The sequence below is a fragment of the Vigna angularis genome, chromosome 3 (genome assembly GCF_016808095.1).
Source record: "Vigna angularis cultivar LongXiaoDou No.4 chromosome 3, ASM1680809v1, whole genome shotgun sequence".
In the NCBI taxonomy this organism is placed as follows: Eukaryota; Viridiplantae; Streptophyta; class Magnoliopsida; order Fabales; family Fabaceae; genus Vigna; species Vigna angularis.
This window is the reverse complement of record NC_068972.1, coordinates 39,836,179-39,976,181: the sequence shown is the minus strand read 5'-3', so window position 1 is coordinate 39,976,181 and position 140,003 is coordinate 39,836,179. Positions and strand designations below refer to the sequence as shown.

The following is a 140,003-nucleotide window of genomic DNA, read 5'->3' as shown; positions in this document are numbered from 1 at the left end:
TTCAAGTATTTATTAATTTACCTTTGATTTCTTAAAAAATAACACTTTTTTATATTTTATCCATGTTGCTGTGTTTCTGTTTGTTTTTGTTTATGTTATAATGTTGTTTTATGTTGTCATGTTGGTGTTTTTAGGTGATTCTAAAAGTAAATAGGATAGCAATTAAGAAAAATATATATATTAGATTTCAAATGCAAAAGAATAAAAAATATGTATGTGTTTTTGTGGTAAAAATATATGATTTTTATGGTGGCTTCAGCAGCATTTTATCCTGCAAATGTAGTGGTGGATTCAGTGAAGAAAGCACAAGAAGAAAAATCAGCATCTGTTCTATCAAGGGCATTGAAAATGTGTCATGATAAGCTGGTAATTGTCTCATTACCTTGCCAAAAACTCATCTTTTATACTAATTATTGATTAGTATAAGCAGAAAGTTGTTGAGTAAAGATATTATTATATAAACAGAAATTTGGTATGTTTTTTTAAAAATAAACATTTTTTATATAAATTTACTCAAACATATTAAAAATCATAATGAGTTTTTGTTTTCTAAAGAAATTAAACAAATAAACCGATTTTGAGTTCTAACAAGAATATAAATTATCCGTAAAATGTTTATAGAGATTAGATTGTGATTAGCATTATTGAGATAGTAAAAAGATTGCATTGAATTTGATTGAAACATAAGTTTTTTATTCTATTTTGATCTCTCAACTTTAGAAAAAGTTTGTCTAAATCAACATAGAATATTAGAGAATAAATATTCCATGAATGAGTGATGAAAATGCAGGTGAAAGCAGAAAGCATGATTCTGAATGGAGATCCAAGGGAGATGATCTGTGAAGCAGCAGAACAAATGCAAGTTAATCTTCTTGTTTTGGGGAGTCGTGGCCTTGGTGCCCTCAAAAGGTTTGTGTTACTGCCCTTGCGAATACATTTTTTAGGTTAAAATAAAGTTTTCATCTCTTATTTATATGTTACATTTTTTTAGTTTAAAAATATTTTTTTGCAGTTTTCTTGATAGACCAAACTGGTACTTTTGTCAATTTTCTTCATTTTTTTATACTGGGAATGGTGCTGTTAATTTTGACTTATGTGACATGTGTTGTAATTTATTATTGCTTTTGGATCAAATTAGTATGATATTGTAAAATAATAATCAATTTGATCTAAAAGAAAAGCTTTGAAAAATCAAGGTGGTACTTGTTTAGTGTAAGACTTCTCACTGAAATTTAAAATATCAATTATTACTATCTATATTTATCATTTCATTTATTTAAGTTTATTCATAGATTAATTTCACTTTACTCGTTTTGCGAATATCCTAATATTACATGACAAGAATAATAAATTACTACTGAGGCACAGTAATTTCAATAGTTAATTTTCTCATATTTGACTGAAATTAATTACTCTATTAATTTATTTTGTCAAAATATTCCATTTTTTTTCTCACGAATTTGATAAGAGTGCTACATCTGCATTAAATGTTGGATGGTAACTTAACACACTGAAACTTCATAATTAATGAAACAACAATAATAATAATAATAATAATATTGTTTAATTTGATTTTCTTTGGAAGATTGATGATTCTATGTATGTATACATTTGGTTGCAGGACACTTCTTGGAAGTGTGAGTGACTACTGTGCACATCATGCACGGACACCTATCCTTATTGTGAAACCTCCAGAGCAAAACAAAAAGCAGTAACCCTACTTTCCAGTTTCTTCTGCATTTGTTTGATGATGAATAGAAATGTATTTAATGTTCTTTTTCTCTAAAAACATCTTTTAAGTTTATCTGCATTAAAATAATTTAAATGGTGCTCCTTTATTTTTGTACTAAAATATTTAAATGGTTCCCAAATATCATACCGTTGAAGATGAATGAAGGACTAAATTTGGATTTGCCATGAAAGCTTACACTAACCAACCAAAAATGTTCTGAAGTCTTTATGGGACTTTATACTCATTTTTGTCTTCCTGGGACTTTATACTCATCTTTTAAACTAGAGAATAAATAACTATTCTTGCAATATTGCAACTTGATATAAGAAGAAAATGAAGTATACAACCTAATTCAATGCTGACATCTAGGAACAATCTTTTGTCTTGTGCAAGAGTCAATGTAATAAATCACCTCATATTAAAATGATGATGTTGAACAAAAATCCTTGCCGAATCACACAACTAGATTCCATAGCGGAATTGCCTCGAGAGCACATGCTGCTGTCATTCACAATAGTCAAAGCAAATATCAGAAAAGATAGGTTTGATGGGTCCATTGAAACCAATTTTCTCGTAATAATCTAAAACGACCCAAAACTGTGCCTCTTACAAGAAATCGAGACAAATGGAAAATATATTGGAGAGCAATCTCAAATTCAAATACACTTGTTCCCTAGAGGCTAATATCAATCCACGGAAACGTTGATATTTTATCAAAATTTCTGGCAGAATAACTTCGATGTCCTTGTAGTGGCAAACAAGATCATCCAATCAACCCAACGTCATAATAAATGCAACCGCATCTTCATACACCTACATCATATTCCAACTATCATTTTCAAATTGGAAAATCCCGAATCGACCACAATTTATTCTATACTCATTTTCATACGCACATTCCTTATAGAATATAATTTATTCTACACTCACTTTCATAAGCACATTAACATATGGGATGAAATTGAGTTTCTGACCAGCTGTAGGGGGTAAAATGTGCTTCAAAAATTGGCCAAATTTTGTAACTTCTTTCAAATTTGGTTTTAACCCTTAAAAAAATTATTTTATTTCGTCCCTTTAATTTGGAGAAGTAAACTATACTTCTGATCCTTTAAAGTGATTCTTGTGACGGTTTATAACTGTCATTAAATGTTAATTATATAAGTTTATAACTACTTTCACTTTCACGACTGAGTGGAGAACTTTAAAAATGAGATAGATAAAAATAAAAATTTTGAAAGAGAGGAACCAAATTAGGAAAATTTTAAAACATATACCCAAAGTTATTTTAGTTCCTTTATTGTAAATGTTTGTTTGGTTCTTGTACTTTCTAAAATGTAATGGATTTCGTCCCCGTTCAAGGCAATGAAGTCAAGAATGAAATCTTCAAAATCACCGCTTTTAAAATAAAGGAACTAAAATTAACTTTGACCAAATTTTCAGAGACTGAGAACACATTTTATCCTAATCTTTACACAGACATGTAATTAGAGACATGAAAGGCAAGGCAACCAAAGGAAAAGTATGTACCTATTTTTCCCACCCTCCTAGTCTCGTTTCAGGGTCATAGTTAGAGAACAACCGAAACTCATTTCCAAGTTTGCCGGAATGCTGAGGCCTAAATCCACAAGGATACAGGCCCAAGATCTCTGCTGCCCTTTCTTTCTGCACTTCCCCTACAAAAGTGTAATACAAAAATTACAATACCCAACAACGGATATAGTTATATTTCATAGTAATTCTTCAGACTGATCATCTCGTCATAAACATTACAAGTAAATTATCATTTTTAGAGAAATGATAAAAGCACAATATGATAAAATTCATTGATACCTGTCAGCAGAAGCACAAATGACTCTCCAGGTTGTATGAGCAGACGAATCGTTTCAGCAACTTTCTCCAAGCACTCTTGGCTCTACTATCAAATAATTAATTACGTCAAGAAAATCATTAGTTATGTCACTATGTTTTAAGGTGGAAGTATTGTATACTGTCAGTCTCAGCCTCACACTTGATGTCTTTTCTATCCCCACACCCCAACCCCTTCCCCCAAAGGAACAAAAATTTCATTACAAACTGAATAACAAAGGCTCACCAGTTCCTAGATTTTGGAACCATTTGGATGAACTTCTTAGAAGAGATTATTCGGGGATTACGATACTGGTTCATGACTGAATTTTTTTTATCTGTGGTCAAGCTATTCACCCAAACGAATCTTTAGGCAGTAATCTAAATTTTTCTCTTTATATTAAGATGGAATGACAAAAGATTTGTCATGTCTTGAATAACACTAGATTTTCTTATAATCTTGTGGGTTCCTCTTCTGGTAACAAGTACAAATACAAAAGTCTGTTACGCAAAAATAAAGCAGACTGGTGATTCATTGCCAGAAGCTGTGAATACACAAAACAGGCTTTAAATTAGTTCACAGTGAGATATAGAAACCTATGTATCCATGAAAAATGCAATTCAACTCATTGAAAAGAGATGTTAAGTAATGCACCACACAGCACAGCCTTTGGTTTGTCCAACACGGCATAATTTTCTAGAAAGCAAAATAAAAAATTAGCTGCATATTGATTTCTACTTGCAATCAAACGTACAGGGGAGAGAGGAATATCTGCTTCATACCACAGTACTGTTATTGCTTTTAATCAGGAAATGATGGGGAAAAGGTATATAAGAGATGGAGGAATCCAAGTTAAGAGATGTAAGCAATAGTTTTGTAATAAATAAATCTTAGTTGACTAGGAATGTTTTAACTTAATTATGCTACACAGTTCAAACTCTTGCACACTAAAGTTACAAAAATCATTTTTCACAAGAAAAAGACATGATGATCAATTTATCCTCAGCCAATCAAACCATTTATAGTTTTCTGTGAAGTACAAAACAATTGACAGAAATGGAAGCAAAAGGTACAGAAGACGCCAATTTACAAGGTAAATCGTCAGCAATTAATTCTCACCAAGTAAGGAGGATCTGCAACTACAACTTTGCAGGAATGTTTCAATTCTGATGGTATTTCATCAGGAAGATTGTAGTCATAAAATGTGTAATCACTTCCATATTGCTGAAAACGTTTGTCGTACTCAAGAAGTTGCACAGTAGCATTAGGATTCATTTGCTGAAGATTGAAGAAAAGAAAAAGAGAATGTTAGAACAAAAGCAAATCCAATGGAGTTGAATTTTCATACAATATCTATAACATTGTCAACTACTTAAAAACTAGAAAACACTCTAAATATGAACTTTAAAAGTATTATAAAAAAAATTGTCGTGCATGAATTTGACAAATGTATGATAGTATGAACAAGTAAAAAAAAAAAATTTACTGTCAGTGTATTCTAATTGAACTCATTAGGTAATACTAATTACTGAAAATGAGGCCTACTTCATCTCTTTACCTTTCTCAAATGAGCTTAATTTTCATAGACTATTAGCGTAAAGATTTGTACTCTGTCAACAAATTAGAAAACATCAAAAGTATTACTTATTAAATAATTATCATAAAAGTTCACAAATTTATGATAAATAGCAATAATTGATTCAATGCATTCTAAATGAACTACTTTCACCTATAAGGATTTGAAATTGTAAACATTTTCTACACTGAGACTTTATATTACAAATTAAGCCAAGACCACAACAAACATCATACAATCTTTTGGGTAATCATATTATTGTTTCAAAATATCCAGACTTGGCACATGAGTAATCTTCTCGGAAAAATCTCACTGACTATCTCCAGAAGAGTCTTCCTTCCTTCAGTTATATTTTTTTTTCACACAACAATCAAACTCGATCATGAGATCAAGCTTAAAGAATCTAAGTTAATTTCAACTGGAACCAACTAAACTTGGTCTAAGCAAATTTCATACATAATCCAGGTAAGACGATGCTCAATAACTTTTCAACCATCATGAAAATTTCATACCAAAATCGTGAACAGTAATCCCAACCACTCTCACTCAAACAAAAAGGTAAATACAATTTACTAATTAAAAGAAAAATAAAAATCAAATTACAATAGCAGAGGAGCCGCAACAAACCTTGAGATAAACATAGAGAGTAGGGCAAGCAATGCAGGCAACGCGAGCGTGTACGCCACCGCAGAGAGTGAGAACTTCCTCGGCCACGGTTTTCGCTGTTTCTGGAGTGTACCAGAACTGGCTCAAATTCCAATTCTCGGACACGAGAGAAACCTCAGATCCTCCTCCGGCGTCGGAGTGATGCTGCTGCTCGGCGAGGAATTCTTTGAGAGCGGCGAGAGTGTGGGAGCTGAGAGAGGGTTCGTCGTCATCGGAGGGCACCGAAGAATCAGTGATTCCGGTCACCGAGTTAGGGTTCAGTTGGAGTTGGTCCGCCATTGCTCTAAGCTGGTGTGGGAGGAAGAGTTGGCGAAGATGTTGGTATGGATTCGAATACAAGCTAATATATTCCGGGTTCGGGTCTCAAATCATCGGATCCAAACCGAACCAACATGAACCTAAGGAATGGTAGCGAATGTAATTGGATTTAAGCGAACCTAGCCGAGTTATTTTTTTATTTTTAACTTCATGAACATATTTATTTAATTATTATTATATTTAAATATAAAATTTCTTTGTAAAATTATATTTGAAAGTTAAAATTGTATTAAATATTAAAATATAATGTTTAATAGAGTTGAATAAAATTATTTAAAGAAATTAAGTAATGAATGAAATTTACTATATTATATATATAATAATCTCGAATTATTAATAGGTTCGTGGAAAGTAATATTTATAATAATAATAGTAATTAAATTAGTTGACAGTTATGGATGCATATAATTGCCTTCATTAACGTTGGTATATGTTTCGGACGTGTAGGGTTGTGCGGTTCTAAACCTTCCAGTTCTCCTTCGATCTTGTCTCAGCGGCGGATCTTCTTCCCAAGCTTTGACTTTCTTCTTGATCCGGAGGGGTGGAGACCTACAAAAGATTCTCCGATGCCAAAGTCAGTTTCAGAGCAATGGCTTTTCTCAAGGGATAGCAATAAATGTGCATTCAATCTAACTTATCTACCACTCACCGTGAACCTGTATTTATAGTTTTCGCTATGGGCTTTGGGATTAGTGAAAGGTTAATCATGGCCCAATCAGCCCAATAGCTCCTAATTCCTACTTACCTCTAAACCAGGTCAATTTACTTGAGCCACAGTGATTAGTGATTTGGCCGGTCAGTGTGATATGGGCGTCCGCCCAAGTGATACGGGCGTTCGTCTTTCCTATGGACGACTCGGGCACTACATTGGGCGGACGATCCTCTACGCGGTCGCCCGACACTTCGTTGGGCGGACGATCTTCTATGCGGTCGCCCGGCACTTCGTTGGGCGGACGATCTTCTATGCGGTCGCCCGGCACTTCGTTGGGCGGACGATCTTCTATGCGGTCGCCCGGCACTTCGTTGGGTGGACGATATTCTATGCGGTCGCCCGGCACTTCGTTGGGCGGGCGATCTTCTATGCGGTCGCCCGGCACTTCGTTGGGCGGACGATCTTCTATGCGGTCGCCCGACACTTCGTTGGGCGGACGATCTTCTATGCGGTCGCCCGGCACTTCGTGATACCAAACGTTCGTCTCTCGGCGTCATCCTGTAGAACAGTTTTTGTGAGCATGGAGAGTGCGGCGCTGTCTCGTGGTGATGGAATTCCTTGTAAGTTCTTCAAAGTTTCTCTTAGAGACAGGGGTTCTACCCAGGTGGTCGGCATAGGCATCGGGACGGTCGGACGACCTCATTAGTGGGCGTCCATACGTGCGACGCCGGACATTAGCTGGTGTAGGAGAGTTTGTACGGTCTAGGTTCAATCCGTACCTACTTGGGCGGACAAGACTTGGGCGGTCGAGCATTCGTCTGTGGCGGGTGTGACATGGGCGTCCTTTGGGCGGCGTCCGTCGCCTCACGGGCGTCCTTCGTACGGCGCCCGGCTCTCCCTGGTACACAAGCCCCCCAAGTCCTAGTGCACGTAGTGAACGTAGGATTTTGGATACGGCGCGCTTTGGGTCAGGAACCCGCAATTGGGCTTTATCCAGTGGGCTTTTCGAATTTGGATTTTAGGCGGGAAAACACGTGGCGCGTTCCCATTGACGGAAGGTCAAGCGTCGCCAAATCCGGAGCGTTGGTCGTGCTAAATCTAGACGGCCAGGATACACCCAACGGTTACTAACCTTTTCCTATAAATAGCAGATTAGATGAGGTCATTTTTCACTTATTTTCATTACTCAAAGAGTTCAAGATTCTTTTTCCCTCAGGTAATAAATGGCATCTGTTTCCATTGAGTCAGGTTCTGGGTTTTCGGGCGGAGTCCGGGAGGGGTCTGCGCGGGGCGACAGCGGCGATTCTCCTAGCTCGGTTTCTTCTTATTTTTTGGAGGAGGCGGTTGGGTCTTCCGGGGGGGGCCCTGAGTCACCGGTCTTAACCAACGACCGTATCTTCCACGGCGTGGCACTGTTCCTGCATAAAGGCGGTATTCGCGTAGTCGGGTCGCCCTTCGAGCCGGATGGTCAAGGGACGGTGGTATCTGAGTTGGCACCCGTCGTTCCCAGCCGGTATGCTTCCTGCTATGCTTATCGCAAGGAGTTAGAATGGAGAGTCTGCCATACCCATATCGTCCGGGATGTGGAGGATTCGAAGTTAATTCGTGCCGGGGTGACCTTATTAAACGAAAGGGTCTTTCATGATGGGCGGTCTAGTCCATATGATTTCTTCTTCATGTACGTGACCTTCTTCACCCATCTTTTTATCCGGGTGCCCTTTACTGAATTTCAAACGGCCATTCTTCGAGAAGTTAATGTGGCTCCCACGCAGCTTCATCCCAATTCATGGGCGGCTGTGCAGGCGTTCACGGCGATGTGTTCGGCAGTAGGTGTCACTCCCACCATCCCGGTCTTCTTTTATTATTTCGCAGTCCGCCCTTCTCCTTCTGGCGGTTGGGTATCGTTTAGGTCGGTGCGGGACAGGACCCTTTTCCGCCCCTTCTCCGACTCCTTCAAAAATTTTAAGCAACATTATTTTAAGATAATCGTCGACAAAGCCGGCCTCCACGAGTTTTCCGATGGTGAAGGGAGGCCGTTGTTCCCCTTCTATTGGACGAGAGACCCTCGGCGCATAAGGGCGAATTCTATCGGGGATTTGACAGCACGCGACCTAGAGGCCGTGCGTACCATTAACACCCTCCCCCGCCGGATCTCCGCCCGTCACTTAGTTGAATGCCTTAGTCTTGAGGATTGTGGACCAAAGGCGTTCGGTATGGTCTTGTCACATTAGGTGTGCTCGTTTTTCGCATACTGACGTTAATTTTTCTGAATTTCTTTGTTTTTTGCAGAACTAATGACGACTCCGGGCCCCCGCAAATCCAACTTCCTCACCATCAGAAAGAAATCCGTGGCCAGCTCGTCAACTGCCCGGCCAACCAGCGTTCCGCAAGTGCCGCGCCCGCCTCCTGCCGGCGCTTCGACTGGACGGGTCCCCCCTACTGATAAGGCCGGGGGTTCAGGCGTGAAGGTTTCGGGTTCTAGCCTCCCACCTGAATTGGCGGCCGTTCAGGTAGGTCCAACCTCTGGGGCGGCCATGACTTCCGCGGATCCTACTCGAAAGAGAAGAGATCCTACTGCTGAGGGACGCAAAGACAAAGAGGGTTCTTCGTCTCGGTCAGCTTCAAAGAAGGCCCGGAAGGACAAGGGCAAAGAGAAGGATCGGGAGAGGGTATTGGCCGTCCCTCTACCTGGCGGAGTTTTCAGCCCGGATTTCAGCATGAGCGACCGGACAAAATTCCACATGAGCTCTTCTCAACGGGCGCTCATTGAACCCCTCTCCGAGCTGGAGCTAACCAACGCCATGCTAGAGATGTCTACCCGGACGTCCGCTCTAGCGTGGTATCTGAGGAACTTTGCTGACCGCCCTGGAGTGGCGGAGGTCCGGGCCGAGCTTGACAGGGAGAAGAAAAACGCAGCCTCCCTTCAGGTGACTTTGGAAGAGATGGTCCTCAACCAAGATGAATATGATAAGAGGATCGAGCAGCTGGAGGCCGACCTAGAGAAAACCAAAAGGGAGTCCGCCGAAAGGTTGGCAGCCGCCCGGATCGAGCAGGAGCGCTTGGCGGAAGAGAGTCGCCAGAAAATCGATCTGCTGGAGGCGGAGGTAACCCGCGTAAAGGAGGCCGAATCGTGCCGGGCCAAGGCTAATGAGGAACTCACTCTTGAAGTGGCTAAGGCCAAGGAGCAAATTGCCGAGTTGGAGTCCACCATCTTGTTTGAACATGAGGAGGGCTTCAACAAAGCCCTTCGTCAAGTGACTCTTCTGGCAGGCGTTCAGGATCCCTTTGCTCTTGGCGTGGATATAGAGAAGGACGTTTTTAACGGCGTCCTTGTGGATTTGAATGTCGCCGAGGAGAACGAGCCGACTGCGGAGGCCGCCGGCGGGGGCAAGAATTAGGATTTCTCTTTGAATTTTTTGGACGTGTATCTTTCGACAGTCCGTCCAACGTCTGGGGTTGTCCAGCTGTTGGCCGGGCGGTCTTTTTGTAAATCTTGGCGCCTTTCTGCGCAAATGATTAATACACATCTTTCTAATTTTGCATGTCTTTTTATGCGGCTTTACTCTTGTCAAGTTTTAATAATGGGCCAGCCGGGTGGGGATTGCTCTTGCTTTTCCCGGGCGGACGGCCCTTCGCTTTGATGCCCGGCCAAGCTGAGAGTAGTTCTCTTTGGAACACTCTTTTTCATCAGCTTGGTCTTACTGGGATGGGCGGCCCTTCGCTTTGATGCCCGGCCAAGCTGAGAGTAGTTCTCGTTGGAACACTTTTTCATCAGCTTGGTCTTACTGGGATGGGCGGCCCTTCGCTTTGATGCCCGGCCAAGCTGAGAGTAGTTCTCTTTGGAACACTCTTTTTCACCAGCTTGGTCTTACTGGGATGGGCGGCCCTTCGCTTTGATGCCCGGCCAAGCTGAGAGTAGTTCTCTTTGGAACACTCTTTTTCACCAGCTTGGTCTTACTGGGATGGGCGGCCCTTCGCTTTGATGCCCGGCCAAGCCGAGAGTAGTTCTCTTTGGAACACTCTTTTTCACCAGCTTGGTCTTACTGGGATGGGCGGCCCTTCGCTTTGATGCCCGGCCAAGCTGAGAGTAGTTCTCTTTGGAACACTCTTTTTCACCAGCTTGGTCTTACTGGGATGGGCGGCCCTTCGCTTTGATGCCCGGCCAAGCTGAGAGTAGTTCTCTTTGGAACACTTTTAGAAATCTACAAAATGAAGTTAGTCTCATAGGAGAAAAATGGACATCTTGATTCATTAATCATGGGGGTGTAATACATCGATTCATTAACTGAAGTAAAACTTTAAGTGCGTGGCGTTCCAGGTGTTGGGGATCGGATGTCCGCTCATGCGTTGTAGCCTGTAAGCCCCGTTTCCCAAGGTCTCCCCTACGCGGAACGGCCCTTCCCACTTTGCTGCAAACTTTCCGTGCGCTGGGTTTCGGCGGGCGTCCCCTGCTTTTCTCCATACTAGATCCCCCTCCTGGAAGCTTCTTGGCCGGACCTTGGAGTTGTACTTTCTTTCAACCATGCGCTTGCAGGCTTCGGCCCTCAATGCGGCGCGGTCTCGTCGTTCATCCAGGGAGTCCAATTCGATCCTCAGCTCTTGGTCGTTGAGGTTCAGGTCATCGACTCGACGCCTAAGGGACGGCTCCCCCAGTTCGACTGGTAACATGGCGTCAGTGCCATAGGTTAAGTTGAAAGGTATTTCACCAGTGGTTCCATGGGGCGTGCATCTGTATGCCCATAGGACCTCGGGTAACTCGTCCACCCACGCTCCCTACTTTTCTCCTAGTCGTCGTTTAAGCTCCGAGACTATGGTCTTATTCATTGCTTCCGCTTGCCCATTCGTCTGGGGGTGTTCGACCGAGCTGGTGACGTGCTTAATCCCCAACCTTTTGAAGAATTCGGCCAGTTTCTTGTCAATGAACTGTCGGCCGTTATCTGTGATGATCGACCGAGGGAGGCCGAAACGACATACCAATTTCCAGCAAAACTTCTGGACTTGGGCGGCTGTAATGGTTGCCAGGGGCTCGGCTTCTACCCATTTCGTGAAGTAATCCACTGCCACCAGGAGGAACTTCTTCTGCGCCTGTCCCAAGGGGAACGGTCCAACGATATCCATACCCCATTGGGCAAACGGCCACGGGGATGCCATTGAGTGGAGGGCGTGTGGCGGTAGGTGGGAGTTGTTGGAGTGCTCTTGGCAGCGAACGCATTTTTGGACGAACGTTCATGTGTCGGCTTCCACAGTAGGCCAGTAATATCCGGCTCTCAGTATCCGGGCTTTTAATGCTCGCCATCCTGTGTGAAGACCGCAAATGCCATTATGGAGTTCGTCCATAACGTAAAGTGCCTCTGCCTCTCCCAAGCATTTAAGGAGAGGGGAGGAGAATCCTCTGCGATACAGGTCGTCTCCCACCTCGAGATATCGGGCGACCTTCTTAGCCTTCCTTGGTCCTACCGTCCGCCCTTCATCCTGGCGGGTCATGATTTCTCGGATTTCCGCTCTCCAATCTTTTCCTCCGTCGGACACCGCTGAACATTCAACTGAAGGCTGGAGTAGAACCTGCCTCACGACAGTGGTTAACTGCCCCTTCTCCTTTCCCGAACTAAGCTTGGACAATATGTCCGCCCGTGCGTTTTGTTCCCTGGGAATGTGTTGTATGTCCAACTTATCAAATGCTTTCGCGAGGTCCGTTGCTCGCTGGAAGTATCTTAATAAACGCTCCTCGCGAACTTGGAAGTTGCCATTCATCTGTCCCACAACCAGCTCTGAGTCCGTCCGGCAGGTGATTCTTCTGGCTCCCATGTCTTTCGCCAGCTCGAGACCGGCCACTAAGGCCTCATACTCGGCCTGATTGTTGGATACCTTGAATTTGAAGATCAAGGAATGCTCCAGTAAGAATCCGTTGGGGCCCTCGAGTACGATGCCGGCCCCGCTGACCGATCAACCGGACGCTCCGTCCACATACAAACTCCACTCGTCCTGACTGGACGGTGGTAACTCGGCCGCGAAATCTGCTAAGTGTTGGCCCTTGACCGATCCTCTCGGTTCATATCACAAACCGAACTCTGAAAGCTCAACCGCCCAGGCGACCATCCGTCCGGCCAAGTTCGGCTTCCTTAGGATCTTGGAGATAGGGAAATCGGTCCTGACTATCACCTGATGGCTTTGGAAGTAAGGCCGGAGCCTTCGGGAGGCGTGCAGCAAAGCTAAGGCCACCTTCTCTACCCGTTGGTATCGGGTTTCGGCGTCGAGGAGCGTGCGACTCACAAAATAAATTAACCTCGACTGAGGCCGTTCTTGCATTAGCACGGCACTAATGGCCGTCTCTGACACTCCTAGGAAGATGTGCAGATCTCCTCCTGGGACTGGGCGATTCATGACCGGCGGGTTAACAAGGATTGTTTTTACGTCCTGAAACGCTTGTTCGCATTCGTCGTCCCAGGTCGGGCCGCCCCCTTTTTTCAATTTTCGGAGGACCGGCCTCATCCTATCCGCCAGGTTGGGGATAAAGCGTGACAAAGCGGTGAGGCGTCCGACCAGTCTTTGGATCTCTTTCAGAGTGGTCGGGCTTGGCATTTGCAGTATCGCTTCGCACTTGTCCGGGTTGGCCTCGATCCCCCGGGATGTTAACATGAAGCGCAAGAACTTTCCGGCCGCTACCCCAAATGTACATTTGGCGGGGTTTAGGCGCATGCCGAACTTCCTAACTTGTCGGAACACCTCCTCAAGGTCTCTGAGGTGTCCCTCTCCATCCGCGGACCGGACGACCATGTCATCGACGTATACGTCCATGCACCGACCTATCTGGTCTCGGAAAATCCTGTCCATCAGGCGCTGATACGTCGCCCCGGCATTCTTCAGGCCGAACGGCATGACTTCGTAACAGAAGTTGGACTTCTCCGTTATGAACGCCGTCTTCTCGACGTCCGGCCCATACATGGGTATCTGGTTGTACCCGGAATATGCATCTAGGAAGCTTAGTACCCGATGCCCAGAAGCGCCGTCCACTAGGGCGTCTATACTGGGTAGGGGGTGCGAATCTTTCGGGCAGGCTTTGTTCAGGTCCGTGTAGTCTGTGCACATGCGCCACTTTCCATTGGCCTTTTTTACCATGACCACGTTAGCCAGCCACGTGGTGTACGTGACTTCCCGAACAAAACCAGCCTTCTTCAGCTTTCCTACTTCCTCCTCGACAGCTTGCCGTTTTTCCTCGCCCATTCTTCTCTTTTTCTGCGCGACTGGGCGGGCGTTCTGGAAAAGGGAGAGCTTGTGGCACATCACCGCGGGATGGATGCCCGGCATATTCGCTGCCGTCCACGCAAATAGATCCTGGTTCTTCCATAGTAGTGCCCTTAGCTCCTTTTCCACTTCAGGGTTCAGCCCCTTGGCGATGAGGGTGGTTTGAGCGGGTTCCCCTCCTATCAGGATGGGTTGGGTTTCTCCAATGGGCTCCAGCCGGTCCTCGGTATTCGTCCTCGGGTCGAGGTCTGCCATGGCAACCTCGGAGCCGGCCGCCCTTCTTTTCACAGGCCGAGCGTGCAGTTTTAACCCCGCTGCGTAGCATTCTCGGGCCGTCTTTTGGTCCGCCCTAACCGTGCAAATAGCTCCCTTTTCGGAGGGATACTTCACTGTGAGGTGAGGGGTAGAGACAATTGCCCCAAACGCGTTTAGGCACGGTCTTCCGACCAGCACGTTGTACGACGTGTTGGCCTCTATCAGCAGGTACCGGACCCTCTTCTCCTCGCTGGAGCGTCCGGTTCCCAACCTTGTTCTCAATTCCACGTATCCCCTAGTGTCGACCCTTTCTCCCGCGAAGCCCACTATCTGCCCACCGTAAGGGACGATGAGGTCCTCCGAGATATCCATCTGCAGGAAGGTCTTCCAATAGAGGATGTTGACCGAGCTTCCTTGGTCAACCAGAACCTTACTGATCCCATACCGCGCTATCTCCGCCGTTATGACCATCGGGTCGTCCTGGTCAGGATCTGGGGCGTGAAAGTCCTCGTCCGAAAAGGTGATGGGTGGCATGGAGCGGCGTGGCTTGTCCACTAAATGCACGGATTGGAGGGCCCAAACATGTCGCTTACGGGCGGAGGAAGACGATCCTCCTCCCGCGAATCCTCCGGAAATAGTGTTGATATGTCCCCTCAAGGGACGTCCACGGCTGCGGCTTCGACTTCGGCTTGGTCGCCTCTCTGAGCGGGGTCGTTCCGCTCGCGCGCTCCTCGGTTTCTCCTTTCGGTACGTCGACCTTTGAGCAGGCCGTTCGGTTGATTGCGGCGGGCGCTCCTCACGTACGTATTTTTTAAGCTTTCCCGCCCGGATGAGCTCTTCTATCTTATCCCGGAGGGTCCAGCAATCCTCGGTGGTATGACCCATATTTTTATGGTACGCGCAGTGTTTGCTCCAATCAGCATTCTTCGGAGTCGGGTTCGCTTCCCGCTCCGGTATCAATTCCGCACTCAAGGCCTCTCGGAGAATTTTCTCCCTCGAGGCGTTCAGAGGTGTGTACTGTGGCATTCAGAGGTGTGTACTCTAGGACCAGACGTTTTTCCGGTGGACGAACCGGGCTTATTACCGTCCGCCTTTGCTTCCCTGGCTTCTTGATTTTCTCTTTTGTAGGAGAGCTTCATCTCCTCCACCCTTATCTCATCTGCAGCCCGTTCCCTCAACTCTTCCATCGTTTTGGGCGCTCGCCTGCATACGCTATCCTTAAACGGTCCCGGCTTTAGAGCCGACAGGATGTAGTGAAGGGCGAGCTCTGGGGTCAGGCTTTTCACGAGCCGGACCGTCTTCTGATATCGGTCCATGAATGATCGCAGCGCTTCGTCCTTCCCCTGTTTGAGAGCCATCAATTCGAATACGGTCAGGTCTTGGGTACTACTGGCCGCAAATTGTTTAATGAATAGTTGCTTTAAGCCGGTAAAGTTTTCTATTGAATTGGGGGGGAGGGTGTTAAACCATTCCAAAGCTTCTTCCTCTAGTGAGAGCGAGAACGCTCGGCACCAAATGGCGTCATTGCCCGTTCGGAACGCCATGGCGTTCGAGAACGTCTGGACATGGGACGCCGGATCTGTCGTCCCGTTATACATTTTGAAATGTGGAGCCATGAATTGCTCCGAGATTTGGACGTTCATTATGTTCTGGGTGAATGGAAGTAGTAAAGTGGATGAAGGCTCCGACTTGACTACCATCCGCCCGTCCTCGGCAGCGCTCTCCGCATGCACCGATTTAGCCTTGCTTTCTTCTGCCTCTGATCCGGAAGGCCTCCATGTCTTATCGCCCTCGGTATCTGGGGGCGGGCGTTCTCCTTCCACCCCCTTTCCTTTATCCTTCACTCGCTCTCCCCCGTCCATCCGCCCAATCTCCAGGGCTATCCGGGCTTCGCAGTCGGCCTTTACGGCCGCCATCTCTTCTTCGTGACGTTGCTGCATCTCGTCCATTTTTTGTTGTAGCATGCGCATCATCTCAGCGGGATCGTCCATGCTCATGTTTCTCGTGGTCACCATTGGGTTTTTTAAATCACACGGCCCCACGGTGGGCGCCAAATGTTTCGGATGTGTAGGGTTGTGCGGTTCTAAACCTTCCAGTTCTCCTTCGATCTTGTCTCAGCGGCGGATCTTCTTCCCAAGCTTTGACTTTCTTCTTGATCCGGAGGGGTGGAGACCTACAAAAGATTCTCCGATGCCAAAGTCAGTTTCAGAGCAATGGCTTTTCTCAAGGGATAGCAATAAATGTGCATTCAATCTAACTTATCTACCACTCACCGTGAACCTGTATTTATAGTTTTCGCTATGAGCTTTGGGATTAGTGAAAGGTTAATCATGGCCCAATCAGCCCAATAGCTCCTAATTCCTACTTACCTCTAAACCAGGTCAATTTACTTGAGCCACAGTGATTAGTGATTTGGCCGGTCAGTGTGATATGGGCGTCCGCCCAAGTGATACGGGCGTTCGTCTTTCCTATGGACGACTCGGGCACTACATTGGGCGGACGATCCTCTACGCAGTCGCCCGGCACTTCGTTGGGCGGACGATCTTCTATGCGGTCGCCCGGCACTTCGTTGGGCGGACGATCTTCTATGCGGTCGCCCAGCACTTCGTTGGGCGGACGATCTTCTATGCGGTCGCCCGGCACTTCGTTGGGCGGACGATATTCTATGCGGTCGCCCGGCACTTCGTTGGGCGGGCGATCTTCTATGCGGTCGCCCGGCACTTCGTTGGGCGGACGATCTTCTATGCGGTCGCCCGGCACTTCGTTGGGCGGACGATCTTCTATGCGGTCGCCCGGCACTTCGTGATACCAAACGTTCGTCTCTCGGCGTCATCCTGTAGAACAGTTTTTGTGAGCATGGAGAGTGCGGCGCTGTCTCGTGGTGATGGAATTCCTTGTAAGTTCTTCAAAGTTTCTCTTAGAGACAGGGGTTCTACCCAGGTGGTCGGCGTAGGCATCGGGACGGTCGGACGACCTCATTAGTGGGCGTCCATACGTGCGACGCCGGACATTAGCTGGTGTAGGAGAGTTTGTACGGTCTAAGTTCAATCCGTACCTACTTGGGCGGACAAGACTTGGGCGGTCGAGCATTCGTCTGTGGCGGGTGTGACATGGGCGTCCTTTGGGCGGCGTCCGTCGCCTCACGGGCGTCCTTCGTACGGCGCCCGGCTCTCCCTGGTACAGTATATATTGTTGAAAAAAAAAGAACCTGTAATTGTTGTAATTAAAATTATATATTCTTAATTTTAATAGTTCATATATATATATATATATATATATATATATATATATATATATATATATATATATATATATATATATATATTTATTGATTACAATTTACAAGTGTAATATTGGTATACTTAAAATTATTATCTTTGGCACGTGAAAACACATTTATTACTGTGTTTACTTTTTCTTTTAATAATTATTGACAGTAAAATTGCTATTATTATTATAAGGGTTAAATATGTTTTTTAGTCCTTAATCTATCAAGTAAATTTGCTTTTAGTCCCCCTTTCAAAGTAAGGTACATTTTAGTCCTCCTATTTTAGGAAATCTTGATTTTTCGTCCTCCAAAACTAACAACGTTAAAAAGAAACTGAGTTGGCTAACGGTGAAGTGTCATGTCATTTTTTTTTCTGACCTGAGTAAATCTTCCCAACTTTTTTGCCACGTCAATCTTTCCCGTCGTCAATGCCACACTGCCAACACAATGTCGCGCCGACCAGCCACCATGTCGCCGTGAAACTGCCGCTGCAGAAACCCTAGTTGTAGCCATCCTCCATCACGCACCTCCACCATCAACACCCAAACGCAAGCAACCTCATCGCGCCACCACCCAACCCGAGTAATGCCATTACGAGTTCAATCTCTCTGCCACCACTCTCCTTTTGTCATCCTCTGCAAGCTGCATCGGACCACCACCATGAGCAACCATTCACCGCTGTCGCGAGCCTCCACAGCATAACCATCAGAATAGCAAAACACCCAATCCTCTAGGAAACCTACACCGTGAGACTTTTCTTACGCCCCAAGCAACATCGTCGAACATCCAAACGGCGAAGCTCCTCCTAACCTGCAAGACAAAACCCAGAAAACGCAACAGCCCAAAAAACCCTAAATCAAACCCAGAAACTCGGAAAATTTCTTCTTAATTACGTTTTGGACTAACAAAATCAACAAAATCATGACCCAAATCAACAAAATCTGAAATTGGGGGTCATCGGTGGAAATGGAGATCGAAGCCTCGAGATTTGAGCGAGTTGAAGAAAAGAGAGTGTGAGGATTTGACAACGAAGTCATCGAGCAAAACGAGAACGCGCCGATCTGAGGGTCGCTCTAGGGTGAAGGAAGTGCATAAAAGATCGTGAGGGCCGAAGCGGTGGGGGTCAAAGCGGTGGGAAAGGAAGGGGGAGAAAAGTGAAGTGAGGGTTGGCGTGGGAGGTGATCAGGAATTAGATATCGGAGGTGTCGCGGAGTTCCCGGAAGAACTGCCAACAGTGGCTGCAGGGGGCGGCGGATATCGCGAAGGAGTCCAGACGGGTCTTGCCGTGGAGGGCCAGGTTGGAGAGGAGGAACTGCTTGGAGACGGAGTCGAGACGACACCAGTGAGGGAGGGAGATTGACTCAGAAAAAAAAAAAGTGACGTGGCATTCCACCGTTAGCCAACTCGGCTTTTTTTTAACGCAGTTGAATTTGGAGAACGAAACATTATGGTTTCTTAAAGGACGAGGACTAAAATGTACCTTACTTTGAAAGAGGGACTAAAAGCAAATTCACTTGATAGATTAAGGACTAAAAACATATTTAACCCTTATTATAATTATAAAATTAAATATAAATAATTTTCAGCATATGATTGGATTAAATTAGATAAACGGTTGGATAAATAAAAGTGAGGAAAATGGATAACTACGGTTGAGTTTGGACAATGAATTAGAACTTTATATATATCCGACTCGACTCCAATTTATATTTTAATATCTATAAATTTGTATATTTTTTTAAAGATTTAACACCTATTTTATTTTCTAATTTTTTCTATTTTGTTTAAGGTGGTTTTTGACTTTTTTCGATGTTTAAATTTATCCCAATTTTTGTATTTTTTTTGTTTAATTTGGTTATTTTCAATGCATCTAAATGGTTAACGACATAGTCTTCACATAAACTATCAACAAATGATGCAATCCCTTTTTTTCTCATGTGGCTACCCATGGTGGTGATGTGATTAGAGTTTACTGGTTCGCGATTTGGCTTCCCAAAACGGCGTAAAGGTGGAGTTCTCGTTGTTGTGATTTGATTCGAAGTCTCTGGTTCCATTTGAGGCTTGTGTTTGCGGGTGGTTGATGTGAGGGTGGTTCCATTTGAGGCTTGTGTTTGCGAGTGGTTGATGTGATGGTTTCGTGATTCTTGATGCTTCCATAGTTGATCGTGATGATGATTCACGAGTTGGGCTTCGTGGCTGTGCAAATCTATAGTGGTTGAACAAACATAGAGTCTTGTCGTGGTTGATTCGATTTGTAGTGGTGGAGATGTTGGGTTTCATTTGTAATTGATGGTCTCTGGCTTTCTAGTTTGTAGGTTCTAACTCGTAATGAGACTTTGTATGCAAGAGGCATGAAATGGATTGTTAAGGTTTCGTTGTGGCTTTTCTTGGTGGTGTGAGGATGTAGTGACTAAAAGAGGTTTTTGCGGTGGTTCGTGGTAGCCCTATTGGTGGCTTTGCGTTTGGTTTGGATGGTTGGCCATGGAGGTTTTCGCGGTTTGGTACACGATTAAGGGTTTTTTCGCAGGTTGCTCATGAGGTTGTAGATCTGCAATTACAGATAAATATGTTGGTTGTCTCGCGATAATGGTACGAGAAAGGAGATGACAGTGCATTGCGGCATGTAGTGGCGAGAAGGGAGAATTTAGTGATGTGTGATGTGGCAATGATGGAGTCGAGGATTTTAGGAAAAACATGAGATGATGTAATAGTAAGGTCATTCACTAATAACTCATGTGGACACTTTGTCATTAATGTTTTAGACGCCGTAAGTCAAAATGACCAAATTAAACAAAAATTATGACCAATTTGAGCACCGGAAAAAGTTAAGAACTACTTTGAACAAAACTTACAAAAATAAAGACCAAAATAAGTATTAAGTCATTTTTTTAATTTTAAATTTTACTTTTAATATAATATTACTTTATTAGAATTTAGTAGTAATTTATATAAAATATAATAATCATTATTAAAATTATACAAGTAATCTTGATAAAAATAATATTTTTTATTAAAAAAATTAGTTTAGTATAAATTTAATCTAAAAAATTTAATAGAATTAACCTGCAACTCAAACCATCTGAATCTAATTAAGCTGATAAATTAAATGGTTAAATATAATTTTTAAAATATTAAAATTAAATTATATTAAGCCTAAATTTGATCCTGACCAATGTTCACCCTGAGTATGCCATCTTAAAACTACAGAAGAATAGTATGTAGGTATATTTATTTCCTTGCCAAGTTTGTATGTTGTTTGGAAGTATGTAACTGTTCAAGATATTCAATTTCTGATTTTCGATAAACCCTTTAAACTATTGATAAATCCATGACCCAAAAATAATAATCACATGAGAAGGGTTACTCCTTACACTATCCTATATTGCTCCCTGTACCATCACATTTTTTTAAATTCTAAAACTATCTTTTATATTTTAAAATATCCTACACCCTTACCTCTATATTAAAACGGATGTGTCACATGTGGCAACATCCGTAAAGTTTTTTTTTTAAGTTTTTAGTTTTTTAATTTATTATATTTTAAATTAATATATAAATATTATTTAATTTTTTAAAATTATTACTTAATTATTTATAAATTAATTTTATTTAATAAAATAATTATTATTAATTTAGTTTATGTATTATTATTTAAATAATAATTAAAAAAAATTAAAAAATCTATTAAACGGATGTGACCACATTCATTGAAAATTTCTTTTTTTTATATATAAACAATAAACTAAAATATAAAATATATAACGGATGTAGACATGCGTTTTATAACAAGGGCAAAATAGGTATGGGGTGGTGCAGAGAGCACGAGGTGGTGGTGGAGAGAGAAACACTCTAATCACATTTAGCCATTGCTTTTGTACAACAAGAAATTTCAATAAACACAACATCCACTTAGAAAAAAACATGTGGCTGGCTATGTTGACTTAGTAGTGTTATCAAATTCAAATACAATAAATTTCATCTTATCTCATTTCAAATTATTTTATTTTTCAAGTGATTTATTTGAATAAGGTAATTTAAAATTAGTTAATTTTAATTGTCTTTTTTAAATAAAATATTTTAATTATTCCTAAAATAAAAAATAAATAAATATTCAATAATTGTTAAAAATTAAAAATATTAATAATATTTTGTAATTTATCTTGATTGGTGTTATTTTTTTGTCAAAGTTATTCAAAAAGTTTATATTTAATATTTTTGTAAAACTTTTAATAAATTTCTATTAAATGTTATATTATTTTCAAGTTATGAAATACTAAAATAAATCATGCCCAATGCCTAAGAAAGATAATACTAAGTTAAATTCATATAATATTAAAACAAGTTAACATAGGTCAATGTAAAGTTAACTTACCTTGAGTCTAAGTTGAATTGAGTTAGTTTAGATCCAAGTTGCACCAAGTAGATCCTAATTTCAATTAAGTCGAGTTGTCCTAAACCCAATCAAGCTGAGTTTTTTTAATTCCAACTTGAAACAAATCAACTTGGGTTCAAGTCAAGCCATGTAAACAATTACTTAGGTTCAACCAAGTTAACTCATGTCAAATCGAGTTAGCTCTTGATTAAGCTAACTCAACACCAACCAAAATTGAGTATTATTGGTAAAAGCCCACGAACCAAGTGAGCACTTTCCACATTGAATTAAGTCAAGGCAAATCTACGGTTATTTGTGTCATACTTCATGTCAAGACTAGTTTTGACTTATAATCAAGACAATGTAAAGTCAGGTTAATCCGATTCAACCACAACATGCAAGTTGAGTCAAATCACTCCAAAACTAAGTTTACTTGAGTCAGAATGAGGTACATTTTATCTAAGTTGAGTCTTTCCAATTCACTAAAATTAGATTAGAATTATGTGAGTTTAAATTCGAATCAAACATAATTTGATCATGACTGTCTAAAGACAAGTTTATATCAAACTGAATCAACTTTAACTCAAATCAAACTAAGTCAATACAGATTCAAATTAAGGTAATCTTTATAATTCAAGTCTAAGTCAATATAATGATATTAAGGCAAGTTAGGTTAAAATTCTATCGTCCAATTTAATAAAATCCAAATGAAACTAAGACAAATTGCAAATGAGATTAGAACAAATAGGTCAAATTCAATTTACACCCTTATTAAACTATTAGATCTATGGAACCAAATTCGATACAACCTAACACACCAAAATAATAGATAGGAAACATAAAGAATTTCAAATAAAATAATAGAAATTTAATTTACTTTAAAATTCCTTATAAAATATAATTAGATTATCAACTTGAAATACCTTAAATAATCACACTACTAAGTTTCTAATACATGAAAAGGACCCTGAAAAAAACACCAAACAAATTATATATTAAATATTTTATTTGTATCTATATATCAATATATAAATATAAATGACTTTTCTATTATGAAAAATCATAACCCTGTATTTCAACTTCAATTCCGGTTAATCTTACTTTCGAGTAGCTTGTTTGATATTCAGCATCATTACATTTAGTCCTTGCCAAAGAGGACAGTTAAATTAACAACTGCATTTCTTTAAACTACAGTTCTTAAAATTGGACGATGACTTTAGAATTATATTTTATGACGCCTTTACCGTGACTCATGTAATCAGTCTTTGATTTTAACAAAAAATAGAACACGGGAAACGGAGATCATATTCCCATTTAAATCATCACAATAATTCAAAAACCATGCTAGTACTAATATGAATTTAAGTCCAAGAATCAAAATCCTTCGTTTAAATTCTTCCTTAAAAGGAACTAAAAATAAACTAAAGCCAAAGAAAGTATTACACAATAATCGAAACTGTGATAAATGAAGTACAAAGATCGAATCAAAATCTTTCTGGTACAATACATGCTTCGAACTGCTTAACGATTAGCCTTGGCAACTCTTTCAATTTCATCTTTTTTCTTGATGGCGTAACTGAAATAAAGCAGTAACAGGGATTATAATTAAATACGATAATGCAGTCTTCACTTAATCACTGAAAAATTATACCTGTTGGATGAACCTTTTGCGGCATTAATAAGTTCATCAGCCAAACATTCAGCAATTGTCTTGATGTTTCTAAAAGCAGCTTCCCGTGCACCTGTTGTTAGAAGATAGATGGCCTGATTAACACGTCGAAGGGGTGAGATATCAACGGCTTGTCTCCTCACCACTCCAGCAGATCCAATTCTAGTAGCATCTTCACGGGGACCACTGGTAAAACAATAGCAAATAAATAACTACAATACAATCAACATAATATTTAATCCTTTACAGTACCAAGAACAGAAGATTATTCCATTAAAAAAAATATCGCACATTAAGAGGCTACTTAAAATGCAATTTAAAAAATAATGTCGCAAGAGAACATAAATATCTAAGCAAAACAAATTAAATAACAAGTCAGTCCCCTGAGGTAATGACGCACACTTCTTTATAAAGTGAAATCAACCATAAATATCAACATAGGAGAATGATCAGATAGAGCTAATACAATAGCGCCATCATCCTGGCAATCAAACCAATAGGGAAATAAATAATCGTCATGTCATTCTCCACATGTTCCACCATTGACCTTTCACCCCGAAAAATATAAGTCAACCAAAAACCGTCGATTAACTTTTTCCTGAGTTGGTAAATAACTAAAGCATCCTCGTATAGATTAAATGCCCTAAACCAATATAGGAGAATGATCAGATAGAGCTAATACTTTTGCCATCATACTGGCAATCAAACCAATAGGGAAACAACTAATCGTCATGTCATTCTCCATGTGCTACATCATTGATCTATCATCCCTAAAAATGTAACTAAACAACGAAAATTGCATTTCCTAACTCCAGAAGATGTAAAAGCGCCATGAAAAACAAGTAAAATAATTAAATCACCCATGAAGTCACTATGAGAAGTGATTATCTTACTTTCAAATACTATATAAATATAAAAAATAGTTTTAGGACAACCCAAATGCACACAATTCATAAGTCTATTCTAATTTATTTAAGGAGAATGATCAGATAGAGCTAATACAAAAGTGCCATCATACAGGCAATCAAACCAATAGGGAAATAAATGATCATCATGTCATTCTCCAACTCTCAACAATGATCCCTAAAATTAGGTAGCCCTACTAATTAACTTTGGATGTCCTTTACGCGTAGTATAACTGGCCATTGTACCACTTCAAGGGAAAAAACAATGTTTACATGCTCTGACATTAACACATACTTAATATCTCTTTTCCCAGCCAAAATATTTTATCACGCACAGATAGTAATAAGTAACAAATATATTGACGAGAATGGTCAGATAGAGCTAATACAAAACGCCATCATTGAGGCAATCAAACCAATAGGGAATTCATAATCATCATTCCATTCTCCGAATCCATATACTGGAGCCAAAACACATTAAAAATATTTAAAAGACACTAACTTACCCCAATATATCAAACTTAAAATTTTATGATCACAAACTTTTTCTTAAATTCCTACAAACAAATTTACAATAGGCGAATATATATGTTAACGTGTTTCCAGTTTCATCGCATACAACAAGTGGTCAGTATCACAGCGACATATACACATTAAAACTCAGTAGAACATAAAAACATCACAAAATCGTTTTCAATACTAGAACATACCTATTGATGACGGCATCAACAATGACTTGAATTGGATTCTGGTCAGTGAGCAAGTGAATGATTTCCATGGCATGCTTGATAATCCTAACAGCCAAGAGCTTCTTTCCGTTGTTTCTTCCGTGCATCATAAGAGAGTTAGTAAGCCTCTCCACAATGGGGCACTGCGCTTTCCTGAACCGCTTCACCGAGTACCTACCGGATGTGTGAGGAACATAAGTGGCATGCTTGGACGACACCACTCCGATATAATCAGCCAGCGAAATATCGTTAACCTAATAACATAAAATTCCCAAGATAAATTAAAAAAAACTTTTAATAAGTTTAATATCAGAGTAATACCACCAACCTAATTAGAAAAAAAAATCTCAATAAATAAACTACATTGATACACATTTCAATAAATTTCATGAAAAATCGTGTAATTTTAGAATATAACAAGATTAATAGGTAGGTCATAGAAAGAGATAAGTACCTGAATGTCTTCGAAGCTCCAGCGGTTGAACAGTTTGACATCTAGTTGGGTGGGATCCGCAACGACGCCAGCTTCGGTGACGACGTCCGCCATGGCTGCAGAAGAAAATGAAAAGAGGAAGTTAGCGAAGAGAAGAATGAGAGGAAGAGAAGCAGAAAGAAATGTGAGAGAACAAACTCGTTTGTATTGGCGAGGCACAGAGGGTGCAGAGAGTGGAGTGGCGGAAGAAGCTGCAAGTCCAATTGCAACGACACAAACCCTAGGTTTATCGAATTGACATTTGGGTATTTATAGTGATCGAAAACCCTAAGTTGAACGGTTAGGCCCGGCCCATTGAAGTTTGGGTATTTCTATTCGACTGTGGATTTGAGCCTTGGTGGTTTGCATAGGGGCAGCTTCTTCCTGCACCCTATCATTTTCTTCCTCCAACCTATTACTTCCGAAATATTTTCTGGAATACAATAAATAATTCCGAATTTTTTTCTCCGGAAGCTAATCAACCCCTCTTTTTATAGAAAGCATTTTGATGGGGTGGGAGTGGAAATTTGATCAGCTGCAGAAAGTAATGGCCTTGTGTAGGATGTGTTTGTTTTTGTTTTCATAATATGGAGAGATGAGGTGAAAACACTGTATAATACGAAAAAGTGTAGTTATATTCTGTATCAACTTCAGAAAATTGATTTTTTTTTTCTTTTCTCCCTGGCCATACAACAGAATCAGCTTATTAGAGTAGATAGGTTCATTTGTTGTTTTGATAAGATTGTATAAAACAAAAATTTGGTTCCTAAGTTAATCAACACATTTACTTTTTTATTTGAGAACAAATTCGTTTTGGTGAGACTAAAGGGTTCATCAATCTTGGGAAAGATGAATAGTCTTGTTAAGGTAGTTTTGAAAAGTTTGATTTGTACAGAGAACTTGTCTTTTAAAAACATGCAATCCAAAGGAAAGAAAAAACGTTTTTGCTTAGTGCATGTGCATGTCTTAGACACTTATATTTTAGAACTTGGTATACCTACCTTCTCTGTTATTCACAATCCATCAATTCATTAAATCTGCACATTGAAAGATATTATAACACAAACCATCTTTGTTATCATACAAATTTTATAGCATTAAACTTGTCATATCATATTGTTTTAGTTCCAACACCTATTCACATCTAGAGAACTTTTGGTAAAGAACAAATTGGAACAGCCCTTGGTGTGAAAACAAAAGAAAACTTGAAAAGTAGCATCTAAGATTGTCACTTTTTTTATTACATTTAACATGACCATTATTCACCATGCCAAAAGCTTTAATCCTTAGGAGATAAATAACATCCTAACTCAGACACTGAACTTCTCCCATATGTCATTGGCCTTTGATCATTTCATTTCACAGTCGTTGCTGCTTCCGGATTTTTTCATTTCTTAATTTTAAAGTATTCCCTCACTAATTGGTGATTCCAAGTGATTCCAAATTTCAATGCCATTGCAAGTTTGAATGATAATTGTTGGGCAGAAGAGGTTGCCTCAAAATTAAGACCTTGTTTTTTTTTGAGAGAATTTAAAAGGATTTGAAAATAAATTTTTGTTCTTTTGAGTAGATTTGAAAAAATTTGAGAAAATTTAAAGATAAATTTTTTTGTCGTTTATTTGACTGAATTTAGAAATAAATGAGAATAAATTTAGAAATAAAATTTATGAAAATTAGTATAGAATTGTATTGACGTGACAATTTAAAAAAAAATTATTTTTAAATTCACTCTCATTTACCTCTAAATTCACTCAAATAAACGATAAAAAAATTTATCTTCAAATCCACTCAAAAGAACAAGACCTAAAAGTACAAATCTAACTAGAAACAAATTCGGGGGACAATCTAATCTCAAAGCATGATGCTTCTTTGAAATAGGAAACCAAGAATATTTTAGACACCAAGAATGCCCAAAAATTATATTGGATTGATCACATCCATTGTAAAAGGGAACATAAAAGGAGAAGCAGTACATAAAACCAAAATCACAATTTTACTCAAAACTCTGCCAGCTCAATAACGTAAAAATAGAGTCACGGTGCAAGTATAATAATAACAGATCCAGGACAATAAAATATTGCATTGCTAACTACCACCAAAAAACAGCATTGTTTCACTTGAACACTGAATCAAACAATCAAAAGACTCTCTAACGCAATCTCCTTGCTTCTCTCTCAGACTCGAGAAGGGTGAGAATGTCTCCTTCTCTCACTGGTCCCTTCACATTCCTCATGATATGACGGTTCTGATCATCCAAAAACTTCACTCTAACCTGAGTCACCTGCCCTCTGGACCCAGTTCGGCCCATAACCTTCACAACAATCGCATGCTTCACCTGGGATTCCATTCTGCTTAAATATAAGCAATGTTTACAAGGATGTAGTTAGTAAGGACTGCATACCAAACAACTGATAGTACATTTGTAGGGAAAAGAGGGAAACACAAAGCAACACAGTCATTATATAGAATCATGAATTAAACATCAAATTTTAACAAATGCAGCGAAAACCAAAAGTGAAATACTAACAGGACACAATTCAGCAACTACTACTCAATGGTTTGTCAGATAAACCGTTTGTTCAAAATGACGTCGTACACTGTATATAAACCAACCATGAACGTATTTCATCTTGTTATGGAGAATGATCAGATAGAGCTAATACATGAGTGCCATCATCCAGGCAATCAAACCAATAGGGAAACAATTAATCATCATATCGTTCTCCAACTTAACATCGTTCTATCTCCTAAACCCTAATCCACTGAAAATATATAAATTCCATAGCATTACATGAAAAACATGTGCATTATCATTAACAGAGCAAACAGCTTGATTTTAATTCCAAGTCTAACACCGTGAATCGAACATAAAAATATAGAGCCGATTTAAATAAATTTCTTTACTCCGACTCCTACAAGAAAATATTAAAAAAATCAAGGTAGTAGAGTTTCAAAAATAGTCCCGCAAATTAAAGACAATTATATTTTCTTTAAATTGGTGATGAAGGATATTTTTCTAAATCAACTCAAACTAAAATGAATTAGTGCTCACTGGGTAATGCGGCAAATTTATCATCAAAACCAACACAACCCACACCGTCATAAACCACTACCAAAATGAAAATCATTAGGATCATGAACAACAATCCAAATCACAGTATTAAGATAAAATACACTATTGCGGCAAATAACCCAAAATAAAACATAAACTAAATTCAGTTACACACACGCATATATATATATATATATAAAGCAAACCATAAGCGGGATCAACACAATCACCAGAAGTACAATCAGAGTCATAAAATGCAGAGGAACAAACATATAATTCAAAGAAAACCCAGAAGAAAAGAGCATAAAAATTTGGGCAAATAGAACCAGAAAATCATTAACCTTCAACAAATCAAATTTATAATGAACAAAAGCAACGTTGAAATTCAATGCAGAATTCAGAAACACCAATGGGTACCTGATATTAAGAAAGAAAGGGGAAGAGGCTAGGGTAGCAGCCGCAGCTTTCACTTCAAACTCGCACAGAAGAACAGAAGAAACAAACCCTAGGTATTGAAATTTATAGGAACACCAAATTAGTTGTTAATGACAATTTTATCCATGGAATATCATGTAGGTACATAAAATGAGTGGACCTTATTGGAAATTGCTATGTTCAATTTTAAACATTGTATCAATTTGTTGTTATATTATTTAAAAATTACCAATACATAATATATAATACAGTAAATAATAAATATTTGTAAATTAGATTTAACTATTGATTGTATTCTTGTACATGTAAAAATCATAATCTTCAACTAAATTTTAGACATATATTATTTAGTTAAATATTTCTATAATTAAGTATGTGTTTATATATATATATATATATATATATATATATATAAAATAAGAAAATTAAAAAGTCAACTTGCTCTCTGATGAGGTATCTAACTATGAGGATCATTTTGTTAAAGAAACTTATTTTTGTACTTTTACTGTTTAAATTCTCTATGTTCATATTTGTAATTATTGTTTACATTTTTCTTGTGTATAAAATTAATTAATAAACAAATAAAAGAATTAAAAATTCTTATTTATTTATTTATGTATATATAATATTCACTAATAAATTCAAACTACGAAAGTAATTAAAATTAAGAAAATTCTTATTATTATTAATTATTTGAATCATAATTTTTAAACATCTTAAAAAAAATTCTCCATTATATTTATAATAAAATTTAGGTTAAAACTCTTTAGTTCTCTCTATTTATGTGAGTTTTTTTTCAGTTTGATCTCCCTTCTTGTTAAAATCTCCAATAGAGTCATTATAAGTGCTAATTTGAATTAATTGAGCCCCTGCCGTTAAATTTTATTAACGGGGTTAAGTTTGTGCACATATGGGAGGTTGATGTGTCTAATTTTTTAAGACGTGGCATGGTGAGAGTTGAAACAGTGGCACGATTCTGAGAAGTGGTTTCTTGCAGGGTTTGCGTCACGATCTATGGAGAAGAAGTTCTTGGTGGTTACGGCGCTTCTGGCTTTTCTGGATCTGTAAGTGAAGGTGGCACGATGTAGGCTGATGCGATTCTGGGTTATGCGGCAGTGATGGAGGAGAAGACTCGCGATTTCAGGGAGAGTGGCGGTTTGGTTTTTTTTTTCGTTTTTTGGATTTTGGAAATTACAGGTGAAAGAAGGAGATCGCGCGAGGAGATTCACGGTGGTGCTCTGGATGTTGTTTGGGTTTTTCAGGATTGGGTTTTTACTGGGAATATCAGCACTGTATAAGTCTATTAGATTCTTCTCAGATATCAATCTCCTTTCTTCTTCTGGCAATAAGATTGTCCAACCGCGTGTTCCTTTCCAGCTCTAAATTTCCCAGATCCATGAGGTTTTTTTGGTCATCCTCTGTCCATTTAATGACAGATTTACTTTCATCTTCTTTGCCACCTATAGCTTCTTCTTCCTCTTCTATGAACCCTAAATCCCATTTCAGAAATTCATATTTTTAAAATTTAAAAAGTTGCTAAATTCGACGTATTCAACTCTCAGTATGCCACGTTTTAAAAAATTTGTCACATCAATCTTCCACTTGTGCAAAAACTTAACCCGTTAACTAAATTTAACGGCATGAGCTCAATTGATTCAAATTAGCATCTATAAGGACTCAATTGGGGATTCTAATAAGAAGGGGATCAAATTTGGGAGAAACCCACATAAATAGGGACAACTAAAGAGTTTAAACCTAAAATTTATATTATAAAAACATTCATTTAGTAACTACAAAAGTATATTACATTATATAACATCTACTCCTATAATGTGTATCAAAACATTGAGTTACTCTACCAGTTTTCATTTTCATTGAATTTTGCAGAAAAAATAGTATTTTCTAGATAAAAATATATTTATTATTTCGAGTATGGTTCAATAACTCCACAAAATACGTTTTCAAAATTTATTCATTCTTTGCTGGTTAATTCTGATGCTTAAGTTAGTTAATTAGTCTGGACAATGATTAGAGCAAAGTTTTAAATTCACAATAAATATGATCATCTATCTCTTTCCTTTAACCTATAGTAGTTTTTGAGATGAGTTTAAGATTAGCGAAATCTTAATCACGACCCAGTCTCACTCCATTATATAGTAACTAATAAGTATTCTTAACATTGGTTTGCAGTATTCCTTAATAAATAATTTGTTGTTAAGAATAGTTGTTTGACCCTGATCGTATCTGACAGAACAACCCCGATCTTGTATTGTCCAAATCTAAAGGTTCAAAGACATGCCACCAGCCGCCTTTCTCCAACTCTATGTTCGCCTGACCATACACTACACTTATCTTATTCCTTATGCATTTTTATGGACTTTTGTTGATATGAATACATTTTGTGTATTAAATTCAATATTGCTTATATTATTAAAAGTATATATAGTGTATCAATTATTTTATAGATTCCACATTTATTAAATTAATTATATAAAAAGTTTGGTGTTTCCTGCGTGTACATACACATAAGTTTGCTATGTATTTATAACAAATTAGAAGTTGTTGTTCTTTCTTCCTGTCTTTTAAAATAGTGCTTAGAATGTACAAGATAAATGTTATAAGAAATTCTAGAAAGAAGATAAAATTTGGATGCAAATAATAAAACATTATTCTTTTTTATATATTTTAAGGCTTGATTTAAGCTTCAATAATGGTTATTAGTATTTAGAGTTTCTTTCCATGATGAATTTCCTTCTAGCTCATACTCCTTTTGTGATGGTAAATTATAAAGGTTTATTCCTAAAGTGAGTTTCCTCCATGATTCAGCTCCCAAATGTGGTGTTCAAGGTTTTTTTATTTTGAAGTTTTATTCTCGTGGTTTAAGCACCAACATGATTTTTCGATCCTTAGTTGTGAAATTCAAATTTGAATTCTAATATAAGTGTCTTTCACCACTCATGTACAATTCTAAAGCTCAAGCTGTAATTTTTCAATTCTTTCAAAAAAATGTTGCAATTCACATAAAATACATTCCACACGGATGATTCTCGATACTTCATTTTGTCATTTTTAAGTAAAAAATGGTTGATTTACTTAAGATTAACTCAATGTCATTCAATTTAAGTGTCAAAATCATGTATAAAATCAAGTAAAATAGATACTTGTCAATCTTCTCAACTTCCTTTGATGTAGTAGCATATACAATCTTCTCGAAAATGTGATCATATGGATGAAAGTAAGTACTTGTTAATCCTTTTTCTTTAAGATAATATATATGGCACATTATAGCCCTTTTGCACAATCTTCCAAATATCTATAAAGTTTAGCATAATTTATTATTTTTATTATCATAAAGAGGTGAACACATACCATATGTTTTCACTAGTAAAAATAATATAATAATATAAATACATTTATATGATAATAATATCAAAATTAATACTGTTAATCATATAAGTTAATAATAATATAATAATAATAATGTAAACATATCTATATCAATATACAAAGATAAAGGCGATTTTTTTTCTCAATATTTTTGTTTTTCAATTTCACTATTTACATACACAAATATATATATATACAATAAATAAAAGTTATAATGATCAAATATATTATTTAATGAATTATTAGAATCAATCAAGATAAAAATAATTTTATTTTTGTATCATAAAAATAATGAACTTTTATAACTTTTTTTTGTGTGTTATCTCGTCCGTCTCCTAACTTTTAGAGTCACATTTTGTTCATTTTCGTCTGAGACTTTGAAAAGTCAGAAAAAATAGAGGTTGTTTCGCCTGTAAGACTTTGAGTTTAAGCAGAATTGATACTCATAAAAACTTTTATAATTAAGGAAAATGAATGATGACTGTAAGGCTTTATGCTTAAGCAGAGTATACTTGTAAGACTTATGGAAGCAGCAAAGGAAACTAAGCATAATGTTATTTGTAAGGCTTATGGAATGAATAAGATTGAGCTCCTCTGGTAAGAAGACGGTGTTACGATGGGTGGATGACATATTGTTTGGTATCACTTTGAAGTGATATGGTTTCGTGTGAGGTTGTTTAGTATCTCTTGAAGGTGATGTGTTATGGTGTTTCATGAATGTGATGTGATTTCATGGATTTGAATGAATGATTTGAGTAGCGTAGGTGAGTGCAATAATTACTTATTATCTCATATTGTTTTCTGGTTAGTTCACATTTACATGTTTGTGTTTATGCGATGATCGTATGACTTGTGTTGTGTTATTATACATGAACAAATAATATTAGAGATGATGCTAATGCAGTTTAAAACAAGGAGACATGTGAACAAATCTTAAAAAGAATTTTCAAAATATATCTTGGACTTTAATTTATAAAGTTTTGAAAATTATTATAATTATAATTAGATTATTTGTTATCTTTCATGATTTTCATTATTTTTGTGAAATTTAAAAATCAATTTTTTAAATAATTAATTAATCAACATCTGGAAAGTGATGTTATAATAATAATAATTTTATTATTTTTTATTACCATAAAAATTGTAAACCGTGTATTTTTTTTTATACACAATAATTTCTTTTTACATTTATATATAAAGAGGATTCATTTTTTTTACATTTTTGTTTTCCAATTTTACCTTTTATATATACAAATATACACAATAAATATACATTATTTACAACAATAATTATAATAATAATTTTATTATCTTTTATTATTATAAAAAAAAGTTAAACATACACACATATGTTTTCAATAGTAATAATAATAATATAATATAAATACATTTATATGATAATAATAACACTTAATATTAATAACAATATAATTTAATAATAAAATATAATACATAAATCAATAATATTAAGACAATAATAATAATAATAATAATAATTTTTACCATAAAGATAATTTAGTCATCTTATAATTTCATTTATTAAAATAACTTTTCTTATCCAAACAAAGCATTATTAACAATTAATTAAATATCAATAGTATATATTGAAAAGTTATAATCAATAACCATTTAATTAAATTATATATTTCTATAAATAATCGTGTACATTCTTAATCATACACTTATTTCATTATTATTGTATATTCAACTATTTACAGATACATTTTAAATTATATATTTAAAAGTATTAAATGTCAAACGAAAAAAGAGTTGACCCGTGCATTAAAAAATAAATTCATTTTTTATTATTTCTAACAATTATAATTATATACAATTAGTCTTTTCTAACACAAAATTTACAACTTCATATTTATCAAATTTGTAATAATTCATTAGTTCCTCTTATATATCAAATTTCTGATCATAACAAATATTCATTTCAATTATATCTAACTATTACCTAAAATAATTCCTTAAACCCATCATCATACACCAATTTAATTATTATTATACATTTTAATATTTAAAAATAAACATATAATTATGTTTTAGTATATGTAATGATATAATAATATAATTATTTAACCTTTTTTTTAAATTATTAAACTTTTCATTTCGATATCACATTTATACATTATATATAATTATAATAGTTAAATACATGTATTTAAATTTTATTTATTTAAATATAAAAAAATTATATTATACTTTTACAAAAGAAATAATAAAGGAAAAATTGGTTTTATAATAATTTTCTTTTAATTTTACGCATCTTATCACCATTAATATGTAATAATACGCTGATATGTTAAAAAGATATAAAAAAACCAATGTTTTCTGTTGCATTTTTTTTGGCCTTTGATGTTTTATGGTTTTAAATATTTATGTGTTCATCAATACATAATGTGAATGTCGAAAAAAAAGGATAAATTTTGAGAACTTTTTTATATAAAATAGTAAACTAAATATTATTATTGTTGTTATTATTTAAAAAAAAAAAAAACAAAGGAAAACATAATCTAAGTTAAGTGGTGGTGGCCATAGAAGAATGCTAGCTTGTTTGAGGACGGATAGGTCTGCCAAAATCAATGCCAATGAATGTTAAGCAATTTGCATCAGAAACTATGTTGTTCTTCCAAAAATCATGTTCTTAACGTGCTTTTGAGGCATTCACCTTGAACTTCAACGTATCCTACAACACTATGCAACTGTGACTGTTTTTCAGGAAGGAGTTTCCAGACAATTCTTTTGCCTTGTGTCTGAGATTTGGAGTGTTTTTTTTTGTTAGCTAGCTGTGTTCAGCTTCGCATGGAGCTCTCACTCTCTCCAACTCCACATCGGGTTCCTTCCACAATTCCCTATTTGAATTCAGCTAGACTGTGCACTAAGGCCACACTTAGATTTTCCAGTCACTTCCACTCAATTGGGTTGCAACATCACCAACACAGATGCTGCTCAATTCCGGTTTCCAAGAGACCGCAGAGACCCAGTTCCATAAGGGTATGTTTGCTTTCCCTTAAAGTTCCAATTTTGATTCATTTACTTGTGCTTTCCCGAGAAAAAGAAAAGAATAAAATTGATGGGTTTTGCTGAATGTTTTCAAACTGTGACTCCTTCTGTGCTTGGAATAGTGGGAAATTTCTCAATCTGTAAATATGATTGTCTGGAATGTCATTTCTTTTGAATGTTCCACTCCTCTGGTGTTCATGACTTCGTTCAAGAACTGGTTGTTCAGAAACTGGAGACTGTGATTGGTTCTGTGATACTGACCCAATTACCTTTTCTATCTTCCTTTCTGTCTTTTAATATGTATGTATGTGTGTGTACATACACACACACACATATATATATATATATATATATATATATATATATATATATATATATATATATATATATATATATATAATTTTAGTTTTATTCATTATATATATATTTATGATTTAGAGAATATGCAGCTGCTATATAAACTTGTTATTTTCATTTAATATAAGTAGGTTTGGAAGGATAGTTTCAACCACATGTGCTAGAGAGATTGTAAAGTTTCCTAAGTGAATTCATTGACCTTGGGGTGAAGATTTAGTATTTAACAGAAGTAAAAATATTACAGTAGACGTGTACAAATCATGTTTGAGATGGTTAGATTATGTAGTGATTTAGTTGAGTCTACAGAGAAAACAAAAAAAACAAAAAATGACGACGATACCAATGGAATGTGGTTGGAGTAAGATAGAGGCCAGGTCACTTCTACAAAGGCAAGTCAACGGGTAAGGCTTTTTGTTTGGTGATTAATAGGATCAATATTGCAATAATAGTATAGAAAAACTATGGTATCTTGACAAACTATCATGGCATTGGCATGGAAAAACGATCAAAACAATTCAATGTGGTAATAGAACAATTGAAATAAAAGGTGCCAACAATAACATGCAGCGATGCTGATGATTGTAGTGAGGTGAGCTGCAAATAGAGAAGTAAGAAATATGAACTGACATGTTTTATATACAGTAAGAGTGTTAGTGGATTGTGGTTGTCACAGTGTTAAGTAGAAGTCAGTAGATATGATTTTTTTTTCTGATTATTTAATACACACTGTATCAACGAAACTTGGAAAATTGGGCTCAGAAGATTACAATTTAACTGCAATTGTAAGCATTTAGTGTTTACTTAGTCTCTTTAACTTTACTATAACCGACTTTATTTTGGTTTAAAGGACATTTTTGACCTACTTTTTGATCTTGGATGATATTTGAGTCTTCTTTATAAGTTTAAATGAAAATAATGCTGGCAGGCTTGCACTGGAGTTGGAGCTGCTGGATCTGATCGTCCATTAGTTGAAAGACTTTTAGATTTGAAAGATGCTTGCTGGAGATTTTTAAGGCCACATACTATACGTGGTACAGCACTAGGCTCATTGTGAGTAACTTTATAACTAGCTAGCAACTGTTTCATGCAGCTTCATGCCAAGTATACTTTGTCTGAGCTTTATTTTCTCTTTGTTTTTACAGTGCTTTGGTGGCAAGAGCATTGATTGAGCACACAAATTTGATAAAGTGGTCTCTTTTGTTCAAAGCTTTCTCTGGTCTTTTTGCCCTGATTTGCGGAAATGGTTATATAGTTGGCATCAATCAAATCTATGACATTAGCATTGACAAGTATGGTGCAGAAATATAAACAACTGTCTTATTACATGTTGTCTTCCACTTGTTTTTTTCCTCTCCATGATTCCCATTTCACATTTCTTACGAAGTTTCAATATTTTTTTCTTGAACATGTTTAACTGCACAGGAATTTCATTTTAAGATTCTTCTGTTCTGGTTCCAAAATTTTCCAGTTGTAGTTACATGCCTATGAAATAAATCCTGAGAGTAATATTAGCCTAAGTTGGTTTTATATTCTTTTTCAGGGTAAACAAACCTTATTTACCTATAGCTGCCGGAGATCTTTCTGTCCAATCTGCATGGTTCTTGGTTATATTTTTTGCAGTAGCTGGGCTGTTGATTGTGGGGTTCAACTTTGGGCCCTTCATTTTATCTCTTTACACACTTGGCCTTTTCTTGGGTACCATCTATTCCGTTCCTCCATTTAGAATGAAACGCTTTCCTGTTGCTGCATTTCTTATAATTGCTACGGTATGATAAGTCCCAAACTTTTCAGTAACACCGACAATTTTATCAATTTGTTTGTTTTTTATTTTGGGAAATTAAGTTGGCAGTTGAATTTTAAGTAGTTGGGAATATATTTGAACAAGATTGACAGAAGAGTCTTATGCAGGTACGAGGGTTTCTCCTTAACTTCGGTGTCTACTATGCCACCAGAGCTGCCCTTGGACTTGCATTTGAATGGAGGTGGGTTATGGCTTATCATTTATTGCTTTGTATCTGTAATTGGTTAAGTTGAACCACTGAGCTCATGGTTTATGATGTTTAATAGAGGATCACTGAAGAGTATACTGATTATGATTTTTTTGATGTTTTATCCAAGAAAATAATTGAAAAAAAAGAACAAATATCTAAGGTGGAGTTGCTAAATTGAGGGCACCTCTAACTTATAACGGTCATAATGTTAGAAGGACGAATTCCACACTTCCAATATAAATTGTGCTTAGCTAACATCAATGAAAGCTTATGGTGTTAGCTTTTCACCACATTTTTTTTAAGTGTGCAACTTATCTTTTGTGAGCTTATTATATATTTCTTGTATCTCTGGCTGCAGCTCTCCCGTGGTTTTCATCACAACCTTTGTAACATTTTTCGCATTGGTAATTGCTATAACAAAAGATCTTCCTGATGTTGAAGGAGATCGCAAGTAAGTTTTGGTACCCAATTGAGGTTCATTGATCTTATTTTCCTGGGCTGTTAATTTTTCTGTTCACCTCTATTCCAATAAATATGTGTATAATATATATGTGTGTGTGCATATGCTCTGTATAAAGCATAATCTGCTTTCACGCTTTAATATGGTGCTGCATGTCTTAACTAACTTCAGGTATCAAATATCAACCTTTGCTACAAAATTAGGAGTTCGGAACATTGCTTTCCTAGGTTCTGGAATTTTGCTGATGAACTATATTGTTTCAGTATTGGCAGCAGTTTACATGCCCCAGGTGAATATCAACTTGCATCATGTGCCTAGCATGAAATTCTACATTCATTCATGAAAACAAAACCTAATGTGCTTTCCGAACTGTTAACAGGATTTCAGGAGTTGGTTGCTCATACCAGCTCATATAACTTTTGCAATAAGCTTGATTTACCAGGTTTGTTAATTGGATTAATAACTGTTACAAATGTTATCATTCTAGTTTAGTGGATTTTCATAAACGTTTTATTTAGTCCAATTTACTCTGAATTGTATTTTGTTAATTATTTTAGTTATATTTGTTTACAGCTGTCGATTTTCTCTAGATTTTTTTTAGTTTAACTTGGATACATGTGTTCCTGAACAATATGAATAGTAGTACTATATCAGTCCTCAATTATAAGACTTTTCCAGTGACTGAGATTTTTTTTTTTCTCGGAAAGTTTGAGGGTTGTGGGAGGAATAAACTGATAGAAAAAGAGAGGAAAACAGAAGAGACACCAGAACATAGAGGAAGAAGCATTAGCTCTATTAAATCAAAACTCGTGACCTGAAACATGCAGGGGCTAATAAAACAAGCTTCTCCTATGTAGATAGAGATTCTAACAAGATATTCAAGCCAAATGCATCATAATCCAACATTAAAGAACCCATTTGCTCAAGGCTTTACACTCGTTGAAAGAGGAAAAGAACAAGAGACATGTAAAGATTCCATGTGTGAAATTACACAGCCAATGGTCTTATTCATATGAAGAGACATAAATAGGATGAACAACTGTTGCCCTAATTACATTAGCTTATTATATCTCGTAATATCTCTAAGTACAATGTTTCCCTATTAACATAACATCTAGCAATACATATTTCTACTTCCAAAACCAATGAAATAAACATAGTAGAGTTCCATCAAGACTTAACTTGTTCTTCACAAGGTTGTTGAATCATTCAGTATTAACTTCACAGAAGTTTTCCACCTTTCCTCTGAAAGTTGGTGCTAGTATGCAGTCTGTGATATTAGTGGACTGCCCAGTGCCTACTTTCTGATTTTAAGTCCAAAAACCAAATTGTCCACATGAAGGGAAACCAAAATAGATCCCCAGAACTCTTACCCCTCTCATCTAACAGTATAGCTTTACCCGTTTTCATCTTAATATTAGATGGCATAAGATATAACCTATTGTGATCAAGACTGTGAGTGCTTTGAGATATCCATGGCACCATAAACTGTAGTATTTTACCCGTATCTAAGATTCTTAAGATTGTGGGGGACATGTTATGCTGATTGGAGTGTATTGACAATATATGCTTGTTGATATTACAAAGCAAAGCATTTCCCTCCTCTAGTGTTGTTGAGATTTTGTCTACCTAATGCACTATATGCTTATTGAGACCTTAGTGCTATGCAGGATAGACTTGTCTGGTGCTTCTCATTTTTCTGTTTCTTTCTTTTTTTCATAATGCACGAGTGGTTGTGAAATTGTAAGATAGACATGACTTGTTTTCTTGTATTTCAGGCACGGGTACTAGAACAAGCAAATTATACCAAGGTAATATTTCTATAAGAAAATGATTGTAGCAACTTATTAATTGCTTTTAATGCTCAGATATTGGACCTCTATTTTTGTCTCTTGTAGCAAAACGACTTTGGATGACGTGAATCACTTCAACTACTTATCAACAAACCTTCTTATGGCACATTAGTTAATATCATTACTTATTTATTGGTTAAATACTCATACCGTGGCACTAAATAATAGATTGACTGATACAACATTCCTGTAGTTTAGTGTTATTAGGTCAGGATAACATAGCAATGCCAATTGGCTTTTTAAAGAACTTGCTTTCCTTGTTCTGGTAATTCCACTTTGTCCTGTTGGGGTCCATATAGAGACAGTTGGAAGTCTCATATCAACTAGAGGTAAGACCAATTTAGAGTATATAAGTGGGTGCAAACCTCACCTTACAAGCCAGTTTTGTGGAGTTGAGTTAGACTTAAAATCCACTTCTTAACATAGTATTAGAGCTATGGTTAGAGCCTATCATATACCTCGGCGTGAGGGGGGTATGTTGAAAGTCTCACATTGACTAGAGGTAAGGCCAATTTGGAGTATATAAATTTAGAGTATATAAGTGGGTGCAAACCTCACTTTACAAGCCGATTTTGTAAGGTTGAGTTAGGCTTAAAGTTCACTTCTTAATAGAGACCAAGATTTTTTATTAATGCAGTATGAATAGTTCAATACTCTATTACTATAGGTGGCAAAAATGCAGTGACCAAATTATTCTTTTAAAAATATGTAGTCTCCCACATCAATGATTTTATAATAGGACTACAATAAAAAACAGTTTCCAAAATATTGAGTAAATAGCTTTCTGTACACCGTCTCTACTGGCCTAAGTGAAGCATTTTTTATTTCTTATCTCTTCCACTAGTGTTTAAGCTGCTTTTAAAATGTCTGTCTGTATGATGCAGGATGCAATATCAGGATTCTATCGATTCATATGGAATCTGTTCTATGCTGAGTATGCAATATTTCCTTTCATATAGGAAACATCGCTATGTTTTTCCTTGACAAAAGGTGCACACCTGCATAGTTGGAGAAATCTTCTTTGTTGTATCAAGTATCAGTTAATAAACTAACTATTTGGTTTTTTTAGTATGTTTGTATGTAAATGTTTGATATTATTTGCTTTTACTTTGATGTAATGCCATTAACATATTTCATAATATTACACAGAAAATGTTTTGTATTGTTTTTGTACCTCTACTATTTTTTGGTGATCAGTTTTAGCTAAAACATGTGTAGTTTATTTTACAAGCATAGAGATGTAAAGTGTCAAAACAAAATATGTTTATGTGGCATCACTCAACTTTTGGATTTCATTTGTGGGCATTGGGTCTGGTGACCAAGGTGCATAATTTTCCTTATAACAGTTGTACAACTCTAATTTTGATTACAGAAAAGTTAAAACAATACATAAGGTTTGATCTTTGGTGATACCTCCATATATAGTGATATATAGAGAAACAATAATCATGGTATTACATAACACATTTAATACGCATGTAAATACAAAAGATAAAACTCTAAACGTATATTTAATATGGATGTTGATGAGTGATTGGGAGACATACAATGTAGGGTGAAGAAAGAGGATTAAGGCAATATTGTATAATAGAAATTGTATAATGCTGTGTTGAACTTTTTGTATTTCTTTCTATCTTTTTGTAATTAAGAACTTTTTTTGGCATTATTTGCTATTTGGCTAATTAGATAACTTGTTGAATCAGATTAATTAATTGGGAAAACCTATTAATCTTAGATTAATAATATAAACAGGCATTTGTTGATTTTTATAATTAGTTGACTCATTTATTTAAGAAGCTTTTTCCATGTGGAGAGAAATTCTCATTAGATTTTTGTGAAATTTTTTTTATTCTTTTCTTTAAGTTATTGATTTAGGGTGAGTTTTTTCTCAACTTATCAATTAATCTTATTTTGGCCTTCTGTTTCATCTTTTACCTCTTCTGTATTTTCAATTTTGTCAATTTTCATATTACTAATTTCATAAACAATCCAATTATCCTAATCCAAAATCAGGCGTTGATCAAATGTTTGTTTGTATAAGAGTTATTGAAGATCTACCAAGATGTGTGATAAGAGTTATTCAAGATGTACCAAGATGTTCAAGACGTATCAAGATGTCAACAAATTTAACATTCCTAATGGTTTGTGTAAAGTTCTTTATATTATGAGTGTGTAAACTATTTATTCTCATCTTCTTTTGTTTGGATTTTACTACAAATTCGAAATGATATTTATATGCATTAAAAATATAAACACTGTAGAATAGTGAGAAAACGGCTGAGACGATTACACATTTTTAATGATAGATAAAGGTACTCAAATCGTAAGAATCACGAGAAAAAGTAAAATATGCTTATGCAACCTAATCTCTTTATGTTCGTAATCAACATTTTCTACACAGTAATAACTGAAAGCAGGACTGTGTTTTATTTTCTGAATAACTGCTTGAAATTAATGTTTTTCTTTTGTTTGGAACTGTTCTTTATAATAGAAGCCATAGTAGACAACATTATTGAAAAAAAGTGCAAATGTGTGATATGACTGATATCAGCCATGGAAGTTGTGATTTTCCTCTTAAGCTGTTGCAATTTTAAACTCCATCAGCAACACGAAATGCATTCATCACCGGCTCTTATTTTAATTTTCACTCATATAATTATCAAAGTACTTCATAATGTGTTGTTAAGTGCACCTCTATCACTCATAGTTGAACTTCAAAATATAGCACATTGTACATACCTCAAATCTCAACCCGATCAGGGTGTTTATTTATATCTTATATTAAGGATTGAAACCACTACGCAACAATTTTGGTGTTGGTAACAATTAATATATTCTGACTACCTATTTCATCTTGTCTATAGTATATAAGATAAACAGAGTACATGTTTTGAAGGATAACAAAGGTGGGGATTTGAGAAATTTTCTGCGTAACTATACATGTTATTAATGATTTGCAAGTTGCTATTATCTCAATCTAGATTGGATGAAAGAAGCCGATCAGATTCTATCCTCATTGGGAATCAGAAGATACAAAGTTATTTTGTTCCTCATCCATCACACGACCTACAAAAAACTATATGGCTTAGAAGAATGGCACTAAAAGCATTGCAAAAAGAACTCCTATGTCATTTTCTCAGCAGAAGTGGCATCCCTTAATTGCCACTTCATCCTATGTGTTGTCAGCTGATACACTAGCTGCTTAAGGCACTTGGAGCATCAGGCAAAGAAGGTGGAAAAGCAATATGAGGGCTGAAGCGGGATAAAGGTGGTAGCCGGGGAGATGGATTCGTTGTTCTTATCCTTGGAGACAAATTTTGCTGCTCCAAAATCAAATTCTGAAGCTCTAGTGGGTAGTCTCTCATGCAACCAATTCGAGGGCCTGCACCTGTTGTCCATTTAGTAGACAAGTGATTAGCCAATTGATATGATTTCCTTCCCTTGTGGGAATCTATCCTCTTCAAGATTTGCTCCTTTGGAATAGTATTCCCATCTTCATTTTGATGTTCAGCAAACATGTTTGATTTTGAAACCATGAATTCCTCCTCCTTTATGAATGATTCTTCTGCTGTCTCATAACCACTGTCTGATGACGCATAAGGAGAATAAAATTGGGTACGAGGACCGGTTTCTTGCTCTCCAAAAAATTCAGGCACTATAACTCTTTTTGGTATCTCAATTCTTGCTATTTTTGATCCCAGTCTTAGAGACAATTTTGACAAAGGTGGTTGAGAGGTTGAATCAGCATTAGAATCCTCATTTCTCAAGTCAGGGAGCTTTTCAGGTGATGTGTTGCTGCTTTCTGTTTCAATGTTTGGAGGTTTCATGGCCTCTAAAATATTTTGTTGGAAGATATCTTGGTTGTTTCCAGCTATGTCTTCTTCTTCGTCATCTGGACTTTTCTGGATATAAGAAAATGGAAATCAGCATTTCACAAGAATTTTCATTCATCTGATGGAATGAAAATTGCAATTAGCTAATTTTTTGTGCATGGTCAAAGTTAAAATCTAGCTATAATTCCATCCCAAGTTAACTATAAAGAGATAATAGTGAATATGTAGTTCTGTTAATCTAGGAGTTTAATTTTCTTCAGTAATGCAAATCCTGAAGAAAAGTTACCCTTTAGTCATTTTACCTTTACATCTGTAAGATCCACATTATTCTCCACAAGGAATGACATGAGTTCCTCAAAATTTTCTTCTGTTGGGAGATAATGCCCACTGTGAGGCCAAACCGCCTTTGGAGTTTAAAAAGTCTATTGTCAGTATGCAATACAACAGCATATAGAAAGAAAAGGAAAACAATATTCTATATCCATTATCAGGTTTCTGTCCTTCTTCATACCTTAAGAACACCATCTTCTGCCACTAGTCTACCAGCAGACAATGTGGCTCCCCCTGCTAGGAAGCTTGAATGTTGAAATGTGCCCTTGGTCTTCTGCCCTACATAAAGAGTCTTGGATGTACTAAGTACAAAAATCCACTTTGCTTTTCCTGTTGTGTCAACAGGTTTCCCACTTTTCTTATACATGAGCCTTCCATCCTCAATAACTACTTCATAATCCATTCTCTCCACCTGCAAAAGAAACAGCTTTTAAAATTACTTTTACATGTTGCTTGACAGTTAAGGTACATAAACAGCTTTGAGTTTTTCTCTAAAGTAAAATATCATGGCTTGTTCATGACATATTTTAACATGACATTGATTCCTATGGTTGAAAAAGAAGATGAAAAGGGAAATCAAAGGGAACAACAAACTCACTGGACCAAGATATTTGATGCACTGCTGCTGAAGTTTTAATCTGGAACATCTCTCAGAAAGTACTTCCTTGCCTTCCCCAACATCAAGCCTACACTTGTAGGTTGATTTATCCGTTAGTTTGATTGAAAGTTACATGTTAAACAGAAATTGGATTTTCATTCTTGTTACAATCTTACCAATAGAAGAAAGGTTCATAGCTATCACAGCGAAGCCATTTCACATAATAAAATTGAAGATTGTGACCATAGCGATGTCGAGGGTCAATCTGTTCAAGTTGGCAACCAGTTAGAGAAATTATCAGTTTAATTTGAACAATGTCACTTTAGCTATGAGACTTACTGCCTCTAGCCAGTGCTGCAAAGCAAGTTTCCGAGCCTTCACATCCTTAGACAGACCCTTTCCAACCTATTATTAAACACAGTGAAAACATCTTACTAGTCTTTCAATCTACAACATCAACAACTCAACATATTATGATACAAGTCATGTCAGAGCCTACCTTGGCAGCTCTCTTCCTCGCCCTAGACCACCGTGACATGGCGGTCTCCGGTTTCTCAATGTCAAAAAAGGATATTGAACTGCGCTTAAGTTCGGCAAAATCCAAAGCCTTCCACCTATACATACAAATTTAGTTCAGTAACAACCAATATCATGGACATCTTTGTCTTTCATAGAGAGCACAAGCACATGGGTAATGGAAACTTTTTCAATTCCCTCATCTTTCAACTAAATTTGACAGCACTCTATGAGATTGCTCAAGACTCCTAAATCTAAAAGTGTTCACTCTCATACAAAAGATGAGTAAATAGTATATACATTGACAATGTACATTATTTTTATTTGTCATCCAAACACAGATTATATAGTAAATTTGTTGACATTTATAATAGTTGTCTGAAAAATTATACCTACCCTGATGTATGGTTGGTTGACACTGTAAAAAATGAATTGACATACGAAGTAACAAACAAAATGGACAATGTTTTATGTAAATTCCAATTGTGTTTACCCAGGTACATGTGTTGAAACTAACCATCTCTGCTCTGCAAGAACTGCACAATCTGCAAGTTGCCTCCTTGTCCTAAAACTTTTGTATACTTTCTGCAACCTCAGCGCAGCTTGATCCCATATACTATGTGTCCCCCGCAATGGCATGTATGTGTTTTTCTCCAACCACTTACCACTACTGTCTCTACTCTTTGTGCTTTCTGCTTTACCAAAGTCCTTTTCCAAATCTGCTTTAGGAGATCTTAAAGAAAACATGCTTTCTAACTCGACCGAACCTCCAACCATCATCTTCCCTGCATATTTGGATTTCTGCGAGTCAAGTTTTAAGTCTTAACCATTAGACTAACTCACAGAAAAATATGTTCTATATCTTCACCTCTGAAGTTGATCCACCTCAAGAGAAACTTTCACAATAATATCCAAATCAAGTAATATGCACGGTAAGGCTTTTCTCATGTAATAAATTGCTATAAATATAACTCAAATAAACAAAATTTAAGGGTACAACCAAGTTTAGAAAAAGAATTAGGAAAAAAGAACAAAGCTTGGAGCCATGATTAGCATTTTATTACATGTAGCAGACATTAAGATCTTTCAATCTTCGCCCACTAAGGTTTTTGAAAAGCTTCATGGACTCTTAGCATTCATGATCCTTTGTAGAAAGAGGAAGGAAAAGAAATGCATGAATGGGCATAAATTCCAATAATTTTTATTTGGACTTCGAAATCTTCAGAGCAGAAAGAAAAGTGAATAAATTCCAATAATCGCCAGATAAAATTACTGGCCTATAAGCTTTAATTATATTTTCTGTCTCAGTGTCTTGTCCAGCCAAAACCAAATCCAATAATTCCATAAAAATTGATACGCAAAAGACTTATCCGTTGCTTCATCAGATAGGTTTCTATAGAATCCAAAAAATGACATATAGAACAAAGAATCAAATCTTCAACAGTGACAGTTTTAAAAAAAAATAAAATCAAACATTGTCTTGTCTAACATTCAGAAAAGGAGTTGAGGGACATTGTCATTGTTGGTACCAATTTATAACATACCAACAACAAAAAATGATCAAATTGTCTCTTAATCCTCCTTCCCTTATGAATGCTTTGATGCCATTTTCCTCACTCTCACCTCCCCAACGTAGAAAAAACCAATGCCATGGTTGTGATCAAACCAGAAAACATGCAACCAACATGGCACATATTCAATCATAAAACATTGTCACATCTTTATGCATGTTTGAATATTGAAAAAGACAATGACAACATATTTTTATGTATATACATATATACATATATCGTAGGCCAACACCATATAACAACAACATCATCAACACCAATGTCTTTGTCATTGTCATTGTCATTGATGATTATGAAGGAGCATCAGCGTACCTGAATATGTGAAGTGGGATGAAGGAAGAGGAAAGGCTGAAGGAGGTGTCCGGCAGAGACAGAGAGAGATGAGAGATTGAACAACAACAGCAACAAACAAAAGGGTAGAGAGAGAAGATGAATGTGGAGAGAAAAGAAGGAAGGGATCCACCCAGAAAGGAGGTGGCACAATGGAGGGTGGCAACGTAAGAGAGAGAATGAAAGAGAGAGCGAAGAATGTGGGAAGAGGGTGCCTATGTGTATTGCTATGCTGTGCTCTCTCTTCCTTACAATGCTCATTGCAAACAAACACGTTGTGCCATGTTTATATGCTATTCTTGCACCACCCTTTTATAGACAAAATAACATTGCAAAATAAATAATGAAAATACAGAGAATGAAGGAATGACAAGACCATGGAAATGGAAACACAAAATTGAAAAAGGTTACTTTGTTTGTTTCTACGATGTTGTTTGGAGTGAAGTGAGACATGCAAGCTGTCTCTCAAACTCTGACTAACTCATATAACATCATTTTCTTTTTCTTTTTCCTTTTGCATTTTCTACAATGAGTTCATTCATTTATTTTCTCATTATAATTATAATCTGTATTTTTATATCTTAATAAATTTTACTTCTAGACAAAAAAAAAATATTCGTGGGAGGAAAAGTTTCACTAAGGGGAATCATATTTTCAGTAAAAATTAATTATTGAACAGAATGTGTGATCCTTTGCATCAAATTAGTTTATTTTAGATGTTTATTTAGTTACAGTTACATCCTTGTTGTAAAAAATATGCAATTTCAGTATTTTAATATGCCTTTTTTAAATTTAGTAATTTGGTTTTGTAAGTTATTATAAATAAGTAGATCTGATGAATAGTTTGAGTCGGTTGGGTCCAATCTCACCTAATATGTCACTTTATAAGGTTGTATTGAACAGTTGTAAGCGTTTGTTCTCTTTTCAAAAATAAAAAATTACTTTAAATATAAAACAAAAACAAGTAGGCATTTTAAAATTAAGAAAATTATTGAATTTAATTTTAGATATAATAATTTCATATACAAATAAATATAAATTATAATATATATCTATTTATCTATGCGTATGTGTGTTTTAGAAAAATATTATTATTTTACTTTTTTTAAAATATAATTATTACTTTGTAAATTACACAAACTTATAAATTTATGAGTTAGTCCATTCTATGTCCATTTAAAATGTAGGTTAAATTGGTTGAATAAAAAGCGACTTAATATAGTTTGGATAATTTTTTTTAAAAAAAAAAAACAGTCAACTTGACTGAAATTATTTTAACAACTTTACAAATAAAAAATGATTTTCATTACAGTTTTCTTTTAAGGTGTATTCCATAGTTATCTCAAATTATGTCACATTAACTTTGCACCTAAATTGGTTAATTATACGAAAACTAAAACTATAATAATATATATCGTAATTGAAAGAGTATTTGTTAAATTTATCCTTATCAAAATAATTTAAATATGTAACAAAAATTGTCTGTTAATATATAAATATTACGAAAATAATAAAAAAAACATTTGAAAGAGTGTCACTTATATACTTGGTTATAATTTTTATTATATGCATATTATTCGTAAATTCTTAACTGTTATTTATCTTTTATTGTATTATTAGATTATGTTTATTTTATCGATGAATTGTTAGTATGTATTATGGAAGAATTGAACTGATAACCTATATCTATTTCATAACAAAGTGTGACACAAAAATGATAAATAATATCATTTAAATATATTGGCTGTTAATTAACTAATTAATTAAGTATGTGTATAATTTTTTATTAAACTTAAAATGAAAATAATATTATTATAAAAGATAGCTTGAAGTGCAGATAAAAATGATTACCATCTAATCTATGTATGTCGATAGGTTATTTTCATCTAATTTTAGTTATATTTTCAAAATATAAGTAATTTATTGAACAACTAATTATTAAAACAAGAAAAATTCTAATCACTTGCTTTTTTTAAACCTAATAACATATGCACTTTGACTCCAATGTGGATAATGATTACATGCAAATATAAAGAGAAATATGATTAAACTTTGTAGACTTTTTTTCTATATAAAAAAAATTATATATAGCCCTAACTAATGGATATCTTAAACTATACTCGACATAATAAATTTTTGCATATTTTTATGAAAAAATGTAGAAATTGATTTTTAATTTAAAAAAATTAATTATATTTTTTAATATTGAAATTTTGAAGTAAATTTGAATCTGGCCTCATGGATTAAAAACAAACATTTTACTTCCTTCAATTTAGAAATATATAATTGTAGTCCCAATGACTTGAGAGACTGAAAATAATTTAATAAAAATTACTTTAGTCTCTTATATTTAAACTTATTATTTTTTTAATTTGATAGATTACAGTAAATTTTCTTGAATTTAAAAATTAGAATCATATTTTTTTTCTCTAAAAGTTTAACATAAATCAATAATTAAATCACTATAAAGTAAATAAGTTTTTTACATATAATCGTATTTACTTTAATTTTGTACGACATGTGGTGCGAAAGCGGCTTCAACAATGTATGTTATACTACAACTAATTCATTATTTTGTTTAATTTGATTGTTTTTCAGGTATTTAATAAGGTTTTAATTTTTATTAATTTGGTTCTTTTTGTAATAATGTTTAAATAGAAGGTGAAAAATATACATCACATGTCAGCTAATTTTTTTGTTTTCTTTTTTTAAGTTAAAAGAATATTGTCTACGTGTTAATATTGTGTTACATGATAGTATTAATATTATGCTTACAGGTGTGTTAGTGTCCTGTATCTAATTCAGTTTCAATTTTCATTCATTTTTTTCAATTTAGTTATGAAAGTTTTATTAAAATTCATATTTTTATTAAATATTGTTTTTATTTTTAAACCAACTTTAACTATATTATTAAAAGGAAATTATTAGATTTATGTATGTTTTTTTAAACTAATTCTAACCCTATTTTTTACATGCAACAAAAATCAAATAAAAATCTAATAATTTTTTTTTAATAATATAGTTAGAGTTTTGTTTAAAAATAGTGAAAGAAATATTTAATAAAATTGTGAATTTTAATAAAAATTTCAGTATAATAATTATATAACAATTAAATTTGTTTAGAAATGAACAAAACTATAACTGAATTAAACAAAATTAACGAAATTTAGAATTAAATTGAATAAAACTAACAAAAAAATTGAGATTAAAATAAATATAAAGTATTATGACACTAATATCAATTTGACACGTGATATTGATTAATTTAACAGATGATATTCATACTAATTTAACACATGATATTAATACTAATTTAACACGTGCTACTGTGACACAGACAATTTTTTTTGAATTAAAAAATTAAAAAACTATCAACTTATATATATAACATAGATATTGAACACACAATATAAAAATAAAATTAAAAATTGTATTTAAACATAATGATTATTATAATTAAAATATTATTATTATTATTTTCGTTTAAGCATGAAGTTGGTGGAACCGTGTGCAATTAAGATACAGTTTTCCTAAAGTGTATGATGGAGAAAAGACTACTTACACAAAGTGTTACTTTGATTTAATTTATATTATAAAGTAGCTTTTATGTATATCTATATATATAAAAATTTTAAATGTTTTTTTTTTTGTCAAATATTCTTCTTTAGATCAAATTATAAACATAGGTAAAGAAGCAGAAACCCTAACACTGTACCATGACGTAATGCATGAAATCATATAAACTACAAATTTTTAATTAAAAATGATAAAATTAAAAATTAGTTTGAGTGATATCGTTCTAATTAAGGTATAAAATAAATTATATAAAAAATTACTATATGTATTTAAATTTTAGACTATTCAAAACATTATTAAATGATAATTTAAAATATTTTGTACTTTTAAGTTTTTTTTTCTTCAAAAAATATATAATAATAGGATAAACTTACTATAATTATAATTATTCATTTTATCTTAATTTAGTTCTTGTGAATTATATTGTTACATAGCTTTTGAGATTTCTATGTTATGGTTTTACTTTTATACAGACTTTTATAAGATTTATTGTTATTGTCAGAAATATATATTTTTGAGAATTTTTTTTGTCTGACCTCAAACCAGTTAAAATAATATTGATAGAGCATCTCAAGTATTATTAAAGTTTGAAATAGATTTTGTCCACTTAAAAAGTAGAGTTTAAGAAAATATATTTTTAAATTATCTTGATTAAGTTATTGAATGTACCAAAACAATTTTATTATTTTTATAACACATAATTTTATTTTTTATGTCCTATTAAAATATTAAGAGGTATTAGAAAATCCATCTTATTAGGTCTTAATTTTATGAGAATGAATGAACTGTAATAAAAATATTATGATTTGAAATTCCTTTGCATTCATGTGTAGTCGGTTAGGGCTACGAGTGTTATAACATGTTCATAACACAACAATATTGTAAGTTGTTAAAGTGTCGTAGAATGTTGAATACGAGTTCAACTTCTTTTTCATCTGTTAATCGCAAAACAATTCAACGCGTTTTTTCCTTCCACTCTGATGTCAAACTCCCGTCATACACAGACACCGACACGACTGCTACCAGCGTTTCACACGTGTGATTGGAGAAACACTGAAGTTAAAGTTCGTACATAAAATAACTTAATGTTTTTCTTTAGTGAACCATTTGGTGCATTAATATCTTTTCTTTTAATGTTTCGCATTGTTATGTTAGTACAACCATGACAGAAACAACTAGCCAAAATAAACATCAGAGTAAGTAGAGCATTATTCAAAACTAATAAAAATACATATTTACAAACAAAAGCTGCAAATTTTAAACTTCTGAACTATTAATCAATATCTATCTAATAAAATAATATACTAGGGAATTGTCCAAAATATCCAGCTTGATATAACGATACTTGTTAAATTTTTTAGCTTTTTTTAGTAATTAGTCATTTCGCGCTTTCTCTTTTTCAATATATATTACTTTTTTTCCTTCATCTTCTCATTCGGTCATTATATAAACTTTGAAGTTCAGGTGTTGTTAAAGTTCAGGTGTTGTTGAACCTACGTTACTTGATTTAAACTTTTTTCTTCTTCTTTAAAGTTTGTTCTTCTACTTTTTTTTTTCGAGTGAGTATGACTTTGAAGGTTAGGTCTTCTTTAACAACATTTTATTTTCATCTTATGGTTTTGAAAAAAAAGTTGTTATTATTATTATTATTATTATGTTATCTTAACTTTGATTTTTAGTTTTTATAATATGAATTTTTAGTTATTGTACCATGGGATATCTAATGATCGACTTATAGCTTCGCTAAACATCCGAACTAATGTCGACCACTAATGGTCGACCGTTTGATGTCGACCATCGATGTTAACCGTTTACAACCCGACGATGATCTCGCGTCTCGGCTTATAACTCCACTAAACATCCGAACTGATGTCGACCACTAATAATCGACCGTTCGATGTCGACCATTGATGTTCGACCGTCAATTCGGATGTAGATCACTTGGCGACCGATCGTTTGTGATTGGAGGTCGAGCACTTCAGAACATTCGACTCTCACTAACATTCGCTTGTTTATGTCGATTACCTGATGAGCGACAAATTCAAGGCGATCGACCGATCATGGTTTGTGGTCTGACGTCGCGACACAAAGCGCTCTTACGTTGGAAGTGGTTTAGCAGATACAGACGAACAGACACTGTCTTGATTAAAGACCAGGAATCAGGGAAATAATGGGATTCGGTATCAGATGAGGTAATGATGAAATTCCTAATAATGGCTGAGACACTAGAGGTGGAGGGACCTACCACTCATGTTTGCTGCCCACTTCCAATAGATCCAGGTAAGAAGTAACGACAAGCACTAGAGGTGGAGGGACCTACCACTCATACTTGCTACCCACTTCCAATAGGTCCAGGTAATGGGTAAGAGAACAAACCAGGTAGGAAGAATTCACTTCCGGTCATTTTTTTCTTTAGCTACGGAAAAACATAGACAGAAAGAATGAGATCTGATCTAACTTGAGCGTCGGAGTGCCTTTTTCAGGTGCCCAGCCCACTTTCCTCGAAGGATCAACAACGTCAAAGGCAAGATAGCATGGAGATGGTCTGATCAGAAGAAAGAATCCAGAACTGTTAGGTTGATATCTTGGCCCCCATACCCCCTACCGAAACAGTTATCATATGGACAGGATGACTAAAATGGCAAGGAAGGATGAGTTGACAAGATGGCCAAGATGAATCAGATTGATTGGATGCCAAGATGGATGGGATGAACGGGTTGACCGATCTAGTAGGGTTGACCTTGATGGATGGGTTGACGGGGTAGTCAGGATGACCATGCTAGCTAGTTGAACGAGATGAACGGGCTTACAGGATGGACCGAAATGGATGGTATGGACAGACTGATGAGATGGATAGGATGATCGGTTGGACGAGCTGAAATCCAAAATCTATGATCATGACAATGGCCCTATGACTGTGACCATGGTTATTAAATTGCAAAATTCAAGAAACTATGAAGCTTCCTATGACCTAAAATCTTCAAACGTAAGTGTTTTTTGCTTTTTGATTGAGAATGATTGTATTAATGGAATGTAAATATTAGTCCTTTCTATTTTGGTGGTTGATTGAGTGTGCATTTTTGGCTATATCTGTATTTTGTTTCAATTCATTTTGTTGGTTATTTATGGTATTATTAGTTTTTGTTTTAGTGTCCGACATAGACATTCTGGTGCGCTGCTAACTAATTTAGGAGTGAGAAAATGCATTTATTTATTTTAGCTTGTGCCTTGATGGTTGCCTTTGTATTTGGTTTATGTTAGATTGAAATGTTGTTATATTGGTGAGGTATTTTGTGATCAATGAATGCTAGTTGATTGTTAGATACATTTAGTTTAGAATTGTTTCCTCCCTTACCCATTAGTGTTTGTAATGAACTTATTTATTTCTTATCTTTTGACATAGCTAGATTAAAACATGTCTGCAAGTTTTAAGTTAGCATATCTCTTTGTGGTGATGATTCCTAATTTATTTGTGTTTTATTGTTAGTAGTTCATCAATATTTACTACACTATGACTTTTCATGCAATTTTTTGTTATCAACCACATTCAAATTTTGTCGATTGGAGTTGTAGCATTAGTTGACACCACATGCTTTTATATTTTCATCCTTTTTTTATAACTAAATATGTTTATTCTTTTAGATATAATATTATAACTCATGTCAAGTTACATTTTTTAGATTCATTATACGATCACTAACCTGAAATGTGGCAAGTTGACAGACTGACATGGTGGACAAGACTGGATTGGCTGGCAGAATGGTTGGGATGGACAGGCTGATGAGATGTCATAGATGAATTGGGCTAACTAGATGGTTGGTGTAACATCCCGATTTTTGAGATGTCACAGTGTAATTTTTCTTTTTCAAAACATAACCTTTCCATAAAATATTCATTAAAGATGATCAAACTTTATTCTATTGAAATGCGGAAGCTAAACATAACTATAAACATCGCTTGAAATCTTTAGAATATCACTTTTACATAAAAATGCCAAGTTTTAAAACTTTTAAATACAAAATACTCAATTCCGAAATCAAAGATCCCAACTCTCGTCAACTACTTCGATCCGGTCTTATCTGCAAGACCATCTACTCCCGTACAAGTACGATCATCATAGGTAGAAACTACAATCACAACATGCAAGTGTGAGCAACCAGAAATAACATCATAGCATATAACATAGTTGTCGCAACCGGAATCGTGACGGGACGACGATCCAAAAAAGAAAACGGGTTTTAGAAAAAGAGATTTGGAGTCGCCACCATAGTTTATTCTGGAAAACTACAGAAAAACCATAAAATGATAAGACATGGTCCACAAAAACCAGATTCTGGGTTCGGGAGTCGGTTACGCGTAGGGAAGGTATTAGCACCCTACAACGCCTGCCCGAAGGCAGTACCTTTAACTAAATACGCGAATATGATGTGGTTTTCAAAATGTTTAACTATCCCCTAAAATAAAACTCTAAAGAAACAAAATATATCTTTTTTAGTTTTTTGGGCCCGACAAGGATTGACTTTGCTCCTACGTATTCTCATTCAAAATGAGAAATCATGGTTACGTAGTTCTTTGTGAAACTGTGTTGGAAATTTTGTTTAGGAAATTGTTTGAGAATTTTGTTTGGAAAGGATTATGGATAATTTTGGATTTTTGGGAAGTGAACCTGACAAGGACTAGCCTTGCTCTTAGGTATCTCCACTTTTGATAGAGAATCAAGGATCACGTAGTTCTGGCTGAAAGGTTGATTGTTGTTTGAAGATGTGAATGTTTTATATTTTGGTATTTTTATGTGAGAAGGAGAAAAGGTTTTTTAGCACAAGAACGATGCGAACGATCACACATGTGCCTAAACCTTTAAAATATTTTTTTTATTTTTTAGAAGAAAAGAATAAAAGGTTCTAACACAAAGACGATGCGTACAATCACACATGTGCTTAAACCTTTAGAATATTTTTTATTATTTTCTTAGGATAGAAGAAGAAAAGGTTTTAGCACAAGGACGATGCGTGCGATCACACATGTGCCTAAACCTTTAAAATATTTTTATTATTTTTTTTAGGAGAGAAGAAGAAAAGGTTTTAGCACAAGGACGATGCGTGCGATCACACATGTGCCTAAACCTTAAAAATAATTTTTTGTTGATTTTTTTAGGAGAGAAGAAGAAAAGGTTCTAACACAAGGACGATGCGTACGATCACACATGTGCCTAAACCTTTACAATATTTTTATTATTTTTTTAGGAGAAAAGAAGAAAAGGTTTTAGCACAAGGACGATGCGAGCGATCACACATGTGCTTAACAGTTAAAATATATTTTTGTATTTTTTTAATAAAAGAAAGAGAAAAGGTTTTTAGCACAAGGACGATGCGAGCGATCACACATGTGCTTGACCTTTAAAATATTTTAATTTAAAATATTTGTAATTTTAATATTTTATCTTTTTTTTTCTTATTATTTTGTAATTTTTAGGTAGAACAAAACAAACAAGTCCAATAAATATAAATAAAACAAAGGGGTGGGGAGCTATCATACAAGGGGTTACATATAATAAAATCTGAAACAAATAATAAAAGCATAAAAATAAAATAAAAGCAAGAGAACATCCCAATAAGAATAGGGGTGCAGAGATAAAAACCAGAGGTGCGGAGTATAATTGAGGCTCTTTAGTTTGGGCCCAAATCCCCTTTTTTTCTTTGTATCTGTCATGGGTGTAAGGATGAAACCGGAGGTGCATCCCGAAATAGTGTGCTCAGGCCCAATTCTTTCTCTTTTTATTTATTTTTGTTTGCATAAACTGAGTGGGCTTAAGCCCGAGCGAAATGGGAGTGTGAATGGAGTTGTGTATGTGGCAGGAGGAAAAGGACGCTGTCCAATAGCTAGGTCCAAAGACTCTTTATTCAGAATCCCATTAGGGTTCTGCTCACACCTTCTTCATTCTTCCATTTGCCAACCACGAGACAAATATCTCTTCTCCCAGCCAGGAATTCTGATAAAGGGCGTCTTCCCTGCGTGCATTCAGCCACCTCCGCCAAACCGGCCACCGCGCCACCACCCTCTACCAGTCTCCGCGCCATTGCTTCTTCGAACCAGCCATCGCGCCACTGCTTCTTCGAACCAGCCACCGCGCCACCACCTCTTCCAGTCTTGGCGTCGGCGGAAACCCCAAGCGCCACCGGAACCGTTTCCAACCGCGGCGCCACTGCCTTTCTCTCTCTCGTCTCTCTTCGAAAATGGCAACCCATGGAGGGGTTCACCTCTGCCAGTTGAAGCACACGGGCCGCCGCCTCTTCGAACTAGACCACCGTGAACCGCCTTCGTGGCGTCGCCAGTAACCACGCGCACCGCCGGAGCCAGCGTCAGCCCAAGCTCCAGTCCGCCAGTTCCTTCTCTTTCCGCATGGCTACAGCCGTCCGCCGAGCTAACGCCGCCGCTCCCGGGACGCGTTCTCTCCGACACCGACGAGGTCTACTGCCGTTGACGCAGGGATGGTTTCTGTGAGCAAGTTGTTCTGTAAACTGAGGACTCGGAGCTGGTCCAGTCGCGTGAGCGTATTTGGAGAAGAAGCAGTGGTCGCCGAGAAAAATGATAGGTGGGGAGGCCTTGGCAATGGTTATTGGAATGCAAGATTAATTCGTTCAACGAATGGCCAGCGGTTTTATCTTTCAGGTTCTTTGGGAAGACGGAGATATGAAGAGAAACTCAGAATCCGTTTAGTCTGTGCCCCAGTGGTTCTTGATGGTTCTCCCATGAATAATATGTGAAGGGTGAGTACCGGACCCGGGGAATGTTGCTACCAGGATCATTCTCTCTTTGATTGATTTTTTCTTTTTCTCTCTTTGATTGATTTTTTCTTTTTCTGTTTTCTTATGAGAACTTATATAAAAAACATCTCTGCTGCTTCTGTTTTCTTTTTATTACATGTTTTCTGGATGCTAAAGGGTATTGAAGCTTTGATGTTGGGGAGTATATGCCTATTTTCTATTAATACTTGATGAGTCTTGCAGGTATCGAAATCACATTTAGAACGCAGTTTGATTAAAAGACAATGCCACAAAGAAAACCAACATGACTATGAATATTAATCAAACATCAAACACGCATAAGGAAGGCACATACAAGAGCGAGACCAAAGAGTTTAGGCATATGAAGACTTACCTTTGCCGCTTCAAAGAAAACGTTTTCTTTTTGTTTTAGTCTCCCTTGCTCTCTCCTCTAGTAAGGTTCTTCTTCTTAGTTGTCTCCTGCTTTGCCTGGTATTGTGTGCTTTTTGGTGAAGACCCGGAAATCCGGAGCTAGTGGTTGGGATATGGTCGTGAGCTCTCTCCTGTTCTGTGATGGTGAGGTGTGTTTGGGTTGTTGGGGATGGATGAAGGAGGGTACAGAAGCAAGCCAGAAGTAACAGAAATATGTATCCCTCTTTCGTGTTCTAGCTTTTCCTTGTTTCGTAAGTGCCCGTGAGCTACGACAATGAAGATGCTAACGAGAGTGGATAGTGAGGGTCATGTTGTGTGAATGGAAGATGGGAAATCATGGGTCCTCTGGTTTTGAGTGTGTTGAAGAAGATGGAAGGGTAAATCAAAGATGAACTGATGATGAGGAGAGTCTTTTTCTGTGCCAGTGAGAACCGGATGTTGTGAGAATCCAAAGGATCAGTTTTCTTCTTTTTTTTATGAAAATGTTTTTGGGATTCTCTTGTGCGTGGTGGAGAATTGAATTCTCAGAGCCGTGTGAGAGTGAATGATAATGGTGTTGGAAGTGAGGGGGTCCAAGAGTTTGCATTTGGCTGTGGTAATCAGGTGCATGATAGGTGGAAGCCTCAAGATGAATTGTGATCCTCTCCCCCAAAATGGCTCTCCCCCTTAGCCATCTTCACGCGTCAGATCAAACCAAAGCCAAAAGCGTGGCCTGTTCGATAGTCGCTTCCTGCAACAGCCCCTACTCTGCCCTGCTGTGTTTCCTCTTAAGGTAAGGTAGCTAAAGGCAGTGTCGATGCATGCATGGCGCAGCAGAAGATTTGCACAAGAATGGGAGATAGCGTGGAAAAAGAAAGCAGACCGAGAACTTTTGCCATTCTTTTTTTTTTTGTTTCTTTTTGAAATAAGATTAAAATAAAATAAATGAAATAAAATACAGTATAATAAAATAAAGGTTTAATCATTCACTAAGTCCCTATTTTCGCATGGAATCTCAATTTAGTCTCTTTCTTTCTGGAAATATCAATTGGGTCCCAAATTTATGAAAATTGCAACAAATGGATCCTTTCCGTTAAATTGTGTCTAATGGCGTTAGGGTGTGTTTGATGTGGCACGCTGTTGTGAACTTCTTATCTGACGTGGTTGATTCAAGCAGTAGTAGTGAAGCACCTGGATATTTACAATTTTTTAAGTAAAAAGAAAAGAATTGTTTTAAAAGGGGATTCAAGTTTTGTGTGGATCGAATTAGGGATCACTTTCAAAACTGTAGCAAACAAGAGAAAGGCTTAAACTTTGCAACAATGGAAGCTTACGAGAACGAATCGAAGAAGGGGTTCTGGAATGCGGAGGAAGACTCGTTTAATTTGTTTTGATTTTGATTGTAGGGTTAAAGAGAAGCGGCAAAAGTTGCAGACTGAGATGGATGAAGAAGATAACCTCGATTGAACCTTAGTCTGGATTCGAAAACAAAGAAGAAACAACTTTGACATTGGCAAGTCACACATTTTATCCCTTTGAGTCCCTGTCCTCGAGTCTCAAAAAAGAGATGTACGATTCGATGGGGATAGAAAAGGAAACCCGTAACCACGCTTTCACTTACATTAAAAATTGAAACAACTAACGGAAGAGGGAATGCACCTTTACCATAGGGCAATGGAAAGAATCCGCGTAAAACAAAGCGGTGGCCTATGCCCAAAAAAAGAGGGAGAGAGAAAAGCTTGGTGTTGATAAGAAGGGAAAGAGAAAAGCTTATGTGACTGCAAAATATATCCCTGGAGTTGAAGCTGAGGGTGATTGCAACAGTGCATCATCAATGGAGAGGAGTGGCGAAGGTGAGAAGCTTGTCCATGAATAATCCCAATCCCTAATTCCTAATAGAGTGTTTGATCTGTGCACTTCTCCTTCTCCTTACTGCACTCAGAATAATTCCATTTTGGTTTAAAATAACTCTTTTCTTTTTATTTAAAAAATTGTAAATATCCACGTGCTTTACTGCTACTGCTTGAATCAACCACGTCAGATAAGAAGTTCACAACAGCGTGCCACGTCAAATACACTCTAACGTCGTTGGACACAATTTAACGGAAAGGATCCATTTGTTGCAATTTTCATAAATTTGGGACCCAATTGATATTTCCAGAAAGAAAGGGACTAAATTGAGATTCCATGCGAAAATAGGGACTTAGTGAATGATTAAACCTAAAATAAACTCAAATACAATAACAAAGTAAAATAATCATAAAATAAAATTAGAATAACATAAAATAAAACAAAATAAATTTCATCAAAACTATATTATTTAGTCACTCAGACGAAATTGGGTGTTGACAATAGTAAAACAACATGAAACACAAACCATAGCTAGTCATGGCAACATATCTCCACTCATAAATAATATCACAACCACTCCATTCATAAACAAACGTCATTTCCTTGTACTTTGTCATCCTAACCTGTTACGCAAAACAGGCGATTCGAGTCGTCCTTCATCGCAACTTCAGACCTATCTCCCCGACTTTTAAAGCCTTTTGGGCAAGACATTCACCTCCTTGCGCAAAAGGAAGTGACACTCGAATCTTTGTCTCTACGAGACTCAACATCCTTATCGTAACGCAATACGAAAAGGTCACACAAACGACAACAGTATGACGAAAATGACAGTTTCATGTTCACATCACAATTCCATATACAATCTCATTATCACATATTCCTCCACAAATCATAAGATCTATCTTACTATTCTCAAAATATACATAGTCTCAACAATATGCATTGCTTACCAATCACAAGACTTATAATACAAGCTCAATACTTTTCATACATAGTCTCAATACTATACATGAACTCATCAAACGCAAGATTTTACTACACCATATCAAATATTACGACTTCATATACAAGACCATAACATCTTGTAAAAATACTACGACTTCAAGTAAACCATCACCACAGATACATATAAAATTACGACAACTTTTATAACATACTACTACAACACAAAAATATTCAACTTTTATTATTTTATTTATACATAATAATCCCTTAGATTAAATTATGAAAATCATTTGTGTCATCTCTTAACTTATACATACTTACTAACAAAACAACAAACTAGTTTAATTGTGTACCAGTTAAGAGATAAATCAATTGCCAAACTTAATAATTCTACTATTTATATATATACATATATATACACATATATATATATATATATACATATATATATATATATATATACACACATATATATATACACATATATATATATATATATATATACATATATATATATATACATATATATATATATATATATATATCATAATAATATTAAAAAAAACTTAAGTTAGCTTAAAGGTTCCAGTGTTTAAACCAAACCCCAAATGTCCCTCTTCTCCCTTTTCTTTTCTTTAGTGGAATCTGCACTATTCAATGCCAAAAAAGCAAAACTAAAAGACTAAAATGTACACTTCCCATTCTACTTTTCATGCACCCCTTTAAACATGCAACAGGAAAGCAAAAATAATCCATACACTTAATAAATATACCCCTCTCATATAGAAAAGTAAACTTTCTTCTCCTATTTTTTTTGCTTTCTCTTCACTTTTTACGTAAGGTAATTTGTCTTTCTTCATTTTATTTCTACTCACCAAACAAGTAACCTCATCTCATGAAAACTACCCTTACTTCTCCCACATAATCCTTCACGCACACACCTATATTATATATTTTATCACAACCGCATTCTTCCTTCCTCTTCACCTATATTCATCTTATACTGCACCTATATATCAAACAAATCCCATGCAACAACCAATTCTTTCTTTCCGAACACTCCGAGACTTCAAAACCAAGACTATCCTCCTACATACACTAGTGCATAAAAGGCTTTTAACGTCATCTTTTAAACGTCCAACCCTCGAATATCCAACGTAAAAAATGATCAGTGACATTTTTTGTAAATAAAACAACCATATAGACGTCTTTTCTAGAGGGAACAAACTTCTAAAGCCATATAGACATCTAATGTGGGGAAACAAACTTCTATATACTCATTTTTGAAATCTAAAAAGTCATTTTTTTGACTCCATTTAGACGTCAAATCCCGTAATTTTGACTTCTAAAGTCATATAGACGTCTAATGTGGGGGGAACAGACTTCTATATACTCATTTTTGAAATCTAAAAAGTTACTTTTTGACTCCATTTAGACGTCAGATCCCACCATTCCGACTTCTAAAGCCATATAGACGTCTGTGTTAAGGGAACAAACTTCTATGTGGCTGCATTAAAACACCGTGAACGCAAGGCAACAATTACGCGCACTTAATGTTCATCATCTTCCAGTGTTATACGTCTATATAAACGTCTGATTTGTAGTGTCAGACGTCTATATAGACGTCTGACAGTGGAAACCGACGTCCCATCAATGTCACCCATAAAGACGTCAGGTCGGGATCAGACGTAAAAAGCCCAAAATAACAGACGTCTAAAGCCTTTTCTACACTAGTGATACTTTCTCTGCAACCATTCGCTCCAACTCATACAAACCCCTAACCCTAACTTAACACAATTATGCCCAAAGGCCAAACAACCAGTGTAAAAATAATACCCACAGTACCGGTTAAGCATCAGCAATGTATTCAATAAATATATATATATATATATATATATATATATATATATATATATATATATATATATATATATATATGTCCATTCATTCGAAATATCTTCATCACGTAGTAAACATGCATACAACACATACTCATTATAACGTAAAGAAAATATCTTAAACCTTACATATCCATGATATATCCTAGTTACTCCCTTTACCTGGGTTCCAGTAGAAAATTCCTAGCATTCTGTGATGTCCTAAACCTGTCCGAGAAACCTTCTCTTCCTTGACACAGCCTCCACCACACCTTGATCCCCGAGGTCTTCTACTTCCTACTCACTAGCTCATGGTGGTTTAAGGGGTAAAGTCTCTCTCTCAAGCACTCTCTCTTTTGAGGTGAAAGGATACTGCTAGGGTTTATTCTCACGACTTCTAAATGTATCCCTATTGGGCTTGACCTAATATAGTTTTTAATACTCTCTCCTACTACTCCAAAATCTTACCAAAAATAATTTCCTAAAATTAAGGAAACCAACTGAAATTATAATGTCCTACAAATCTTCCACAAAGCAAAATTCTTCTCATTAAAAAATATAACAACGTCATGCAAAAGGTAAATGAATCTATCCCAACCCAACACTATGGCATACAAAAATAAAAGAAACAAAATCTACTCTTTTCTCTTATTGGTTACACCAGACGCTAGCCCCACAAGACTACTATCAGCACCACCTCATTTACCACCAGAACCAATTCAAATTGTTGAAATTATAACACAAATAATAATATATGAACTTTACTTTAGGCATTTTCGAAATTTATGATAAAAACAATTACTAATTAATTTTTATACAATCCCTAAATAATTTTATCACCCAATAACACACCATAAATAAGTATTTATTTTTTAAAAGGTATTAAAATAAAAATAAAAGTTATTTTTATTTTATCTGGGTTTTACAGTTGGGATAGACGAGTTGACGGGATGACCGAAATCGACTAGGATGACTGAATAACCATGATAGACAGGTTGGCGGGATGGTCGAAATGGATTAGACTGACTAAATGACTGGGATGGATGGGCTAACGGGATGGCCAATCTGGCCTGGATGACAGATGAAATGGTTGACAGGATGACTAGTATGGACGGGCTGACTTGGATGTTCGGGATGAACTTGATGGACATGCTAACGATATGGTTGAGATGAATGAGATGGAAGGGCTAGTCAAATTGAACGAGCTTGACAAGTTAGCTAGGATGGAAGGGCTGACAAGAAGGTCTAGTGGCATATCCCCTAGCTATGACCAAACACTTTCAAGAAGAGCTAAAGTCCTCTATGCAACATAGACTTATACTCTCTCTCTTGGGCTATCATGGAGCTCCTTAGAGTATGATTTATTTAGGCCATATATTTTGGCCCAGTAGTGTAGGTTTCTTAGGACTGTATTAAAGCCTAATTAGTGTAGAGTTTTTTCCTAAGCTAGTCATCCAAATTATGTGAAAAATATGTGTCATGTATCATGCTTTAATTTGAGATAATGTTATAACTTAAATCATTAATTCTAATAAATTAAGTTTGAATTATTAATTATAATAAAGTAGTTTAATTTATAAAATGTTAATACTTTTAATTTATTCGGTTACATATATTAATTAACCAATTATACTTAAAAATATATTTTCATCATTAAGTATTATATATATATATATATATATTAAAATTAAAAATTATAAAAAATGAATCAAAAATTTTGAGCTTGCTCATAATTTATTTTTGATAGATTGGATTAAAATGGATTGAATTATGCCTTTATCACGTTACCACGATTACCTTCATATTATAGTTATTGCTATTTGTATTACTACACCATAATTACTATTATAACCATCATCTTTTTTATTTAGTCCACTTGATCAACCTCATTAAGGACTACATAACATTAATATTTGTTTTACTCTTATCTTGTTTCAAAATAACCATTTTTATTTGTTTGAAATCAAACTAATGAAACAAATGGTGTAAAGCTGGTCTTCCAATCAAATTATTATTCGTTGTAGCAACAAATAATTCATTGGACATTTTCTACTAAGTAAACACTCTTATTATATAGTTACTTGAAAGAAAAAGTGAAAGGATCTAATAAATCATGTAGAATGGAAATATTTTTTACAAGACACTCTCATTTTTTTATTAATAAAAAGCTTGAGCGAAAAATAATTAATTGAGTTTCATTTTATAAAAACTATTATCTTTCTATAAGTAAATTTTTTTTCCTCCTCTACACTCTCTAATATTCTAATCCTTTTAGTCATCTGTCTTAATATTAGAGTACGTCATATGACTCTTGCAGCAAGACTTACAATCATATCCGATCAATTTTTCAAATAGAGTAAGTTTATCTTTTATTCTTCTTTTGAGTCTTTTTGGTGTATCTATTACATGTGGGATTTATAGAGTTGCATATGTTATTTGAGGGTTTTAAATGAGTCCATGTTCCTTATGATTGTTAAGGTATGATAAAATCTTGATTATGTGGAGATCTTACTTCTTGTCTGAATGGGAATACCTATGGGTAATGAAACTTTTGTTATTTTTAACTTTTATTGCAGGTGAGAGAAACTAGTATTTAAATACATTATTACCATTTTGATGTGAATGGTTGTGATTTTTTATGTGCTTTATAGTATTTTAATGTTAAGTGAGAGATGTTTGAAATTAGTAATACATGTGAGAAATAAGTATACTAGTCTGGGTAGAATTGTCTACTAGATTTATTTTTTAACTTATTAGTAACTACCTTGGTATAGAAATGAACTAATTAGCTAATTGACTTATTAGGCGTCAAAAGACTAGCTAATTCACTATACCTCATAGAGGTAGTTGCTAAACGAGTGAGGAGGGTCGTTGCTAAACGAGTGAGGAGGGTCGTTGAGTGAGCTTGTGTTTTAGAGGTCATTGTGTACTTTTACTGACGTGCTAAAGGATCACTTAACGAAAAGAAAAGGACTTTGAAATGGAAAATGAGATATTTTTGAAGAACATGAGTATGATATAGATTGAGTAAAACTAGGACGTTGGCCAAAATCCACGATAGTTTTGTATGAAATCTCATTAGTGAAAAAATTTGATTTTATGGTGATTGTAATCTATTAGTCATAATAAGTAATATGTGACATTTTTTTAATAAAATATAAAATATGCTATGACGACTCTAAATCTAATCGATAAAAAAAATGATACAATGACATTTTTGTAATAAATTAAAAATATACTATAACGGTTCTATATTCAGCTAGATGTAATTTTTGTAATAAATTAGAAACCTTAATTTTGTTTACTTACCTCACTATTTTAGAGTTTTAAAGCCACGATATCAACATAGTATTTCAGCAAAAAGGTATCTAATAGACCATTAGGAAACCTTATTAATTCTCTTCACTCTCACCAATCATCTCGTCTACAACTACAAGGTCTACATCTAAAGTTTTATCACAATTTTGCCTACGAACAGATGCTGTGAGTATCTGTCTTGCAACATCTTTATGGATGGGATGCAGTGGAGCGGTGCAAGGGAGCAAAAAAGAGAGAGTGGAGTAGGGGTTTTAATTTGACTAAGGGTGAAAAGGGAATTTTAAAATATAAGGGCATTTAGGAAGAAAAATTGGGGTGTAGGGAGAAATGGCCCCGTTGGTGTAGTGCAGCACAGGCCATGGAAGCCCAGACCCATTAGAAAATTCTCGAATCCCTGCTTCTTTTTATTTCATTTTTTTATTACTTCTCTTTTAGTCCCTCTAAAGTCTCAACGCAGAGTATGTTCTGACAACAATCTTCTTCTTGCCGTTCTTCTAATCTTGTTTGCATCTTTTGATTCCTAAAGCTTCTTCGAAATTCGCCTTTCTCTGCTTTGCGATTTTATATTTCAGATTATTGGTAATTTGTTTCACAAGTTCTTCTGTTTCAGCCATGGTGGAGAATAATCTCTTCGAGGATATTTTCAGAGTAGAAAAACTAAACCCCGATGACAAAAAATTATTCGATAAAGGTATTATTATTCCTACTATTGTTATTTGCATCTGTATTACTTCTTCAATACTTCAATTCTCTTCATATGTCTTTGTTTAGTTTAGCTTTCCATGCTTTGTTGTTGTACGTGTCTAGGGTTTTTCCCTTGAGCTCTCTGTATTATTTGGCTCTTGTTTTCTTTCTTTTTTTTTGGAATCTCGTTTTTGTTGTTTTTGTAAATTGGATATCAACATTTCGTGCAATTTGAAATGCATGACACTGTTAGTGCATGCGCTTTCAATCTATCAAAGAACGAACGCATCAAAGCTTTGGGATGAGAATCGCCAGTGAGACCATGAAAAATATAAAGAATATCCCAAATTTTCATTTTAGGTGTAAAATTTCTATCCAAAAGTTCTTTACATTTGATTTCTAAAGAAGTGTTTTTTATGTATGATATTTTAAATTCACTTAAAAGATTGAATTTCCTTTCTTAAAATTTCCCGTCAAAACTCGTCATTAAAGTTTGTCTGTTGTTATTCGATTTCCATTTGTAGCGGTGTCATTGGTCTTGCTAGAGATGTTTTTGATCTACTTCTGTGTATTTCATTCTAATACTTCGATTTTGTGCATCTCAAGTTACTCGAATTGAAGCAAGAAGTGAAAAGTTTGACATGTTTATGCACCTTGATATCAATTCTGAGATATATCCATTAAAGGTTGGTCAGAAGTTCACCCTTGTGCTGGTTTCATCTCTTAATCCTGATGGAACACCAGACACTGGCTATTATACACAGGTAAGAAATTTATGATGTACAATGAACCTTTCTTTCACTGTGAAGGATTGTTATTATGATTATCAAGTGAAACCATGGTACAAAACATTAGTTACTGTTAGAACGTACATTTAATGCCGTATGTCTGCACTCATTCTTTGTCAATTGTTATTACGTTTCCTGTCGCTGGGAGCTTCTGTCCTTCATCATGAACTTGTAAATCAAATCATAAATTGGGTTAATGGTGGTGAGCATAGACAAGATTGATTTGGAAGGCGTGGTTTTGTACTATTAATGCGGGGATGATTACATGATACCATTGCTTAATTTAGTGTTGTAAGAAGCAAATTTTCTCTGTTCAATACACAGTTTGCTCTTTCTAAATTTTTATTTAGTGCCTTTTTATTGTGTATTGGAATATTCAGTATCTATAGTTGTATCGAACCACTCGGCAACTGTTATTAAAATAAGATTCAAGTATCTAGGACTGTCAAATACTTCTATATATCAATGTTTTACCTGTATGTGATTCTGGTGTTTATGTGATGCAACTCGATAAATATTACATATATATATATATATATATATATATATATATATATATATATATATATATATTTAGTAATACATTTGGCATATAACTCAGATCAGATAATTTAAATAGGATCAGAAGACACTATCTTTTCTTCTGTATCCTTAGAGCTATACTAAATAGTATGCAATTTTATAACTCGAGAGTGATACAATACAAGAGTAGTTGATGGGTTTAAAGGGATCTGAATCCACCCTAAATAGGGCCATTCTTCTAACCACAATGAAAAGAAAATAAATGAAAAACTTCAATTGTTTTTAATCAATCCTTCTGACAATCCTTAGGCTTGAATTCCTTTATATTTTAATCCTAAGTAAAGATGTTTCTGTCCTGGAAAATCATAGTAACCAGGACACTGGTAACATGCAAAATAACATTGCTGTGGAACATATGCCATCAAGTTTGTCAATCCTAGAGTCTACACAAACTCGTGTAGCTTCTGTCATCAGAGTATTCCTAATACAAAAATATTTAAATAAAACCCATGAGTGCACCTAGCATTCAAACATAAAGTCGGGACCCATTACCAAATGTCAATTGATTCATAGAAAACAAACTGCCAATTTGAGAAGGCTAGCAATAACGAGTGTTTCACTTTTTGTGAATGAGTTTTTCTCTGCCTAGAATCTTAAGCTCAGTGCTAGTCTTGTGTTGCTTTTAACAATGTGTCTATGCATATCCCAATTTAAAACTAATAGTGTCCTTTGTCTTTCGTAATTTTCTTTCTATTTTTATCTATTTGTTCTCTTATATTTTCTCTATTGGTTTTCAACTCAGTTAATTTAACTTATCTTACAGAATTCTGCTCTATATTTATTTTTTCCAGATCAATCGACAATCACTGGCCAACAATTTTGAATATGTCATGTATGGGAAGCTCTACAGGATAACAGAGGCTTCTGGGCGTGAAAAGGCGTATGTCTATTTCTAGTTTTGAGTTTCAAATGCATCATACTTAAAAATTTACTAAATAACTAAATTCATTTTAGGAACAATGTGTTCGTCATTTGGATTTAAATTGTTTTTAATTGATTGTGAGCATGAAATGAATAAGTGAATAGCATATTTGTAGTTCATATAGTGCCGGTTGATTCATTTTGTTTGTAAATTATCTTTGCATTGTATAGTTCTGTTGTGCCAATTGGTTATGAATTATCTTTTGATTGTGAGATAATAAGTTATCTGAAGTTACGAGATTTGTAGCAGGTTTTATTCGTAGTAGCAGCTCCCCTCGTCAGAGATGAATGCGATCATTTCATTAATACTTTAATGTTGTAGTGAATGTTACTCTTGTCATTCTTTTGAGTAATAATGTTTTTTACGGGTTTTGAATTGCAGGGAGCTAAATATTTCATTTGGTGGGCTTCTGATGCTGCTGAAGGGAGATACCTCTCATTGCAACAAATTTGAGCTTGATCAGAGGTTGTATCTTCTTATAAGGAAAGTCTGAAAATTGTATTTAAAAGAATGGAGGATGTGAATCCTTGTTGTGGCAAAAGCACAGCAGCTACTTCCAACTTAAAAAGAAACGAGCATCTCTACTATGAGTCTCAAATTTACTATTTAGGTGTTATAACAAATTGTATTGGTTCATGTTGACGAGAGTTTTAAAATTAAGACTTGCTACTTGTATAAGACTTTAGATTTTAAAAATTAAAAAAAAATATGATTCTTATTAGACTTTAAAAATGTTTTAAAAGTAGTGTAACATTATGAGAGACTTGAAAGTAAAATAATATTTCATGTTAATGTTTTATAGGATTTTTGTATCGGCGATGCTGTCACAAATACCATTATTTTGTCCTTGGTGTTTTTGAGTTCCGGCTTTGGAGACACTCTTATTCCTTTGTTTATGCTTTTGTGTCATGGTTCCTATTGGCTTATAAAAGTTATTTCATTTGTGTTCTCATCAAGAATCTTATAATTTCAAGGTTCTTCTTGGCTTATGAAGATTTTTTTTATTATTTACCTATCACAACTCTTTTCAATTTATCAAAATCGTTTGTGTTTCTTGTTTGGCTATGAAGGCACTTTCTTTTACGAGAACTTAAGAAGGCACTTATTAATGGTAGCCCATCAAGGCCATTCTCTTCTATTTGTCTGTATCAAGCTCATTTCATTGTGTTTACTTATTAATGCTCGTCACAGCCACACACTCTGATTTTAGTGTTCATCTTTATGTTTTGGAACTCAAATGAAATTAAAGTTTATATGTTTTTTTTTTCTATATTTTAATATGATAATACGTAAAAATTAATTGTTCATATTATCCGAATTGACTCGGTAATTGGCGGAACTTAAAGCAATAGTCCTCATCCTTTACAACTTTTGAGTTGGCATATATGTCTATACCCTCTTAATACGAGATCGGCCTCTTAGATAGAGGATATATGCAAGAAATCTCCTACACTCAATAATGTGGTAAATGCATAATAATATATGTTTAATTGTCGGAAACTTAAGTGTGATCTAAATTTTATATTAAGGAAATAAAAAAAGGTTAAACAATATAAAGAAGAATGACTTTTAAAGTTATTATTTGTGAGTTAAATTTATATTTTATTATTGTTGTGTTTTTTCGGTTAATATGTTTTGAACATCTATAAGTGGTATTAGAAGTTATCTTGTATTGAATAAATATAATATGGTTTCTGCATTAACTTGAGCAGATATAGTAATGTAGAGAATTTAAGTGTAAGTCTTACATTTAGTAAATATGAGAAAGTTCAACAAAATATAAAAAGAATACTTATTATTTTATTGTTTGAGATAACATCAATTTCATATGTAAATTAAATTTATGTTTTATTATTGTTGAATTTATATTTTTCTTAATAAGTTTTTGTTTCCATAAATTCTAAATGCATGTTCATATTTTTTTTGAAAGAAAGGTGGTTGTGTCTTTTAATGTTCTAGATTTTTTATATATTTTAGTAAAGAAGTGTGTTAAACTAAAATATTTTTATTGAAGATTTTATATTGTCTAAAAATAAAGTTAAATTATATTATATCCATAAAGTGCAAAATCTCATTATATTCGTGAAGTTGAATTGAGTTATTGTATAGTTTTTTATTAGGTTCTTAACAAATAAGACGAAAGAATAGTCATAATAAACCATTACTTTGTTCGATATATTTTTCAAATTTTATTGAGTTTACAAAAGTTAAACCCATGTGTTTATTTTTAACTTTCAACAACATTTCATGCTAAATGTGAGTTCAAGACATTAATGAGTTTTATGTCAAAGTATATTAGTGTTGAATTTCATTTTTAACATATTTTTAACAAAAGTAATTTTTCGTTTAAAAATTCAAAATAAAATAAAATTAAAATTAAGTTCAAAAGGAAAAAATAAAACTATTTTTTAAATAAAATCTAAGATTACAAGATTATATTATTATAAAAATTATAAAATTATGAGAATATAAGACTTTGAGATTATAAAATTATAAATTCATGGTTTTAAGATTTTAGGTTGAAGATAATGTTAATTCTTTTCAATTCATTTCTCATTGTTCTCGTGTCTTTCTAATAAATATTTTCTCAAAGATTCATTAATTTGTGATATCATATTCAACCAAATATGTCACGTTATGATAAAGAACAAAAAACGTATACCTAAGAGAGAATGTTAGAAACCAAATGTGAGTGTAAGTTTTTTATTGACTAAATATAAAAAAATTAAATAGTATATAAACTTATTATTTTAAAGTTTAAAGAATAATATAGTATTGAGTACTCTTTTACTGTTTTTTTTTATTACTCATTTTGTTCTACCAAATACAACCAACGAAAATAAAATCATACAACTATTTTTAGATGGTCGAATTGATTCTAAATTAAATAAATTCACTTTTAAGTTGGGTATAATTTTGTCAAACCCCTTCACAGCATTGAAAAAAAAATGAAGACAGTTTCCTCATTTAACGTATGCAGAGTTATTCATGGAAATTTCAATTTTAGGTTATGAGCACATCCCCTAGCATTGAACATCAACATTCTGAATATAAAAACCCTAAATTTGTATCATACATTCTTTGCAACTTCTCATGTAACCCTTTCCATGCATCTGCAACCCCTCTTCACATCTTACCCAAAATCATAAAAGAAAAAACAAAGTAATAATATTTTTGTATTATTGTTATCATGGGACTTGAGATAGTGCCAATCAATTCAACTTTTGAAGACTATCAAACCCTATATGAAGAGTGGTTCAATTATGTAGATGCAGGTTTTTATTTTCAATCTTCATTATCTTTTATCATAATTTCTATGTCTTATGCAAAATAAATAAATCTATTTCTATTTATTTATCGTAAATAATGAGATTATTATTCTGCATTTTGGTGTCTTCAGATGGAGATGGTCGCTTTACAGGAAAAGAAGCCATCAAGTTTTTGGCCATGTCAAACTTGTCACGACAAGAATTAAAACAGGTTTTCTATTTTATACATTTATTTTATGCATTGGAATAATAAGAAGTATATATAACAAGGATAATGTGTTTTTCGATTGAAGTTGAGACATTAACATTTTTAAAATGATGAATGATGATTGTATTAATTTTGAATTTGTTATATTTCTAAATTCTTTAATATTTTATAATCATATTTAAAATTTTACTTTAGTAATGTATAGTATTTATTACCAATGTACGATCAAAAAATATCTATTTTTTTATCAACAAAAATATATATTAATATTAGAGCACTTGGATGTTCTAACCCTAAGTTATATGCAAGAATATCCCATAAAGTACTGTAGGAAATATATGCAAGTTTTATTCTTTTGAAAAATTTCAAATTTATCTAGGTAAAAGTTTACTTAACATACCCATTTTTCCCATATTGTTAAAAATCAAATATGAGTTATTTATTTAAGTTACGTTATTTGATATTTTTTACATCATTCTTTTAATATTTTTTTCTTCCTTATAACTAATTATTTTTCTTTTTTCTCTTACTAAAATAAGGTATGGGCCATTGCAGATTCAAGACGAGAAGGATATCTAGGTTTCAAAGAGTTTGTCACTGCTATGCAGGTAGAAAAATAATTCTTTTCTTGAGAAAGTTTTTTTTTTTTTTTAAGTTTAATTTCTTACCAATTTTTAAAACCTAACCCATTTGGATTGCAGCTTGTTTCTTTAGGACAATGTGGATACTCAATAACACATGATCTATTAACTAGTGATGGTAATTTCTGTTTGCTTTTATGTTGTTTGGTTTATTTAGTTTTGTTGTCTGCATTAATTAAAATTTTGTAATTTATTTTTATATCACTCATTAAATTTATATTATAGAAGTTAGTATATAACATATGGTTGACTTTTATTTCAGCTATGAAATATGTAAAACCACCCACAATGGAAGGTTTAGATGCATTAATTGCAGTGAGTATTTTTTATTTTTTTTGTATTGATTGTATACATTGATCATTTAGTGAGATGACTTATCATTAAATGTTTTTTATTTTATGCAGAAGAAAAAACGCAAACATAAAGATAAAGAATTAAGTGGTAATGTATAGTAGTTTAATTAACAAGTGCATTAATTAATATTACTTTTTTTTTTCTTTTTTCTTTATTTATTTATTTATTTTTATCGATTTCACTCACTTATAGTCATGCAGTTAGTCCTCAACCATCACCTGCAAGTAGTTGGTTTTCTGGAAAGTCGAAAAAAGAGGTAAGAATTTGTTACTTTAATTGCTTAATATTGTTCATCTTTTACTGGCTTAACTCTATAATATTTGTTTAGATATGTTTGACTAGAAAAAAATCAAGTGATTTTATTTATCTAAGAATTTAAGACGATTATTAGAAATGTTAGTTAATTATTTAATGGCTCTACATGTGAAATATTAGTTAATAATGATTCTGTTTCTATATTCTTTTAATGTATCTTCTAAAATTTCAAATATTTTTATAAGTGTGTGTAAAAAGAGATATTAAGTGAGAATTACTTGTTCTTTAAACTTTTAATTTTCTTTTAGTATTTTTAATTTTGAGCATATGTTCTTAGGTATCTGTGGCTTCAGTGACATCAGTTATAGATGGTTTGAAGAAACTTTATCTTCAAAAGTTGAAGCCTTTAGAAGTTGCATACCAATACAACGATTTTGTCTCTCCTTTTTTGGTTAGTGTGTTATTTCTTTTATTTAATAAGAAATATAACTAATTAGTTTAGACTCAATATCATTGTTTACTTAATCATGTAACACCATTTATATATGAGAAAGGTATGCAATTAATATTTTTTTTATCGATCATTATTTTTATGCATTACAGGCAAATAGCGACTTTGATGCCAAACCTATGATTCTACTTTTGGGTCAATATTCTACTGGAAAAACAACATTCATTAAACATATGCTTAGAACTACTTATCCAGGCAACTCATTCTTCAACCTCAAATTCTATATCTATAATATACATTTCAAATTCCACACACAAGTTATACAATTTGCATTAGTGATTTGTTTTCCTTGTCAATATTATCAGGAGCTCATATTGGACCAGAGCCAACAACAGATAGGTTTGTTGTTGTCATGGTATGTGTAAACATTAAATTCTAAACCTTAAAATTATGGTTACTTTAGCTTTGATGAGTTAATTGTAGTTTTCTTTTGCATAGTCTGGACCTGATGAAAGAAGCATTCCTGGGAACACTGTTGCTGTCCAAGCAGACATGCCATTTAGTGGTCTTACTACATTTGGCACATCATTTTTGTCCAAATTTGAGTGTTCTCAAATGCCTCATCCTGTAAGTCTCTTTTATACCTATTTAAAACAAAATCTAAGAGATTTGTTCTATACTATTGAAACTTAACTCTCTCATTTTGTATCATTTGTTCAAAGTTATTGGACTACATTACATTTGTCGATAGCCCTGGAGTTTTGTCGGGAGAAAAACAAAAGACACAAAGACAATATGATTTTACTGGTGTAACATCGTGGTTTGCTGCTAAATGTGATTTAATACTCCTTTTGTTTGATCCTCACAAACTTGATATTAGCGATGAGTTCAAACGTGTGATATCATCCCTAAAAGGAAATGATGACAAAATTCGAGTGGTCTTAAACAAGGCAGACCAAGTTGATCCTCAACAAGTAAAAGCATATATAATTAATATTTTGATTTAACTTAATCTAATGTGGTTTTACTTTAAGGTCAAAATTTGGCTTATATTTTTGTTTGATCCAACGTTGCAGTTAATGAGAATATACGGTGCATTGATGTGGTCACTTGGAAAAGCATTAAATGTTCCCGAAGTCATGCGTGTATATATTGGGTAAGTCACTTTATAATTTGTATGTGTTAAAAATGTCATGAACTTATACATTTCTTATTTACATTATTGTATAATTTAGATTTGGTTATACTTTTGTTTCATTCATTATCATATAAAATTGTCTTGTCCATTTTATGATCAAACCTTTTTTTGTCTTCAGTTCTTTCAACGAGAGGTCTATACAAGATTCCATCTGTCCACTTGAAGATGAAATATTTCAAAAAGAACAAGATGATCTTCTATCAGATCTAAAAGATATACCAAAGAAAGCTTGTGATCGTAAAGTGAGTTTTATTTATAATTTTTATTATAATCTATGTATAAATTTAGGATTATTCATATGTATTTCTTTTTGTTAAAAGCTATTTGATGAAAAAATATTTACAAATACAAGTTTGTAAATTTGAAATACTTGTTTATATATAACTTTTCTCATGAAACATTTGGGAAGACAAACAAAACCAAAGATTATGACTAGTATTATCTTGTGGATACAAAAGTTTCATAAGATAACTTACCGAAAATTAAATATTCTGTCAAATATTTTATCATTTATTACTCTTAATTTTAATGATTCAAAATATTAATTTTTTTATGGTATAATATTATAGTTATTATTGTAATTATTCATCAACGTTTTATTTAGAAAAATATTTGTCTGTATTACCATAATTATAACATTTTTATTGTACATTACTATTATTATTATTTAAACAATATGATGAATGTAAATTATAACATTCAATACTATTTTTTATCTTGATAAAATGTTAATTACTTTTACATTGCAGATCAATGAATTTGTAAAACGAGCTAGATCTGCTGTGATACATGCTTACATTATGGGTCATCTTAAGAAGCAAATGCCTTCTATGATAGGAAAAGCTAAAGCTCAACAAAAACTCATTGATAATTTGGAAGATGAATTTTTAAAGGTATGAATTTTGCTTTAAATAAATTAAACTCACATGCATGTTTAGTCATAATAATTATTGAAAATTGAAATGCTAATGTGTAACACAAATTGTAATCAGATACAAAGGGAGTTTCATCTACCAGCTGGTGATTTTCCAGATGTTGAGCAATTCAAAGAGACCTTGAACTGTTATAACATTGACAAATTTGAAAAATTGAATAAAAAGATGATACAGACAGTGGAAGATATGCTTGCCTATGATGTTCCAAAACTCTTGAGTACATTCAGAAATCCATATGGTTAAGTTGTTGGCTCATATTTATGACAAAAAAATAAATACTTCAAACTTGCCAAAGTAAATCTTTATGTATAACTGATGCATATTAATGTTAATATGCTTCAACATTTTTGTAAAGTTATGCAATGGTTTCATCAACACTTGTTTAAATGAAACTATGTAAGACATGTAATATATATATATATATATATATATATATATATATATATATATATATATATATATATATATTCCTTTGATTGTGTTGTTAAATTTAATGTAATGAAATACTTGTTACTAAATTGTTAATTAACACTTAGTAAAAAATACCTTCCTAAATGTGATTATGTTCAGAGAATGATTTTGTACAATAACAAATAAATGAAAGCCATCTTAATTTTTTGTTAGAACTTTACCTTTATTATATATATATATATATATATATATATATATATATATATATATATATATATATATATATATATATATATATATATATATATATATATATACGTGTGTGTTATTGCATTTGTTTTCCTTTACTTTAATGCATGACAACTATAATAGTGTTTTATCAACATTTATCAATTTATGATATCACTAAAAATTGTATAAAATCCCGCATGATTATTATTTTCTTCCACCTCTCAATGAAACTGCAATAATTCATTTTTTATCAATCAATTTACATTCTTAAGCATCAATGATCGTCCAAAAATTAAGTAAATATGTGTTGCAAATTAAGCAATAAAAAAAGCTCTTCAAACAAAAATATACTTACAAATAAGTGAAAATCTAAATCTAAATAAAAATACACAAAAAATTTAACTTAATATTAATTTTTCTAACAAAAACTACAAACCATATTTACAATTTTTTATGAAAATTGCAAATCTTTCAATTCAAATTTTCTGAACAAAAGGACATATTCTTCAATGACGCACATCATACACTCATATATTGTAGTGATGATTCTCTAAACAATTTTCCATTTTTTTATAATAGTTTTTTAGTATTTTCTTTTTCATATTATTTAATGTGAAAATTTGATGAACAATAATATGTCATAAAAAAATAAGATTAAATAACTAAAGAAGATAAAAAAAATTATAATTGTATTGCATAAAAGTTAATGATATCCATTTATTTATAAACAAAAATTATTATATAGAAATTTTCTTTACATTCCTTTGCATATATGGACACTATCACATTGAACATTGTACATTGTGTTATCATTAGGGATAACAAAAAAATTTGTAGTCACGGTATCCTCGGGTAAAATCCGTGGTGGATAGTTACTATCCGCGAATATTTACTATCCACGGATAACGGGTAACGAGTATTTTAATACTCGCTTCTAAACGGGTCGGGTACGAGTAGTATACCACCCGACCCGCGGGTACGGGCAGTATACTACCTGACCCGCGGGTACCCGTTACTCGCAAAAAATAATAAAAAATTTAATTTATATATATTTTTAATTAAATTTAATTAAAAATAAAATAAAATTATATTTTATTATAGATTAAATTTAATTATATTTTAATTTATATTTAATTTAATTTATATATATATTTTTTGAAATTTTATTTAAATTTTATTTTAAAATGTATAAAATATATTTTTTTGCGGGTATCCGTGGGTTTTAAAATACCCGCGGATATTTTCCAAACTATTATATTATATGTACCCGAGACCATATCGACTTATATACATGAGGTTATCTCAAGTGAACATGAACACGTACCTGACATCATATTGGTTCGTAATAACTAAGATGATCCCAACTCATTTATCTCATATCACTTCAAATAACTATGAACACCTGCTTTATAACATCTCTTTTTGTAATGATTGAGATCATATAGTTTAATTACATTGTAATAGTAATGATTAATTATGATTATTAAAGCTTAAAAGTTAAAATGTATTAATAAATCATTAAACAAATTAATCACGTAATTTAGGCTTAAGTTCATAAACCTAATATAAATAGCATTGCTTATGTAATTTTTTTATCAGTAAAAAAAATATAAATATAATATCAGAGCACTTGTATACATACTTATTTGATGTAAAAACAAATAATATACCGAAAAAACTAACTCTAGTTATAACGATGTTGTCCTAGAGATGTTTTGAATAAAAAACTCTTCGGAAGCTATCAACCTTTTTGCCAACATGAATGAGACAAAGAAAAGATATTGTTGTACAAACTTTTTTTTCATTACGAGAAAACTAGTTACATTTTTATTTATTACAACATTTATTATAACGTGTGGCTTCAGTGTGGAATATCTTTTTAAGGGATAACTTTCTGAATTTTGAACTATACTTAGACTTGCAAACATTTTATCTTAAAAGCTGACAAATGAAAAGAGTTTGTATTTATAGTGTCTTTTAAGTCCTATAAAAACAATTATATTAATACTTTGATTAGGTTACATGTGTTTATTTTTTATAATAAAATATTAAATTATTATTATAATAATTATAATTATAAATAAATATAAATAATTTTTATAATTTTATTGTAGATATTTTTTTATTTATTTTGTAAGTAATTCTTTTATAATAAATAGTTATTTTAGTTTAAGAATAATTAAACTTAAAAATATTAAATAAAAGTATAAATAAATTTTAAAAATATCTCATAAAAAATAAAATTGGTAAGAGAGTTATTTTAGTTTTAAAAGATAATTATTTAAAGGGTAAAATGAAAAAGAAAATTTATATTTAAAACATTGGTTATAAGAAATCATTTTCTTCAGTTTCAGTTTTTTCGTTATATCTCGTCTTACACTCACCGGCCACCCTTACTCGCGCCACCGTACAGGGCAACTCCGGCAGCCACCCTTGGTTCCTTAACTTTCTCTCTGTCTTTCTCAGGTCCTTTCTCTATTCTATCTCGATCTATTCAAATTTCAACTTAGATCTTCTGTTTCCGTACCCATTTTGCGATCCTTCTTATTTATTTGATACATTTCTCTTTCTTTTGGGACAATTTCCTCACTTCATCCAATTTTTTTTTCGCCAGATGCGGTTTGTTTTCAAAGGTTAACCATTTCCCCCCAATTTTCCTTTTTCTTTACAGGGTTTGATGTTTCGAATTTTTTGAATTGCTTGCGATTCTATGATCATTTATAGATCTTGATTTGCACGGAATTGTGTTTCTCTTTCTTCAGTGCTAAATTCGATGAATATTTATTTAAAATTAAAAACCTTTGGCTGGGTTTTCACTTTTCATCACCTTGGGAATAGGGTTTTGCTTGAGTATTATGTTTTTGTTGATGGATTTATTATTATGTATAGTGTGAATTGTTTTCTGAAGTTCGATGAGTTGCTTGCTTGGAAAATGTTATATATTTGTGTATTTGGTATTGAATCTTATGCTTATGCTTTTGTTACTCCTTCATTGCCTTTTATTTGATATTTGTTTTATTTCTACATTGGAAGTGACTAGTTGAGAGAGGGTTTCTTTTAGACTATTAGTTTCACTTACAAATTGTTGTTTGAAACTAACTGTTTGCATTTTGTGTGTGTTGATAGCAGAAATATGCCTTCTCAGAAGGTTGAAACGGGTCACCAAGACACGGTCCATGATGTTGCAATGGATTACTATGGTAAGAGGCTGGCAACAGCTTCATCAGATCACACAATTAAGATAATTGGAGTGAGCAACACGGCCTCTCAGCATCTAGCAACATTGACTGGTCACCAAGGACCTGTTTGGCAAGTAGTGTGGGCTCACCCTAAGTTTGGTTCTCTACTTGCATCGTGTTCCTATGATGGCCGTGTCATTCTATGGAAGGAGGGTAACCAAAATGAATGGATTCAAGCTCATGTGTTTGATGAGCACAAATCATCTGTGAATTCTATTGCTTGGGCGCCCCACGAGTTGGGTCTCTGCTTGGCTTGTGGCTCATCAAATGGGAATATATCTATTTTCACTGCAAGAGCAGATGGTGGCTGGGACACTGCAGGGATTGATCAGGCTCACCCAGTCGGTGTCACTTCTGTGTCATGGGCACCATCAATGGCACCAGGTGCCCTGGTTGGCGCAGGGTTGCTTGATCCTGTGCAAAAGCTGTGCTCTGGTGGATGTGATAATACCGTGAAGGTATGGAAGCTCAGCAATGGACTGTGGAAGATGGACTGCTTCCCTGCTCTTCATATGCACACAGATTGGGTTCGAGATGTTGCTTGGGCACCCAATCTAGGGCTACCTAAATCTACTATTGCTAGTGCATCGCAGGATGGTAAAGTGGTTATATGGACCGTGGCAAAAGAGGGTGATCGGTGGGAAGGCAAGGTTTTGAATGATTTCAAGACACCTGTTTGGAGGGTTTCATGGTCACTGACAGGAAACATACTGGCTGTGGCTGATGGGAACAACAATGTGACATTGTGGAAGGAAGCAGTAGACGGGGAATGGCAACAGGTGTCAACTGTGGAGCCTTAGAATGTGATTTGCAGGCCTTGTTTATTAATTTGAAAATGGTTAGAATTTTTTTTTTTAACTATAGTTGACATCTTGTTACCCTGCATATTATACAGTTGATTAATTTTGCTTCATAAAGCACTAGTTCCTTGATGTTTGTGATCCATTACATATTCTGTGATTTGAAGAATGAAGTTCATTAGTCCGAGGTATTTTCAGATTAGAAGAATGTTTTTGTAGTAAATAATCTGACAATAGCTTCTGTTCTCGAAATTTCATAAATTGTTGCATTTAATTTTGACTGCGCGTGATTAATCCATCCCCCTTGAGAATTTTGTTTTTAACCAAGCCTGTGATAGCATCATGCGATCTTTATAATGACCTTGCTGGGATAAATATATTTTTATTGTTGCAGTGCATACCATATCAGTCAACCTAGCAACAGATTGGGGTGCATTTTTGCTGATGATTATCTTTATAATTGAAGTATTTCTAGAGTCATGTAACAGTTTAACTTAGGAAATGATCCCATAAGTGAAATAAGTTTAATGAACAAGGATTTGAAACGTATATATCTAAGATAAAATTTTAACAGGTAGAGAGAGGGGATAGAGAAGAAATCTAAGAATAGAAGAAACCCAAAAGACAATCACTAGTTTCCCTTGGAAAAACTACCACGGTTCTATACAGCGTATTACCCCGCCTCAGCTCAAGAAATTCGAAAAACGTCTACAAACCACAAAATCGTGATCAAAATAAATTTTTAGGACCACTAATCAACAAGAAGCTAGAAAAGAGATAAGGTAACATATGCAAAGAATTCTATATGCATGCAAAGAATTATATATATATATATATATATATATATATATATATATATATATATATATATATATATATATATGTATTAAACTAAGAATTAAAGAAAAATTAGCAGAAACTTACTTATTCTATAAAAAGAACCGATCGACAGATAATGGAGGACTCATTGTTGTGATATCTTAGATATCTCCTGATCGTCAAATAAACCATAAATCTTAGAAAAAAGGGAGAGAGAACTTAGAGAATGAGTTTTAGTAAGATAGCGAATGTTTTAAATAATAAGACGTGTTTATGAAATTTTATTCATATTATTGAATTATTTTAACATTAAAATATTCGGTCTCATTATTTTAAAACACATATCGCTCTAATCATTTATTTTTTAGGTTTTTACATCAAGCATTTCAATCTTTTTACAAAATCTTCTAAAAAATTACATCATTAAGTATTTCATACAAATAACTTCTTAAAATTCTTTTTTAATTTTAAAAGCATATTAACATGTTTTTCTCATAATTTTATTTTCAATATTCTTTACTATTGAGATGAAATTTCATGTGTGTTTTACCCACCTAATAGTAAATGTTAAAAAGATAGTATCGCAACAATAAATATTAAAATTATATTACAAATTTATCTAGGAATAAAATTCAATTGCTAAGAAAATGCCAAAAAATAAAACTAATTAAAAAAATAAAAAGAGACCATATAATTAAATTTAAAGTTTTACATATATTTTCACCTCGAACTTCTATTTAAACTGTATATATCCTTTCTTTGAAATTAGAAACCTCAACAGCGCCTAAAAAAACAAGTTACAGCAACACTGTTAATAATTACATGAAAAAGAAAATTGAGCGAAAACCTTCGATACGATAAAATCTTAGAAATTTTATATTGAACTGTATGGTTTAAGGCCTACTGGCCCTTTCAAACAAGGTATGTAACCTTAACATTCGATCCTGAAATAACATAATTTAAAGAATGAATATTAAAAAATAATTATTTAAATATGTTTTTAGTTTCTAAAATTATATGTAAAATTAAAATTTGTTGGTCTTAACTTTTAATATATTTTAATCTTTAAATTTAAAACATAGAAAAGAATATTACAGTCTTTATGATGTGTACAACATAAAACACCTCATATGTAAAAACAATTCATATAGTTAGAGAGATTATATTTATTATTTTTAAATTATAAACAAAATTATATCAAAAATTTAAAATATAGACGAATTTTAATTTTGTGTCTTTACTAAAATATGTTTAACCCAAGAATAATAAAGTAAACTATAATTTTAGTATCCCTTTTAGCTATAACCAACTATTTTGAGGTGCTTGAATTTATTCCAAATTAAATGAATTCATATTAAATGATGAGTCGTGTAATAATTTTGTCAACCCATTCTTATACTAATTTTAAGAAAACTTTCAACATGGTTTCCTCTTTTAACGTGATAATATGTAGTTATTAATGGAAATTCCAATTCCAGATTTCTCAACACTTAACATAAACATTACAATATAAAAAGCACGAAATTTGTGTTATACATGGTTTGCAACAACGTCAATGGGATAACCATTCCTCTCCAAGCATCTGAGACCCTCTTCATATCTCATATACAAAAATTATAATAAAGAATCAATTTTCTAAATTGTTCTTACAATGGAACTTGCCATAGTTCCAGTTGATTCAAGTTTAAAAGATAATCAAACCCTATATGAAGAGTGGTTCAATTACGCAGATGCAGGTTCGTTTGAACAACTTTTTTATCTTTGTTTCGTTCTTTAGGGATTAATATAAATTTGCAAAATAATTAAATTTTGAATTAGTTTAAAAACTGTTTCTATTAACCTTCCTATTTTTGTCATTTGTTTGATTGTTTTATGGAAAAATAAAATTGTTCTTCTGCTAATAATGAAATTTTTATGTATTCAGATGGGGATGGTCGTTTCACAGGCGCTGAAGCGATCAAATTTTTTGCTATGTCAAACTTATCACGACAAGATTTGAAACAGGTTTTGTACTTTATAAATTTGTTCTATGCACAGGAACAGGAGGAGACATTGATAAGGACAATGTATTTGTGGATTAAGATTAAGGAACAACATTTTTAAAAAAATTGTTTTGGAGATCCCATCAACTATAGATTATAAATTGATTTTACAGAATTTAATCACACCATGATATTATATTGAATAAATTAAATGTTTAGAGTTTGTTTTTAAAGAATGACACCTAACATTAATAATGAATATCAATGTTGAAAAAGAGGAAACTTATTTATAATATCTAAGTGTTTTTCTTAAATCATCTATATAATTATATAAATATTTTTTTATACATGTTTTTTCAATCCTTCAAAATATCTTTTTTTTCTAAATGGTATATAGATTAAAACTCGTAAGTCAATTTAGTCCACTATTTGTTCGAGTCAAATCAGTTTAAAAAAATTACAAATTTCAACACAGACCAAAAATAAATTCGGCTCACTAAGAATCTAACTCACTCAGGTTGAACTTGTGGTGAGCCAGATTGGATTATTAACTCACCCATAAATTTTAAATATTAAATTATATTAAAAAACGAAAATCCTAAATATTCCCTTATCTTTAAATGTATTTGGATGGTGTATTTTTGTGATTTTGAATTGTATTTAAAGTTTAATATCATTTTAGATTGTATTTGGATTGAACTTTATTTATATTTTAATTAGAAAAAAATTATAATTTTTTTTAGAATTAAAAAAAATATAATTAAGTCAACTCATTTAACTTATTAACTTGTAGTGAGCTGGACAAAATTTGAATTTTTTGAAGTTACTAATAAATTAGTCGAGTTGAGTTTATTCATTGAGTGACCAACTCATAATGGATCAAACCGAGTCAAGCCAGATGATCCGTGTTGATAACTCTAATTTTTTAAACTTCAACATTTTCTATATTAAATAAATAAAAATTGTCCAAAACATAAATAAACCCTATCTACAATAAATTATAAAAATTATTTATACTTATTTTTATAATTATAATTTTTATTATTGTAAAAATAATTAACTCTCTTTTGATATATTTCTTTCTTCCTTGTAACTAAGTTGTTTCTTTGTTGTTCCCTCTTATGAAAACAAGGTATGGGCCATTGCAGATTCAAAACGAGAAGGATATTTAGGTTTCAGAGAATTTGTGACTGCTATGCAGGTACAAAATTAATTCTTCAATATGATTTTGGAACTTAATGTTTTGCAATTTTCAAAACCTATCTAATCCATTTCAACTATAGCTTGTCTCTTTAGCACAAAGTGGATACCCAATAACACAAGATGTAGTAAATAGTGATGGTAAGTTTTCTTTGTTTTTTCTTTCTTTGGTTTAATGGCTATATATATATATATATATATATATATATATATATATATATATATATATATATATATATATATATATATATATATATATATATATATATATATATATATATATATATATATATATATCAATAAAATATTTGCATTTTCATATTTGTCACTTATTATATTTATATCATAGAAGCTACTAACATATGATTGACTTTTATTTCAGCTATGAGATATGTAAAACCACCCACAATGGAGGGTTTGGATGCATTAGTTGCAGTAAGTTTTTTTTTTTCTTTACGTTGAAATTTTATATTCATTTAGGGAAATAACATATTATTACATGGATTTGTTTGTGCAGAAGAAAAGGCGAAAAAATAAAGATAAAGATTTGAGTGGTAACGCATAATAATTCAATTATTAAAGGCATTTATTCACATTACTTTTATCCTTTTTCTTTCTACATTTTTTTTAATCAATTTCATTCATGGGAAATCATGCAGTTAGTCCTCAACCATCACCTGCAAGTTATTGGTTTTCTTCAAAGTCAGTAAAAAAGGTAAGAATTTTGTTACTTGAATAATTACTTCATTATTTATAAGTAGTATGATTTGAAAACATTTTTTCACTTTTTGATAGTTATTGTAAGTAATAATTGGATGGTTTTGACTAATTTTTTTTATGAAATGCTAAAAGTTTGTATCGTAGCAAATATATATATATATATATATATATATATATATATATATATATATATATATATATATATATTCTTAGTCCAACAAGTCATACTCCTCCATGACTAGATAAATAATTAAGTGAATATATTTATCTTTGAATGAATTTTGTATTAGAATTTTTTCATATTATTATGTTGGGTTGACTTATTTGTATTTTCACTTTTTAATTTCTTCTAATATATATTTATAATTTTGGGTATACGAAGGTGCCTGCTTCTTCGGTTACATCAGTCATAGATGGTTTGAAGAGACTTTACCTTCAAAAGTTGAAGCCTTTAGAAGTTACTTATCGTTATAATGATTTTGTATCTCCTTTATTGGTTAGTAGTTTATTCTATTTTCCTTTGTTTCATTAAGAAATACAAATATATGTTTTATATTTAATTTAATTTGTTTTCTCCATGTATACCCACAGTTATACATATGAAGAAGGATGTGATTATTTTTCTTTATGCATTACAGACAAATAGTGACTTTGATGCCAAACCTATGATTCTACTTTTGGGTCAATATTCTACTGGAAAAACAACATTCATTAAACATATGCTTAGAACTACTTATCCAGGCAAGTGATTCTTCAACTTCTAATTTTATATCTATATTATACATTTCAAATTCCACACACAAGTTATACAATTTGTATGACCAATGTTATTAGGAGCTCATATTGGACCAGAACCAACAACGGATAGATTTGTTGTTGTTATGGTACGTCTAAACTCTGAATTCTAAACTCTGAATTCTGAATAGTACACTCTGAATCTTGAATCTTGAATTCTGCTTAAGTGTTTCATATATATTATTATTATTATTATCTTGAAAAAGAAAAACAATTTTTACTTTAGTTTTGAAGAGTTAATTGTAGTTGTTTTTGGCATAGTCTGGACCTGATGAAAGAAGCATTCCTGGGAACACTGTTGCTGTCCAAGCAGACATGCCATTTAGTGGTCTTACTACATTTGGCACATCATTTTTGTCCAAATTTGAGTGTTCTCAAATGCCTCATCCTGTAAGTCTCTTTTATACCTATTTAAAACAAAATCTAAGAGAATTATTTTGTAGCATTTGAAACTTAACTCTCTCATTTTGTATCATTTGTTCAAAGTTATTGGACTACATTACATTTGTCGATAGCCCTGGAGTTTTGTCGGGAGAAAAACAAAGGACACAAAGACAATATGATTTTACTGGTGTAACATCGTGGTTTGCTGCTAAATGTGATTTAATACTCCTTTTGTTTGATCCTCACAAACTTGATATTAGCGATGAGTTCAAACGTGTGATATCATCCCTAAAAGGAAATGATGACAAAATTCGAGTGGTCTTAAACAAGGCAGACCAAGTTGATCCTCAACAAGTAAAAACATACATCATTAATATTTTGATTTAACTTAATCTAATGTGCTTTTACTTAAGATCAAAATTTGGCTTATATTTTTGTTTGATCCAACGTTGTAGCTAATGAGAATATACGGTGCATTGATGTGGTCACTTGGAAAAGCATTAAATGTTCCTGAAGTCATGCGTGTATATATTGGGTAAGTCACTTTATAATTTGTATGTGTTCAATTCTAAACCTTAAAAATGTCATAAACTTACCCATTGTTATTTACATTCGTGTATAATTTAGATTTGGTTATACTTGTGTTTATTCATTATCATATAAAATTGTCTTATCCATTTTATGATCAAACCTTTTTTTTTCTGCAGTTCTTTCAACGATAGGTCTATACAGGATTCCATCTGTCCACTTGAAAATGAAATATTTCAAAAAGAACAAGATGATCTTCTATCAGATCTAAAAGATATACCAAAGAAAGCTTGTGATCGTAAAGTGAGTTTTATTTATAATTTTCATTATAATTTATCTACCACTTTAGGATTATTCATATGTATTCATGTTTGTTAAAAGCTATTTTGATGAAAAAAATTTACAAATACAAAATTGTGAATTTGAAATACTTGTTTATATAACTTTTCTCATGAAACATTTGGTAAGCAAACCTATTGTAGAACAAAACCAAGATTCTTACTAGTACTTTCAGTACTATTTTATGGATACAAAAGTTTTATAAGATAAAATGTTAATTATTTTTTATATTGCAGATCAATGAATTTGTAAAACGAGCTAGATCTGCTGTGATACATGCTTACATTGTTAGCCATCTAAAGAAGCAAATGCCTACAATGATAGGAAAAGCTAAAGCTCAACAAAAGCTCATTGATAATTTGGGAGATGAATTTGTAAAGGTATGAATTTTGCTTTATATATAATTAAACTCACATGCATGTTTAGTTATAATAATTATTGAAAATTGAAATGCTAATGTTGTAATCAGGTACAAAGGGAGTTTCATCTACCAGCTGGTGACTTTCCAAATGTTGAACAATTTAGAGAGACTTTGAATGGTTACAACATTGACAAGTTTGAGAAATTGAATAGAAAAATGATTCAAACAGTGGAAGATATGCTTGCGTATGATATTCCTAATCTCTTGAAGACATTCAGAAATCCCTATGGTTAAGTTTCTCAACAATTTATGAGGGGAGAAAATAATTTAAGAGAAAATGTGCAGGCCAATTTTTATATATGTATCATGCATATTAATATTAATATGCTTTACAATTTTTGAGAAAAAAATATTATACAATGGCTTCACCAACACACGCATAGATGCAAGTTTGTAAAAGATGTACCGACACGATGATTTTAATGAGCGGAAGGAATTTTTTTACTTCAAATTTCCACACATCTCGAACATATTAATGGGTGGTCCGAATATGCTCACATAGATCTTGCTAGGATGAGTTTCAACTATGACTATGATATCATATTATGAAGTGGGCTTTAAACCTAACTCAACCCCACAAAACCAGCTTGTAAGGTGAGGTTTGCACCCCACTTATATATATTATAAATTGATCTTATCTCTAGTCGATGTAGGACTTCCAACACATCCATTCACGTCGAGATATAGTCGATGTGGAACTTCCAATACATTACAAAAAAAACACAACACAAATGATCACAACTCCCTAAAACTCACTTATTTGATTGCGCATGACGGTCAAAAGTGGTGTCCAACGCCCCCAAGTCAATGGCATTGTCTAAGTGGTGCTCAGCCACACAACAATGGTGTCTGACAATGTATCAAATTCCTAAACTCTCTCTTTAAGAATTGATTGAGTAATTTTAGCACTTCTTGAGGTATCCCCTACTTAACAAATCTCATAATACTTTTAAAATTTGAGTTCTTATTTCATCGAGTGTCAAGTAAGTTGAATTCAAAAGAGCTTATGGAGACATTATTTCTAACCACAACCAAACCAAGATTTTTATGCTCCTCACAGATAAAATTTGAACTAAAACATGATGAACCATTTACCTCAACCCATATATGATCCAAATCACCAAATTTAGCTCTAATACCAATTCTAATATGAGTTTAGGCACATCAAGACAAATTTACAATCAAATTTCAACTACTCATAACTATAGAAAATGACAACTAATCAAACAATCACAAATTCACAGTCACAAGACAATCCAATCAACCAATTTGATCATGCAATTACAATTTTATTGTCAAAATCAGTCATCAAAGACTAATTCAAGAATAATTACAATTTAGTTTTCCTCACCTTATAAAACAACTCTAACTGCTCTAAATGTCAAAATACCTCCAACCTCATACGATGTTATATTTTCACATAGAAACATCATAAACATGATCAGGTCACACCACTATAATTACTAATCAGTAGAGACTCATAAAAGACTCAAAAAACACGTGCAAGTAAAGAAAGCCTACATGCAAGAAATAAACAGCTTCAACTAAAAAAAACAAAAAATCAATTTATAATAGAGAAATTGATCAGTTGAATTTGAAGAGCTTGTTAAGTAGATCAATTCTACAACCTAGAATCTTTAAATAGATAAACAAAGAATAAAAATGCGAAAAGAAAAGGTAGAAAATTAAAACAAAAAATATTTCTAAATAGATTATATATTTTAAAATAATAAAACTAGTTTATAAAACATTTTATTTATATTAAAATACTTTAATATTAAAATACTTTTAATGCTATCAATTCTTTGTATGTATTTACTATTTTTGTTTATATACATTTGTATTATATTCTTTATTTAAATGATATATAAAGTTATTCATCCTTCATTTCCTTGTGAGGTATAAAAAAGAGTACAAATATTTTTTTACTAATAAATGTAAATAATAAAACTAGACAGCTTTTTGTGTACTATTTTATGAATTTTATTTTTTTGTATTTCTAAAGCATTTTTTTTTTTAATTTTTAACTAGTTTTAAGCTTTTTTAATTTTACATTTATGAATAAATGATTTAATTTATTTTATATTATTTTAACTTTTATATTATGTATATATTATTAGTCTTGTATTATATCTTACAATATTTTATTCAATTTTAAAATAAATTAAAAGGAATAACATAATATTAAAAATAATAAAGATAGAATAAATCTACCAATTTTGTTTTACAAATTATAGAGTTTAACTAATAAAATGAATAATTATATTTGTATTATCATTTTTTCACTTACAATTATATATAAAGTTATTCAGGATGATCCCTTTATTTCCTCATAGATAAAAAAAATAGAAATATTTTTTTCACAAAATCAATTATTACTTTCCTCAATATTTTTTAAGTGTGGTCTCTAATTATAACAAAAGAGTTGTTTATGAATATATATATATATATATATATATATATATATATATATATATATATATATATATATATATATATATATATATATATATATATATATATATATATATATATATATATATATTGTTTCATATAGATTTGGAAAACTGTTGGATATTATGACTCTTTACTATGGTTTCATATGGTCTGTTATTATCATAAATTTTGACAGAATGATATATTGATTCAATTTAAAAAACAATGAACATTCAAACTATAGAGGAACCGAATTGAAAACTATAAATTAACATAAGTGTACTGGACCTTAAAATGAAATAATTTATAGAATAGCATTTGAATTATAATTTATAAATATATTCTTATTATTATATAAGAGAAAAACTGATTTTTCATTCTTTTACATAAATAAGTAGAATTGCCTATTACGAGATAAAAGATGATATCAAAGAAGTTATGCATTCACTTTGATATAATCACGTTGCAGCTGTTATTGTAATATATACAATTTATTATTAACTTTATTTATATTCGTATATTTAATTTTATATTTTACTTTAATTAGGTTTGATAATTGTTTTTTTAAACTCAGTTAATATCTATAGTAGGAATTTCTTGTAATAAAATTAAAAATATATATATTTGTTTGATAGCTATTTTCTATGAGTTTTTTATTTAATTTAATAATATTTTTATTTTAACTAATAGAAATACATACACTAAGTTAAATTTAATAAACAGTAAAAATTATTTAAAAAGTAAAATTGGGACAAAATTATATAAAAAAAAAGAATTTTTTTATATAATAATAGAGGTAATTATGTAAATATTAATTTTTTTAATCTTTTTATCATAATTAGGAGAAAAAAAAATGGGGATGGTAAATAATAATATTTTTGCATTGGAGCTAAGAAATCGTGTTCTCCAGTATCAGTTCATCAGCTTCTTCCTTAGATCTCATTTTAGACTGATCAGACCACCTTTCTCGGGCCACCGTCCACGGCAGCTCCGGCAACCACGTTTTGTTCCCTAACTTTTTGTCTTTCTTTGTCTCAGGTCCTTTCTCTATTTTCTTTCTTTCTCTCTTGATCTATTCAAATTTCAAACTTTGATCTTCTGATTCCGTACCCATGTTACGATTCTTCCTACGCGTTAAAAACCCTCGCTTTCGTTTGGGACAGTTTTCTCACTTCATCTCCTTTAAGGGATTTCCCCCATTTGTTTTGCTTCGAGTGGTTTGTTTTCAAAGATAAACCATTTCGTCCAATTTTCATATTTTTTTACAGGGTTTGATGTTTTTAATTTTGCGAGTTGCTTGGGATTATATGATCATTTATAGATAATGATTTTCACATAATTACATTTGGCTTTCTTTAGTGCTAAATTCGATGAATATTTGTGTAAAGTTAGAAACCTTTGGCTGGGCTTTCAGTTTTCATCAGCTTATGAAGACTAGTTTTGCTTTAAGGCATTATGTTTTGTAGATGGATTCATTACTATGTATAGCGAATTGTTGTTTTAAGTTTGAGGAATTGCTTGCTTGGAAAATGTTATATTTTTGTGTATTTTGTATTAAATCTTGTACTTATGCTTTTGTTATTCCTTCATGGTCTTTTATTTAAGATTTGTTTTGCCTTTTCTACACTGGAAGTTACTGGTTAACAGAGGCTTTAATTAGTTCAGAATATTTTTCACTTGCAAATTGTTGTTTGAAACTAACTATTGGCATTGTGTGTTGATAGCAGAAGTATGCCTTCTCAAAAGCTGGAAATAGGTCACCAAGACATGATCAATGTGTGTGTTGATAGCAGACATGCTCATTAAAATAACTCAATTTTTAGGACGACCACATGTGATGTTTATGATATTTCAAACAATTAAAATAAATGTCGTGTAGTATTTAATCTAGCTTTATTCATTTGTTTAAAAGATGAAACACCTTAGTATTTTTATAAAAGAAAAGGAAAAAAAATAGCTCTAAAAAAGTTTAAGTGAAAGATAATGTTTTTTCTTTAAAAGTTTGTTTCTCTTCTCTCTTGGATCCCTATTGAAGGAAATGAAAATTGCTAAAAAAAGCTTCTACTTTGCTTCTAAACATATTTTAATTTTTAAATTTAAATTAGTTTTGAAAAAAAAAATTGACATACTTCTTTGGTAAATCTATGAGAGCATTTACTAAAGAAAAACTAGAGCAGTTTAGGTATAAAACAGATCAGAATAGGAAAATTCACTTTTTCTATTCGTCTCCTAAAATTAGCTGTGCCATTAACCTCAATCAATCAATACGCTCTTCCATTACACTCTGATATTGTTGGAATCTATGGTCTTTTAGATCTCATAAGCAAAACATATATTGGTATGTTATTGTTTTTCCACTTTTTCTTTGAATCTTTGTCATACTCCAAAACAAGGTTTAAAATCTTGAGCATTCTATGTTTTTCTGGTCGAATGGCTTAATAGGACGGAGTTCCACTGGAATTTTGGTGTTGGGTTTCTTGAAAATTGATCAGAAGAGGTTGAAAAGGCAGATTTTCAAATTTTGATTTATTTATATTTACTGTCAATGGTTTTAGGTGCAATATGATGCGTTCTCTCTCTCTGCTGTGTTATCAGTAAATGATGTTGATGATATTGTATGGAATAATGAACTGCGATCATGGGAGAGCTAGTCAATGATGTGAAGTAGATGATGAAAATTTTCTTTTCTTACAGGAGATCTAGAACTTACTAAGTTATGAGGGTATAAGTAAAATAGAATTTTATAAATTGGAAGAGTTTTTTTTGCTTGCGGTTTTGGTTTTACAAGATTGAGATGAAAGAGTGTATGATGATGTTTTTGCTTTTGAAACTTACTTTTAGGTTTTATCAAGAATGGAGTTGCCTTCAAATAACTTGGATCTTGGGCCTAGGCAGATTGAACAAGAGAAAGACGAAGGTCCCTTGTTGCATTGTGATTTTTGTGACATTGAAGTAGTTCACAAGCTGGCTCAAATGTTCATGCCAGCACTAGGCTGTGCCTGCGTTGATAACACAACAGGAGATCCCTTCAATACCCCTGGTTTTGTGGCTGTTGATTTGAGAAAGGAGATGATAGAATTTGTCACCCAAAAGAGTGAATTATTTGTTGCTGAGTCTATTATCTCTGAGGAGGTTCCTGACGGTGAAGCTTTGGAACACCCTTTTGATATCATTTGTTTTTTTGTTGACGAATTTGTTAATTCAAAGAGAAATTTGTTGAGCCAGTTTTCAGGGTGGTTGCTAAGTGATAAGAGAGAGGACAAAATAGATGATTTTGTTCAGGAGATGGAAAAAAATGGTTTTTGGCCACTGGATAGAAGAGAAACACTTGCCAAAGATTTGCTCAAGAACGTTGACTTCAAAAGCTCATTTCATTGTGGTATGAGTTTTAAATCTGCAGAAGATCTTGCCAACCATGTTGATGCTTGCAACTTCAGGTCTGTGGTATGCCAAAATGACGGGTGCAATGATAGATTCAGTGCTGGTCAATTGAAAGAGCATGATTCGACATGTGATTTCAAGATAGTTCCATGTGAACAAAAGTGCACAGCTAACATCTTGCGACGAGACATGGATAGGCACTGCATAACTGTTTGTCCATTGAAGCTTGTGGATTGCCCTTTCTCTGCCATAGGTTGTAGATCTACAATTGGGCAAAGTATGATTAGAAAACATTGTTCGGATGATGTTGAGTCTCACTTACTACTAATACTTAAAGGCATCCATCAACAAGCATCAGACAAAGATCTTCAAAGACGTGTGGAGCAAATTGTACAGGTTAGTCAACATAAATGCCAGAGTTGCTTTTGGTTTAACAAACGAATTATGGGACTGAAATCTAATACTGATATTTTTCTTATTAAAAAATTTTCCAAGTAATAAATTTTGTGCTTGAAAACATTATGAACACTTGAAATGGTTTCAATTTAACTACTGGGGGAACACTGGAGCAAAATTTATTCATTTATAAGTGAATGGGTCAGTTGTTTTCTGAGGTATGGCTACCAATCCTTTTTCCTCTTGTCTTCCTTCTTGTTTAGTTAGTCACAGACATCATTAAATAGTTTTCAAGGCTTGCTTTTCATTTTATACTTCTAAATGTGTTTCCAAATATGGTATTATTTATTTTCAGTTCCAAAGAGGTCTAGCCTAATGTGAGGAGGCAGAGAGTAGGTTAAAGTTATGCAAGTAGCTCTTGAGTTTGTGGAAATATGGCTGTTAATTTAAATTCCCTATAGTGCTTTGCTCCCCCAACATATAATCTCAACGGCATAATTGGAATTTAGACCTACTTCGTTTCTAAAGATACTCATGAGCAATAATGCACCACAATCTGTTGATTGGTTGACATGGTATGTGTTCTGAAGTATATAAATTGGATATCTAAAAAGAGGATAGAAGGTATATAGTTATGACAATCATTTGATAATTTTGTCAACATTAGTTTTGAAACACGAGGGTAACTCTTATTTTGGTTGTGGCTATATGCTTTATTATGAGTATTATATTAAGTTTTAGTTGTCTATGAACATTCTTGTTAGACACCTAACTCATGTTCCCTATTTCTGTTGCATTTCCTTTCTATATTTTGGTTTATGGTCTGAAAATATTTCTTAAGTAGAGAAGTGCCATTAAAAAGTGTTTTGAGGGAATGAATTTGGTTTTTAACCTAAAATTAATATCCATTTTTGTGGCCTTAGACCATTCCTTGTTGTATTAAGAAATTGTAAACTTTGTCAGTAGGTTCCATTTATCTTCCCATACTATTTGGGAAGAGGTAAATAAAATTTTCTCAGTATTATCAATATTCAGACTTTTAGTTTTCACATTGTAGACCTCATCGAAAAGCAAATTAGCAGAGGCTAAGGATGTGAGATCTTTTAAAAGTATTGTCAAGGACCTTGAAGTTAAGCTAGGGTCTCTGCAAGTGAATGCCAAGGAGAAAACTTGTGCAGAAGTTTCCAAAAATGAAGACAGTGAAGACAATAGAACTGGCTAAGCAAAGGGTGTCAATAAAGAGGATAGTGAACACACGGAAAATGGAAAACAAGTATAATGCATAACATAATCTTACAATATCCTAATTCTCAATAACAAGAGCATGTTGTTACTGTATAGCATTTTATTAATTTTTCTAGTTTTGTTTGAGTTTTAGCATGATTCCTTAATATCACTTTTAGGATGCGATTCATTAATATTACTTCTGGTTCAGTCTCATTTCTCGTGTTATTTTTTCATACCATTATGTGGATTATTTTTGTGATTCTTGATTTTGCATTTGTAAAATTAATTTTGAATGAGTGTGATTTTATAGAATCGATTTTAACTGAATGTGATTTTTTTATGGATAATAAATATAAAAATAAAGGAAAAAGATAATTTTGACACATTATGTTGTTTAGGTATTGCAATAGAAATTGATTTTTAGGTGTTTAATTTGACTTGACTTTAGCATTGAATTATGATGTGAAATAGTAAAATAACTATTATAAATAATATAATTTAAAGTATCTATGTAGTAATACTAATATATTTATTTTCTACTGTAGTCAATATCTTTATCTAGTGAAATTTTAAATTATTGCTTATCTGATATGGAAGAAATGATATATCATGTCTAATAAAAACAAGTAAAAAGGAAATTTAATAAAGATTTTAAAGATAAAATTGAAATAAATATAAAACGTTAGAAGCTATGTTTATTAAAAAAAATAACTTTTAATAGAAAATAAAAAGTTTATACATTTTGAGATTTAAAAAATAACAAATTAAAACAAAAAATAACAGGAATTTAATATATTATAAACATAAATATGATATTTAAAGCATAAATATCTTATATGTGGTAAAAATCTAGTACATATTTGAAGCAAAAATTAATATATTATAAGCACAAATATCTGATATATTTTGTTTTATTTTAAAAATTCAAAAGTTAATTCTCAATTATCCAATGTGTCATACGAGCTTTTATTTGCATTCATGTCCGCTAAAGTAATTAAAATATGCTATCTGACTATATTATACAATAAATTATATTTTTCATTTTTCGTTCTTTTAAAAACAAACACTACTTTTAATTGTCAAAGTAGTTTAAATAACACTTTTAAAATGCTATTAAAGAATACTTAGTGTGTTTTAAAAATAGAGATACGATTTATTTTAAAGAAACTAAAAGTGAAATTCGAAATATTAACTAGAATTTTCTCTATAATCTTTTATTCAATATTCATTGTCACTAATTTAATTTCTAAAATTTTAAAATATTATTTATTAGTAAGAAAATCAAACAATTAAGTCACACCGATAATATCTTTAATTACATTCTTTAAAATGTGTTTTCTTTAGAATATGAAAGTTTAATATCACTTAAGCATCGCAAAAAACTATATCCATCTAAATTATTTATACTTTATCTACATTATCAAAATTCACGTAATATATAATAACTATATTGTATAAAAACTAGATTAATTTGATTACCATTTTTTGTTGTTTAGTCTGTGACAATCAAAATAATATTTAATTATAATTCAACAACCACATTACGAAAAGTTACATTCTATAAATAATTTGGGTTTTATTTATTGGTAGTTTTAATTAACTATTTTGTAATAATATCAATTTTATTTTCAATTTTCAAAAATAAAAAAATTTAAAACCATAATTTATGTGACTATGAGCAAATGATGTATCAATTAAAATAAGAAACAAATGAAATCCATCTTAATTTTTTGTTAAAAATTTGTCTGAATATTTTTCAAGAGCTTTATATTTATATATTTCTCGTGTTTTTCTGAGTCCTCTATCTGCCGCTTCTTGTTTTGGTTTTTCTTTTGCTCGTATGCATGTAAACCATAATTGTCTATTAGCACTAAAAATTCGGTAAAAACATACACGAATTTGTAATTGCCAGCATATATTCTTACTGTACAATACATGCTGTAAAAAATGCATAACACTAACTCTTCTATGAAACTGCAACATGTGTAGGAGAAAGTATTTCCCTAAAATTATAAGGACAAAATCTAAATGGAAATTTGCTTTGAAAGCTCATCTCTTAAATTTTCATATCAAATTTGAAGGATATGCCCGGGCTATAAGAGAGTGGATGATGTGAATGCTGCACCATCTAAATAAACAAAACAGGAAAAGGGAAGTAACATATATGAATTTTATTGCTAGTGATATCACTGCTGATTATCTCTGTTACTAAAATTAAATCATTCTTATACCATAGGACAGTCTCAGTTCTATGGAAGCACAAGACAGTTGGAAAGATCATAATGCGTTCACAGTTATTAACCACTTTCCCCTAGCTACGTTGATATGCACTACAAAAATTAAAATAGTTTTATCCCAGCAAGTAAGGTCAATTACATAGATCACACGATGTTATCATGTGATGTTCTCTATCACAGGCTTGGTTAAAAACCAAATTCTCAAGGATATTAAGCACAAATGGTGATGGATTAATCATGAGCAGCCAAAATTAAATGCAACAGTTTATGCAACTTCCAGAACAGAACCTATTGTCACAATATATACTTCAAAAACATTCTTCTAAACTCAAATCAAAATAACTCCAACTAATGAACTTAATTCTTCCGATCACAGAATATGCAATGAATCACAAACATCAATGAACTAGCGGATTATGAAGCTCAATTAATCAACTGTATAATATGCAGGGAAACAAAGATGTCAACTATATTTCAAAACAAAATTCTAACCATTTTCAAAGTAATAAACAAGTCCTGCAAATCACATTCTAAGGCTCCACTGTTGTCACCTGTTGCCATTCCCCGTCTACTGCTTCCTTCCACAATGTCACATTGTTGTTCCCATCAGCCACAGCCAGTATGTTTCCTGTCAGTGACCATGAGACCCTCCAAACAGGTGTCTTGAAATCATTCAAAACCTTGCCTTCCCACTGATCACCCTCTTTTGCCACGGTCCATATAACCACTTTACCATCCTGCGATGCACTAGCAATAGTAGATTTAGGTAGCCCTAAATTGGGTGCCCAAGCAACATCTCGAACCCAATCTGTGTGCATATGAAGAGCAGGGAAGCAGTCCATCTTCCACAGTCCATTGTTGAGCTTCCATACCTTCACAGTATTATCACAGCCACCAGAGCACAGCTTTTGCACAGGATCAAGTAACCCTGCACCAACAAGGGCACCAGGAGCCGTTGATGGTGCCCATGACACAGAAGTGACACCAACTGGGTGAGCCTGATCAATCACAGCAGTGTCCCAGCCACCGTCTGCTCTTGCAGTGAAAACAGATATATTTCCATCTGATGAGCCACAAGCCAAGCAGAGACCCAACTCGTGGGGTGCCCATGCAATAGAATTCACAGATGATTTGTGCTCATCAAACACATGAGCTTGAGTCCATTCATTTTGGTTACCCTCCTTCCATAGAATGACACGGCCATCATAGGAACACGATGCAAGTAGAGAACCAAACTTAGGGTGAGCCCACACTACTTGCCAAACAGGTCCTTGGTGACCAGTCAATGTTGCTAGATGCTGAGAGGCCGTGTTGCTCACTCCAATTATCTTAATTGTGTGATCTGATGAAGCTGTTGCTAGCCTCTTACCATAGTAATCCATCGCAACATCATGGACCGTGTCTTGGTGACCCGTTTCAACCTTCTGAGAAGGCATATTTCTGCTATCATCACGCACACAGACACAATACAATCAGTTAGTTTCAAACAACAATTTGCAAGTGAAACTAATAGCTAAACTAAACTAAACCCTCTCTTAACTAGTCACTTCCAATGCAGAAAAGGTAAATAAAACTTCAAATTAAATACAATGAATGAAAAACAAAAACATAAGCATAAGTTTGAATAACATAAACACAAATATATAACATTTCCAAGCAAGCAAGTAATCAAATTTCAAAAAACAATTCACTAGACCAAATAATAAATCCATCAACGAAAACATAATATTCAAGCAAAACCCTATTCCCAAGCTGATGAAAAATTAAAACCCAGCCAAAGGTTTCAAATTTTACACAAATATTCATCGGATTTGACACTGAAGAAAGAAAAAAACAATTCCGCGCAAATTATGATCTATAAAGTCATAAAATTGCAAGCAATTCGCAAAACTAATAACATCAAACCCTGTAAAAAAACAAAGGACAGTTGGGGGCAAATGGTTCAACCCTAAAAATAAACTGCAACTAGCGAAACAAATGGGGGAAAATCAAGTAATGGAGGTGAGGTGAGGAAATTGTTCCAAAAGAATAGAGATGTATCTAATGAATAGGAAGAATTGCAAAATGGGTACGGAATCAGAAGATCTAAGTTTAGATTTAAATAGATCAAGAGAGAAAGAGAGTGGAAAGAGAAGGGACCTGATAAAAAGAGAGAGAAAGCGAGGGAGCCAAAGGTGGTTGCCGGAGCTGCCGTGGAGGGTGGCGCGAGTAAGAGTGGTCGGGTGAGTGTCAGATGAGATCTAAGGAATAAACTGAGAAATTGAAAACGAAGACCAGGACTTCTTATTTACTACTTACACTGCAAGAAAACATGTCTGTTATAGATGTATATGTTATTATCAAAAGATAATCAAATTATAATTATAAAAATAAACATATTATTAGTTTTTATTTATATTTTAGTTAAATTTTTATGGTAAATAATTATTTTATTTTCAAAATTATTAATTTTAAAAAATTAGTTAGATTTTAAAAATAAATATTTAAATAACATAATTAGTAAAATAATTATTTTAATTCAAAAAAACTACTTATTAAAAGATAAATTTAGAAGAAAAGAATGTAAACAAAAAATATAAATCTCCTTTATATGATACTAGTACAAACACATATATTATATAAAATGGATTTTATTTGTTTGTAGGTAATTTGTTTTTATAAATAATTATTTTAATTTAAAATATAATAAGTTAAAAAATTATCAAATAAAAATGGTTAAATTAAAAAGAGATGGATAATTAAAATGTAAAATTGGTAAGATATTATTTTGGTTTAAAATATATATAAAAAAACAGTTATCAAAAGTAAAAAATGTGCACAAAATACTAAAACTGATAAATTTACAATTCAATAAATGAATTTGAAATGATAGAAAAAAAAATATGGAAGTTGTTTCTGCGGAATCGGACCGGGGAAGATTCCAGCCGCCTTCGTCCTGAAACACTCCTTCTCCTGCGTTCTGTGCCCCTTCCCTCGCCTCTGTGCTCCTTCCCTCGCCTCCTCCTGCTGCCGGTATCAGTGTAATGGGGCTGGACCTAACAATTCTGGATTATTTCTTCTGATGAGGCTGTCTCCATGCTATCTTGCCTTTGACGTTGTGGACTCTCCGGGAAAAATGGGCTGGGCACCTGAAAAAGACACTCCGACGTTCAAGTTAGACTAGGGATCCTCTGAATCTTGATCAGAATAATTTTCTTTTTTCTCTCCGGGCCAAAAAAACCCTTCTTTTCTTTGTACCTTTTGTATTTAAAATAACTAAAAGCGCATTACCTGAATGTCCGGTCAGTTGCCGTGACTGATTACCTGGATCTATTGGAAGTGGGCAGCAAATATGAGTGGTGGGTCCCTCCACCTCTAGTGCTCCAGCCATTATTAGGAATTTTATCATTACCTTGTCTGATATCGGATCAATTATTTCCCTGATTCGTGGTCTTTGATTAAGACAGTGTATGTTTGTTTGTATCTGCTAAACCGCTTGACTACCGTGAGAGCGCTTTGTGTCGCGACATCAGACATCAAACCATAAACGGTCGATCGCCAAGTGATTGACATTAAACCGTAAGCGGTCGATCGCCATGATTTGTCGATCATCAGGTGATCGACGTAAACATGCGAATGTCAGTGGGAGTCGGTTGTTGCCAAGTGCTCGACTTCCAATCATAAACGATCGGTCGCCAAGTGATCGACATATGAATCGTAAATGGTTGATCGCAAACGGTCGATCGCCAAATGATCGTCGTCGAATCGTAAACGGTCTATCATCAGTGGTCGACATCAAACGAATCGTAAACGGTCGATCATTAGTGGTCGACATCAAACGAATCGTAAACGGTCGATCATTAGTGGTCGACATCAGTTCAGATGTTTAGTAATGCTACAAGTCAAGTCGGGTGTTGGTGAACTCAGGTATCCCATGGTACAGAAGTGAATGTAAAACTCTTCGTCATTGTTGTTGAAAACCAAACCTACAAACTAAATAAATAAATAATTTACAACCTCTTCAAAGAGTACTCAAATCAAGTTTTATTGGAGTTACCTTAGAGAACTCTATAAAGAGAGTTACTTCCTTCACCACCACACACTGCTTCGTGCATTTCTTCGTTCGTCTTTTATCTTTAAGTAATATTTAAATAGATGTGAATATGTGTTGGATTCTTATTGGTACTGTCGAGCTAACTGTATTTCCTACTTCTCTCTTTTTTCATGTCTTAAAGAGCTTTACCAACATATGCTTGCCAAGGCTTTAGCTTATTATTTTAAGGCCAAGTTACTGCTGTTAGATTTAACCGACTTTTCATTGAAGGTATGTGTGTGAGAAGTTTTGATCCATATAATTTGTTTCTACATTCTTCGGTTAATCATCTAAATAATGGCTGACTTGCTGTTTGAGCAGATTCATAGTAAATGTGGTTCTTCCAACAAAGAATCTATAAGCAATTCCTGTTTTTTTTATTCCTGTACAAAATACTGCTATTAATTAACCATCATGGATAAACATGTTTTCTTTTCTTAACCTAAAGTTTGTTTGCTTATCTTCTTTTCCTTTATTTCCGATTGTAGTCTTTCAAAAGATCCACTCCAGAATCTACTTTGGAACGACTATATGATTTATTTGGTTCATTTTCAATCTTTTCACAAAGGCGAGAACTTAAAGGTACAATTTGGCTTACAACTTCCGACTCTTGCAAGAACTATATTCATAATCAACAAAAAAAATTTGTCAATCTCTAATACAAGGTTTTTCAGTCTTATGGTTTCAAGAATAAATTTTACTTCGTATGTGGAGGAAAGTGATAATAATGTACTTCGATTATTTAAAAGATGATGCAAAATATTAGAAAGGGTATATGAATGGTTGTGCATATAGCTTTATCTGGTTTATGGTTCATTCTCTTCATGATCAGGTGCATTCAATTGCAGGAAAAATGCACTGGCACCATGACCATAACAATGCCAGATCACTGATATCTGAAGTGTCTACTTATCTATCTGCGTTTCTAAAATAACGTGTTTTTTATGTAACAAACACATATAAGAAAAATCATGTTTACCAATCTCACCTTGAGTAGAAAGCTTGGAATATAGTATAACAAACAACACAGAGACATATAAAACGGGTGTCGATATCCGTCTGCGGAGGTTAACATCCGCTTAAGAATCCAGGATGCATCGAGAAAATTAAAGGAAGTTTGCATCAGAAAGTTTTTTAGGGATATGAAGAGATAGAGAGAAGAGTGGAGGGAGAGTGAGAAGAAAAAAGGATATTAGTAGAAGGGGAATTAGAGAAGAGTGGTGCACTAGGGTTTGATGGCAAGTGGTAGAGGAGACATAACCTAACATTTGCAACAAGGTCTTGAGGAGGGATGTTGATGTAGGGTGAAGAAATGGGAAGAGAAGAGGTGGCGATGGAGGAAGGAGGGGGTTGGTTGAGGCGTGCACGGTTGCAGCAGTGGACGTTCATGTGGCTATCAAGAGCTTGGGTAGAGTAGAACTCCCTTTTACGGTATGTGCAGGTGTAGGAGCGTGGAGGTGTAGGGGTGCAGGGAGATTTAGAGTTTTAAAAAAGGTAAATAAAGTAGAAAGTAAAAGTTAAATTAATGTAGGATAGTTTTGGATTAAAAAAAATAGTGGAGAGGTGTAGGGAGCACTTGGGGTGGTGGAGGGAGCAACTCTCCTCTATAAGAGTCACCCTTTGAAATCTTCTTTCTTCTCCTTATTTTCTAGAAGTCCAATATACATTTTTGGTTTCTTACTTTTTATTATGTTGTATGTGTTTCATTTTCCTTGTATTAGATATATTATCTTTATATTTTCTTTATGTTTTTATCTTAGTTAGTTTGTTATTATTTCTTATTTGTATTTTGGGCTTAGTTCATATTTCTTTTATTATAAACAAATGATTCTATATGTATATTCAATACAAGGGAAATTAATCACATACACAATTTTCACTATGTTTAACATGATATCTAGAGCCTAAGGTTCTTTAAAGGAAAAAATTTCTATTGCTTCTACCACTACACTGCCGCTGCCGGCGGCGACACTATCTACCAGTATCGGCGACGACATCGTCTACCGTCTTCATCTATTGCTGCTACTACCAGAGTTCAAGTTTCGACCAACGATCACACTGTTCTGATCATCTCGGTCAGGTTACCATCGTGCCGTCAACAACGCCTTCATCAAAGCTCCTACGCACTCTCAATGCCTTTTAAAGTTGTGGATCTGCTATATTTTTTGTCCTGCGTGGTGGCACGTCTCATCTCCTCATAGGAATTGATTCAGAGCGTCGATGTCGCTCTTTTTCCTCTTTTAAGTTTGTTGTGCATTGTCATACATCTTGTCTCCTCTTAGGCAAATATTCAAAGCATCGAAGTTGCTTTTTTTCCTTTTTCAAGTGCCTATAGAATATTGGATTTTTAAGGTTTTTCTCTTCTGTTCATCCATGACTTCTTCCGGTGTTGTTTCTTCATACCTCCATTTTGTCACCATTGCGTTTGACTCGTCCATTTATGTTTTTTTTTCTCGTGACAAATATGACTTTTGTTAGTTTATTTATAACTGGCTCTTCAACAATAACCTCTTTATCCATTAGAGGTCAATAATGCATTCCTTAATGGTGATTTGCATTGAAAGATTTACATGGAGCAATCTTCTAGATTTATTGCTCAAGAGAGTCTTTCAGGTTGATATTTTGTTTTTCATGTCATCTTCATAAATCATTAACAATTTGGTGTTACTCGAGTGCAGTTTACTAAGTCTTTATGGATTGTAATACATATGATTTGTATGCCTTAACTTGAGAAGAGTCTTAGATATATTATCTTTATTTTTTCTTTATCTTTTATCTTTAGTTACTTTGTTATTATTTCTTATTTGTATTTTGGGTTTAATTCATATTTTTTTTTATTATATAAATAAATGACCCTATGTGTATATTCAACACAAAAAAAATTAATCATATACATAGTTTTCATTAACATGTTATAACGGACTCCATGCACATTTATGTCCGTACTTAGATCATGTTTTGATATTCTATGCATGTGTCTTTAGTGGTTCCGTGGGTTGAAGTTGTGGAACCCTGTCAGTGGGCTTTAAGAACTTCAACTAAGGTGAGGAAGCTAATTCTTTACTTTTATGATTGATTGGGGATATAAAATCTTTAATTTTATAAAATTAATATGTTTTAGGATTTTTGTGTGTTCTAAAATTTGGACTTTTCATTGATATGTGCAGTAAATGTGATGATTTCGCCTAGATTGATTTGTTTATCACAAATTTGATGTGTGATGATTTTGCATGAATTGATTTGTTTATCACAAATTTGATGTGTTTTGAATTTGTATGAATTTAGAAGCGTATGTTAAAACATATATGAAAAAAACTTAACAAAAAATATTGACAAAATCAAGACTAAAACATTTCCTTAAATCTTATGTTATATGCAGAAAGAAATTTAAAAAATGTTAAATAATATAATTTAAATATTATGATGTTACGTAATTTAAAAAATTATATAAATTATAATTTTATTTTAATTTCACATAATACTAAAAATTAAAATAAAATTATGTAAAAAATTAATCCTATTTATTAATGATATAAATTTATAATAAAATTACTTATTTGTAATATATTTTAACAATACTTTTTTATTTTAATAATTTTAAAAAAAGTTAATTTTATTTTATATTATAATGATAAAAAAGAAAATATAAATTATTTTCTCTAATAAAAATAAAAAATAAATATAACAAATTACGAGACAATGTAGTCAAAACAAGACTTAATTGCTTAATTGATCCCTACATATAGCGGGTTTTTTCAGTTTAGTACTCCACTTTTAAAAATACATCTGTTTTATCTCAATATAAATTGTATCAATCCCGTCCCTTCTCTTAAATTACCGTAAACAAAGTTAAACCGTACTGAGTTAGTCATGAAATCTGATTTTTTTTCCTCTCTCCTGCTGTTCCCTGCAACGTGTAGCTTTTTCTCTCTCTTCTATTTCTAAAACAGGTAACTTATCATATTCAAAAAAAACTTGAAACTTCATTAACCAATATTTCCTTATTCCCATTATCTTTTTTTTTCCTGGGTGCATGAAACTTCTTAAGCAAGAGCTTCTTTACCATCCTCGACCCAAACCTTCTGGAACCACGATTCCACCACGGAACCGAAACCACACGCCGCCCCACGTATTCTAGAAGCAGAACCGCGGTGATTCCAACGGTGAGCCTCTTCACGCTCGTGACCACAATCAGCACCATCAGAATCTTCAGCACTAAAATAACGTACCAGCACCATCAGAATCTTCAGCACTAAAATAACGTTCAAGGAGCACTCCGCGACCTGATCCGAAACCGAAGCGACGACATTATGTTCAGTCTGAGGGTTTGGGAGACGAGGATCAGGTTGCGACGGCGACAACGGTGAAGAGTTGGCCGAAGAGGGAGGTGGGGAAGCCGGTCTCGACGATGATGGAGCCGCCTCGTTTTGGTGATTGGAGATCCGCAACGATTTAGGAGATTCGAGGGACGCACGCGATTCTTCTTCCAGTAAACGACGTGGTGGGAGTTGAAGATTGACGACTCTAGAATGCGAACTCTTTGGTGAGAGAACATTGTTACTGTGAACCAATTTTTTTTTTTTGCTCACTATGGTTTTTATCTTATAGTGAAGGAGAATGTGTGTGTTTGTGTAGTGCTGATTCTTTCTCCTTTTTCAACTTTTCAAAACAGGGTTGGATTAAACATTTCAATACCCAACAAAAACCAATACAACTTGTTAGAGGGGAGGAAAAGCAGTGAAAGGTTAGGTGACCATTTACCCAGCCCAAAAACATTTTAAAAAACCCAAAACAATTCAAACTTGATAGGTTTTGAATTACAGAAAACTACATAATGATGAGACCAAAGGAGATTGAAGAAAAGGGTGAAGGAAACTTACAGAAGAAAATGAAACAACGCTGATCCAAGGGAGAAAAATCATAGGATGACTAATTGAGAGAATAAGTAAAGAAAGCACCCCACCCCATGTTTTGTTGTGGATGTTTTTTTATTGGATTTGTTTATTCTTTCTCAGAGGTGAAAAAAAAACTGAGAAATGGAAAGGGGAAGAAGAAAGAAGATCAAAGAAGAAACGATGTTGTTGCTCTTGGTGGAGGATGAAGAAATGATATCAAAAATTTATGAGATACTCTTGGTAGAGGATGAAGAAATGATATCAAAAATTTATGAGATAGGAAAAATGAAAATCTGTGACGCGAGATTAAAGAGGAGCCATAATCTTCCATTAGAAAATAAAATAAAATAAAATAATGAAAGAAGAATTATGCCAATTTAATGGAAAAAAATATGCAAAGAAGAATAAAAATCCTGCAATTATTATACTAAATGAAAGAAAAAGCTGGACATTGCAGATGAAAGAAAAAGCTGCACGTTGCAGGGAATAGCAGAGAGGAAAAAGAAATCAGATTTCATGTCTAAATCATTAGAATTTAACTCCGTTAATTAAACCGAAAGGATACAATTTATACTACTTTAAAATAAAACAGAAACATTTTTAAAAGCGAATACTAAACTGAAAAAACCCGTGTATACAAGGACCAATTCTAAAAGCAAATACACTTTCGATATATAAAAAAAAGTGCTAAAAAAGGGAATGAGACAAAGAACAGGCACAAGAGGCTCAAGGTTGTCAGGCCTATTACAATAACCTCACGGTAACCCGTGCAATTGCATGTACTGGATCAGACCTTCCTGTGAGAAGTTTCGCGAATATAGAAGAGCCAGGTTACAAATACTGCCAAGGAATTTAGGGCCCGGAATCAAACTCTCTCCTCATCTCTCTGCAACAGAGATTGTGATTTGCTAATTGTCAATAAGGTAATGTTAAAATCTTTGATATTCTTTTCATTCCATTTTTACATCTTTCTCATCCTTGTTTCTTGATTTGCTTGTGACGAAATTGCTAATTCGTATTAAATTACGATAATTATCATCTTTAGGTGATGGAATCTCTGTTTTATTTTTTATTTTTTATTTTATTCTGAATTGAATCGGACATGATTAGGTTTTCTCTGTTTTGAACCTGTTGATTCTCCAGTGTTGTTTTGGAAATTATGGTTCTCTAGGCATGACTTCCTCTTCCTTTTTATAATTTCTTTGGATTGTTTTTTTAGTGACAAGGGATTTTCATTTGGATAAAATCGATAATTACTATTTTTTGGCTGACTTATTGACAATCGGAATTGTTTGGAAATTGCGCTTCTCTATGTAGTGGATCTGTTTTTTTCTAATCTTCTTGAAAGGTAATTTCGGTTGTGGATCATATTAATAATTATTAGGTTTATATGTTTTGAACTTTCATCCTCCAAAACTGTTTTGGAAATTGCTGTTCTCAAGGCGATGGAATCTTCCCTTTTTAAATTTGGGTTAGAAGTGATATCCGTCTCGATAAAGTTAGTTATATTTTTTTCTTTCTTGGTGGTGGATATGTTGATCGTCGGATTTGTTTTTACGAAATTGGTGTTCTCTTGGTCGTGGAATCTTCTGCCTTTTAGTTTTCTTTGGAAATTTTGGTCGTGAGTAATTTCCATCTGGATAAAGTTTATCGTGAATAGTTTTATGATTTTTAAATCAGTTGATTTTCTAAACCTGTTTTCCTTTTTTTTTGCATTGGTTAGAATTTTTGCCTTTTGTTTCACCAGAGTTGTGGTGTGTTTTCATTGTATTTTCGTCTGTGTAGGCGAAATAACATCAAATATGAGGGGAAGAAGCTACAGTTATAGTCCGTCACCTCCAAGGCATTACAGCCGAAGAAAGCGCAGTCCCAGCCCTAGGGGCAGATACAGAGGACATGATAGAGATTTGCCAACTAGTCTTTTGGTTCGAAACCTTCACAGAGATTGCAGGTATGTTTGTCAAGGATTTTTGCATTTCCAGTAAGTTTTTATATTTTCCGTGGTTTTTTGCAGTGTTGTTATTGTGTGTAATGTGGATCAGGATGGTTGAGCTTTTTTCTTTGTTACTTGAATGTTACTTTGGCTTATCTTTTGTACTTGATGGAGTAATCATTGGTCCTAAAATTGGTATTTTAGAGAAGGAAACGTTTTTCTCATCTTGTACTACATCTATATATAATTTGAACATTTTTCCTCTCAGCTTCCTGATGAAGAAGCTTTGCAAAAAACGAGCTTCTTTTTGTGGTGGAGCTGAATTGAACATGCTTGGATTATTTTATTTCTGAAGAAATAATGGTTACTTATTTTATCCGTATTTTGAGCGACTATGTTTGTAATGCTAAACTTTTCTATTCATTTTGAAGGGCGGAAGATCTGCATGGTCCATTTGGCCAATTTGGTCCTGTTAAGGACGTTTACCTGCCTCGAGATTATTATACAGGGTATGTGGTTTTTCATTGACTAAAACATGGCTCCTTGTGTATTGAAAGATTTCTCAGCGGCCACTTTGATAAATTGCTTGTGATATTAAACTACTATGAAACTTTCAATGTTGAGCTATGCCTTGGGATTTCAGAAATTTGTGGTGGCTTTTACATAAGTATTTAGTTTTGCCACTTCTTTCTCAGTAATAATTAATACTCCAATTATTTTATGGGAATTTGGTTGTTTTATTGAAAGAGTTGAAGACACAAATGAAGTAATAAGAGTACTGTGTTGAAGAGAAGAAAGAAGTAATAAGAGTTCTATTCAAGGGTATGTAAGTAATCCTTGAAGGTTTGGAAGGTTGAGTTTGAATTCATTGTGAAGAAGTTCAAGTCTTGAAGAGAGTTCAATCTCGATTAATTCTTTGGCTTCTACAAGGTTAGCATCCATGCGGTGTTTATTATTGATTTCTATGGAGTGTTGAGAGTGACTTGTGATAATTTGGAGTCAGGTTCATATTTGTGGATATCTGCAATAAACCCACCTTCCTCCTGATGCTGGTGTGTTTAGTTTTTAAACCATGCCTATAATGTATTTGATGATCTTGAATGTTATGGTACAGGGATCCAAGAGGTTTCGGGTTTGTCCAGTACGTGGACCCAGCTGATGCTGCGGATGCAAAACATCACATGGACGGTCAAATTCTTCTTGGTCGCGAGTTAACTGTAGTGTTTGCTGGAGAAAACAGGAAGAAACCTTCTGAAATGCGAGCAAGGGAACGGAGGAGGTAAGGAAATAGACACTTGGTTGTAAGGCTGATATATAGATTAGTGGAGTCACATGATGACATCAATATGAAAGCTTTTCTTTATTGTTACTCCATGTTTGATTTCTTTATTCTTTAATTTGATCAATCTCTAGGGATCGATCATATGATTACAGGAGATCGCCTCGAACCTATTCTCCTAGTCCGGACTATTCGTCTTCTCCAAGACGAAGACGACATTACAGGTTTTTGTTTTTTGATATTACATTAGCTTTGTTTGTAATAAATTTAAATAATTTCTTATGTAAATGATGCTCAGTGTTTGTACTCACCACCTTTATTGTAATTCAGGTCAATCTCACCAAGGGTCAGAAAATATAGCGATCGATCATACTCTAGGTCACCTTATGGATCAAGAATCCGCAGCAGAAGCAGAAGTTACAGCAGGAGCTTGAGCGCAAGTCCTGGCTACTCTAGGTGAATAGTGCGGTGGAAAATGCTACTTTGATGTTTTTTTTCATCTTGTGTGCCGATGATGTACTTTAGATTCAGAGTGAGTATTTTGTTAATTTGGTAGAAAGAATCTGTAGTGAATTACGACATTCCTACGCCATTATAATAGTTCTATTGAACCGGTGGTTAAATTAAGTTTTGATCTGTCACATATATTCTTTTTCACTGGGCTATGATTTTTTTGAAAGAGATGATAATCGAACTTATAAATGAAGAAGTTTCTGGATGAGATATTAGAATGGGAGATACATGAAAAAAATGAAGATGAAGGAAGAAAAATAAGAAAGAGGTAAAAGGGTGGACCATAGTCTCACATTATTAAAGAAATTGTCTTTGAAATTTGGGAATGATGACTTGATGCTAGTAAAGAGCGTATTCCGTTGATATTTAAGATTGTTATCTATTCAAAGAAGTCTTTAGTCTTCTATTTTAATTTGATATTCTTAACCATTGAACAAATTATGTTCACAAGGTATTGTTCCAATGATCTCCAACTTATCTTTTAAGCATTGAATCATCCTCTCTAATTACCCATTTGTTTCTGGATGATAAAATAAATTGATGATGAAGTTGCTGTATATTTTATTATATTTTAACTTATAAAAACGTTCCTTATAAAATACGAGAAAAAAAAGGAAGAGAGACATGAAAGTAAAGAAAAAAAATACCATAAAAAAGCTGACCTTAGACCATACTTCCCGGTGAAATTTATTTTAATTTAGTTTATAGGTAATCGGGTATTGAATCACAGTGTTTATCAGGTATGGATCAATATAAATTATGAGATCATCTCGAAATTTAAAGTATGAGGTAAAGAATAAGTAATTATATTTATTACAAATTCAAAATTTTATCAGATTAATTGAACTGTAGTATTAAATATTTGCTTATCAGGTAGTGAACCATGATTAAGTTTATATAAATTATAAGATCATTTCAAAACTTAAAGTATAAGGTAAAGAAATAGGTAATTATATTTATTACAAATTAAAATTTTTATTAGACTAATTGAACTGTAGTATTAAACATTTAATAGGTACATCTCCACACAATTTAAAAAAGAATAAAAAGTTTGGAAAAAAAGTATAAATGAGTGTTTTTTATTATGATCGGAAACTTTGCATCCAAAACAAATGTTAAAATTTGAAATAATGTTAAATATTTTACCAACTACACGAGTTGCGTTTTTTTTTTATGGAATAGTTTACCTATGAACTTGTATTTTATTAAATAACTTTGGTTTATACTCCATGTAATAACTTACTTTATAGACATATCATCACACTATTTTTCTTAAAGATTTCTCTTAAGAGAATTTTTCTACAAGGAATTGAAGTTGAAGAAAAGACAAAGTTAGATATGTGATGGCCCTCAGATCATAAAAACTCAGTTTTCATGTACTAACCACTCCATATCTCTTTCCGTTCCAACTAGTTGGTGAAACTACACTTTTTTTCACCAACAATACACATTCACATAAATAATACACAAATTGATCCACCTTTTTTTTTCCAGACTAATAAGATTTATTTTTGTTTATCTAATTTCATATTATATATATATATATATATATATATATATATATATTACAAATCTCAAATCAATTAAAAATAAAATAAATGAATTAAATATGTTTTTAGTCCCTAAACTATCAAGCGATTTTAGGTTTCGTCTCTCTTTGAAAGGTTTGTTCATTTTCATCCTCTTAGTTTGAAAACTCGTATTTTTAGTCCTTAAAAACCAATATCGTCCATAAACTATCAAGCGATTTTAGGTTTCGTCTCTCTTTGAAAGGTTTGTTCATTTTCATCCTCTTAGTTTGAAAACTCGTATTTTTAGTCCTTAAAAATCAATATCATTAAGTTTTCTGTGAGGTGACAAACAGTGAGTCACGTATGATGTTACATTCTCTGACTACTTTTAATTGACGTGACAATAAAGGTGTGGTGGTCAGTGAAGAAATTTACCGACAATATCAAGGTCGTCGCTAAGCCATCGGTAAGTAGACATTCCAATATTACTGTTTTCTAACATATTTTTTAACTTTAAATATATTTCTTTTTCTTAATTTAGAGGAATAAAACAATATTTTTAAATTTAAATGACTCAAATAAAAATTGTTCTAAAGTAATATCCATTGATTAGAAGGGTTGTTATATGAAATTTTAATTTATTTTGGCGAGTTCTATTACTCTATGCCACTTTTAATTTTTTTTTTTAACTTTTTACTTTAATGGAAATGCTTTATATACTCATATTCTAATTAATGTTTTTTTTTCAGGATATTCTTCATTAAGAAGATATTATGAAATTTCAAGTATTAAATTATGTAGATAAAATAGAGATATACTAATATACTTTTCAATATGTGATTTATTAACTATACTAATTAAGTAATTCTCAAATTCCTCTTTATCTTTCACAAAATATTTTTTCTTTAATCTCTAGATACTGCTTTTGAATCCAATAATTTCTTTCATTCTTAATTTACTTCTAAATAGTAATTTACAACTATTTAAAAAATTAATTTAATTTTTAGAAAAACGAATAATACTAATGAAAATATTAATTCAACAAGATAAATCAGAACACACTTGTCTGAACTTCCATATAAACTACTGATATACAATATTAATAATGTATATATTCAATTCTAAAAAAAAACATTATCTTTAATCTAAAATTTCATAACAATTAATTTATGAGTCACATATTTCCGACATATATTTCAATATTTTTTAGTTAAATCTCTAAACTTTTCATTATTATCACATTTTTCTTTGTCCGTTTCTTAACAGAGTTATCAATGAATAACTAATTAAAAAAAATACAAACACAAAAATTCAATTGAAAAGAAAATTTCAATAGTAAAATCTAAACCAAAATTATATCATATATATATATATATATATATATATATATATATATATATATATATATATATATATATATATATATATATATATATATATAAATGTATGATATCCATTCATATCCAATCTAAATATAATTTCTTTTTCATTGAGTTTTATATATGTGAATTGGAGTATTAATTCTTCCAGAATCTTTTAACATCGGATTTTCTCTAAAAGTTAGCAAGTAAATATTTATCGACGATATTTTGATCGACGATATCCATTCATTATCGACGATTTATAATTGTTTCCAAGGAATTTTGACCTTAGTTAATACACTTTTTTTTTAGTATTTTTGTTAATATAAAAAGTGTTAAACATAATTTTTTTAAAATTATTGCATTTATATGTATTACGTCATGCTCAACTTTTCATGCTTTGGGACTTTCTTTTAGAAAATACGCACAGCACGTGACATGCAAAGTTGTTCCAGTAGGCTTGATTCAATGATATTAGGGTTTATGATGCATGTTATGTAAAATACTATTATTTTAATTTGCAGGTAAATTTTTTATATTTTATTTATAATAACTTTTAGAATTTTTAAATTCTGTGAGATTTTTATGTAAATATTTAATTACAAAATTTACTTTTTACGAAATTCTGTAAAAGATTTAACAAAAATCGCAAAATAGGAGAAATTCTTGTGGTATAATTTATTAATTTTATTTCAGTTTTTTTTTTGTCAATTTAGTTGAAAACGATAACAATCTGAGAAATAATGATGGAAAATAAGAGAAGAACTATGCTCTTGACAATTATTTTTTATTTATAATCTAAAAAGATGAAGAAAGCATGAACAACTGGTAAAGTTATTAGCTAAAGTGTCACCCTTAGTGAAGCTTTTTGGAAAACAAAGTTTGATGTGAATTCTCAAATTTGAAATTAACATAGTTTTATATTTTTCAGTTCCTTTAGAGTTGTCCACATATGGAGTCATCTTCTCTATCACTTTTTGAGTATCTGTTTCAATACTAATTAAAGCTTTCATATGCATTTAGTTTAAATCCATAATTCACTCATGATTATAAAGTATGTGATGTATAATGTTTAAAATGGATTAAATGTACTTTTTTTCATCCATTACATTAAAAAATAAGTTTTAGTTTTATATTTTAGAATTACACTAATATTAATTGAATACTTAAAATATCTTTCATTTTATCTAAGTTCTATTGAGTACAAATAACAACATTAAATACTATATAAAAAAAATCATAAAATTAATATTAATCTCTTATATAATTGACTGTGTTAGTACATTATGATATAATAAAATGTAAGTCTAAATTTTATATCAGGTAAAAATAAAAAAATTAAATATTATATAAAAATAATAATTAGATAAAAATAAAAAGAAATATTTAAAAAATTTTGAATTGACAAAATATTCTTAACAAATACTCACAAAATTTATGAATATTAATTTGATATTAATGTTTTTAACTTTTGTTTCGTATAGGATAAATATTAAAACATAAATTAAGGTTATCTTTCAACATAAAACTATATTAAAAATATTTAAGTATTCCTGAACTAAATATAACTTCATAAAATATTATTAACAAAAAAGTATATTTTTATTAATGATCAATATATAATTAACCATCTCTTAATTTTAATTTATATCTACTTTTAAACTAAACCATAATATTATACATAATCAAGCCTTAACACTTTTTCTTAATTTAATAAATTTCACTTTATACTCCATTCTCATCATGTTCTTTTTATTAACACTTTACTCCAATTCAAATAAAACATTAATCCAAACACAACTTAAATGTATTTTTATTTCAATTTTATGATTGAACCATTGATTATTCCATGTATGATAAATTTCCTCTAACCATTCATAAACAGATTATGCTATTACTGCATCAGATCACTAACCATATAATAATGCAGACCAAAAGCTCAATCAAACTTCTATTTTATCTCATCTTTCTCACTTCTTTCTTTTCACTCTCTTTATAACTTCATCCTTTCTGTCACATCATAACATTCAATCTCCCACTTAACTATGGTGAAACCTTTTCACTTTTTTTTCTCCCTTTCTTTTTCTCCACGTGCACCGCACCTTCTCATCCTGCGCGTCATCAACCCCTTACACAACACAACAACAACAACTGCTAACAGTGTGTTGTTCCTTTGAAGCATTGTATTAAGTCTTCCCACGCATTTTCCTCTTTCTGTGTTGTGTGTCTCACGTTTCAACAACCAGAAGAAGCTCTCATGGGTAGACTTGCACCATTATCTGAAGAACCCATCAATGAAGAAAATGAAGCAAACAACAACTCAAAGAAGTGTCTTCAATCATGGAGAAACTGGAACTGGATCAAGACTCACTTTTCCCTTGTCTTCAACAAGAAGTCTAATCTCAAGATCCTTCTCAGTGTCTTGGGTTGTCCTCTTTTTCCTCTTCCTGTCCACCCCTTATCACCTCTCAATGAGGCAAGGCCTGTTCTTCTTTCTCTCTTTTTTTTCTCACTCTCTTTTGTTCTGAATTCTAATGCACCATGCAAGAGAAGCTGCTGGTATTGCTGTCATTCCAGAACTTCTGTTATAAGCTATATATATCTCACCAGCATCAATCTTTTTTTGAAACAAGTGTTCACTTTTTGGTATATCTAAAACAAGATTATTTTCTCCAAGAAGAATGCCTTGTTGAAACCAAGAAAAAAGAAAACTTTTTATGAACACAGATGATTACTAGAAAAAAATACACCATGTGTTCTTCTTCTCTTGATGGGTTTTGTTTGTCAATGAAAAGTGAAGGGTTTTTTGGTAGGTGTTTTAAAAAAGCACGGTAATTTGCTTTGTTGATCAAGATTAGAAAGTTAGCTGAAAGGGTTACTTTCTGACCTGGAAGGAGCATCTTTAATCTTTGTGTGTATGCCAGCGATTTCATCATGTTACCATGTGATTGCTGTAAAGGGTGTGGTTAAATATGCAAGGTTGATGTATTGTCTAAAGGAGAAAGAAAGAGGCATTACAATAAATATTTTTCTTGTTTTGTCCTGTAATAATAGGTGTCATCTTCGGCACAGTACATTATACAACACTTCAGGGCTGCAACAGGGTGTAAGAAGCTGGAGGGGACAGTGAAAAATGTGTTCACAACGGGGAAAGTGACGATGGATGTGGTGGATGATCTTGGATCCACCAATGGTGGTAATAATTTGGAGAAAGGGTGTTTTGTAATGTGGCAGATGGTTCCAGATAAGTGGCAGATAGAGCTGGTTTTGGGTGGTCAAAAGGTTCTGGCTGGTAGCAACGGTGCCATTGCTTGGCGCCACACCCCTTGGCTTGGCGTGCACGCCGCCAAAGGCGGCGTCCGGCCACTCCGCCGTGCACTTCAGGCAAGTTCTTCTTCACCTTCATCATCATCACGAAGTCACTGTGTCTTGTTTTAAATTTTCCAACAGATTTGGTGTTGTGTTTGTTACTGGTCTTGTTATGTTGGTTGGTATAATGTTATGCATAGGTAACTGTTAATTTAAGGACATAATGATGATAATTTGAAAATATTATGTCAGTTTTCTCATTGTAAAAAATTACTGGTATGACTTATGACCTAATCCTTGGTTCCTTTGAATTGGTGGGGTACAGTGTTATAGAATAGCATAAAGGATAAGGGAAGAACCCCTTTTGTTTTAACATGGTGTTTGGAACTTATTTTGAGAAAAAAAAATCATAGAAAAATGATTGTTGATTTGTAACATATAAACATATCTGTTTTTTGACACATATAATACAAGTGTACTGTAATCTAATCAAATCAAATACTTTTGATTTGTTTAAATAGCCATAAATGCCAATTAACACTATAGTTCATTTTAATTAATGCAGAGCTTTCAACATATGTCACCGGCCAATTTAATGAATCTTTGATTACCTACTAAATTTCATTCATTTATTCCATCTAACCAAATTCCTGTGTTTCCTTTTCATTATTTCATTAATTTATTCCATCTAACCATGACATGTGATTATTTTGACTTAACTTTTCAATTAAGAGTCCTTAAATAAGAGTTGAATGTAATGTGATTTTCTAGCTTCTGGGTCCACTCTGCATTGAGACTGAATTCATAGTCTACATCAAAATCAGTATCCATATGGATGTATTTTAAAACACTTCATAAGAACAACACAGAAAAATTCATCAAAAAATCTAAATTTCTGAGTTCATCATCATGAATAACTGTCTCTTGGTATCTGTGCTATTTGGTACTGATTTGAGTGGTTGTGTTCTTAAGGGACTAGACCCTTTGGCAGTGTCAGGTGTGTTCTGTGCAGCACAATACATGGGGGAGAAACAAATCTCAGGCATGGACTGTTTTGTGCTAAAACTCTCAGCTGATCAAAAGGACCTTGTTGAACGCAGTGACAACACAGCTGAGATGATAAAGCATGCCATATTTGGTTACTTCAGCCAAAGAAGTGGACTTTTGGTGTTTCTGGAGGACTCTTATCTGACCAGGATTCAAGCACCAGGCTCTCATCCCACATACTGGGAAACCACAATGTCAACGAAAATTGAAGACTACAGAGTTGTGGATGGTGTGATGATTGCACATGCTGGCTCATCAACTGCACTTATCACCAGGTTTGGTGACAACCTCAAGACTGGACCAGCCATCACAAGGTTGGAGGAGTCATGGATCATTGATGATGTTGCATTCAATGTTCCAGGCTTGTCCTTGGACTGTTTCATACCACCTCAGGAACTGCACACAGATTCTAGTTCAGATGATGATGTTTTCTATGCAAACTTGTAACTCTTTACTCCTTTTATTTTCAGCAACTAATGCTTCATGATGATGCTAATTGTCACTTAACATGTATAATAATGTTCTGTAATTGTATCACACATTCTGGGGTTTTAGATCCTAGCTATTGATTGTTCATATGGAGTTTTTTTTGTTTGTTTTGAGTGTTGTATTGATAAGATATGAGGTTGTCTTTTGTAAGAAGTCAAATTTGTTCCTTTTTTTTATGTAATGTAGAGTGGTTACTGTACTAATCTTAAAATTAAAAAAACCAAAAGAAAAAATATTTTTTTTTAAATTGTTATATAATATTAACTTTTAAAGTAGTTGATTTGAAAGTTACAGTAATTATGATTGATAGTGTAAAAAAATTATATTAAAACAAAAACTTTTATACCATTAAAGATGATAGGCATAAATAAGCCTACTTACTATAGTAAAAGCTGTTTAAAACATTATGAACAATTGACAGAAATGAAATGATATTCATTTCTGAAATACCTACAATTTTTACATTTGTTACTATTCTTTTTATCTTTTACTTTTTTTTAGTAAAAATACAAAAATTTATTATTTTGGAATTTTTTTTCCTTATATTATATTTAAATATATGTCAAATAAATATAAAAGTATTTGATTCAATATTATTATTAAGAAAAATGTCATTTTAACAATCTTTTTTACTACTTTTTTACAATAACTTATATGTTAGCATATAATTGATCCATTTTAGATATACAAAACAATAAAATAATTATACATAGTCTATTATCAAAAAAATTGTTAAAATATGATGGTCATGTTATATGGTTTAAACCCTTTAGTTGTCTCTATTTATGATCCTCATAATCTCTTAGTTCTTTATATTGAAAATTTGACTCTTAACGGTTTTTATGACTATTAGATTGACGTGGACAATTTTTTTTTTTGAGACGTAGCTTACACATACCTTATATGTGGCTTTTTATTAAATAACCCTTTTACATGGCATTTTATAAAAGAAACATTTTAAACATTCTCCACCTGCATCATCGGACCCCACCACGACCTCATCCACGAAACCCATCTCTCCCACATCTTTTCCCCACTGCTAAGATCCTCACCTCCTGCAACAGCCTCCTTTAACCTCCGCCACAACACCGCCCTATCCATCCTCAACCCAGCCACTCGTCAAATCAGATAGGTTCCCACCCACAAACATTTTGGCCCTCAACTACATTGAATTCGGGTTCAGCCCCCTCATTGACGATTACAAGATCGTCTGAATCTCCATGTGCGTCGTCCCCTCGGATGACTAGGTGATCATTCTCGACAACGTTAGGGTAGACAATAATGGCAGTAGTGATGGCGAAATAGGGGCTTTTTTGGGTGGTTTTGGTGGAGGGATTTTGGGGGATTCGGGTTTTGGACTTGATGCTGGTGTAATCTTTGGAACTTTTTTAAAAGGAAAAAAAGGAGTTCATCAAACGCTCAAAAATCAACAGTTAATAAGTTTATGCAGAATCTGATTATCTCCCACGGCAAAATCAAATCGAGCAATCCGCAAAAGCACAAAAAGAGTATCTAATTATTATATATATATATATATATATATATATATATATATAATCTTTTATAAGAACCTCTAAACATTGTTTAGAATGAACTCCGAAACCATTATGCATTTTAGAAACAAAAAGAAGAAAATCTCAGAGTGCATCGATTGGTGAGAAATGAAAGCAGAGAAATTTACTGTAAAAAAACCTACTTTTATTTAATCTGAGGGAAACCCCAATGCTGAAACTTGCAAAGACCAAACCTTTTATTTAGACTTACATAACCCTCTTCGCATTCTTCTCTTTACACTTGATAATTTTTGGCTTAATACCCTATTTTGTCCCCAGTTTCGCTCACAAATGTCAAATTAGTCCATTCTTTAAAAAATGCGTCAATTACGTCCTCACTTAATAAAATTTGCATCAATGAAATCCCTTCCGTTAAATCCGTACAAACGGCGTTAATTATTTTGCATCAAGATAATTAACGCCGTTTGTACGGATTTAACGGAAATGATTTAGTTGATGCAAATTTTATTAAGTGAGAACATAATTGACGCATTTTTTAAAGGGTGAACTAATTTGACATTTTCGAGCGAAACTGGGGACAAAATAGGGTATTAAGCCATAATTTTTTTTTTCAAATTTTCACAATCTTCTTCCACCTCCATCTTCATGCATCAAAGTCAGAGAGACGGTGAAAGATGTAGGGAGCGAAGGAAGGAGAAGTTGGGGATGACAATGGAGGTGTTCGAGGTGCGCAGCAGAGGTGGAGTTTTCCAAATCCAATTTCTAAAATGTTTCTTTTATCAAATGTCACATAAAATGGTCTCTCTATGCTATGTTTAAAAAATTGTGCACGTCAATATGATATGTCATAAAAAACTTAACTTAACACCATTAAGTCAATTTAACAGTAGGGATCCGATTGAGTTAATTTTTTAATATAAAGCATTAAATTGGTAAAACTTATAAAACAAAGATATAAATGGAAAACCCACGCTAAATAAAGATAACTAAAGAATTTAAATCTATTATAAAAAAAAATTATTAAAAAAAGTTATTAAAATATGCCGTTGATGTTATTAAATCAGAGGGAACTAGTTAGTTTAGAAGAGTGTCCGTGGTCGGAGAATAAGAAATGGCAGTGTTCTCTTCATTCTCACGCCGCTTATTCAGAAAACAGTTTCCCCTCTTCTCCTTCTATTTCTCATTCTCCACAGTTTCGCCATCTCCGCCTCCGATCCGAGTCGCGCTCACCGAGTCCGTCGGCCGCGCCGTCTTCGCCACGCGCCCCATCGCGGCCGCCGACCTCATCCACACCGCCAGCCCCGCCGTTTGCCATCCCTACTCCGGCCGCGCCTCCTGCTACTCCTGTCTCGCCGCGCTCTCCAACTCCCAACCACTCCGCGCGCCTTTTTGCAGCCAACACTGTCACCAACGATCCAAGGTTCTTTATCTCTCGTCTTTTCACATTTTATGCTCACGCATTATGCGCAAAATCTCCTTCAAAGTAGTGAATATTTGGATACTGTGTTAGAGGCATTATCAGTAACATTCTTATTCAGAGGAGTTTTGTTTCGCAATAACAATTAGCAAAGAACTTATTATGCAGAATTTTATTTCGTGGATTATAAACGTGTTATTCCCTTATACTATCATAAACAATTTTGGTGAATATTTTTTACCAATTGATATTTGATTATTTAAAAATGTGTTCAGTTAAGAATTGAACATTTTTAAGGTATTTTTAAAATTTAAAGTAATTGAGTAAACAATGAGTTGAAATTAAAGTTAGAAGTGAATTAAAAGGTAACTTTTCGCATTTCCATCTTCCCTCATCATGAGTTTCATCTCATTTTATAGGATAACACTTCAGATTTCTTTGGTATAGAACATTGAGAGAGAGAGAGAGAGAGAGCGCCAATAAGTGAAATAATTTGGTTAGTTTGGTTGGAGAAGAGAACGAGCATTTATTTTATAAATATGTTGGGAGTCATTCTACTATTTCTTAACTATTTTTGTATAATTTTATATTTTGTATTAAATTAATTAAGTTATACTACTTTCAAATGCTTCTGTTCTGTTTCTCATATTTCTACTTTACCCAATAATTAAATATCCAGTTTTTTTTTCTCTCAACTTATTTCTTTTATATTTCGATTCTCTCTATTTCTTTACTCAAAACCAAATACATCATTAATGTTGTTTATTGGATTGATTACAAAGGAGAAGCTCCAATTCTGATCAGAGAGCATCATCGTGATCATCTTAAACTTTTTGATGATCTTGTTCTAACCACCATGAAAATTGGATCCCCTGATATTTAAAAATAATAGCACAATTTTAATATTTCAAAATGTTGTAATATGATTATATTTTTACTTAATAAAGCATAAAAAATTTTGACTTCTTTATTTATGTTGATAATAATATCCAAACAGAGTATCAAACTAACACAACCTGCTACATAAAAAAAAAGGTTATCCTTCTAGCTCTTTTTGAAGTAAATTTATCCACCAAATCTTAATGATTGGAGGTCTTGTATATTGTACCTTCTCCAAAATCTGAAGACCCTGAATAATTTGGAGGTCTTGTATATTGTACTTTCTCCAAAATCTGAAGGCCCTGAATAACTGGAGGTCTTGTGGATAGGGTCTGTTTACTTAGGTTGTTCTACTGGTCTAAACATCACCAGGCCTAAACATCGTTTAGGGTCTGTAGACTATTGGTTAGTTGTGAGACATATAAAACATCTTTTAACTTAATATCTACATTGCCAAAAAATGTTCTTTAGTTAGCTGCATGTACCAAATTTAACTTTTAATACTTGTAAAAGGGCTAACTACTTGTTAGGTCTTGTATAGTGACAATTAGTATCTGACTTTGTGCTTATATGCCATAAGTAATTTGTAAGGTCTCATGTGTTGCATGATCAGCTTCACAATTAACCCGAATTTTAAAATGCAATGAAGTAGTTTTGCAGTGAACATATTTAAGTTTTTGCTTGTCTGTAGATGTGTACTTATTTTTAGATTTGTTATGTTACTTAGGGATATTACGATGTTGAGATGAAAGCAAATTGGGTGGCTTTTGATGACTATTGTGGGTATGAGATTTCCTTCTCTAGCATCAGATTTTTGGCATCTTCAATTGAGACGAGTTTCAACAATATTTTGGACAGATTTATAACATAATTTTGTATTCATTCTTTTTGGAATTAATTTTTCTCTTTGATTTCCTTAGTAATCCTATTAGGTTTTATGCACTACAATTCTTGAACCCTCGCAAAAAAAAGTTGTATATATTCATCCTTTCTTAACCTTATTGAATGTGGTTAGAGATATGATTTAATTGCAGTCAATAGGGAGACATGATGGCGGAAATATCTTACCAATTTATACTAAATATAAATAATCATGCATGTACGTGACACATTCTATTCATTATATTCTTTCTCGACTTCTATCTTCTCACAATGGTTCCAAATGCGTACCATCCTGCGTGACTTGTTTTGTCACCAATCCTTTCAACAAATGCTTTTTTCAGCTGTTGATAAAATTTTTGAAACAGTTTTGGTGTTTGTTAAAACTTAACATCTTAGCTTATCATTTAGTATTTTACTGTATCTAAAATATATAAGTGACAATTTCCTAATCTTCTCACAAAGGTCTCGTGGTTTGAAGTATCCCTTTCTGGTAAAGCGATTGGCTTGCATGGTCATAGCAGGAGATGCCAGAAGTGACACTCTTGACATACTCCAGCCTGCCAATTTTACTCCTGAGATGGTATCAAAGGTGAGACAATTAGAAGTTTAGGATAATGACTACAAAATTCAAATGCTGGTTATCTTAGATAGCTGGTTTCTTCTAAAAACAATGATAACCTGATTCTGAAAGTCAATTAATTTTCTTGTGGACATCTGAATGATAGATGCACAACACAGCTTTTCATAATTGTTCTCTTTTTCACTTGTTCCTAGCACAGCTTTCTGCTATAAGTGGTCACCTTTTATATAAATTATTCACTACAGCATGAGGATAGAATTATTGCTGTTTAAATTGGAATCTAATTTGGCTTCAGTTTTTTGCTCCTGTGATCTGTTTATGCATAGCGTCATTTTTCAGATGGAAGAAGAGTTTGTCTTGCTAAGGAATGCCTTTGCGGAGGCACTTATTGGAGATGATCATATTGCCTGTATCCTTCTTTTGTCAAGAACATTTTGTACGAAGTACTGCACAAACACAAAAGATGTAAGTTGAGAGACTATTTTTCTTAACATTTAAAAAGTTTTAACCAAGCAATGGTACATTAATGTTTTGGCTCGAATTCGAATCAATGCATTTCGCATTGAGTTGGTCGGAGGACTGTATGAAGATCTTCTTTCATTAGCTGTTGCATCTGTCGAAGCTGAGGCTGCTGTTGGAAATGCTGTCTATATACTTCCGTCCTTCTACAATCATGATTGTGGTGAGTACAGTTTTATTTTTCCCTCAATTTCTTGTATTCATTCATCTATGACTTTTCTCTTTTCCTATCTTTGATTACTTTCTCAAGATTTCCATTCCATGTTTAGGAGAAGTTGTTACTAAAACGTGACACACATACGTGCACACACAGTGTTGACCTCCTAGACCATAAATCTTGTTTTCCACCTTGAGAAAGGGGCAATCTAAGTCAATTTGTTTACAGATCCTAATGCACACATCATATGGATAGATAACGCTCATGCAAAATTGAAGGCACTCCGTGACATTGATGAAGGTTTGTTCTAGGATGTGTACTTTATTTAACTGAATGTCTTTTCTCTTGTAATTCTATAGGTTGCAACTAGTCTGTTTGGTGATCTTGGAAAAAAATATGCTCATGGGCTTTTTCTGACAGTAGTTGGCAATCTCCAATCAACACAATCCATTGTGAAATCATTTCTTTTAATAGAAAACTTTAGGCGAAATCATCAAATAAAGACTCTGCTATGAATGGTTGTATAAGGTTTTTGGTTAGTGGACACACGGTATTGACTGATCCATTCTTAGAAAAATTAGTTCCATTGTTGTACTTCCACTTTTGTCATTCTTGGTGGTCCATCGAAATGTATGTATCATTCATAATCATTTTCCCATACCATAAGTAAATAAAATATGGGATTTAATTAGGTCAAAGCAAGTGTTAAGAATTTATATTATTATTAGAATAAAAAATATTAGTCTTCTTGGCAAATAGCAACTTATTACTCCCCACTTATCTGAAATACTTTTGCTGAATTTGCATTGATGCACTACAATTCTCTTTTGGTAAACTGCAGGTGAAGAACTCAGAATCTGCTATATTGATGCCAGCCTGGAACGCGATGCCAGAAGAGAGCTTCTGTTTCAAGGTTTTGGTTTTCAATGCAATTGTAGTAGGTGCTTACATGGCGATTAATCATTCTTCTCTTAAGGTTTCTCCTGGACTCTGCAATTGTAGTGGTTGTGTTCTGACAGTGAAAAATTCCCCAAGTTATATGAGGTGCAATTTTTGGGGGAGAAGGATGGGTTAGAAAAAGTTCTAAGGATTTCATTTTCGATTTACGGATTTGAGTTAGGCATATTCCATTATGCTTCCTGCATCAGTGAAGTCTGAAACATTTTCTAGAAATCGCATTCTCATTTTACGACATGTTTTATTTAGTGGAGTGTTCCATAAACTGCTGCAGAAACCTTGTACACTAATCTTGTCAAATGAAAAGTTTTTTTAGATTATATAATCTTTTCTTTTTAATTTTTGGATTACCCAATTTGAAAGTTATTTTTTGAATTATGTAAAAATAACTTTTAAATTATACAATCTAAAAAAATGTAAAATCGAAAAAAAATTATGGAATGTAGGAAGAAAGTTATGAAGGTGAAGGAAAAACTGTCATTTAAAAATTATTCAAGTTGGATCCTGTCACTTTTCTAAAAAATATTAACAAAGATTCCAATTAAACTAATACTAAACTTAAATATTATATCTTAGCTAGAGCATATATAAACGTTAAAAAAAATGTTTGCTTAGTGGTAATACGATTAAATGAATCATATTTCTTTTTATATTTTAAAATGAACTAAAATAAGTTTTAGTATTCAAATATCTTTCGTTCAATGAATTTTTTTTGTATAAATATATGTTGGTGTTTGGAGTAACACTAACCTATAATATAATAAATTTATTAAATGATGGTTATTATTAGTTTGAGATATATTAATTAGTACTTAAATAAAAGTGTTTTAGGACACACTCATCACGAATATAAAAAAATGAAAAAACATTGTGAAGGAGACATATACCAACCTAAATGAAAGGAGAGAAATATCTGAAATAGAAGAGATGGGAGGACAAAGGGGTATGAAAGATAGTATAAAAGTGAAAGAAATTAAATAATAATAAATATATAGTAAAGGGAATTTTTTCCAATTAGATAAAAATATTTAAATTTAAACAAAAGTAAGAAGATTGATTTTGAGATATAATAAATTTATTAAAAGATGGTTATTATTAGTTTGAGATATATTAATTAATACTTACATAAGAATGTTTTAGGAGTCACTTATCACCAACATAAAAAAAAAATAAAAGGAGTGAAATATTTGAAATAGAAGAATTGAAGGACAAAGGGGTATGAGACACGTATAAAGCAAGTGAAAGAAATTCAATAATAATTAATATATAGTAAAGGAAATAATTTTGCAATTAGATAAATAAAAAAAACATAACAATAATTAAAATGCGTTTGCCGGGAGTCGAACCCGGGTCTATTGCTTGGAAGGCAATTATCCTAACCGTTGGACTACAAACGCTACTTGATAATATAAATCTGTCTTATATTATTATAAAATAGTTATATATATAAAATTGTAGAAGAAATACTAATATTTTATATATTCATAATCATGCATTTATATCTTAAAAAGAAGAAAATAAATTTATTTATTTTAACTCATTGTCTATTTTAGATAACTCACTGATTCAACATATCAAGTAATGAATTGGAATCACATGTTTGTACTTAATTAATTATTTAAAGAGAAAACAATTTTTGTTAATCAATTATTCATTATTTATTATGTAAAAATTAAACTAATATTTATTATCTATTATAATATAATAAAAGATGATATTAGAAAAATTACCTTCTTATTTATGTTTATTCTGTTGATAAGAATCTTCATTGCGAATTTTTTTGTCATTTAATATTTTGTCATATTAATTATTTTTTCTACACTATTTTCTTTTCTTTTATGATATTTCATTACTTAGTCACTTAATAAAATTAAATTTCAAAAATTTATTTTAATTTTATTTTGTAAAATATAATCATTTAAAAAAATAATTTAATGTTTTAAAAACTATCAATAATAAAAAATATTTATATTAAATTATAATATATATATTTGTATTATTGAATATTCTCTTTATTTTAGTATGTAAAATTTAAATTGATATTACCTAATAAATAATTACACTAATAATGTCTAAATAAAATTATGTATAAAGGCTGTATTTAATAATTCATTTCAAAGAGTTAAAGTATATATATATATATATATATATATATATATATATATATATATATATATATATATATATATATATATATATATATATATATTATATTTGTAGTATAAAAAAGCACAAATGTGATTATTTTATGAAATTTAAAATCTTTAAATCAATATCTACAACGTCAATTATATCTAATAGTTTAATTTTAATAATAATGATGATGATAAATATGTTTAAAAATATATGTCAAGATCAACAATTAAAATTTATCACTTAAATTAATATACTAAATCACAGAACTATTTTTAATATTACAAATTTTTAATACAAAAATAGTAACTTACTCATATAATTATTAATAAGTGAACTTTAAACCTAACTCAATCCAATCCATTTATAAGATGATTCATATATTATAAATTGGTTTTATCTTTAATGGGAGACTTCCAATAATAACTAACACTATTTAATTGTTTGCTTTATTTGATATTTTTTTTATTTGACAGTCTAATCTTCTACAAACTTACTGTTATCTAAAGGTAAAATTATTTTGTCAATCAATTTTTTTTATCCTTATAAAACAAATAGAATTTCTTACGTCAATTTCTTTCAAATAATAAATTGAAAATATACACTTTAATCCCTATTGTATTCTTAAAAATTACTTTTAAAGTAAATTGATTTTTAAAATAAACATATAAATAATTTTTTTAAAATAAACATATAAATAACTTTTTTAAAATAAACATATAAATGCTTACACACATTTTAACTATTACTAAAAAAAATTTCTTATATATTTTCAATATATTTATTACGTTAAAGAATAATTTATATTTAAAATATTACTTTATGATTTATAATTACTTAATCATTTAATAAAATTAAATTTATAAAAAATATATTTTATTTTTATTTCTTAAAATAATATTTATTTAAAAAATAATATATGTTTATTGATAATAAAATATAAAATAAACTCATAAAATAATTTTATCATAAAAAATTTACCAATAAAAAAATATATTTATATTTTATATTGAACAATAATATAAATATTATTTTTCTTTTTAGTATGTAAAAATTAAATTAATTTTATCTAATAAAGATGAGCATTAATGATATATGTATATAAAACTCCATATAAGATTTTAAATAATTATATTTAAAATAGAATAAATTAAAATATTGTATTTAATAATTTATTTTAAGGTTTAAAATATATATTTGTAATAAAAAAGTTACATTACTTAATATTATCATTTGTAATTTACTTAATACTTTATTTCAAATGTTTAAAAAATATATTTGTAATAAAAAATCATAGATCTTAATATTATAATTTTGGTTTTAAATTTTTTTAATTTATTTTTTATTATTTTTAATTTCAAAATGTAATAATCTTAGTAAGACCAAAACAAAAAGGTAAAAGCTAACAAACTTCTTGTTTTAAAATATATCACTTATGTATTTATATTGTCATTAAATAAATATAAAAGCATACATTAAACCTATATTGATTAGATGAGTTTATAAACACACATTAGATGATTATAAAAAAAATTTATAATGAGGTTAACAATACACATTGGACAATGTTGTCCATACACTAATTAGATAAGTATAGGAAAAACAATTAGACAAGTCCACTAATCTATCTATACATTAATTAGACAAGTATAACAAGAAACATTAAATGAGTCATTTTATTCATTAATTAAACGAATAGAACAAAAATTATTAAACGGGTCTTGCAATACACATTATACCAATCTATTTATATATTGATTAGATTAGTATAACAAAAAACATTAGACAAATTTAACAATATACATTAGACGAGTCGTTTATATACTAATTAGATGAGTATAACAAACAAATTAGACGAGTAATTTCATTCATTGATTAAACAAATATAACAAAAAAACATCAAGTAGGTCTATCGATGTACTTATTAAACAAATATAACAATACACATTAAACGAGTTTATCCATACAATTAGTAGACAAGTATAGCAAAAACCATTAAACGAGACATTTCATATATTGATTAGAAAAGTCTATTAAATATATTAGACGAGTTTAAAAAAGCAAGTTCTTTCTTACATAGATTATATAAGTCTATTAATACACATTAGACGAGTCTGTTCACTCACTGATTAGATGAGTCTTGCAATACACATTAGACGAGTTTGAACATTGATTAGACAAATCTAGTAGTATACGAGTGTGTCATATACTTATGAGACAAGTCTAGCAATACATATTAGAAGAATTTGTAAATGCATTAATTAGACGAGTTTAAGAATACACATCAAAAAAGATTTTTCATACATTTAATAGACGAGTATTGCAAAAAATATTATACGAGTCTAACAATACACATAAGATGAAACTATAAATACACTAATTAAGGTCAACTTCTCATTGGTCAATTCTAGGACTTTAACAATATCAAATTAATCAACCATAAACTCTCACACTTATGCTATCTTATCTAAAAATTCCTTTCTCATCTTCCATCCCTCTACAATGCTCTATTTCTCTTTCTCTCAATTTTTACGTGTCTCTCTTTTTATGCTCTCTTTTTTTTTTTCTAATTCAATAAAACTTTTTTTTTCTTAAAATAAATTCTCTTATAACTAAAATAAACCACTTACTCAATGCTTCCTATAATATCTCAATTGGTTTGCTATGTTCTATTTTCTAAATAAAAGCAAAGGTTTTCCATAAACCTTTCTCCCTAAGATTTGAATTCACATTCTTCTTAAGATGTGTTGCACTTCTATCAACAAAATAAATAAATAACATAAAACTTTATGTTCTACTCAAGACTTGCACAAGTGACCACGTAGTCCATCAAAGAGCTTTCACCAACTAAGCTACACCATATCTTGTGAACTCATGCAAATTCTAATAAAACATACACAAGTCTTATTTACCAGCTCTACATTTTCTCGGGTTTTACATGTGTTCATATATTAATTAGACGAATCTAACATTAAATATTAGATGAACTTTTCGATATATTGATCATACGAATCTAGCAATACACATTAAACCAATATATTTATACCTTAATTTGTATTTATAATAAATATACTCAACGTATTTTTGTATAATTTATTCTTTGTATTTTTAGGAAGTTTATTCCATATTTTTTCACATGTTATATCTTTTGTATTTTTACAAAATTTACTCTTTATATATATATATATATTAACTTAAAAATATTATCATTTCTTTCTCAACTTGTAAATATCTTTTAATATAATATATCTTTAAATATATTTTAATATAATATATATTTATTAACATAAAAAATACATACAAAACATCAATTCTAGACACAAATTTAAAACTAATTATCTCTTATAAAAAAATAACAAATATGAACATTTTTCACCAAAGTTACAAGCTTGTTAACTAAAGTTTAAGAGGGTTACTCCCTACACCACCCCACTTTGCTCCCTGCACCACCACATTTTTTTAAAATTCCAAAACTATCCTTTATATTTTAAAATATCCTACACCCCACCTTTTTTCTTCAACGGATGTCAACATCCGTTGAAGAAAAAATTCTTCCACGGACGTGCCACATCCGTTAACGGAAGTGGCGACATCCGTTGCCTTTTTTTGTTTTTTAGTTTTTAGTTTTTTTATTTTTTTTTGTTTTAAATTAATATATAAATATTATTTAATTATTTTAAAATTATTACTTAATTATTTATAAATTAATTTTATTTTATTTAATAAAATAATTATTATTAATTTTAATTTATGTATTATTATTTTAATAATAATTAAAAAATTTATTATAAATATATTAAAACGGATGTGCCACATCCGTTGCTTTTTTTGTTTTTTATTTAGCTTTTTTATCTTTTTTGTTTTAAATTAATATATAAATATAATTTAATTATTTTAAAATTATTACTTAATTATTTATAAATTAATTTTATTTTATTTAATAAAATAATTATTATTAATTTTAATTTATGTATTATTATTTAAATAATAATTAATTTTTTTTTATAAATATATGAAAATGGATGTGCCACATCCGTTAACGGATGTGGCGACATCCGTTTGCCTTTTTTTGTTTTTTAGGTTTTAGTTTTTAGTTTTTTAATTTTTTATATTTTAAATTAATATATAAATATTATTTGATTTTTTAAAAATTATTATTTAATTATTTATAAATTAATTTTATTTTATTTAATAAAATAATTATTATTATTTTAATTTATATATTATTATTTAAATAATAAATAAAAAACTTTTTAAAAATCTATTAAACGGACGGATGTGACCACATCCGTTGAAGTTTTTTTTTTAAAATAAAAATAATAAACTAAAATATAAAATATGTAAATGGATATTACAGATGTCAACATCCGCTGAAGGTAAAACGGATGTTGACATCCATTTTATAAAAGGGCAAATAAAATATGGGGAGGTACAGGGAGCTGTTGGTGGTGGTGGAGGGAGCAACTCCCAAAGTTTAAAGTCATAAGTCTCCTTTTTAGGTTCATTTTAAATCGCAGTCCTTTTCCTCAATCTATGGCCAACACCCATTGACCATTATGAGATTGCAAAATCTCATCTGCTCTCTGCAATGACTTTGACACATCATTAATTACAAAGAAAAACCTCATTGGTTAGTCAAAGAGTGATTAAACAATTGCAAAAGTAACACAAACCACACCACATATCTCTTGGGAAAGTTAATTACTTAGGTCATTTTTTATTGATTATTATTTTAACTTAAAAAAACTAGGTTAAATTGGGTATGGCGTTTTTGTTATAGGAATAAAACTCATATGCCATCTATAATAACGATTGTATAATGCTTAATCAATAAATCAATCCAATTTTCAATTATTGATTTTTTTTTTATCAATAACCATTGAATTATATAACACTATTGTGATTCTATAGAATTTAAGCATCGTTTTACATATAATTTAAAATTATGTAACCGTATAATTTAATATTATATATACTTTTTATATTATATTATATATATATATATATATATATATATATATATATATATATATATATATATATATATATATATATATTTAGATAGATAGACACACATGAAAGAAAATGGTACCATTAACTTTATTTATTTTATGGGTGGATATTCAGTAAAGATGAGTGAAAAAATATCCACATTCCAAACTCACCTTATTGCTTTTAGTGAGAAGTCTTATCAAAACGTCAATCATATTAATTATTTCTGTAAAAATAAATCATATCAATTCTTAAATAGTGAAAATTAGGCATAATTTTTTTAATATTTAGTTATATAGGTTGATTTTCATTCTAAGAACATTAGAATATATGTTTAGAGATAAGTTTATAGATCACATAAGTAGATATTTAAATTTACAAGGATTGTTTTTCCCATTTAGAATACAGTGCAGTAAGATCAAATTATTTCGAAAAGAAATCACTTTTTAATTTTATTATACAATAAATATCTTTTTTAATGTCCTTCTCCTAAAATATAATATCATCAATATTATTATGAGACTAAGTAAATCACTTACAAAAATATTTTGTATCATTCTTTATTTTAATTTTACAGTAGTAATTATTCTATCAAAAGTATGTTAAAGGAAAAAATGGAAGGAAATATAATAAATTTATTTTATACTTAAGATGAAAATTTTTAATTAAATCTTAAGTTAAGCATGTTAATGTACTTTTTCAAATTGAGAAACTGATGAAGTAAATTTTAAATCTACGGAACTAAAAATACAATTTTTAAATTTAGAAGATTAAAACAAAATTTAACCAAAATTTGAAGGATTAAAAAGTATTTTAGACAAAAAAAAATTAAAAAAACAAAAGTTCTCATCTTATTTTCGTCACATAATTTGTGAAGTACACGTCCGTTAGTCATACTCATTAGTTCTTGATTATTAAAACAATATTTTTTGAAATTAAAAAATTAATTTCCAATTTGAGGAATTAAAAAAAAATTAACGAACTAAAACATATTTTAACCATTAACTCGTATAATCCAATTTATATAATTGATTAATTCAGCCTATCAAACATTGAATAGAGTCGTATACTAGATAAAACTTTATTAATGTTTTAGAGTAGATATGTAATTTAATGTGTTATTTACTTTTTTTGTTTAAAATTGTAAAACTCACGTAAAAGCAAATTTCTGTTATAGAAATTATAATTCAAGATAAATAAACATAAAATTCATTATAATCCATTAAATATCAAATAGATTTCATGGTTTTATAGTTTTCTTAATTGTACTGAATCAAACAATTTAGAAAGAAAAAAATTAGATAAAAAATTAAATTAAAAATACATTAATTAAACCACTTTAAAATGTGTTTTGAAAAATTGCGTTTGCCGGGAGTCGAACCCGGGTCTATTGCTTGGAAGGCAATTATCCTAACCGTTGGACTACAAACGCGCTTTTGATTTTAGTCATATTTTATTTATATTACAGTATTAAACTTTGGTTTAGTAATAAAGTATAAACATGCAGTTCTTGCATTTATATGTAATTTTGAAAATATAATGATGCTAAGGTAGAATTTGGCAAAATATTGTATAAAAGGTTGAAATATTACAAATTTGGTGATTATAAAACATATTACAAAAATGGTACATCTTAGTTCTCATCAAAAGCATTTTTTCAAGATGGCATGTCAAATCTTACCCATTTTAAAGCTTCAATTTGTTTTTTTATGTATTATATCATCCATTAATAATCAATATTTAAGTTGAAAAAGATCAAATTTGAAAAAGATCAAATTTGAAAAAAGTAAAAATCTAAAGTAACAAATAATGCAAAAAAGGTTTAATATTTAGTGTATGATCCAACATGATGATTATCTCTAAAAGATTACATATGTGAAAAAACAGAAGAAGCAAAAAGACAAAAATATAGTTAAGTCTAAAGAGGAAACAAAACCAAAACGAGTGTCTCACACACTGTCACACCCTTTCTTCTGCTACATTTTCTACCAAAGCATAGATCACAGAAAACCACCACTTACCAAGAAGAGAAAAAATCAAACATGTGAAACAAAGAGTGTTTCCTTCTTCTAAGCTTTAGGTGCCTGCATGTGATGTGAGGTGTAACAATGAGGCAAAAAGAGAGTTTTTTCATCTCTTTCATTTCACAAAAACAATATTATATAAGCACCTAACTCTCATCTTATTCATCCTTAAATCCACCCTACCTTTCTTTTCCCTGCATTCATTCTTTTTGTGCACCAAACCAACCAAACCCTTCTGTTATCTTATACACTTCAGTTTGTTTACTAGCTTTTCTTTTTGGTTCAGTTCAAGTCAACCACTTTTAACTGCACAACATCTAGAAATCACTTCCTTTTTTGCTCTGGACTCTGATTCTTGTTTTCCCTGCTAGTCATGGGGGTCTTGTCCATAGGTTATTCTTATTCATCAAGTTTGCTCAGTAAACTCATTGAAGTGCCACAAAACAGTGTGTGGTACTCTTCAAGGAGGAAAACAAGTGTTGTGTACTGCCAGGGGGAAGGGAATGTGATCAAGTCCTCTGGCTTTTCTTCTGTGTTGACAGAAAGATCATCATTGGTTGGCACAGATAATAACACTGCTGCAACTCTGATGGAGGCAGGGAGCTTGGTCTTGTCACAAAATGGGAAAAATCAGGCAGAGATTGTTGTGAAGGATTTGATGCCTTATGGTGCACCAACAACATTGATAGGGTTGGAAGATGGAATAGGCATTGTCAAATTTCTCAGAGGGAAGAAGTTTTTCATTACTGGGGCAACTGGTTTTCTAGCCAAAGGTACGTATGTTAAATATAATCATTTGTGGAGATAATATGCTAAGGATCTTTAGAGTCTTCAGTGGTTTAATTGCTTTGACTATGATATATAGTGACATTTTGTGTGCTTTGATTCAGTTTTTATTGAGAAGATTCTAAGGACAGAACCAGACGTGGGAAAAATGTACCTTCTGATCAAGGCGAAGAATAAGCAAGCTGCTATGGATAGATTGCAAAATGAAGTAAGGTTTTTTTAGAAATTCAGAGAAAAAAGAAAAAACTATTTTCACACATAGTTACAAAAAGGGTATTTTAATTTCGCTTTGTTTCAAGATTTGTACATGAAATAGTCATGTTTTTGCTGTTTCTATATGATTCTTTGGAAATACAGAACAACCAGAAAATAAGATGATGTTTTTTGTAGTTTTGAATATAGGAATGAGTAGAAAATGTTGTCATGCCAACAAGCTCTTGTTTCTTCAGCTTTCATCTGTCAAAGTACATGGCTTCATTTCATGATCTCATTGATATTTTGTTCGTGTGGTTTAGATCATAAATACAGACCTTTTCAGATGCCTTCAACAAGTCCATGGAAAATCGTACCAAGCCTTTATGTTGAGCAAGCTAGTTCCTGTTGTAGGCAATATTTGTGAGCATAATCTTGGACTAGATGAAGATATATCCAACGTTATTGAAGAGGAGGTAGATGTCATTGTAAATTCTGCAGCTAATACAACATTTGATGAAAGGTTACCCTCTAATACTCTCCATAAGCTTCCCCACCAATGATAAGTTCTTTGTCTAATCATTGACTGATGTGATCAGATATGACACTGCTATCAACATAAACACCATAGGACCATGCCGTCTTATGAACATTGCCAAAAAGTGCAAGAAGCTTAAGCTCTTTCTCCATGTTTCGACAGGTAAAAATACAACAAAGAGCTTAAAAATCAAATGCATGTGCTGTGTATGATTTACATGTATATACCAAAATGAAAAAATCTTTCTTGTAATCTTACAGCATATGTCAATGGACAAAGGCAAGGTAGGATCATGGAAAGACCATTTAGCATTGGACAGTGCATAGCAAAAGAAAAATTCATATCTGAAGTTTCACCAAAATACATTCCCACACTGGACGTTGAAGGAGAAATAAATCTGGTTTCAAATTACAAAGGGGATGTTGAAGACAACTTACTAGCTCAGAAGATGAAGGAGATTGGTCTAGAGAGGTATTCAGTGTCCTTATGAAGCTTTTAAACTGTTGTTGTGGTTTCATTGCAATCACATATGCTACAAAAAGTTACAGATAAATGAAACTGATGCAACTACTATTACTGTTGTGGATATTCCAAAAACCTTAAAATTACAGCACAACTATGGTCGCAGACAGTTTATTAACAACTTTTGTCTTACCTTTGCAATTTTTATCATTTTGTGATAAGATCAAGAAAAACAGTAGAAAGAAACAGAAGGGTTCACTCTCCTATTTAGATTTTGATCTTAAAATTCAGAATCTGGTTTGATTGTTGAGTTATTTCCAACACAGGGCCAGAAGATATGGGTGGCAGGATACTTATGTGTTCACAAAGGCTATGGGAGAAATGATGATTGACAAATTGAGAGGGGATATTCCAGTTGTTGTAATGAGACCAAGTGTCATTGAGAGCACTTTCAGTGAACCATTTCCTGGGTGGATGGAAGGAAATAGGTGAGTTATTGCCTCTTGCATTAAAGAAAAGTGAAAGAACTTGAGAACATTTGTATAAGCTTAAAAAAAGTGATTTTAAGATAGCAGAAAGTAATTTTCGTTTAGAGAACAACTTTTCAGAAGTTACTGTTTCATAACTTCTCAAAAGAATCTAAAATCTGATTTCCTTCTTCAAATTCTAATTCTTTTAAATGCTTGACAAATCCTTTCAACATGTTTCAAAAGTGAGACTTCTGAGAAGAAGAATCTGAACAAAATGTACTCTAAAATTGTCTGATATAACTAAAATGTGTTTCTTTCAATCCACCAGGATGATGGATCCAATAGTTCTATGCTATGGGAAGGGTCAGCTAACAGGTTTCTTGGTGGATCCAAATGGAGTGCTGGATGTAGTAAGGGACATTAAAGAATTAGATTATTTAAACAATTCTTAAACTCCATAGATTGATAGATAATACACAATTCTCAGACTAAATAAACAGTGCTTCATTTGCTCTCATCATAGGTTCCAGCTGACATGGTTGTGAATGCAACCTTAGCAGCAATGGCAAGGCATGGAGTGACCCAGAAGGCAGATATCAATGTGTACCAAATTGCTTCATCAGTGGTGAACCCCCTAGTCTTCCAAGACCTGGCAAAGCTTCTGTATGAACATTACAGTTCCTCACCATGCATTGACTCAAAGGGTAGGCCAATTCAAGTTCCATTGATGAAGTTGTTTAGTTCTACAGAAGAATTCTCTGGTCACCTGTGGAGAGATGCAATTCAGAAAAGAGGTCTCACACCCTCAAAGGGGAAGAAAATGTCTCAAAAACTTGAAAACATGTGCAGAAAATCAGTGGAGCAAGCCAAGTACTTGGCCAACATTTATGAACCATACACATTTTATGGTGGAAGGTTAGATATACTCATTTCATTTCCCACTCTTCAACTGGTAGCAGCACTAGTACTCAGATATGCAGAAAGAAAGAAAAACATTAATTTTCATGTAAACTTTTTGCACATATTAGAAACTAAAGTCTATAACTTAAGTAAAGAATCTTACAATACATAACAGTTTATGATTACATGATACTGCAAAAAATGTTACAATACATAACAGTGTAAAATAGTTTACTGATTTTAAACCAAGAACTGTGATGCAGGTTTGATAACAGTAACATACAAAGATTGATGGAAAGTATGTCTGAAGAAGAAAAGAAGGAATTTGGGTTTGATGTAAAGAGCATTGATTGGAAAGAGTATATCACCAATGTTCATATACCAGGACTAAGGAGACATGTGATGAAGGGAAGAGGAATGAGTAACAACCAGTAACTTACAAGTTCTGCAATGAAATCAATCCTTTTATTTATGCTGGAACAAACTGTACTAATATGTGCATTTCCTTCTTTCATTGAATCCATTAGGGTGTGGCAAAAACTACAACAAGGACATGCTTCATTATTTATACTGTAATTTAATAGTAAGAATAATCGAATCTCTGTAGAAGTTTTTCAAGTTTCAATCCTTAATACAAAATACAAGTCTAATATTTATAAAGCATAAATTCTAACTACCCATTACAATCATTAATTTTTAACTATCACAGAGCCTTGATCTTCAATGTTTACGGTTGATGGCATTCTAATCTTTATTTTCAAAATATTCAATATCTAAGTATCTTATTAAGATACTGTTTTATAAATAAAAAATAGCCGTAATTAAACACAGTTTTGCTGGTTGAATATGAAGGAATTAGAGAGTGGATAAAATACAATAATCCTAATGTTGACATGAAATATAAAAACACTACTATTTCAGATGTAAAAGAAGGAATATATTGAACAAATAGATAAAGTTAAAAGAAGGAATATATTGAACAAATAGATAAAGTTAAGCAAATTATGTCTAAGATTCCTAATAGAATTTGTTTAACATGTGATATTTAAACTATAATTACTTTTACAAGATATATTTGTTCAAGTGCACACTTTGTTGAAAAAAATTGGAAATTGACAAGTAAGATTCTTAACTTTTATGTTCATAGAAATTTATTATGTAATGGTGAGTTTTTCCACGTAGGATGTTATGCTCATACAATTTAATAGTTCAAGATGATATAAAGGTGATTGATAAAGCCCTTCATAGTATTAGAGAGAATATTAAATATGTTAATCATAGGATGAAGAACTCTCAAATCCAAATATTGTGTTAGTGATGGTATAAATATGAGCATTGTTTGAGATTAGATGTGATTACAAGATAGAATTCGACCTATTTAATGCTTGAATGTGCAATCATATACAAACTTTTTAAATTCTCAAAGTGGTTGATAGAAATTATAAAAATTGTCCATCTTCTTGAGGGATGGGATAGGAGAGAGAAAATATGTCAATTCTTATAACCATTTTATGATATTACAAACATGATCTCTAGTTCATCTTATCTCACTTCAAACTTGTATTTTATACAAATTTGAAAAATTCAACTTATCATTGAAGAGAATTTGTTGAAGGAAGATGTCACCTTAAAGGATATGGCTTAGAATATGAAAGAGAAGTTTCAAAAGTATTGGAAGAAGTATAGTATTGGGTTAACTTTTGAAACTATTATTGGCCCACGACTAAAGGTTGGTTTTATGACGTATTGTTATAAAAATTGGATCATCATACCTATGTAGAGAAAACATAGAAAGTGTTAAAGAAGTTCAAGAGGTTGTTTAAAGAATATGTAAAGAACTTGTCTATCTCTAGTGTTTCTTTTTCCTAATCAACTATTGAATCTATTTTGATGTGCATTTGGTGCTTATTTAGGTATCATTTTATACCTAACGTTCATTGTTTTCATTTTTTTCTAGTTTGGCTTTGATAATTAATATGTAATGCTAGGATTTTAAAACATACTAGAATGAATCAAAATCTATCGTGGCAAGAATGAGATAGATGCTTATTTAGATGAACCATCAATACAGGATGATCAAAACAATGAAGATTTTGATGCGCATTTGATGCTTATTTAGGTGTCATTTTATACCTAATGTTCATTGTTTTCATTTTTTCTAGTTTCATTTTGATAATTAATATGTAATGCATTA

At 32.4% G+C, this 140,003-nt stretch overlaps 16 protein-coding genes and 7 non-coding genes across 31 annotated transcripts in view; 11 read left to right on the top strand and 12 right to left on the bottom strand.

Moving 5' to 3' along the window:
- The window catches only part of LOC108326505 (uncharacterized), a 2,276-nt gene extending 438 nt beyond the window's left edge, over positions 1-1,838 (top strand). The window contains exons 2-4 of one of the 3 annotated variants that reach the window (XM_017560049.2): positions 260-366; positions 791-909; positions 1,622-1,838. In XM_017560049.2, the coding sequence (XP_017415538.1) occupies positions 260-366; positions 791-909; positions 1,622-1,715 (320 nt within the window). In that variant the 3' untranslated portion in view covers positions 1,716-1,838. The remainder of the gene's footprint in view (positions 1-259; positions 367-790; positions 910-1,621) is intronic. The other 2 variants (XM_017560050.2, XM_017560051.2) reach the window with 2 other exon arrangements.
- A 340-nt stretch (positions 1,839-2,178) lies between these two features.
- LOC108326503 (uncharacterized) lies at positions 2,179-6,216 on the bottom strand. Of its 2 annotated transcripts, none has more exons than XM_017560048.2 (5): positions 5,782-6,216; positions 4,698-4,856; positions 3,563-3,644; positions 3,260-3,405; positions 2,179-2,233 (listed from the first exon to the last, which is right to left on the bottom strand). In XM_017560048.2, the coding sequence occupies exons 1-4, from the start codon at positions 6,097-6,099 to the stop codon at positions 3,260-3,262; spliced, it is 705 nt and encodes a 234-aa protein (XP_017415537.1). In that variant the 5' UTR covers positions 6,100-6,216; the 3' UTR covers positions 2,179-2,233. The 2 variants fall into 2 exon arrangements, with proteins under 2 accessions (XP_017415537.1, XP_017415536.1); XM_017560047.2 differs by having other exon boundaries at positions 2,179-2,545; positions 5,782-6,215.
- Positions 6,217-23,211: 16,995 nt separating this feature from the next.
- Positions 23,212-26,018, bottom strand: LOC108324103 (40S ribosomal protein S5). Its single transcript, XM_017556929.2, has 5 exons — positions 25,861-26,018; positions 25,684-25,778; positions 25,212-25,483; positions 23,579-23,782; positions 23,212-23,503 (listed from the first exon to the last, which is right to left on the bottom strand). Exons 2-5 carry the CDS (start codon positions 25,774-25,776, stop codon positions 23,449-23,451), a joined length of 624 nt encoding a protein of 207 aa, XP_017412418.1. The 5' UTR covers positions 25,777-25,778; positions 25,861-26,018; the 3' UTR covers positions 23,212-23,448.
- Positions 24,040-24,122, bottom strand: LOC128196070 (small nucleolar RNA Z102/R77). Its single transcript, XR_008248170.1, has one exon. It is a non-coding gene; the product is annotated as a small nucleolar RNA Z102/R77 (small nucleolar RNA).
- Positions 24,256-24,336, bottom strand: LOC128196071 (small nucleolar RNA Z102/R77). The gene has a single exon (XR_008248171.1). It is a non-coding gene; the product is annotated as a small nucleolar RNA Z102/R77 (small nucleolar RNA).
- LOC128196068 (small nucleolar RNA Z102/R77) lies at positions 24,576-24,658 on the bottom strand. The gene has a single exon (XR_008248168.1). It is a non-coding gene; the product is annotated as a small nucleolar RNA Z102/R77 (small nucleolar RNA).
- LOC128196072 (small nucleolar RNA Z102/R77) lies at positions 24,868-24,948 on the bottom strand. The gene has a single exon (XR_008248172.1). It is a non-coding gene; the product is annotated as a small nucleolar RNA Z102/R77 (small nucleolar RNA).
- Positions 26,019-27,675: 1,657 nt separating the features above from the next.
- Positions 27,676-29,318, bottom strand: LOC108324322 (40S ribosomal protein S28). Its single transcript, XM_017557251.2, has 2 exons — positions 29,171-29,318; positions 27,676-28,049 (listed from the first exon to the last, which is right to left on the bottom strand). The coding sequence occupies exon 2, from the start codon at positions 28,046-28,048 to the stop codon at positions 27,851-27,853; it is 198 nt and encodes a 65-aa protein (XP_017412740.1). The 5' UTR covers position 28,049; positions 29,171-29,318; the 3' UTR covers positions 27,676-27,850.
- Positions 28,342-28,424, bottom strand: LOC128196069 (small nucleolar RNA Z102/R77). The gene has a single exon (XR_008248169.1). It is a non-coding gene; the product is annotated as a small nucleolar RNA Z102/R77 (small nucleolar RNA).
- A 5,792-nt stretch (positions 29,319-35,110) lies between the features above and the next one.
- On the top strand, positions 35,111-41,412 carry LOC108324919 (homogentisate solanesyltransferase, chloroplastic). Its single transcript, XM_017557865.2, has 10 exons — positions 35,111-35,575; positions 36,867-36,991; positions 37,084-37,230; positions 37,482-37,707; positions 37,850-37,923; positions 38,291-38,383; positions 38,564-38,681; positions 38,772-38,834; positions 40,171-40,203; positions 41,130-41,412. Exons 1-10 carry the CDS (start codon positions 35,384-35,386, stop codon positions 41,202-41,204), a joined length of 1,146 nt encoding a protein of 381 aa, XP_017413354.1. The 5' UTR covers positions 35,111-35,383; the 3' UTR covers positions 41,205-41,412.
- Positions 41,413-42,990: 1,578 nt separating this feature from the next.
- Positions 42,991-47,750, bottom strand: LOC108325493 (IQ domain-containing protein IQM6). 2 transcript variants are annotated; one of them, XM_017558573.2, is made up of 9 exons: positions 47,406-47,750; positions 46,016-46,307; positions 45,506-45,620; positions 45,346-45,411; positions 45,183-45,271; positions 45,007-45,094; positions 44,590-44,820; positions 44,381-44,482; positions 42,991-44,147 (listed from the first exon to the last, which is right to left on the bottom strand). In XM_017558573.2, exons 2-9 carry the CDS (start codon positions 46,300-46,302, stop codon positions 43,440-43,442), a joined length of 1,686 nt encoding a protein of 561 aa, XP_017414062.1. In that variant the 5' UTR covers positions 46,303-46,307; positions 47,406-47,750; the 3' UTR covers positions 42,991-43,439. The 2 variants fall into 2 exon arrangements, with proteins under 2 accessions (XP_017414062.1, XP_052730788.1); XM_052874828.1 differs by having other exon boundaries at positions 46,040-46,307.
- An 18,802-nt stretch (positions 47,751-66,552) lies between these two features.
- On the top strand, positions 66,553-69,953 carry LOC108324311 (DNA-directed RNA polymerases II, IV and V subunit 8B). Its single transcript, XM_017557232.2, has 5 exons — positions 66,553-66,623; positions 66,776-66,856; positions 67,456-67,613; positions 69,011-69,099; positions 69,523-69,953. The coding sequence occupies exons 2-5, from the start codon at positions 66,778-66,780 to the stop codon at positions 69,632-69,634; spliced, it is 438 nt and encodes a 145-aa protein (XP_017412721.1). The 5' UTR covers positions 66,553-66,623; positions 66,776-66,777; the 3' UTR covers positions 69,635-69,953.
- Positions 69,954-72,331: 2,378 nt separating this feature from the next.
- On the top strand, positions 72,332-76,695 carry LOC108325746 (EH domain-containing protein 1-like). Its single transcript, XM_017558837.2, has 16 exons — positions 72,332-72,416; positions 72,542-72,621; positions 73,158-73,226; positions 73,320-73,377; positions 73,522-73,574; positions 73,664-73,710; positions 73,818-73,869; positions 74,206-74,319; positions 74,472-74,574; positions 74,685-74,734; positions 74,818-74,946; positions 75,042-75,293; positions 75,396-75,475; positions 75,636-75,759; positions 76,267-76,410; positions 76,510-76,695. Exons 1-16 carry the CDS (start codon positions 72,332-72,334, stop codon positions 76,693-76,695), a joined length of 1,626 nt encoding a protein of 541 aa, XP_017414326.2.
- A 2,733-nt stretch (positions 76,696-79,428) lies between these two features.
- Positions 79,429-81,265, top strand: LOC108325054 (protein transport protein SEC13 homolog B). 2 transcript variants are annotated; one of them, XM_017558045.2, is made up of 2 exons: positions 79,429-79,560; positions 80,224-81,265. In XM_017558045.2, the coding sequence occupies exon 2, from the start codon at positions 80,228-80,230 to the stop codon at positions 81,131-81,133; it is 906 nt and encodes a 301-aa protein (XP_017413534.1). In that variant the 5' UTR covers positions 79,429-79,560; positions 80,224-80,227; the 3' UTR covers positions 81,134-81,265. The 2 variants fall into 2 exon arrangements, with proteins under 2 accessions (XP_017413534.1, XP_052731005.1); XM_052875045.1 differs by having other exon boundaries at positions 80,221-81,265.
- A 2,338-nt stretch (positions 81,266-83,603) lies between these two features.
- Positions 83,604-88,555, top strand: LOC108325743 (EH domain-containing protein 1). The gene is made up of 16 exons (XM_017558835.1): positions 83,604-83,688; positions 83,877-83,956; positions 85,067-85,135; positions 85,218-85,275; positions 85,517-85,569; positions 85,652-85,688; positions 85,794-85,849; positions 86,237-86,350; positions 86,493-86,595; positions 86,689-86,738; positions 86,911-87,039; positions 87,136-87,387; positions 87,489-87,568; positions 87,741-87,864; positions 88,137-88,280; positions 88,370-88,555. Exons 1-16 carry the CDS (start codon positions 83,604-83,606, stop codon positions 88,553-88,555), a joined length of 1,620 nt encoding a protein of 539 aa, XP_017414324.1.
- Positions 88,556-91,639: 3,084 nt separating this feature from the next.
- LOC108324292 (uncharacterized) lies at positions 91,640-95,956 on the top strand. The gene is made up of 3 exons (XM_017557201.2): positions 91,640-91,795; positions 93,599-94,534; positions 95,592-95,956. Exons 2-3 carry the CDS (start codon positions 93,611-93,613, stop codon positions 95,754-95,756), a joined length of 1,089 nt encoding a protein of 362 aa, XP_017412690.1. The 5' UTR covers positions 91,640-91,795; positions 93,599-93,610; the 3' UTR covers positions 95,757-95,956.
- A 2,447-nt stretch (positions 95,957-98,403) lies between these two features.
- On the bottom strand, positions 98,404-100,320 carry LOC108324886 (protein transport protein SEC13 homolog B). The gene is made up of 2 exons (XM_017557823.2): positions 100,138-100,320; positions 98,404-99,438 (listed from the first exon to the last, which is right to left on the bottom strand). Exon 2 carries the CDS (start codon positions 99,432-99,434, stop codon positions 98,529-98,531), a length of 906 nt encoding a protein of 301 aa, XP_017413312.1. The 5' UTR covers positions 99,435-99,438; positions 100,138-100,320; the 3' UTR covers positions 98,404-98,528.
- Positions 100,321-107,667: 7,347 nt separating this feature from the next.
- On the top strand, positions 107,668-110,818 carry LOC108324239 (serine/arginine-rich SC35-like splicing factor SCL33). 2 transcript variants are annotated; one of them, XM_017557117.2, is made up of 6 exons: positions 107,668-107,888; positions 108,751-108,916; positions 109,330-109,407; positions 110,013-110,177; positions 110,312-110,401; positions 110,508-110,818. In XM_017557117.2, exons 2-6 carry the CDS (start codon positions 108,768-108,770, stop codon positions 110,635-110,637), a joined length of 612 nt encoding a protein of 203 aa, XP_017412606.1. In that variant the 5' UTR covers positions 107,668-107,888; positions 108,751-108,767; the 3' UTR covers positions 110,638-110,818. The 2 variants fall into 2 exon arrangements, with proteins under 2 accessions (XP_017412606.1, XP_017412607.1); XM_017557118.2 differs by lacking the exon at positions 107,668-107,888 and adding an exon at positions 107,989-108,010.
- Positions 110,819-115,616: 4,798 nt separating this feature from the next.
- LOC108325042 (uncharacterized) lies at positions 115,617-118,583 on the top strand. The gene is made up of 3 exons (XM_017558028.2): positions 115,617-116,038; positions 116,617-116,946; positions 117,844-118,583. The coding sequence occupies exons 1-3, from the start codon at positions 115,820-115,822 to the stop codon at positions 118,363-118,365; spliced, it is 1,071 nt and encodes a 356-aa protein (XP_017413517.1). The 5' UTR covers positions 115,617-115,819; the 3' UTR covers positions 118,366-118,583.
- Positions 118,584-120,992: 2,409 nt separating this feature from the next.
- On the top strand, positions 120,993-125,547 carry LOC108325205 (histone-lysine N-methyltransferase ATXR4). 3 transcript variants are annotated; one of them, XM_017558229.2, is made up of 7 exons: positions 120,993-121,341; positions 122,945-123,000; positions 123,562-123,688; positions 124,019-124,088; positions 124,182-124,361; positions 124,584-124,655; positions 125,197-125,547. In XM_017558229.2, the coding sequence occupies exons 1-7, from the start codon at positions 121,033-121,035 to the stop codon at positions 125,313-125,315; spliced, it is 933 nt and encodes a 310-aa protein (XP_017413718.1). In that variant the 5' UTR covers positions 120,993-121,032; the 3' UTR covers positions 125,316-125,547. The 3 variants fall into 3 exon arrangements, with proteins under 3 accessions (XP_017413718.1, XP_017413719.1, XP_052731547.1); XM_017558230.2 differs by lacking the exon at positions 125,197-125,547 and having other exon boundaries at positions 124,468-124,606; XM_052875587.1 differs by lacking the exon at positions 125,197-125,547 and having other exon boundaries at positions 124,019-124,144; positions 124,284-124,361; positions 124,468-124,606.
- Positions 125,548-126,637: 1,090 nt separating this feature from the next.
- TRNAG-UCC (transfer RNA glycine (anticodon UCC)) lies at positions 126,638-126,709 on the bottom strand. Its single transcript has one exon. It is a non-coding gene; the product is annotated as a tRNA-Gly (tRNA).
- Positions 126,710-133,797: 7,088 nt separating this feature from the next.
- Positions 133,798-133,869, bottom strand: TRNAG-UCC (transfer RNA glycine (anticodon UCC)). The gene has a single exon. It is a non-coding gene; the product is annotated as a tRNA-Gly (tRNA).
- Positions 133,870-134,634: 765 nt separating this feature from the next.
- LOC108325586 (fatty acyl-CoA reductase 2, chloroplastic) lies at positions 134,635-138,443 on the top strand. The gene is made up of 9 exons (XM_017558682.2): positions 134,635-135,234; positions 135,352-135,455; positions 135,763-135,962; positions 136,039-136,139; positions 136,238-136,448; positions 136,766-136,927; positions 137,238-137,319; positions 137,433-137,824; positions 138,073-138,443. Exons 1-9 carry the CDS (start codon positions 134,835-134,837, stop codon positions 138,242-138,244), a joined length of 1,824 nt encoding a protein of 607 aa, XP_017414171.1. The 5' UTR covers positions 134,635-134,834; the 3' UTR covers positions 138,245-138,443.
- The last annotated feature ends 1,560 nt before the right edge of the window (positions 138,444-140,003 follow it).

What these genes read in the sequence shown, in the direction of transcription:
- LOC108326503 (XM_017560048.2), bottom strand. Translation starts at nt 6,099, where the DNA reads ATGGCGGACCAACTCCAACTGAACCCTAACTCGGTGACCGGAATCACT. An exon ending in TTGCAGATCCTCCTTACTTG is followed by an intron (nt 3,645 to 4,697) that starts GTGAGAATTAAT and finishes ATTTGATAGTAG; the next exon opens with AGCCAAGAGTGCTTGGAGAA. An exon ending in ATTTGTGCTTCTGCTGACAG is followed by an intron (nt 3,406 to 3,562) that starts GTATCAATGAAT and finishes ACACTTTTGTAG; the next exon opens with GGGAAGTGCAGAAAGAAAGG.
- LOC108324103 (XM_017556929.2), bottom strand. Translation starts at nt 25,776, where the DNA reads ATGGCGGACGTCGTCACCGAAGCTGGCGTCGTTGCGGATCCCACCCAA. An exon ending in GTTGATGCCGTCATCAATAG is followed by an intron (nt 23,783 to 25,211) that starts GTATGTTCTAGT and finishes TTGTTTTACCAG; the next exon opens with TGGTCCCCGTGAAGATGCTA. An exon ending in GCAAAAGGTTCATCCAACAG is followed by an intron (nt 23,504 to 23,578) that starts GTATAATTTTTC and finishes GCTTTATTTCAG; the next exon opens with TTACGCCATCAAGAAAAAAG.
- LOC108324322 (XM_017557251.2), bottom strand. Translation starts at nt 28,048, where the DNA reads ATGGAATCCCAGGTGAAGCATGCGATTGTTGTGAAGGTTATGGGCCGA.
- LOC108324919 (XM_017557865.2), top strand. Translation starts at nt 35,384, where the DNA reads ATGGAGCTCTCACTCTCTCCAACTCCACATCGGGTTCCTTCCACAATT. An exon ending in AGAGACCCAGTTCCATAAGG is followed by an intron (nt 35,576 to 36,866) that starts GTATGTTTGCTT and finishes TAATGCTGGCAG; the next exon opens with GCTTGCACTGGAGTTGGAGC. An exon ending in GATGTTGAAGGAGATCGCAA is followed by an intron (nt 38,384 to 38,563) that starts GTAAGTTTTGGT and finishes AACTAACTTCAG; the next exon opens with GTATCAAATATCAACCTTTG.
- LOC108325493 (XM_017558573.2), bottom strand. Translation starts at nt 46,302, where the DNA reads ATGATGGTTGGAGGTTCGGTCGAGTTAGAAAGCATGTTTTCTTTAAGA. An exon ending in TGCAGCACTGGCTAGAGGCA is followed by an intron (nt 45,272 to 45,345) that starts GTAAGTCTCATA and finishes CAACTTGAACAG; the next exon opens with ATTGACCCTCGACATCGCTA. An exon ending in GCATCAAATATCTTGGTCCA is followed by an intron (nt 44,821 to 45,006) that starts GTGAGTTTGTTG and finishes TTTCTTTTGCAG; the next exon opens with GTGGAGAGAATGGATTATGA.
- LOC108324311 (XM_017557232.2), top strand. Translation starts at nt 66,778, where the DNA reads ATGGTGGAGAATAATCTCTTCGAGGATATTTTCAGAGTAGAAAAACTA. An exon ending in CAAAAAATTATTCGATAAAG is followed by an intron (nt 66,857 to 67,455) that starts GTATTATTATTC and finishes GTGCATCTCAAG; the next exon opens with TTACTCGAATTGAAGCAAGA. An exon ending in ACACTGGCTATTATACACAG is followed by an intron (nt 67,614 to 69,010) that starts GTAAGAAATTTA and finishes TATTTTTTCCAG; the next exon opens with ATCAATCGACAATCACTGGC.
- LOC108325746 (XM_017558837.2), top strand. Translation starts at nt 72,332, where the DNA reads ATGGGACTTGAGATAGTGCCAATCAATTCAACTTTTGAAGACTATCAA. An exon ending in AGTTTGTCACTGCTATGCAG is followed by an intron (nt 73,227 to 73,319) that starts GTAGAAAAATAA and finishes TTTGGATTGCAG; the next exon opens with CTTGTTTCTTTAGGACAATG. An exon ending in CTGGAAAGTCGAAAAAAGAG is followed by an intron (nt 73,870 to 74,205) that starts GTAAGAATTTGT and finishes ATATGTTCTTAG; the next exon opens with GTATCTGTGGCTTCAGTGAC.
- LOC108325054 (XM_017558045.2), top strand. Translation starts at nt 80,228, where the DNA reads ATGCCTTCTCAGAAGGTTGAAACGGGTCACCAAGACACGGTCCATGAT.
- LOC108325743 (XM_017558835.1), top strand. Translation starts at nt 83,604, where the DNA reads ATGGAACTTGCCATAGTTCCAGTTGATTCAAGTTTAAAAGATAATCAA. An exon ending in GTTCTCAAATGCCTCATCCT is followed by an intron (nt 87,040 to 87,135) that starts GTAAGTCTCTTT and finishes ATTTGTTCAAAG; the next exon opens with TTATTGGACTACATTACATT. An exon ending in ACCAAGTTGATCCTCAACAA is followed by an intron (nt 87,388 to 87,488) that starts GTAAAAACATAC and finishes CCAACGTTGTAG; the next exon opens with CTAATGAGAATATACGGTGC.
- LOC108324292 (XM_017557201.2), top strand. Translation starts at nt 93,611, where the DNA reads ATGGAGTTGCCTTCAAATAACTTGGATCTTGGGCCTAGGCAGATTGAA. An exon ending in GTGTGGAGCAAATTGTACAG is followed by an intron (nt 94,535 to 95,591) that starts GTTAGTCAACAT and finishes TTCACATTGTAG; the next exon opens with ACCTCATCGAAAAGCAAATT.
- LOC108324886 (XM_017557823.2), bottom strand. Translation starts at nt 99,434, where the DNA reads ATGCCTTCTCAGAAGGTTGAAACGGGTCACCAAGACACGGTCCATGAT.
- LOC108324239 (XM_017557117.2), top strand. Translation starts at nt 108,768, where the DNA reads ATGAGGGGAAGAAGCTACAGTTATAGTCCGTCACCTCCAAGGCATTAC. An exon ending in AACCTTCACAGAGATTGCAG is followed by an intron (nt 108,917 to 109,329) that starts GTATGTTTGTCA and finishes TTCATTTTGAAG; the next exon opens with GGCGGAAGATCTGCATGGTC. An exon ending in CCTCGAGATTATTATACAGG is followed by an intron (nt 109,408 to 110,012) that starts GTATGTGGTTTT and finishes GTTATGGTACAG; the next exon opens with GGATCCAAGAGGTTTCGGGT.
- LOC108325042 (XM_017558028.2), top strand. Translation starts at nt 115,820, where the DNA reads ATGGGTAGACTTGCACCATTATCTGAAGAACCCATCAATGAAGAAAAT. An exon ending in CCTTATCACCTCTCAATGAG is followed by an intron (nt 116,039 to 116,616) that starts GCAAGGCCTGTT and finishes CTGTAATAATAG; the next exon opens with GTGTCATCTTCGGCACAGTA. An exon ending in CACTCCGCCGTGCACTTCAG is followed by an intron (nt 116,947 to 117,843) that starts GCAAGTTCTTCT and finishes TGTGTTCTTAAG; the next exon opens with GGACTAGACCCTTTGGCAGT.
- LOC108325205 (XM_017558229.2), top strand. Translation starts at nt 121,033, where the DNA reads ATGGCAGTGTTCTCTTCATTCTCACGCCGCTTATTCAGAAAACAGTTT. An exon ending in TGGAGATGATCATATTGCCT is followed by an intron (nt 124,089 to 124,181) that starts GTATCCTTCTTT and finishes ACATTTAAAAAG; the next exon opens with TTTTAACCAAGCAATGGTAC. An exon ending in ACTCCGTGACATTGATGAAG is followed by an intron (nt 124,656 to 125,196) that starts GTTTGTTCTAGG and finishes GGTAAACTGCAG; the next exon opens with GTGAAGAACTCAGAATCTGC.
- LOC108325586 (XM_017558682.2), top strand. Translation starts at nt 134,835, where the DNA reads ATGGGGGTCTTGTCCATAGGTTATTCTTATTCATCAAGTTTGCTCAGT. An exon ending in TGGATAGATTGCAAAATGAA is followed by an intron (nt 135,456 to 135,762) that starts GTAAGGTTTTTT and finishes CGTGTGGTTTAG; the next exon opens with ATCATAAATACAGACCTTTT. An exon ending in GGGTGGATGGAAGGAAATAG is followed by an intron (nt 136,928 to 137,237) that starts GTGAGTTATTGC and finishes TCAATCCACCAG; the next exon opens with GATGATGGATCCAATAGTTC.